This window comes from Biomphalaria glabrata, chromosome 1 (assembly GCF_947242115.1).
Source record: "Biomphalaria glabrata chromosome 1, xgBioGlab47.1, whole genome shotgun sequence".
NCBI lineage: Eukaryota > Metazoa > Mollusca > Gastropoda > Planorbidae > Biomphalaria > Biomphalaria glabrata.
The window spans coordinates 45,851,381-45,995,559 of NC_074711.1; the positions used below are offsets into that span (position 1 = coordinate 45,851,381).

Here is a 144,179-nt window from a genome sequence, read left to right on the forward strand (position 1 = left end):
GGGGGTTAAACTTAAAAATCTCTGGAGGTTTATTTTAAACAAACTAAAAACCTCTTTAGTTATGCTCATAGAATTAGGTGACTGTAGTTTGCTTTAGAATAATATCGAAGAGTGGGTTTTAACCTCAAAGCCATATGTAGGAGGGTTAAAAACTCAAAACCCTCTGGAGGGGGTTTTAAACTTAAAGTCCTCTGGAGGGGGTTAAACTCTTAGCTACGCTTATAGAATTTTGTGTGTGTAGTTTGCTTTAATTGTTTATAGATGAGTTGGTTTTTAGCTTCAAACCCTGCTGAAAGGGATTTTAAATTCAAAACCCTCTGGAGGGGGTTATAACTTAAAGCTCTCTTGGCTACTTTCATAGTATCTGGTGACTGTTGTATGCTTTAGTCTTATATTGAAGAGGGGGTTTATCATTTTAAAAAATCGGAGGGGGTTTTAAACTCAAAATCCCCCTTGGCTACGCTCATGGTATTTGGTGACTGTCCTTTGTATTATTTTTTGTTTTATAGAGGAGGGGGTTTTAACCTCAGAACCACCTGGGGGGAAGGATTTAAACTCTAAATGGATTTTTAAAATAAAGCTTATATCAACTCTGTCTGTCTGGTAAAATGTTTGTACGTGTTATTTCTCCCACACCCATCTCGGATAACGATGAAATTTTGCACAATTATTTCTTTTACCAGACAAAACAAGAATTTAAAAAAAAATAGTTAATTAAGTTTGGGTAATTGATTATTTTGTTTGGTATCAAAAGGGAAAGAAATTGTAGGCTAGTTGACTGATGTAGTCAAAGACTTTTGTAAGTTTCGAACTTTAAAGCGGCGACCTATTTCTCATACAAAGTATAAAGGGGACTAATTCAGCTTATATCCTACCACTACTTTCAGTCAAGTACAATTTCTTTCCCTTGTTTGAGATACCAAACATTATAATCCCTGCCCGGATGCCCATAGCCATCCGCCCCTGCACGTACACCATTTATGAGTGGGTTTATGAGTTTAAAGCAGAAGATTTGATCAATTGCATTCGTTTACTGGATAATATAGTCTACTAATATACTATTGCAATAAACAAACGCGTCGAGTCAAAGCCGGACCTTTTCTTAATTTAGGTCAATGTCTGCCGGACGGAGAACGCGACCTCAAAGAGATTTCCTGGTGACTCAAAAGATCTACATCCATTCTATATCTTCTAGATCAAGATCTAGTTTTTATGCTGTAAGAGTTAATACTTTGAGTTTAGATTAGATATTGATATAGTCGATCTACATTTTATAGAAAGGATAGGCCTATAATCCAAGTCTATGTCTGTATGAGTTGTCCCTCTTTCTTTGCATATCAACCCATCATTAAAAGCATGCCGGGAAAATATTTCTGTTCCGCCATTTTGTTATAGAAGTGACAGTAAATGAACAAGAATTTTTTAATACCGAGTTACAGAGGGATAAATAGTATACACTAGTTATGAACATTACACTTAGACTATAATAGTGACTATTGAAAATGAGTGGTAAAGACGGTAAACGTGCAAAAGGACGCAGAACTTTATATTCTCACTCAAAGAATAGCTTCTCAAGTTCTGCTTCTAATTCGGTTCATTCACGAATAGGTGCATTTGGATTTGGTGTAGAAAATGTAACAGTAAGTCCTAAGCCATTTCAAACTCTTGGAAATAGTCTTGCTGTAAACATTAATGATGTTGCAACTGAGTTGGGAATTACATTGAATCCTTCACACGAGGACGCAATGGTACAACCTTTTTTATTTCTTTTAGATCTATAAAATATTAATATAAAGTTAATAAAGTAAACTGTAAAGTTATTTACATTCTTGATCTAAAAATCTAGTCTAAGTCTAGACTAGAGACTCTAGACTCAGTAGGTGTAGATCTATAATCTCTAGTATAGAGAAATAAAAATCATTTAAAATGAATCTGTAATTGTGGTGTAGATCTAGACTAGATCTAGTATAAAAAAAATCTAGTGTAAATAAACTAACTAATGTAGATTAGATAGATCTAATTAGATCTATAAAGAAATTTACTTTAAATAGAAAAATAATACATAATGAAGTGACAATGTGACATAGATCTAGTCAATCTAGTACAATAAGTACATGTAATCTACTAAAACTAGCTAGTCTAGATTTCTATAGAGACTTAGACTTTAGTTTAGACTGACTTAGACTTTGAAGAAAGTGATTTATATTAAATGTCAATGGAAACGAGACCAATTGTCACAGAAGTAGAAGGCCAGAACACTGACTTGCAATGTTGCAACCTGTGTGTGGGCAATGGAGACCAAATTATTTATAGAATATTAGAATATATAGATTTAGATTTTCTAGATCTAGCTCATTGGCATTGCCGTACAGACCTGTGACATGGCAATGATCTATTTGTCTCCACATCCCACAGGTCATGACAGGTTGCAATATCGCAGGTCAGTGTTGAGCCAGTTGAGACCTTCTAGATCTATAAAGATTTCACTTGATTTAATAATTTTTACTCCCAATACTAGCCAATAGAGCATAGGGCAGCAACAGCACTTCGCCATCCGACTCTGTTTGGGCTATTCCCCTCAGCTAAATCTGTATGTTCATTCCGCCGTCTTTGTCTCGATCCACTCTTGGCTTTTAGTCTACCAATCTTCTTCATGTTTGGTTTTGTCTTTCTGCCTTTCTCTTTCATTTTCATTGTGGGTTCCAGTCTAGTGCCTGTTTTGCAATACTTTCTGTTGTTTTTCCTAATGAATACCCAACCCAACCCCATTTGCGTTTTCTGATATCTTGCTCTATCAGTCAGTGTTTGTTGTATTTTTCCTCTTAGACTATTTGAAATTTTGTTTTGACATCTAACATCAATTATGTGATTGTGTCATATAGATCTAATTGATGTTACTATATCAATTGGTCTTATCCAGACCCTCCAAAAATTCTGTACATCTTGAACACCTGTCATATTTTTTAAAATGTGCCTTTATTTTGATGGTTATGGTGAAACCAGTCTTCTATTCATATTGTCAATTATTGTGTATCCTCCATTGGTATACTGTTACTTTGTTTACCTCATCAACTCATGGGAAGATTGAAGTAGGTCGTGGGTTAAGGGTATTTTTTTTTTTACCAATCATACATGAATCAGCTAAAAAAGACCTAGATATATTTGATATATATTATGCCACTAATTAGGCCTGCAACACCCTATAATAAAGTATGCACAAACACTTCTTAGGCCCATCAGGTGTTGCCTTCCATCTCGCTGCACTACCATGCCCCCCACATACACATTTCAAATGAAAAGTCCCTTCTCAAGGAATATTTTGAAAGAAGAAACATCACTATTTGCAACATATTTATTTTTATTTTGTCAGGTATGATCTAGATCTACAGAGGCACCTTATTTAGAATTTACACATACATTGTATCTTTTAATGAAACGTCTTTGAATTCTAAGAGCCCATAACTGTACCTGATACCTGTGCTACGCTACTGTTGAAATAGTTGGTGGACGTGTATTACGCCTTGAACACTTTTAAATCCATCAATAAACCAGCCCACAGCAACACAATTTTCTAGCCCTCAAACTCAGTCCCTTTTATTTTTGTCACTTTCATCCTTAAATCAAACGGTCCACAAACCCCCATTAAGGAGCATGCACAGTTCTTTATTAGACCCATCCGTTGCAGTCTTATATACCTTTCTTAGAGTCTTAAACCCACCATATATCTCCCTGCGCTATAATGCCACCCACATATACACACAATATCTTCAAATAAAATGCCCTTTACCGCAGAACAGTTGAAAGAAGAAACATTGCTATTCACAACTCAGTCCACTCTTTACATGATACTTATTTTTATTTGTTAGTCATTGATCTAAATCTAGAGAGGCACCTTATTTAGAATAAAACATCTTCACAAACTTCACAAACTGTCAAGAAGGGTAGGGTTGGTAGATGTACAAGTGTATCTTTTACAGAGAACACATGTTTTCCCCAGGCTTTATCATAGTACACTTGATAACCTTAATGAACACAAAAAACATGTTCTGATGTAGATCTACTAGTTTCTTTCTTTGCCATTTTCTCCTGAGATGAACTTTGATTGGAATCAAGTAGGAAGGACTACTTATCTCATTTAGGACATATATAATTTGTTGTCAATATTCCTATGCTATGTTGGCTATGTATCTCTCCCTTTTCTGCTTTAGACTGAAGAAACACTAATGCTATCCATTAAATCTATTTTTGATTGATCAATATTTTGTGGTCTAATTCTCATGTCCTCCCATATGAATTGTTCAATTTCTGTACAACAAATAGTTACAATTTAATTATAATTCAAGATTGATATATATAGATTTTTAAAAATATATATAAATGATATGGAGTTCTGGTTCAGTAACTACCAAAATTAAAAATAAAACATCTTTTACAGGCCCCCCCCCCCTCTATTTTAAACCATAGTCTTCATTAACTGATGCATTGTGGAGCATCACAAAGTCTACACTCTCTTTAAGCACTTTTGGTTTGGATTTAGATATTTAAAAAGCTTAAATTTGAATGAGCTCTGTATTCTAGATATGTTTTTAGTAATAGTAAACCATTGAGTTGTATTTTGAGTTTAAAATGTTCATTATTTCTACAAACCAACTTAAGCTGAATTGGTTTGAGGCCAGAAAATTGATAGCTATTTCTTTTCCACGTGTGTGCTATTTATAACATTCACAATGTTGATGCTAACACATATGCCTATTTGACACCATTTGTGATGGGAAAAGGATTGAGTAGTCTTTCATTGAATGCCTTTCATCTGTGAATTGATGAGGGCATCCAAATTTATACTAGATCAACCAATGACAGTATTGAGTGCCCCACATACACTTATAGTATTGGGTGCATCACTAGATCACATACCCTTACTGTTGACGGTATTGAGTGCCCCACATACCCTCACCGCTGACTGTATCAGGTATTTAACTGCTGACAGTATTGAGTGCCCCACATACCCTCACCACTGACTGTATCAAGTATTTAACTGTTGACAGTATTGAGTGCCCCACATAGCCTCACCAACCACTAACTGTATCAAGTATTGTATTTAACTGCTGACAGTATTGAGTGCCCCACATACCCTCACCACTGACTGTATCAAGTATTTAACTGCTGACAGTATTGAGTGCCCCACATACCCTCACCACTGACTGTATCAAGTATTTAACTGCTGACAGTATTGAGTGCCCCACATACCCTCACCACTGACTGTATCAAGTATTAACTGCTGACAGTATTGAGTGCCCCACATACCCTTACCACTGACTGTATCAAGTATTAACTGCTGACAGTATTGAGTGCCCCACATACCCTCACCACTGACTGTATCAAGTATTAACTGCTGACAGTATTGAGTGCCCCACATACTCTCACCACTGACTGTATCAAGTATTAACTGCTGACAGTATTGAGTGCCCCACATACCCTCACCACTGACTGTATCAAGTATTAACTGCTGACAGTATTGAGTGCCCCACATACTCTCACCACTGACTGTATCAAGTATTAACTGCTGACAGTATTGAGTGCCCCACATACTCTCACCACTGACTGTATCAAGTATTAACTGCTGACAGTATTGAGTGCCCCACATACCCTCACCACTGACTGTATCAAGTTTCTTTGTTAATGATTATTTTGTGTTTTTGACATTTTTCATCTAATTGATGGATTGCAAATATCATCTAAAGCCACATTGATATTTATTATGCCAGCACTTATATGGAGCTTCAATCTAATTGTGTAGCAACCTAGCACCAATTTTTCTTGTCATTGAAAAGAGGTAAAGAAGATTTACAAAAGATCATATTCCATTTTACCAGGCTTTCAAAGATATAGGTCTTAACATAAAAAAGACACATTTAGACATAAAATTGGAAATGCTTGTATTTTTATTTTTGTGATACCAACAAATCAATTTATCGAAATATCAAAGCCTAGCTACTTTTACTAAATTTTAAACCAATTTTTTAAAACTAAATCTCAATTAAAACATTTATTTCAGAGAATTACTGAACTTATGGATGCACCCATTGATTTAGACATGCCTGCTCATAGCATCAGTCGTGGACCAAACCCTTACCTAGAGAGATGCATGTACTGTAACACACCCCGCACTCCTTCTCAGGATGGTGAGGAATGTTTGGAACTTATAGGTAAGGTTTCATTTTAGGGTCATAATTAAGGAAATTTCAATTACCATTAGCATTACAGAAATAAATATTATAATGTATACAAAATAAAATTTCAGATTTACAATTTGATGGCAACCCTGTGATAAATAATACAGCTCAGTCTCAGTCTTATAGCTCCGTAAGTCTTGCATTGAGATGTTCATTGTGCTATAGAAGTCAACAAATAACTCTACCCACAGTATGCATCATGTAGTTTGTTCTCCGTCTACTTTTTGAAATGACAATTTAAACATATTTTCACTTGTAGCATTCATGCACATTCACCAAATGTTTTCAAACATAAAGAAATAGTAACATTTGGCCTAATATGTTTTCAGGGTTAATAAATAAATAAGTGAATTCTTTGTTTAAGAATTATAAAATGGATGACTATTTCTAATGTATATTTTTACTTCAGCTGAAACTTGAAATATGGACTTGTCTTAGCTGTAGAAAAGTGGCTGGTAATTTCCAGTCATTTTTGGTAAGTTCTTTTTAGTTTTGTAAATGTATCTGCTTTCTATTGTTTTGTTTTTTTATAACTAATATGAAGAAATGAAATAATTCCTAGTGTGTGTTCAATAAATGTTTGTTTAATGTGTTCCAGGAAGCAAATTGTCCACAGTCTTCATATGATTTGCCTTATTTACATGACAGCTGCATTGATCCTTTGACATGTTCTCACTGCCAAGAAGAGAGGTTGTATTATTTACATTTTCTTTTCAGTGGAAATACTTTTTTCAGTTTCTTTAGACAAAAACTTTTCAAAGATAATCCAAAATTAAAGCTAAATTTTAAATATCATAACAAAAATTAATGTGAATAAATAGTGAACAAACTGAAGAAGGTCAGAATAAGTATAAAATTTTTAAAATTTTGTTGACATTTTGAACTGAGTAAAAGTATTAACAAATTATATAAAAGTCAACTTGCCAAAAGATTTAGCAGTGTCTTGTTCAATTTCATCCATGAATATTGAAAATAAACAAGAGGCTACTAAATCTTTTTGGCAAGGTGATTGTGTTATAGTTTAATACTTTTTCTTTAATACTTTTAATTTATAAATATATTTGTAAAAGAGGGAAATGTTTTTAAAAGAATTTCATTTCTAGAAAAGAAAAACAAAGGCAAGGCTTTTGAAAAAATAACTTTTAAATAATCAAAAGTTTAGAACTATAGAGCTATAAGGTTTGACTATATTATGTTTATAGTTATGACCTCTTTTTCTTCTATGATTAACATTATGCAATCGAACGAAGAGAATTTATCCACATTTCTATCTAGTTTTTATGATTAGTTAAATAATATAAATAAATATTCTCTCTTTGATTGCATCCAGCTACTATAGATGTCATTGTCATTTTGGAAATTAGTTAATTAAGTTAATCATTTTCTGATCGCTTTGTGTAACCCTGTGATAAGATTGAAACATTCAATTTAAGTTCTATTTAAATATGCTCATGTCTTTGTCTTCAGGGTGATTCATGAAAAAGATCAAATTGAATTGCAAGAACTTTGGATTGAGTTGCATTCCATTGTGAAAGATTTGTATAGCACTAAGGAAGATAGTGTCTTTACACAGGAATATGGAGATAGGTTGCAGTTTCTTATTGAGAAGTACGTTTTTTTTTAAAGGTCTCTGACAAGCAGTGGTTCACACATCTCAAACATTTTTCATACACTGGATCCCATTCACCTTAAATTTTGACCATACTCTACATTTTTTTTTCTTAGCTTGTTCCAATTACCTTAAAATAACAAATAGTTTTTCATTTTTAAGCATTTGTTTATTTCATTAGGCTACATGTTTTTATATCATTTAGAGCTCTGGTCTTTAAAATAAGCATACTTACCCTATAGCTCATTTCCAGTTTTAAAAAGCCTTTGAACCAATGGAACTGTTTCTCTGCTGCTTCATGGTGGGCTGCTAATCATCACCAGGCCAGAGACTTGATAGGGCATCCCTGATATAGATGTATGCATTTATAATTTTGGAAGGATGTGAATATAATTTGAAATGATAATATAGTAGACAAATTGTTAATCTGGTGGGACCTAGAGGCATGGCATAAAACAAAAAATAATCCTGTCATTTTGTAATGGAAAAACGTTGCTATTATAGAAATACATTTTAGGCATTTAATTTTTTGATATGCTGATTTGTTTGATCTTATTTCTATAATACCATTTTTCTTAATTTTGTTTGTTTGTTGCTATTTAAGTTTATATGTTTACAAAAAGATAACTGTTATTTTACATATTCAATATCTTTTTAATGTTTCTTTAGGTTATGCAAAAGAGATCCTCATCAACTGTTTTTGCGTCTAGAATCTCAAGTTAGGGAAATAGTAGTTGACATCAAATCCAGATTGTTAGAAATGTTGAAAGACAAAGGAATCCATGCACCAGACTTAGCTCTTGAATTCACAAGTGCTTTATTGTGCTATTATGACTTGGTCACTAAAAAATCTCATCTTTTAGCACATTATCTTGGTGGACTTGTAAGTTTGAACAAACTTATAGTGACATTGTTTAGTTTATATGGTTTAGGTCCTTGTTTAAAGATCTTTCGTTTTATTTATTTCTTTGAAAAGTCCAATCGTGTTTTATTGTAGTGACTTTAGCAGCCAACATGCCTTATTTTGTGAGAGTTTTAAATCTGATAAGAGACCAGGAATTTTGTATTCATGATCTACTCAGTTTAGTTGTGTGCTTACTTACAACTAAAGGCTGCACCAAAACCTTGACCCAGATACTCCTAATCCATATGGCCATTAAGAACTAGAATTAAAGTAAATAAAAAGACATTCTATACAAACAGTAGTAATAATAAAAGTTATAATGTAACTGTAGTCTTAAAGATAAACTTCAGGAAGGAAACAAAAACTAACACTTAGAATAAGGTTTTAAAAGTTCAATAACTGAATAAAGCATAATGTGAAGAGAAAAATTAACAAGCATAAGTCAAAAGAAAAACTAAAGAAGCAAAAACTGAAGCTAAAAACTAAGTGTGGAAGTTGAAAACATTTGATCTTATTGAAAGAACCCTTTTTTGTTTGTATACTGCAGAGTGAACATCTGCGTCGTTTTAAGGTGACCTGGGAACTGTTAAACAAGTATCTGTTTCACTCAATAGCACACAATGACACTAACATCAGTAGCAGCGGTCCAACAATTTTAGAACAGCTAAGGTACTCTCACAACTTTACAATTCATTCTTGAAGTTTAGAAGTAGAGTTTCCACTAGTTACATTTCTATTCAAATTGATGCTTGCTAACATTTTGATATTTCTGCTTGATTAATAGGCAAGGCTCTGTCCAATATGAGAGATCAAAAGATGATCCTTATAGTTCAATTCGTAAGAGACTGCTTAAGTTTCAGGAAGAAATGTCTGTTGTTGTAGTTATTTGGAGAGACTGTCAGCAGTTAATTGAAAGCTATTGTCAGGAAGAGGTCAAAGTAAGTTTAAACTTTAAATGCAGGCGTAAATATCATTGTTATGGGTGGGGGAGTCGAATAAGTATTATTTTATTGTAAATCACAGTTAAAATTTGAAAGTAAATATGTTATTGCTTCACAAAACACTCTTTTAAAAAGTATTTGTGTGAACTATTTTTCTTTACCAGTCTCAAGGTCTATGTTTGTAATGTTTCCACAGAATACTCAGCAACAAGTTTCAAGTAAAGCTCGTAGTTTTATATCCCAACAAAGGCAATTTCTAAGAGAGCAACTTTTAAAAGATCCTATTGTGGATTCTGAAACTATGAAAAACTTCATGTCAGTCCATAAAACTTCAACTGAACGTGTATTGTGTCATTTGTGTAAAAGAGAAAGGTAGATAATAGATTGTTTGATATTCTTCTTTCTTATGGAATCTTAGAATACTGTCAATTGAAAAAAAAAAATTTTTTTTCAAAGAATTTTTTTATTTCTTACCAGACATTACTGCTTCACATTTTCAAGAGTTTGTCTCCTAGTCAAACATTTTAGTTTTATGGTTCTGTACAATAACACTACTGTCCTTTTTTTCTTATGCTAAGCCAGAAAATTCTATGTTTTCAAAATGTGAAATAAAAATGGTTGAATTAAGCCCTTAGTTAAAGTACAATTTCACTTGAAAATACTGATACTATTATTATTGATTATCATTTTCATACATAATAATAGCAAGTTTAAACTAAATATATTTTTACAAGTTTAAACTCCATTAGTGTTTTCTTTGAAATTGGTTTTCAGTTCATAAAATATGGTGGAGAAAAAATAAATACCTCACTACTCTTAGTTTTTTAGGTTCTATTCCCTTCTCTTCTTATTAGTTCTAAAATTTGTACAGATCTAAGTATAATTGTCATCTGTATCTAGATGTACACAAGTAACTAGACAAGATAGAGTCCTGAATGACACTATTTGTCATTGACATTGACTTATTCACTTGGATTAAACAAAGCATTTCAAAATTATTTTCCCCACACACATGAAATACAGCAATGTAATGAAAGCAGAAATATTGGCAATATGTGTGTTGACTTGAAAATAATTTTGTGCTTTAATTGATACATCTAAAATCCAAACATGAAAGCATTGAGTCATGTGTTTATTGGCAGATAGCTAATAGTAATGATCTGATTAGAATATAAGGCATAATTATTTGTCGGACAGTGAAAAATGATCAATCAAATTGTGTGTATGTTTTATAAAGTCACTTATTATTCTATGCATGTGCTATTTCTCGGGTGGATATTGTTCCTGAGTTTTAACTCAAGTGTTTCTCATTCTGTTTTTGGGAGTAGACATGTCTGTAAAACCTAACCTAATATTGCTATTGTTTCAGATGTACTTGTGATGAATGCACCATCACACACATGATCACTTGTGGCATAATCAACAGCAATAAAGGAGATGTTATATCTCCTCCCAACTCATTCAACTTTCCTGTAGACTCTACCCGCACCATCATTGATATCACACCTCCTTCCATGTCCAGCACCACTTCTACCAGTGGCTCAGTCTCACCTATCAACATTGAAGAGAAACTCACCACATTTTATGACTGTGATAGAGTGTTGCAGTAAGTTGAATGGTTTTGATCAATTATTTTTTGTTTTTATGTTTCTTAAATGCATTATTTTCTTTTTCTTTTCACATTAAAGTAAAATTTCATTATCCCTTAGCTAATTATGCTAACAGTACAGTCACTTATTCAGGTTAATTACCAAAATATTTTATATACAAATTAAATGTAATTCATTTATTTGGACCAAATTCTTTTGAATGAAATCAAATAACATGATGATAGGCATGACATGGCCTACATTGTGCCAATGGGCCAAAAACCCAAAATATCAAATACCAAATAACATGGTAAAACAAATTGTTCATTTGGTAACCATCAGCATGATTATTGTCTGCATGTCCACTTCTCAACAAAATAAAGACTAGTTCTGGTATCACTTGCAAGGGAATCTTTTTCTCCTGATCAAGTTCAAGTTGACATCAGAATGCTAACATTTCACTGCCCTTTTGTTTCAAGAAAGTCAACATTGGGTGCTCAGCTTTGAAAGAGCTAGCATTTATCCTCTTGCAAGGTTTCATTACAACTTTGTGTCTGCACACATATGGAAAGACTCGGCCAGGATCCTGATAGAACCATGTGTAGATCATTTAGAGGAATTCTTTTTCAATGCAACAAAAGCAACAGTATGTTTGCCTTTGGCATATATGTTGCACTATAACTTATTTTAGTATGTTACATATAGCAAGCCCCATCTTGTAACACAGGACATGTTCGTGTAATTGGACCAACATGTTTTTTTTATGATCAAAATAGTCTGTCCTAATGTGGACTGATTAACTGGAAATGATCTGGTAAGAATTAAGTGGATCTTAATGGGTTTTTAATAATATTTGTCTAAACCTTCTAGCATCATCTAAAAAAAACATAGTACTTCATTACAAGGTTCTGTGTTGATGTCCCTTCAATTTGTATTCATATTGTTTCTCATTGGATGTTCTTCACTTTGTGTTTTTAACAGAGAAGAATTTAAACAAGAGTTGAGTGATGCCTTACGGACCTGTGCTAAACATGATGGGAAAGTGTCCAGTAATTCTAATGAAGACATTGATGGCAATGCTGGGGATGATGAAGAGGAAGATGATGATGATGATGATGATGTAGATGAAGATGATTACACTGATAATCAAGATGCATGCATAGATGAACCACATGCAGTTCAGGTGAGAAGAGTAAATAATTTGAACTTAATTAGAATGAAATGGGTTCCCGCGGTCCCCTGATTTTCCTGGAAATCTCCTGAAATTGCAAAATATATGAAAAAGTCCTACAAATCTCCTGAAATCATTAAAAATCTTCTAAAAACCCATATAATTTCCTAAAAAAAGACAAAATTGTCATTTTTGGTGTCATTTAATATGAAAAATGCTGATCTACAGGCGATAAAACAAAACAGCATTCAGCATTGTCGGCTTTCATTAAATAAAAATGTAATATGGCGAATTCAGCCTAAAACTGAAGTTCTAATACCCCTTTGTTACATTAATAGTCACTGGCATTTATAGATCTAAGTACTCTATCTTGCAAGTGATTTTTTATTTATTTTTTTTAACATATCTACATTGATCTACATCTAGATCTAGAATTAGAATGAAAATGCTAGTTCTATTTTATATAGATCTAGATCTAAATTTTAATTTTAGACAGACTTGATATTAAAATTATCTAGATTATATCTAGAGACTAGACTAAGACACTAGTAGATCTAGTTCTAGTAAGTAGAGTCTTCCTCCTAATCTTTAAAGTTAAGACTGTTACACGACTGATATAGAAAATCATATACCAACTAAATACACAAACAAAATAAATAAATGCTGGTTTAATAATAGATTAAAGAAGCTTTGTAAACAGAAGGAAAATCTATATAGAAAATTTAAAGAAACTAAGTCAGAAAGAGTTTATAAAAAGTACATAAAAATTAAACACCTAACCCAAAAAGTAAAGTAGACAGCTGCAGAATGAATACATAAACAATGTAATATCTAAAGATAACAACAAAAACCTATGGTCATACATTAAGTCTAAGAAAATGGAAACAACAAGCATAGCACCATTAAAAGGAGAAGACAACTTAACACATAATGAAACTATAGCTAACATCCTAAACTAATACTTTGCATCAGCATTCTCAGCCCCAGGAGACAAAGACATATCACTTAATTTGAACCAAGTAGACAACATAGGAGATATAGAAGTACAAGAGGAATCCAAAAACTATTAGCCAACATCAGACCTAATAAAGCATCTGGACCTGATGGTATTCCAGCTAGATTACTCAAAGAACTAAGCAATGAGCTAGCACCAGTGTTCAAAATACTTTTTCAGGCATCTCTTAACCAGGGCAGAGTACCAAGGGACTGGAAAGAAGCTAATGTCTATTTAAAAAAAGGAGAAAAATCAGACCCAGGAAACTACAGACCAGTATCACTTACCAGCATCACATGTAAAATCCTAGAACACATAATATGTAGCAACATTATTAACCACTTAGACAAACATAATGTCCTTGCTCCATACCAACATGGCTTTAGGAAATATAGATCATGTGAAACAACTAATAGGACTAATTGACGATTTTTCAAAAGGTTTAGATAACATTGAGCAAATAGATGCTATCTTACTAGATTTTTCCAAAGCTTTTGACAAAGTTCACCACCATAGTTTGCTTAAAAAAATAAAATATTTTGGCATTGACGGTCCATTGCATCAGTGAATTAAAGATTTTCTGATAGGGAGAGAACAAACTGTAACAATAAATGGCTCTAAATCAACACCAATAACAGTAAACTCAGGCGTACCTCAAGGAACAGTCTTAGGACCACTACTATTTTTAATTTACATAAACGATTTACCAAATTTCATTAGTTCAGGAACAAAAGTCGTATTATTTGCAGACGATTGCATAATATATAGAACAATAAAAACAACACAAGACACAGATATTTTACAAAGAGAATTGGATGAATTACAGAAATGGGAATCAAATGTCTTTCCACCCAGAAAAATGTCTGTTATTAAGAGTAACAAAAAAACTAGAACAAATTAATTCCACTTATCTTATTCATGGTAAACCAGTAACACAGACTAAAAACGCAAAATACCTAGGTCTTATAATAAATGAAAAACTGTCATGAAATCCCCATATTGATGATGCTATCAAAAAATCAAACAAAGCATTAGGGTTTATTAAAGAAATTTCTATAAATCAAAGAAGAACATAAAACTTAAATGTTATTTAACCTTGGTTAGGCCAATAATAGAATATGCATCCTCTGTTTGGGACCCCTCAACTCAAGAAAATATTAAGAAACTGGAACAGACACAAAATAGAGCAGTGAGATTCATAAACGAATATTCACATTTGAATAGAGTAACACCTTTAGTAAAATCACTAAATTTTGAAAGCCTTTAGGACAGAAGACAAAAGTAAAGTAGCAATTATACATAAAACACTGAACCATAATCTTCAAATACAAAAACAAAATTAAATAAAATACTCAGAAAGACACAAAGATAAAGGCACATTCCTCATCCCATATGCTAGGACAAGATTGTACAAATACTCCTTCTTCCCTAGTGCTATTAGAGCATGGAATGGGTTGCCTGAGCTAGCCAGGAAAACCAGTGACTAGCAGAATTTAAGTCATTGGTTAATATGCATGACTAAATGCATGACGCGTAGGACGTAATCATCTTCTTTTTTGAAGTAGCGTCTGTAATAAATAAGATAAGACTCACTGTGTCATTAGCAGCAGTAGCAGTGACTATCTAGACTTAGTAATTTAAGTGACTAAGACTTAAATCTAGTTATTTAGTGAGTATATTTAGAATCCAGATTTGTATATATATACCAGCTCTAGTAATAAGTTATAATGTTTATAGTCTACCAGTATAGTATAGATCTAGATCTAGTAGCCTATACTAGCCTATAGATATAGATCTAGATATAATCTAGACTAGATCTAAATTGAGGACTACACTAGATCTAGCTACTAAGCTAGTTTTATGAAATTTATATTTTATAGGTAATGATATTAGAATAAATCAATTTAGATTTTAGTTAGATAATATTTAATATAGATCTAGATGTCTAGCTAAACTCTACCTCTGAGGACTCTCGTTCTATAGATTGAGTCTTTTACTATTACTTAATCTAGAGACTTAGATCTACTATTCTACTTTACTGTCTTTAGTTCAGGAGGCCTTAGGCAAAGTAAATTGGGTGGCCCATAGTCTACATTTTATCTAAATTCTAGGAGATCTACATAAAGTATAGATTATATTACTAGAATTCTATATTTATTAGAGATCTACTTAGATTGTGGAATCTAGATCTAGACTCTCTCTTAGTTAAGAGTTTTAGTTTTATATATCTAGATAGTGAAGTAGATGGGGCTTTACTATAGAGTATAGTGTCCATAAACTGCTAAATAAAATTAAACTATTCATGGTTTTACTTTCAAATTCACTTCTTGCTCAATGATTCAGACCTAGATTTTATAGATTAAATAGACAGCTATTGTTAATAATAAAAACAATTAATGAAATAGATTTCCATTGAAATAGTTTATTGATAGTGTGTTATACGTTACAATGCTGATTAATAAAAGCAATATATATATAGAGAGAGTTGAGCAAATATCAGTTTATCAGTTGTTTTTTTTTTCTCAGCCAATCAGTTACTTTCGAATTTGCTAATTTGAAAATGAAAAAAAAAAGTAAAATTTTAAACATGTACGACATATGTTGGTACTTATATTTATTACTAAATATAAAGTTTGTGTTTTTTCCACTCCTGAAATCAAATATTTTCTCCTGGAAATCTTCTGGAATCCTAATCTCAGAATTGTGGGGGAACCCTGAAGTTAAATCCAGTCTTTCAACATTTTACTTTCATATTCCATTCAATAAAAAAAAAAAATAATAGTGGGTTGTTAGCATTTTATATTTGTTTTGTAGATTCTCAGTGATCTGAAAGATGCTGATGAACTCTGGGAAGTTGTCCAGTGTCCTAACCAACAGCAACATTATCACCATCATCTGTTGTGTGATAGACTGAACACACAGCACAGTTGTGCCCAATGCCATCAAGTCAAAGCTGATCAGACTTGTGTGGTGAGAGCTTTCAACACTTCAAACCTTAGTTCAGCCAGTAGCACAAAAGTGGATGCTCTGATATTTTTGTTTCATTTTCCCAGTAATAACTCACAAAAAGATGCTGTGCACAAGGTCACAAGAGATGGCCATGATTTTACTGTTTTATTTTTCGGAGGGTGTGGGGGGGGGGTATGCCTTTTCTCATTTGTTGAACATTTGCAGTCATGAAGTCAATGTGTTGACTGTCTTATGGAACTGGAACCAGACTTTGACATGTATGATAGCAAGATAGAAAAGAGTACTTATCTAAAAATCATTTCCTTTAGAATCAATCATCTGAGGAATGTGGGGATTGACTGGGACTGTATAAAATGATCCTGAACTTGCCATAATTATCATTGACTTTGAATCTTTTTGTCCCATTCTTTTCTGCTGATTTGTTAATATTGTTAGGATGTTCTTACATAAACACAACTCCTTAATGACTTAAGCACACAAGAATAATCCTTAAGTTGACATTTTGAAACATTCAATTCAAAGCACTTTTATACTATGCTTGTGTTTCTTTATATTCTTGTTTTCACTAGATAGACTTTGTGGTGTTTTCTGAACTAGTGTGTTCTAGTAATGATACAATACTCTAGTGTAACTAGTGTCATCCTAGTTAAATTTTCTATTGTAACCAAAGCTCAAGGCTAGGCTAAACAGTCTTTGTCTTCTACAAGCTTGCTCATTGGAATGTTCTTTCTGTAGATAACTGGTTTTAATGAGTGTTTATTATTATTTTCTGCACTTAACAATTTGTGTGTTTTAATAATATTGAAGCTAAACCTATTGTTTTCAACTTGATCTATTTCTTATTTAGATGAATCAATAATTCCTTGGATTGTTTTCCTTTACCAAACAAAAAATAAATAAAACTCAAAGAAATGGTTAAATGTTAATAATTAATTGATTTTTTTTAAATTCCATATTAGTCCATAGCTGTAATTTTTTACCATTCTTAATGTGTATAGTTTGATTTTAAAGGTGTATTTAATAATGATTCTATCCTTCAGTTCCAACCTAAACTTGAATTTGACATATCCAGACAAATTGATACAGAATTAGTCAGGAACAGCATAACATCTGGTGGTTTAGATAGAGATACTGTCATAAGTCAGGTTAATGGTGATGTAAGCAATGCTACAAACTTGTGTGCTACATGTCAGTGTCATGCCTGTCTCAATCAAAGTGGCCATATCATCTCTACAACATTACCCATACAGGTTTGTTTGTTTCTTTAATTTTATGTGGATGTGTAGTAGCTATAAATTGTTGTTTTTTGAAGTTTGAAAATGAAATGTAGCTCTGGCAATGGCTTCCATTTGATTTTGTTTAGATGCCAGTCTCTCCATCTCCCTCTGAACTTCATTTGTACCCACATATCCATGGTCTTCCTCAACACAACCAGCAGCGTTATGGGTCGGATCTATCTTCTCAACTGATCTCCTCCATTCAACTCCCTGTCAAGCTAGACTTCACTGAAGGAATTCAGGAACAATTGTATCATTCTTATGGGTAACTAGTTTCAACAAAATTTTGTTTATGTTGTTGTTTAAAATTAAAACAAACATAAGCTAGGTTTTAAATAAACTTTTTTCACTAATATTTTGTTTAAACTTTTTTAATCTTCAGTGATTGGGACAACACATTACCTCGGCCAGGATCTCTTGCTTCGCAACATCACCAACAGCACCATCAGCGTCTTTCAGCTCTCTCTGCAAGTCTGCCTCCACCCCCACCACCCCTGGTCACATCTGCTTCTACCTTCATGTTTGACTATGCATCCCACTTGGTGACTCACACCACTAACACCTCCACCACAAATACAACTAGTGCTTTTAAATCAGTTGTTGGGAAACAATTCTCTTCAGTTCTGACCAGTCCCAGCAATATGGATGCCTCAGAGGGAAGCTCAGTTGACCCCAGCAAGCCATTGGACCTTCCCCAGTCTTGTTTGAACTCAACCACTTCAGCCAATAGTCTGATGATATCCTGCCCTGTCTCAGTCTCTCTAGCACCTTCAGCATCTCTACCCGGTGGCTCAGTCTCTACCAAATCATCCACTGCATGCCATAGTAATCCACAGTGCTCCCGGCCTTCACCCCTAGGAGGCAATGCTATTTCTAGCAGGTGGGAGAGAGGCCATCACTGTAAGAAATCACCTGCCAGTTCAAATTACAATAATAAACAGACATCAGGAGTTCAAGTTCAACATCAAGCTTATAATCTAGGAGTAAATAATAGTGTGCAAGCCTCACCAGCCTTGCCTCCACCACAGGCTAATAAGAACTCTTCACCTGCTCATCATCACAAAGAAGAGGTCATTCGGTCTCTTCGCTCACTTCCTTGCTCTCACTCTTCAAATCCAATGTTCAGGCCAAGCACGGGGACCCCTACATCTACTGCAGTAGCTCCTCCTGTTTCCACTGGTCAGAATATTGCATGCAATAATAGTCTGTCTGCCCTTGTGAGCAATATTGCTGTGAACACCTCCAGCCCTTGTAATGACCCGGAGTGTGAAGCACATCACCATGATGACAACTGCGACAGTGTAGATGACAGTTGTTCAGAGAAAAGTTCCAGCACTTCAACTTCAAATCAGAAGGAAGGAAAATATTGTGATTGCTGTTACTGTGAATTCTTTGGACATAATAATGTAAGTGGCCTAACAAGCAGTTTTCTATAATGTCATTCTCTATTTCATGACTTAGTTTTAGAGAAATACCTCTATAATGAATATAGTCTATTAACTAAATCTATTGTTCAATTAATGAATCACAAGTTTATGCTACATTTTTAAACTAGTAGCAAATTTATGGCTACTTCAATTAAGTGAAAGTGAACTTCATATTTACACTTCACAAGATTAGGCTTGCTTGTTTGTGTGCTTATGTTAAACATAGTACTGATTATCTACATGTGCAAAGGGCAAAGATGGGATTGTCTGTAATCATTTAAAAAGGCTTTAAACAATTTGTACTAAGCATTTTTGTGTTCAAGTTTGAAACATTGTACTCTAAAGAGTGTCTGATGATTATTGTCTAGCTCAGCAAAATCAAACTACATGCATTTATGTAGAGTGTTTCTATACATTGAGTATATTTTGAATTTCGTGAAAACTTTAAAATGTACTCACAAAAATGTACATATTTATATTAACACAATATATGTAAATGCTTTTTAAATACATTGATGCACACAACCAAGTGTACTCTGGCATATATATTTCTGTTTCTCAATAGGTAATGTATACATTCAATGTCAATGTAATTTTATTCTCTTTTTACTTTACCAAAAATAATTTATCTCTTTTGATCATTTTCTTTTTAATTGTCAAAATGTATTTTTTTTTTTCTTTCTTGTATTTACAACAGACTCAAGTTGCTAAAACAAGTACAAATTATATAGAAATGAAAGACAGGCTCAGGAAGAAATTAAAAAAGAGGGTTAGTATAACTACTTAGCTTTGTTGAGGTAGAAACTAAGTACCATATGAAGACTCACTGGCTCAAATTCTTTTGCTTAGCAACTTATAAAACTTAGCAAAGCAGCTACTTTTAGATACAGTAATAAACCTTTTCGTTAAAGAGATGTGAACAGACTGTGCATATGTTAATAGATATTTGATTCTGATATTATTTATATGTAATTAATTTGTTTTTCCTTGAAGTTTTTTTGTTTGACATGTTAACATTCATCTCAAAAGTTATAAAAGCTTTCACTCCTGTTTTTGTACAATACTAAAAATTATTAGTTGGATCAATTGGAAGAGAAAAAAAGAGGAGAGCAACATGTCATTTTACTATCAAAGCTTTTGAGTAGTTGAAAGTTTCAAAATGTGTCTCCTCAGTCTTTGGTTGTACAAAGCCATAGTTCACACTATAGTCCACTAGTCCTTCAATTGGTTATTGGCTAAATGGCATTTACTGATAGACTGCCAAAATAAGTGTGTTTAGTCCCAATACAGATAGGAATTGTTTAAATAGACATTTAAGTTGGGCTGAGTTAGGCTTGCTTTTCCTACAAAACAAAATTAGACAAGAGCACATTGTGCATACATTGCCTTAAGTTGCTCATATGTCATACTTCTCCACGGGCAGAATTTTGTTTTTTTGAAAGCAAATATTTGTATTAATAGTCTACTTAAAGAAATATAGAAATATAGTTTACGATACTTGATGTTTAATACATTTCATGAATCCATTTCATGACCATCTTTTCTCCATATTTTTTATTCTACTTTCTTTTGCCAATATATACTATATATATATTACTTGTATAGTATTTTTTCCTCTCCCCCCCCTCCCCCCCTTTTTTTTTTATATTAACTGAATAGGTCCGATTTCTGACTTGAAAAATACTTAATACCCTGAAGCAATGAGGAATAGGAATAACTCTTAATAAAAAAAATACTAATAAAAATTTATGATCGAATACTTATAATTAAATAAACAACTTTATACAAGTTAAATAAAAAAATAAAACTTCCAAAACCAAAGCTTATATAAGGAAAAGAACCGCTAATTACTGCCACTTATCTCATAATGGGTGGGTTTAGTTCCCTTTCTACCATATTAACAAAATTAATTATTTAGTACTAATCGATTAACTAATTGGTTAATTATTATATTGATTTGTGTATTGTCATTGACAATGAATAATTATGCAAAATTTCAACTTGATCCGAGAACCGGAAGTAGGAGAAAAAAAATTTTCAAACTTTTTACCAGACAAACAGAGTAAGTTGATATAAGCTTTGTAAAAAATAGAACGATATGTCTAGTTTAAAAAAAAGATACTTTTAATACATTTAAAAAATAAAATGCTTCAAAAATACTCATTTTCCTGGGTGGGAGCTTATACTCTGGGGCTATGGGCCTGTTCGTTTGAAAAATTCTTCTAAAAAATTATAAAAAAGTGACACGCATCCGGTTGTTCTCATTCTAAACAAGACATGATGATCTCTTCTTAAAGGAAAGTACAAAAAATTGTTGCTAGCGAGCTAACGCATTCTACTGCATTAGGACTAGGCTGTAAAAGACACCTGATACTGTGTGTTATGCTCCAATCAGAACTATGCCATCACATGCGAGTTCCCACAGCTGCTCAGCTTTACAAACTCTCTTGAAATAACTAAGATACGCTTTTCAAACCTTAAAAACGTTTATTTACAAGGGAAAATGGTCGTCGAGTCTTCTCGATAAGCAAGAAAGTCGAGTCTTCTCGATAAGCGTCTCTATCTTGTTTCCGTACTAGCGTCCCTTAACATGTAGTATTTCCTGTCTAGTTCTATCTACTCTTTTTGTCTTGAGATTAATACACAAAATTACTCTAAATACATATCATAACATTTGGTAAGAGCTATTGGGTTAATACTTTTTTTTTACCAGCTACTTTCTTTTGACCCTCCCACCCATATTTAAACTTTCTTTTGACCCTCCCACCCATATTTAGACTTTCTTTTGACCTCCCACCCATATTTAGACTTTCTTTTGACTTCCCATCCATATTTAGACTTTCTTTTGACCTCCCACCCATATTTAAACTTTGTTTTGACCTCCCACCCATATTAAGACTTTCTTTTGACCTCCCACCCATATTTAGACTTTCTTTTGACCTCCCACCCATATTTAGACTTTCTTTTGACCTCCCATCCATATTTAAACTTTGTTTTGACCTCCCACCCATATTTAGACTTTCTTTTGACCTCCCACCCATATTTAGACTTTCTTTTGACCTCCCATCCATATTTAGACTTTCTTTTGACCTCCCACCCATATTTAGACTTTCTTTTGACCTCCCACCCATATTTAAACTTTCTTTTGACCTCCCACCCATATTTAAACTTTGTTTTGACTTCCCATCCATATTTAGACTTTCTTTTGACTTCCCACCCATATTTAGACTTTCTTTTGACCTCCCACCCATATTTAAACTTTCTTTTGACCTCCCACCCATATTTAAACTTTCTTTTGACCTCCCACCCATATTTAGACTTTCTTTTGACCTCCCACCCATATTTAGACTTTCTTTTGACCTCCCACCCATATTTAAACTTTCTTTTGACCTCCCACCCATATTTAGACTTTCTTTTGACCTCCCACCCATATTTAAACTTTCTTTTGACCTCCCACCCATATTTAGACTTTCTTTTGACCTCCCACCCATATTTAGACTTTCTTTTGACCTCCCACCCATATTTAAACTTTCTTTTGACCTCCCACCCATATTTAGACTTTGTTTTGACCTCCCATCCATATTTAAACTTTGTTTTGACCTCCCACCCATATTTAAACTTTCTTTTGACCTCCCACCCATATTTAGACTTTCTTTTGACCTCCCACCCATATTTAGACTTTCTTTTGACCTCCCACCCATATTTAAACTTTCTTTTGACCTCCCACCCATATTTAAACTTTCTTTTGACCTCCCACCCATATTTAGACTTTCTTTTGACCTCCCACCCATATTTAGACTTTCTTTTGACCTCCCACCCATATTTAAACTTTGTTTTGACCTCCCACCCATATTTAGACTTTCTTTTGACCTCCCACCCATATTTAGACTTTCTTTTGACCTCCCACCCATATTTAAACTTTCTTTTGACCTCCCACCCATATTTAGACTTTCTTTTGACTTCCCATCCATATTTAAACTTTGTTTTGACCTCCCACCCATATTTAGACTTTCTTTTGACCTCCCACCCATATTTAGACTTTCTTTTGACCTCCCACCCATATTTAGACTTTCTTTTGACCTCCCACCCATATTTAAACTTTCTTTTGACCTCCCACCCATATTTAGACTTTGTTTTGACCCGTCACTTCTACTAATACTTTGTTTTTGTCCACCTCTTCTATTTCTGTGTAGCAGAGTGAGAGTAAACACAAACAGGTTGGATCAAAGAATGGCTTGGTGCAGGATCTAGGGAAAGAAGAAAGCAAAGATCCACTGGAAAAAAAAGGCTTGGAGGCTTTATTAAGTTTTATCAATGGCACTGAAGAAGAGACCAAAGTCAAACAGCTCACAGCTAAAGCAGCTAAACGAGCAAGACAGAAACAGAAAAGGGTATTTTTTTTTTTTTAAAGCTTATTTTGCATGCAAAGACAAAAAAAAAAAAAAGAAACTTTTTAATTAGCGATTACACCTTGATATTTTAGCTTTAAAAAAAAAAATAAAGGTGTGTGTTTGTGTGTGCTCTGCAATTGGGAAATTTTATGGGATAATCACATTCTATTATTTTTTAATATTTAGGAAATTATTTATTACATAGTGAAAATTCTTCTGTTTCTTTTCATTGAATGGTATAGAAATTTTATAGCATTTGTTGAATTACTTTTAAATCTCTTCATTGTAAGTTCTATTCATACTGCTCATTTAGATCTAATGTAATGACCTGTTGACACTTGTGTTTTTGTGTGCTAGAAGACATTCACAACTATGTTCAATATCATTTGGAGGCCTAGCACTGGCTAGTGAACTGTAGATTTTAGTTAGCACACAGAACAGTATATGTGTGTGTGTCTTTGATGAACTGAGTTCACATCAGTCTTGGGACCTGACAACTAGTTTGAGAAACTCTGTTCTCCTAGTTCTAGTTGTTAACACACTTGTAGAATATTTGTCCAAACTTGGCTTAGGTTTGTCTTGAATGTTAAGGAATACTAATAAATTAGTATTTAATGGATACAGGCCTTGTTTTTTTTACTCTTCAGTTGGAGGAGAAAGCTAAATTAGACAAAAACAGTTTATTCACTGCAAAAGATCATCAGATAGAAAAAGAACAAAATTACAGGCACCTTGTGCTAAACCCTGCCACTTTGCCACAGCAGACTAGTATGGCTAAATCCATCTCTAAAAAATCTCAATCAATTTCAGACAGAAAAGTTTTGGATACATCAGAACCTACTGGCATTATAGATGCCCACTTAAAACAAGAAATGAATAGATCATCCTTTATCATTGAATCCACAAGGTCGACTATTGTACCCACTCATAGGAATGTATCAAAGCAATCTAAACCAAATAATGTTAATAATGTTGATAATGGTACACAGCACAAACCTGCCACATCACTAAAGCAGCAGCAGCAGGTTAAAGGTCACACAGACTCCACATCACAGTCCAAAAGTAATGGCATAGTCAGCAGCCCAGTCAACAAGATGGAAAATGGCAAATCTAATAAACAGCTGTCAAATGAGCAACAAACAAATCATAGGGGCAGTCAACAGAAACCTGCCATTAAGACAGCCCCTGGGAATAACACAGCAACATCTCAGGTAGCCAGTGATCAGCTGATAGGATTAAATAGTACTATAAGTAAAAGTCAAGTTAACCCAGATGTTAGAAATGGGTCATTATCTCATCACAAAACTTCCTCCACTCCAAGTGGTGCATTGCCAAGTAATGTGATCTTATCACTTCATGATAGTCCTGGAAGTGGAAGCTCAGCATCTCAGTCACCATCTTGTGGGACAAGGATGTCATCTGAACAAGTAAGCTGTTGTAAACCATTTAGATCATTAGTTGTATCTTGTTTTAAGCTTTGGCTAGAAATAGCTTGCTGTGTTAAACGGTTTCGCAGTGTCGAATACAAACTCAAATGGAGGTAACACTAAACGTAATGTATCCCGTTCAGAGTTACCATCATTTGGGTTTGTTTGTATTTGACACCGCTGAATCGCTTAACAGCTGTCAGCTTACTTCATTCATATTTGAATTTTTTTCCTAATTACAAATGTTTATATGATCCCACAATTGAAAATTGAATTCAATTATATTTCTTTAAAATCTTAGGAGACAATGCACATTTCAGTACCTATATAACAAAGTTGATCACATTTTATGGTGTCATATCAGCCTGATAACCAAGTTAAAAACACAGGGCTGTGTCCTGGTGATCACATGGGTTTGGGGTGCGTGTGTCGAGAAATGGCGTTGAAGTCAGCCATGTTAATGTTCTAGCCGTGATAACCCTGTTAAACTATTGGCTACAGATACAGGTGTTACTAGGGGACTGAACTTGTTCAATTTACATCTCTCTTCACATTATTCCTTGACATTTCTCTTCTCAAAGGTGAAGACTGCGTGCAAGACAAAGAAGAATAAGAAGAAAAATAAAACTGGTGATATTAATGGTGTGGGTAAGTCCTGTGAAATGTATCAGAGACAGCTAATTACTTTGTCTACAAGTAAATCTAGTCAGTAATTCCTGTATCTTGTATTTCATTAGATGAAATCTTTCTTCCCAAATCTGAATCTGAGTTAGATGGTGATGTGGATGAGTTTGAGAGAGAGCTGGAAGAATTTAAAAGGTAACTTCAGGATAGGTATCCCTAGAGAAAATCGAGTTTTAGGTCTAGGATATCGATTTTTAACTAATAACATAATTAAGTAAATCAATCATTTTTCATTACATTACAATCATTTTTATTGCTTAAATCTGTGTCTAAAACATGTTTTATTAATGTTTTTGTAAGGGCTATGAGACAAAATCTTAATAAAATGTATACTTTAAACTCATTTTTCTCAAAATGTTAGTTTTTGCTTATGTCATTATGCCTTACTAGGAATTTCTCCTTAACTACTTGATAGATTTTAATGAAATATGAAACACTTCTTAAGGACATCATTTACTTTACTGGTACAATGTTGTTTTTTCAATATTTTATTTACTTTAAAAAAAAAAAATTTTAATTAATATTTATCCTGTTTTTTTTAGGTCTAAAAAATACTAAAAAGTCAAAAATTTGTAAAAAAATTTAACATACTTAAATATTTAATTCTGACATTGTACCAATTTAGAGGATTCTTTTTTCTTATCTTTTAATTCAATTTCATGTATTTCTGATCAATAGTTTTTACAAAATTCAGAGTTTTAATTTGTATACAACAATCAATATGGCCACCGTTACCATGGCAACCATCATTCATAAAACTTTTTTTTAAGCATTATTTATTTTAAAATATCATTATATGTTACCATAACAAATTTTTCAAAGGCCTAGCTTTAGAAATAACAAAAATAAGATTTTCAGGGATACCTCCCCTTCAAGTGTTTCTTAGTGTATTTGTCCATTCCAATGTGAGATTAGTCAATGTTAATAACTCCATGAAATCAATACTGTATTCCTCCATTTAAGTTTGAGTTGCATTGAACCCAATCTGTTTCTCCCCAGGTTTTGCTTTGAGCCAGCTGAACCAAAGGAAAGGAGGAAGATTGCTGTGAATGTTAATTTAAAAGATATTTTCAAAAAGAAAAATGGCTTAGTGTAAAAATATTTTGATGGTGTCCAGTATTTAAAACATTAACAAATGATCAGTTTGAGTTGAAACAAAAATTTCCTAATTCATGTGCAAAATTGTAATTTGTATTTATTTTTATCTTATGTGCACAAATGGAAATACTTAGTGACTTGATTAGGGAGTTGATGGAGCAGCCTTGAACCTTTTCAAAATGACATTAACTAAACCAATTTTTTAAAAATACATTGTCATACTTCACTACCAATAAATATTTGTGCATTGGTGTGGGTGAGGTCTGGGATTGGACTTGGACCAATGTTGCAGTTGAACATTAGTGATGTCTTGTCACTAGTACAACATTAGAATGTTGGCAATGGAAAAGTGAAGTATTATCCACTAATTGGCCTTTTTAAAAAGGGGCATGCATAGCTTTGGACGCAGAATAAATTTTGACGTTTCTATCCATGCTACTCCCCTCTCCCTATTTTATTCATTTCAAGCAGTATTTTTAAAACTAAAACTTTGTGATGCTTGGTTACTTGTAATTGTTGAGCTTCTCTAATCTCAGTTGCTAACCTGTTTGACAAGCTGAACACTTTGTTTTGTCAGCAAGTCTTGTAAATAAATGTCTCTATCCTATCTAGTGAGTATATATGAGCATTGTGTACATTAGTGTGATTTCTTCTGTTGTGGCTCTACAAACAATGCACTGCTCTCTTACCCCTGCCCGCCCCCCTCTTCCCTTAGTTTGGTTGATGTTAATGGATGAACATTGACTTGACAATACTAGCAGGTGTCATTGGGTGCTTCATGAACAATGGAGGAGAATTAATACATGTACTTTTATCACTCAGCTCTTGTTTCTTTTCATTTGTTGTGTTTGGTGTCAGAACTTAATAGCCAAGAAATACATTTAGAATTAGGCACCATTTAGAAATAAGTGTCATTGAGATACTTTACATCTACAGTACACATGGTCCAAATAAAATACAAACATTGTCCATAATTTAGTAAATGTTTTTAACTAAGCCTGATCAAATACATGTCTTTGTTTGCAACTCTATGTTTTAGATTATAGTCCTGGTGATATTACTAATTCACAAAATTCAACTCTTAATAGTAACACACAAGAACTGAATCATGGCAAGCTTGAGATACCTTACATTTGATTTTTTTTTATTCTCTTAAAATTCTTACCATAAATATAGATCAGTGATGGGCAAACTCGGCCACGGGAAATGTTTAATCTGACCAGCGGCATGTTTTGTAATAGCGATTAAATTACCAAATTCATTCTCAATGTAAGAATTCTTTCAATACCAGATGGATTGAAGTAATATTCTGAATTTTCATTTGTATGGCAAAGTTGTTTCATTAGTTTCCTGAGTAGCCCTAAATATGGGTGTACTATTTAGGACGCTACTGAGTCCAGCCAGCTCTAATGGGTGCCTGACTTGGATGAAAATTTAGGCTGTTGGTTGTTATGCTGGACATCCTGGCTAACCTTGGGCCAAAGAAACAGGTTTAAATTATCTGCCACCTAAATTGCTTTAGTCAGAGAGGGGTACTTCACTTTTATACTGACTAAAATAGCTTGAAGCAAGTTGGTGGTGAATTGGGAAAAAGATTTAAGACTTCAGTGCTATTGAAAAACATATTTTCTGTATGTCATTTAGTGTGGATTGAGATGTAGTGAAGCCAGACTTATGACTTGAAATAATTCAACTGCTAAGAATCCAAACATGTCTAAATGTTCCAAATGAGACTTCTACAGAGGCTTGTTGAAAGTGTTCCAAATGTAATAGCTCATACTCAAAGATTATGTACAATGTTTATATCAGAATATATTTGTGAGAAAATCTTAATTAACCATCGGCAGACAATGGTTATGCTTGCTCTGGATGTGTCAAAATATGTAGGTCACAGCTGGGGCTGCATAACCACAGGAAATTCTGCATTCCTTATTAATCTTCAGACTTGAAGACCAACCTTATTATTATTTGTGAGCAGTTTAGAAAAAAGTATGTCAGAAATAGATTGACAGATGAACTACTCAGTCCAAAGCTGAACCATACTAAACAGAACTATCATCAAAACACCCATAGCTTCATACATGGCATTAGTTTCATTTTTATATTATTAAATCTATTAAATTTGTATTTTCTTGTTAAGAAAAAATTATAGCATGCCCCAAAATGTTTCTTTTTAATTTTCTGGTCCCCTCAAAACGTTTGCACATCACTGAATTAGATTAAGGTACGGTACCGGTATTAAAAGTACCAACAATGGATCAAAGTTTAACATTTTGATGAAAATTAAAGCAACTGGCCAAGCATTTAGATAAGGTTAGATTATTTTGACTTCACAATAACAGATTGCATTTCCATGCAGTTTTCTACCTCGTTCTCATTTTAATGTTGGAACATCCAGATTACTCAAGACTATTATACAAGATGAACTGCGCCATGGTTTCCAAATCAGTGAGCTCTCCATATAATTTTCTTTTTATTGGTTGGGGCCATCATGTAGATGAACCAGTTCTTTAAATGCTTAACATCAAGCAATGAAAACCAAAGGGTATGGGGTGGGAATCTTAATATCCATAATATCTAGAGCTGCTAGTCTTTTTGCCATAAGAAAAAACTTGCTTTCAACACTACATTAACCAGTTGTTCAATAACCAATTAAAATGAAATATTGAACTGTTCAACATTTGCAAAGGAAATATTCCTCTTATTGTTACTTAAGTAGCCAAAATAGTTAACCTATAATAAATTGTTAAAGATTTGAGACCTTGAGATTTAAATGGCCTTAAATGAATGCTATTTATTTGTTAGGGTTGAAAGTGTAAATATCTGTCTAGAGTTGATGTTAGCTTTGTGACTTTTGAAGCTATATACCGGTACCTCCCTACCACCAAAATGCCCTTTGAACTGTTGATCTTAGTTTTTACATGTGATTTTTTTTATTATAACTAGTCAGTCACATAAAAAAGTTAACTGCTTAAGTTTTGATTAGTATTTCTGTGACTTTGTACCAGACTGGCAACTACAAAATGTGTTCAGCAGACTAGCTAAGGTTGGTTGCCTGGTCTTATAGTATGCTTCAGACATCAGTCAATGTGGTTCAGAGTTTGAATCATGCCCACCACCATCTTCTGCTGTCTTCATTTCTGATGTAATGTTCAAAACTTGTAAAACAAACTACCATTAGTTTTGAGAAATGTATTTGTCTGACTGGCAATAGCAGGCTGTATAACAAAACATTATGTAACTGTTTGCAAACTGTGAAGCTGATTCTGACAATGTGTGTTCATTACTAAAGGGCCACAATAAGATGATAACATCATTTACAGACTTCAACAATGAAGATTAGTTTCAAAAGGCAACAGTTAATTCCATGCCTTTAATTTCTGATAACTGTCTTTTAAATCATGCTGTAATCTTTTGATCTGAAACAAAAATAATTCGTTTAATGATTTAGTGTCAGAAGACAATCTTAAGTAAAGCTAGTCTAATGTAATACAGAAATTATACAGCTCTCTCTAAAGCATTTAGTTGACTGTTGGTGTTTGACAAAAAAGAACTAGTCAATACTCACTACTTCTAATTCTCTCTTAGCTATTTCCATTTCTTGTTGCGCTGAGCCCTTTGGCTGTTTTCTTCTTTCCATCATATCTGTCATGTGAGTTTTAATTTTCTTTTCCAGTTCATGAATTCTGGCTTGTCTAGAGAGAGTCCATAAATCATGTAAACTTGCAGCCATGAAAGGGGGGGGGGGGTTACATACGGTACCATATAATGAATTATTTAAATGTGGTTTTTTTCAGGTATCAAAAAGTGACTGATGATTTGTAAACTCAGTACAGATCAAAATATTTGTAGAAGTTATCAAGCATATATACATAAATGATTTCTAGCTGAAGTGAACAATTCAAATTTCACTTCTTGCAATCACAAATATTAATCATGGCAGCCTAGTAGTAAGTGAATGGTTCACTATGGCCGTCCCTAGTTGCAGGCACAGCTTAAATGTTGAGGTTTACTTATTGAAAGCTTTTAAATGGTATTTAGTAAAACAGCTTTTAGTTCTGTAAATGATTATAAAATAAATGATTAAATATTCAGCCTACAAATAAATTTTAGTAATGTGAAAAGTAAACTGTACAGTACTATATACTCAGGGCCGGTCTTAGGCCCCGCGCTTTCATAGGCCCTGCGCTAATTCTAGGTGTAATTATTTAATTGCAAAATATATATGAAAAATTCATGGAAATCTGAATTTATTAAAATCTCCTGAAAACTCATAAAAATCTCCTGAAAAATAGACAAAAGTTGGTGAAAAACGCCAATCCTACGTGCGATAAAAGGCATTGTCAGCTTTCATGTAATAAAATGTAATAATCTGGCTAATTTTCACCTTAAGTTTTTGATCCCAATTTTGTACTTAGTAAAGAATGAATAAAATTCAAAGTCGATTTTTTTTCTAATACAAAATCTTAATTTTCACGTACTATCCTTACTCCAACCCAGACTAGGCCCCGCGCAATCAGTTTCGCATAGGGCCCCGCAATTGTTAGGACTGGCCCTGTAAATACTAAACAATAGGCTGCAAAAAGGCAGTCATGGACTTGTTATGGTTCTATAAAATGACAGTTTGATAGTCCATTTACATGAACTATTGAGGTCACACAAATGAAGCTCAGTGTGTAATGTTAAACCTCCTAGTCCTCAGTTCAGATCTTCATTTCAATCTGTTTCAGATGTGAACTAAGCATTGAACCTTTGTTCAAACCTATTTGACCTGCAATGGTCACCAAACCATGAAACTTTGGAGATCTTAAAAGAGATGTATAATTATGCAGCTTACTTCTCTTGTTGTATTTTCTGTCTTGTAGCTGGAGAAATTGACCTCTCCTGTTTCAGCTTTTGCTCTCTCTGTAATTCTTCCTGAATAAAATATAAAAATGTCAGGAATCTGTCTACACAAGACATTCAGATAAGGTGCTAATTTTTAGTTTTTGTTTTAATTGTAAACATATTTTACCTGTTGATATTTTTCTTTGGAAAGAACTTGCATCATTTCTTTATCGACATCAAATGGAGCATATTCTGCAGGCTCTTTATAATCTAGTGATACAGTAGTTTAGTCATGGTTTACAAAATAATAATAAGGGTTGTCTTCGAGTCCCACAATTAATGAACAATGCAGTATTTCAATAGTGTATATACAGTACCGGTATATAGATTAAGCTACACATAAAGTACCTTTCAATACATTGATTGTAATGTTAATGCTAAAAATATGAAGTGATTACATCCATTAAATAACAGATACCTTTTCCTGGAATCAGATGCTGTAAATATTTTTTACGTTGTAAAACCTTTGCCTCATCTCTCCAATTTTTTAAGATTTCATCATCTCTGAAACAAAACATTTTAAAAAATAAACACACTAACAATTTTTTTTTTAAGTTTTAAAACAAGTTGAAATCTTAAGAATGTTAATCTCAGTCAAATATAATTTTTCCAAAGAGTTTACTTGCGTCTCTGTAAAATGGCCTCTGTTTTTTCTTTGAACTCTTTCACTCGAGCCACTTGTTTTTCTTCCTTCATTTTAAATCGGACATAGTCTTGTGTGGGAGGAGCAGGGAAATGGTTGACTTTCCAGGACATTTTACTCTCCTTCTTCTTCTTCAGTCTACAGAGCAACAAAAATGTCTTCAGAAGATTGGTTTTCAAATCAGCATTCTTACACAGATATCAAGTAAAAACAAAATACAAATAATTGAACACATTTGTTTGCAATCAAGATTTATTTTGAGTTAATCTGGATTTGGTGATGCTGATCACTTTCTGGTAAGGGTACTTAAATAACTTTTTTTTTCAACCTTTTCATGTTCTTTAACATTCAATAAGCCATCACATTAACAGATTGAGGAAACAAAAAAAGAAGGAAAATCAAACTCTACAAGAACAATTTCTATTTTTTTTTTGTTTTAACTGTACCGGTATATCCTCCATATTGAGTCTGTCAGTTCATCTGATATGGATTCTAAAATGTCCTAATGCGACTTGCACATTTTCTATTGAAATTATCCAGTGATACAGTTCTAAAAGACTCAGATCAATATCAAGAACTTAATTCTTGCTCATATTTCAGTTCAATATTTCTTGTAGACACACACACTTGGAGTTTTTAAAGTATAGGCTCCTACTTACTAAAACACAGTTTTGCAGGGTAACAATGAATAAACTAAGAAGCCCTTTTTTTTTTTTTGCTCTGCCAATCAGTTTGTAAGGCAGGAAATGAAAATATTAAACTGTTGTGTAGTCTGTGTCAATGTGGTAGCCCTACAGTACAGAAGTGTGAGAATGTGCTAGACTTACTGCAGTTTCGTGTGAGAATGTGCTAGACCTGCAGCACTTCAGTGTGAGAATGTGGCAGCCCTTTTGCATAAAAGTTAGTGCATGTGGTAGTCTAACAGCACTTGTGTGAATGTGGTATCTTAAAAGTACTAAGTATGTGAATGTGGCAGCCTTAAAGATATTGTATTAATGTGATAGCCTGACCATAAAGTGTGTTATTATAGAATACAAGTAAAAAACAAGTACCTTTAGTAAAAAAAAAGTTAAAATTTTTGAACTCTTAACTAAAACAACTAATTATGAATTCTTAAAATAAACGAACAAACAAGAATGATAAAGAAAGGACAGCCTATGAAAACTTTTTGCGAAACATTTATTGCATGAAACAAACCAACTATCATGCTAATTAAAATATCAAGAAAGAAAATAACCCTGAGAATGAAGTTTTTTTTTTCTTTGACACAAATGTTCATTTGCTAATTCTAAATGTCTAATTTTGACATTTTCTAAAAATAATCACTTAAATAAATCTCTTGTAATGCATTTTATCAAAATTTACACATTTCTATCAAAACAAATACAGCTGTGTGCTCCAGAAAGGAAAGAATATACAATGTAGACATGTATAGAGGAACTTTGAAATGTTTGTTTCACATGATTTATTGGAATACATTCGCATTCAGCTTTGACTTCTGAACAACACAAACTGAGGTGACCTTTGTCAATATATTGGTCTTCAATGTTTTAAAAACATTTTCATCCATTTGATTTATTCTATATTATTCAAAACCTTTTTATAAACAAACTGCAATTACTCGTTGAATCCATCTTCTAACTATAAAATAATATATATATATATATATATTTTAATATGTAAATATTCCTTAATTAGGCACTAAGACATTTATCTGAAAAATTTATGTTTGTAACAGCAGGTTACAGTTAAAACTTTCTGATTCTTTCAAAATACACTAGACTTCAAGGATCAATCCTTAATTGCTTTTTTGAAAAATGTAATGATGTCATTGGAAATATCAGCTGACAGTTTTTTAGTTAAAGGAACTTGATGAATTTTGAGGCAGTTGGAGGCAGCCATAAATTGCAGACCTTGATATAAGGGAGAACTTGGACTAAAAGAGAAACATGAAGAGATTTGTTCTCATGAATACAAGCAACTGTTTATTGAAAATACAAGAGATTGTAAGATTTATTTTATTTCCAACTGCTTGAATGAATCAAAGGATATTGATAACCTGATTTGATATTGAAGAGAGTAAGTGCCTTAAATAAAGGAAATGATTATATAGTCAAATTGTACTCAAGGGAAGCCAGTGAATTCTTAACAATCTAACAATGACTCAGTGCTGTCCCTCCACACCAAGGTCTTAATATTCTTTGGAACCAAGAAAGAAAAAAAATGCTATACAAACTGTACCAGACGAGGAGGTCAAATGAACAAAATGTTTGAGAGAAATCTACTAGGTTTATTCAGGATGTGGCCTGGGTTTTATTCTCACTACCTTCCCCATTTCACAAGCGGGTTTCTTAAAAACTACAATCCACACTACTCTTAAGCAGGGTCCAATTAGAGAAAGCAAATTAAAATAATTAAAAATATCTTTAATGTCTGTAGATGAAATGTGGACTAGCATACTTTGTTAGTTTTATAAAGATAAGAGAACAACTTGAGTTAAAATAATTGAATAAAGATCAGTTTAACATTTGAGAATATTTTTGAGAGGCAAAAGTTGTTCTTTTTGTCCCTTACTGAAGTGACTGTGAAAATAAGAACAACCACTTCATCTGACAAAAAACAATGACAATGCTCTGGATGGAATTTACCAATATTTCATTTGATAACAGTAGGCTGCAGTTCATTTTCTTTTTGAGTGATTTAAACATATATACTGGTATATAGATACAATAATGTCATTTCTTTAATTTAAACCAAAATAAATACTATATATTTTACCAGCAAGTAAAGTAAAGTTCCCCTTTCAGACCTTGTGGTCTATACGGCAGATGATATAAAGGTCATCTGTTTCTGTGGCCTACAGTTAACGAGTGTGTCATGTGGCCAGCACAACGACCAACCCCCTTTACTTTTCCCCAACTAATGTCAGGTACCGGTACCCATTAGAGCTGGGTGGACTCAGCAGCGCCTAAAGATCCTGAAATTAAAATTCCCAGTCTTAACCAGGATTTGAACCCGGGACCCCTAGGTTCAGAAGCCAAGCGCTTTAGCGCTCAGCCACCGCGCTGCCCAAGACTTACTAAGAATAGTCCTAATCTCTACTAATCTCTACCAAGACTCTTTGGTTCAGGAACTAAGTGCTTTACCACTCAGCCAGCACATTTTTCAGATTTCCATTACAAGCTTATATACCCAAATACTTAAAATATGGTTTCTTTTCCTCATAAGAGTTTCAGTGTACATAGCAGGTGTCACACACAAAACACTAAAATTAGCAACACTTACTCAAACTCTCTCTTCATTAATGTCAATACTAAAATGCTGGTATGGCCTCCTGCAGTTGCAAAAAAACTATGGATTATCTCATAGAAATGAAATGAATGCCTGAGTATTAGGTATGGTCATAACAATGTCATCACACTGCAGTTCCATCCTCTACACATCTATCAAAAGGAATGGCAAGCGTTGATACAGTTTTGGTTCAACAACATTGCAGGTTCTGACAGTTTTTGCACTGTGAGCTGCAAGATGCTTTAGGGTTACTTGCTCCTGATTTTTCATCAGGGTTTACTCCCAAAGCCTTTCCCATGTTTGGATATAGCTGAAAGGCAGCAGAGGTTTGAATTCAGATTTTACTTTTTCTAGGTGGACTAATGAGCCCCTTCTGCCCAACTAACTGGTTCAGGAACCTTTTCCCTTTCTCCTGTTAGTGATAACAGTTCTGCTGGAATTAATATCTGAGCTAAAAGTGAAGGCCAGAAGTTGGACTGGTTGTCAGAGGCTATTTGGAAGCATTTTATAGGTAGTGAGGTGATTATTTCTTTAGCCAGTTTTGGCAATCACAACCTTACAGAAACTAAAATGCTTAGTAAAAAAATACTATAAAGATTTTTATTTAAACTTGCAAGGATAAGGGCATAAAATTATTTTGAGTACAAACTCAACACTTACTCTCCTATGACTAGATAGTCTCCAAATTTTCTCACTTTTTTAATATTTGTCTTTTTGATATTTACTTCACTTGGCTTCAAATGATGTTTATCTAGCTCAGTCTCCTGAAGGTTTCCTGATTCAGTTAAATTCATCCTATCTCTAAGTTTGGCTAGTTCCATCATACTTGCTGAAGTATTCCAATCATCAGAAGTATCACTAGAATGGTCCAGACACTCAGGGTCATCTTTACTTAAAGTGAGATCTGTTCAAATATAAAATAGGTTTAACGCTAGTTCATAAGTTGTTTTTTTTTGTTTAAAGTAAAAGTAGATCTAGATTTAAAAAAAACAATGGAAAATCTTACCAGTATCAGCTAACTTTGATGAATTCTTAGCAGCCAGAACATCTCTGAGAAACTTAAGAATACCTTGTGTTCCTGTTTCAATTACAGTCTGTGGTGGAAATTCTAATGGATTTCCAGCAATGTTTAAACCATGCAAACTACTAACCAATCCTGACAACAATAAATGCAAGGATTATTTGACTAAAGTTTCACACAAAACATCATGACGAGAGTTTAAGTGAAATGTGCTCTTTAATTTAAGAAGTAAAAATTTTTTTATGTCCCAAATGATCTTAAGTATAAAGACAGTACCATAAATGAATGCTAAGAAGAAGCAAAAATATTTATAAATCCATTAGAGTATTTTCATGCATATACCCGGTACCCTGCAAACCCGTATACCCTGCACCAACTACAAAATAAGTAAAAACAAAATCTTACAACCCACTCCCTTTTATGCCCTGCATGTGCAAAGCTTGACTTGCCATAAACTACTGGTACATAAGGTACTGTCAAAGGTATATATTTGTTTCTTAAGGTTTAAAATGAGATGTTCAAAAAGCTTCCCAATGTACATGTCACAACCACACAGCTAACTATAGAAGGTATAATGACCCACTGGTATGGCCATAGTTTCTGTTATGCTATGTAAATTTTATAAACTCAGCACCTTTGTATACCTCGCACATTTGTCATTTGTGTGTAAAAAAAAAGTATTAAGCCGCAGATTATATGCATGAAAGTAAGGTATTGAGAAAGTCAATAAGTTGATGTTTTGATATTTTTAGAAAATGTAGAGGATTCACGACAAAGCTCATTGAAGATATGAAAAAATACACAAGCATCCGCTATTCTTCTGTATGTCCTGCAGATGCAAGTTAGAAGGAATTGAACATGTTGACACAAGCCAATTTTTTGTTCATCAACATGGTACTCCATGTATGAAGGATGAGAAAGTGAGAGTGTCCTACAGCCCAAACTTCAAGCAGCAAGCTCTATGACAAGGTATAACAAGGAAAAGGAAGGCAACAGAAAAGAAGTGATGACATTATTGTTGAGGAGTCCTATATCAGATGATGGCAGAAACACAAAGGGAGCATATTCCAGATTGTTATGCCACAGAAGAAGCTCACATGATTGAAGTGTGTCAGATTTCCCAAAGTAAGTGCTGAAATCCTGGCCTTCTTTAAAGTGAGGCTCAGACACTTGGTCAATGAAATGGTAGATGTGAAAACATATAGGCTACAACCCTGAATTTAGGTTAGCCTCTGTGGCACATCAATCAATGTACAAGCTTTGGTTTAAGACTGAACATAACTTCAAAAATAATTAATGAGTGCAGCTTAGATTTAATAGAATATAGTAGTAAACATTTTCATTGATATCTTTTGATTGACAGATTAATATGGGTATAACTATAGAATCAATATTGAACAGTTAGAAGTAAACTATGGCTGTTTAAAATATCTTCACATGACTTACCCAGTTCTAAAGGTAAATTCCTAAGAGTGTTACCTTCTAAAAGTAGATTACGAAGACATGTATGACTAGAAAGATATAATGATGGAATACGACTCAGTAGGTTGTTTCTGAGATCCAACCAAACCAGGTGAGGAAAGAAGCTGAAGAAATCATCAGGTAAATAGCAAATTTGATTTCCCTCTAGGTACAGATACTGAAACAATTTTTTAAAAATTGTTAAAGCATGCCTTGAACTTTATAAATCCTAGTTGAAGCTTAATAAAATAGCTATTTAATGTTAACAAAGGACACAGAAAAGAATGCTAGATTCTTTTGTTCACTTTCAGAATTGTGAGATTCAACTTGTAGACTTTAGAATATTAAGTTAACAATGGCAATAGAATGTATTCAACTAATTTGATTACTTTTATCATTGAACTATTAGCTTAAAGGTCAAGAAATAAAGGAACTGTTTAATTTAAACCTCCAAATGCTGCAATCCCAAAAGTGCTTCAGGAATTGCTTGTAAATGCTTTCGACTAAGATCTGCTGACAGTGCTTTAGACTTTTTAACATTATCGATGACTGACATGATATTTTGTTGTTCTGATATGGTCTTAGCAAACATAGTATCTGAAGCTGCATCGACATCGTTGTGTTCTGTTTCGGATAACGACTGGTTTGTGGATGTAAATAACACTTCTTCTGTATCAGTTTCTTTTAAAACATCTTTTGGATTTATATTTGGAGTAGCCTCCGTGATCCTAGAAAAATCATTTCCTTCTGAATGCAAATGGCTTCTTTTAAATATATCGATGTCATGTACATCCATAATAGCAGTCAAAAGAATGAAACAAATCGTTTATGTCCGAGAGAGACATCCGCCATGACACACCTACGATCACCAGGCAACCAGTCACGTGATTTTGTCTTCCTCTCAAAATAGGAAGAAAAAAAAATCGCCGATACCACACAAGCAAACAGAAATCGATTACAGTACGCTCGTGAGCGAGTGTGTGACTGTGTCATTTCTATGATCATCTCGTGGACGTTGGAATATGTTTGTTCTTAGCTGTTGACTACAAACGTTATGAAAGGATTACGACGAACTCAACGCGTTATTCGTGCGTGACATTACTCATCTCATTTGTTCTTGTGAAGAAGCTAGTCTATCTTGCAATTTAACGAATGAGGCTTAGATTTTAAAGGGACAAGATTTGTTTTTAGAAGCCCAATCCCAGTTTAAATTAACTTGCATGCATGAAACAAGAATACATGACATGGGTCTAGGAATCTAGACGTTCCGAGGATTAGGAACAAAATGCATCTTATAGCAATAATCTTGTAGGTCTATTAGACATAGAAATAGAATTGGTCTATGCGATCCTAACCTACAAAGGCAAATGCTATTTAAATTCAGCATAACAAAACTGGATCTAGGTGTATTATTTATGTACCGTATTAGGTGTGTTTGGGGAAAAAGTCTCATTTTCATATTAGCTTTGTAAACACTTATGATCTAGAATCCAGGTCTACCCCCCCCCCCTCCCCAAAACGACAAATTAAGCCTACTTAATGTATAGTAACTTAATAAATGATGAATATACTTGCCTATAATATAATGCTCTGCCATTTGAGATCTCTTCATTCTAATCTGTTTTGCGACACGCACATTTCGTAGTTTGGAGTTCGTGCTTTCCCTATGACAGGCAACGGATGGTAATAGTGTGTGGTCACTCTGTGACCCCAAACAAACTTTCAAAATTGGTTGTACTATGGGATCTGGTCACTCCTCTAAAAATGAGACATTTGACGGCAAAGGTCAGTATCAACATTGGTACGATTCAGTTGAATGGTTGACACAGTCAGCGATTTCAAATTCTTGGCATCATCATGCTAATATATAGATCTTTTAAATACACAACTTTTTATTTTTTGGGGTCTTGCATGTCTTATTGCAATGGGTTAATGCTGCGCATGTGCAGATGACGTGAGACAGAGGTCAACAGACAGAATGTGAAGTGTATGTTTATTCGAATCATTATATTGAGTTATGCATGCAATCGACCGGGTCTTACGCCTCCTGTAAAACCAGTCATTATCTGCAAGAGAAGGAATCACGCCAGTTGGTAATGGCAGGGAAATATCTGGGGACATTTAAAAAAAAAACGTTTGAGGAAGGGAAAAAAAAGTAGAGATATTTGAGAACAGTGGAGATTAATTTATGGGCTACAGAAAGGTTTGATTTGATTAATTTATGGGCTACAGAAAGGTTTGATTTGATTAATTTATGGGCTACAGAATGGTTATATTTTTATTAATTTATGGGCTACAGAAAGGTTTGATTTGATTAATTTGTGGGTTAAAGAAAAGTTTTATTTTATTAATTTATGGGCTACAGAAAGGTTTTATTTTATTTATGTATGGACTACTGAAAGGTTTGATTTATTAGGCTAATTTATGGGCTACAGAAAGGTTTGATTTGATTAACGTATAGTTTGAACATTGAGTCATGCATTTCGTCAACAAAACGTTTATTTTTGGGGTAAAAGTCTCACATTCAGGACATGTTTTGCTTTAGATGTTTTAGTTATTCGAATTTGTTCTGGTTATGTCGTGCCCATTTCATTTTTCTTAGTCACTAGGATAGCCTCAATCTAGTCACTATGATAGCCTCAATCTAGTCACACTCCCACCGCTGCCACCATGTTAATTAAGATCTAGGTTCACAGCAATAAACCAACAAGAATCATCAGTGTCATAGCGGAGAATGATACTTTATTATATTGAACGCGTGCACCTTTGCGCACCATACCAACAGCCCCAATCTAGTAACTATAATAGCCTCAATCTAGTCACTATGATAGCCTCAATCTAGTCACTATGATAGCCCCAATCTAGTCACTATGATATCCCCGATCTAGTCACTATGATAGTCCCAATATAATCACTATGATTGCCCCAATCTAGTCACTATGATAGCCTCAATCTAGTCACTATGATAGCCCCAATCTAGTCACTATGATAGCCTCAATCTAGTCACTATGATAGCCCCAATCTAGTCACTATGATAGCACAAATCTATTCTTAAATTCCCATGATATGATTAAATTTATTATGTTTTAGTTAGGCTATTTAAGTAGAATAGAGAGTTCCATATTGATTTTTATGACCATACTGGCCAATTTATAATTTTCAACGGTTTCAAATAGTGGAAATACCACTATTATGGTTTGGTATGTCCGCCTGTCTGTCACAATGAGTTCTCACACTAAAAGCGCTATTAAAGATCCGACACGACACGAGTGCCTGGACTCTAGAACAACGTGAACCTTTGAGTTTAGTTGCTTTCGTTTGAACATTAAAAATGCAAACCTTTAAAAAAAAAACAAAAAACAAATAGCCTAGATCATTTGAAAAACATGACACAAAAGTGTATATAGTGTCAGTCAAACTAAGTCATCCAACGACAGTACAACTAAAGAAAAGTTGTTTTGTAACAATTATCTCAAATGTTTTGTTGCTTATTGAAGAATGTAATCATTAGTATAGTTCCATGATGTAATCAAATACTCAGGCTATATTGCCGCTACATCTGCACTTTTGTTACAAAAAATACGTGTGCACATTTGCATACACATATTAAAAAAAAATTACTTCTATTAGCTTGCAATTCTTCATGGGTTCAACAAGAAGTCTGGAACCTGATGGACACTGGTCGTGTGCGAAAACGGCTCTTATATTTTTCCTTGGGAAAAAACCCCCAACAACTTCGGCCTACTAGCTAACTGGCTACACGGTGAACATTCTGGTTTGGCCGTGATAAGGATTCAAAATAAAATCATCTCCAAATTAAATTTGGTCACTTTGAACACGCTTTCAGCGGGTATTCCCGCACTCGACTCAAATGTTTCCTTGCATTCAGTCAAGTTCCGAGTAAATAAATCTAAATAACTGATTAGATTAGACAGAATTTCTTTGAAACCTCCTTTTCTTAGACTTTGCGGTAAATCCTCTAGATCAGTGTTACCCAAACTGTGTTACCCAAACTGTGTTCCGCGGAACCCTAGGGTTCCTCGAGGCTTGAATAGGTGTCCCATAACCTATTGGAACAATGAACTAGTAGGCCTAGACATGATATTTTTTTGGTCAAAGTTTACAAAAATAACGAAAATGAAACCAACAACTATACGACGTCACTATGTGCTTTACACCGCGATCTAGTTTGAAACCAAGATATAAAGATCAATCATTAAATGAGTTCTGGTCAAGTTTATTTAAAGAGTATCTTAATATTTGAAAACAACCAAATTATATTTTTGTTTTGTTTTCAATAACCGCATTGTGAGATGCAGGATTTTTTTAAAATTATGTTACAACAAAGTCAAATCATGCATCTAGAAACAGGCCCAAACCAGATGGTACAATTGAGCGTATCACTTCATAGCCTGATATCAAACCAGAGAGTAGAACTGAGCATATGACTTCATACCCTGATATCAAACCAGATGGTACAATGAGCGTATGACTTCATACCCTGATATCAAACCAGATGGTACACTGAGCGTATGACTTCATAGCCTGATATCAAACCAGATGGTACACTGAGCGTATGACTTTATACCCTGATATCAAACCAGATGGTACAATGAGCGTATGACTTCATAGCCTGATATCAAACCAGATGGTACACTGAGCGTATGACTTCATAGCCTGATATCAAACCAGATGGTACACTGAGCGTATGACTTCATAGCCTGATATCAAACCAGATGGTACACTGAGCGTATGACTTCATACCCTGATATCAAACCAGATGGTACAATGAGCGTATGACTTCATAGCCTGATATCAAACCAGATGGTACAATGAGCGTATGACTTCATAGCCTGATATCAAACCAGATGGTACAATGAGCGTATGACTTCATAGCCTGATATAAAACCAGATGGTACACTGAGCGTATGACTTCATAGCCTGATATCAAACCAGATGGTACAATGAGCGTATGACTTCATAGTCTGATATCAAACCAGATGGTACAATGAGCGTATGACTTCATAGCCTGATATCAAACCAGATGGTACACTGAGCGTATGACTTCATAGCCTGATATCAAACCAGATGGTACAATGAGCGTATGACTTCATAGCCTGATATAAAACCAGATGGTACACTGAGCGTATGACTTCATAGCCTGATATCAAACCAGATGGTACAATGAGCGTATGACTTCATAGCCTGATATCAAACCAGATGGTACAATGAGCGTATGACTTCATAGCCTGATATCAAACCAGATGGTACAATGAGCGTATGACTTCATAGCCTGATATCAAACCAGATGGTACAATGAGCGTATGACTTCATAGCCTGATATAAAACCAGATGGTACACTGAGCGTATGACTTCATAGCCTGATATCAAACCAGATGGTACAATGAGCGTATGACTTCATAGCCTGATATCAAACCAGATGGTACACTGAGCGTATGACTTCATAGCCTGATATCAAACCAGATGGTACAATGAGCGTATGACTTCATAGCCTGATATCAAACCAGATAGTACAATGAGCGTATGACTTCATAGCCTGATATCAAACCAGATGGTACAATGAGCGTATGACTTCATAGCCTGATATCAAACCAGATGGTACAATGAGCGTATGACTTCATAGCCTGATATCAAACCAGATGGTACAATGAGCGTATGACTTCATAGCCTGATATCAAACCAGATGGTACAATGAGCGTATGACTTCATAGCCTGATATAAAACCAGATGGTACACTGAGCGTATGACTTCATAGCCTGATATCAAACCAGATGGTACAATGAGCGTATGACTTCATAGCCTGATATAAAACCAGATGGTACACTGAGCGTATGACTTCATAGCCTGATATCAAACCAGATGGTACAATGAGCGTATGACTTCATAGTCTGATATCAAACCAGATGGTACAATGAGCGTATGACTTCATAGCCTGATATCAAACCAGATGGTACAATGAGCGTATGACTTCATAGCCTGATATCAAACCAGATGGTACAATGAGCGTATGACTTCATAGCCTGATATCAAACTAGATGGTACAATGAGCGTATGACTTCATAGCCTGATATAAAACCAGATGGTACAATGAGCGTATGACTTCATAGCCTGATATCAAACCAGATGGTACAATGAGCGTATGACTTCATAGCCTGATATCAAACTAGATGGTACAATGAGCGTATGACTTCATAGCCTGATATCAAACCAGATGGTACAATGAGCGTATGACTTCATAGCCTGATATCAAACCAGATGGTACACTGAGCGTATGACTTCATAGCCTGATATCAAACCAGATGGTACAATGAGCGTATGACTTCATAGCCTGATATCACGAAACATAAAACCAATAAAATCATTCAATCTAAATCTTTCTCATGTCTCTGTATAATTTATTATCGTTTTTTACTTGAAAAAAAAAATCTAAATTTAGACTATTTTTGTTTTATCTAGCTTACATCAACTCCCTCTGTCTGTCTGTCTGTCTGTCTGTCTGGTACACATTTTAAACTCGTTATTTCTCCCACTTTCCAGTCTCCTAATAAAGCGACGAATCAATAAAAAAAAAATAACAAATTAGTTAATTAAATAGTGGTAATAAATTAATTTGTTTGATATTTACAGCTTTGATAGATATGACTTTGAATGTGGAGTTGTTCCCCTTAGATAAGCTTTGCTAGTTCTATTTAAAGCAATGGGAAACAAACGACTTACAAAACAATAATGAACGGTTCCGTTGCATTCTCCTCAAATGGGAAATGTTCCAGTCCAGAAAAAAGTTTGGACAACACTGCTCTAGATTAAAATACTCTTTTGATCTTCACTGTGGTGATCGTAAGGCGTTAGTTGCAGCTCTTCAAACGTAAGAACAAGAGCTGCTGGAGGGTTGGGGCAAGGGAGGTTATAATATTTTGACAAAAGGTCAACGAAAAGATTTGTAACGTGAGAGAAAAACATACGTTTAAATGAAGATTACTTAGTGAACATACGCAGATTCATTTCCCCTTTGGTTCTTATTTGATTGGCTGCTATGGCTCTAATTCATTAACCTAAATGCCGTCTGCTCAATGTTAACTACCGGAAGTCTATCCATACATCTCTACAAATGTTTGAATGTCTAGGGTTTGAATACAGTCACTGAATGGTTGTTGTTTTTCTTTAGGGGGAAGTGACCGGATTCCGGAACCTAAAAATTGTATCTACACACATACTCATCAAGACAGTCACACATATAGTATCATACTAACACATTTCCCCCACATAAACACTTCAAGTCCAACAGGCTTTTAGTAGTACCAAGAGTCACTTAAGACTCACCAGATTACTGTAAGATTCTTAGTTCTCAACACAGTAAGACTTCATTTCGCCTATTGCTTATGTCCTACATTTAAGTCTGGTTCGAAATTTCTAGATGTCGGCAGACTGTCGTTTTAAGAGTCCCCACTCCTCCCCATCTGGCCATGCAAGAAAGATATCGTATATTTCTATATCAACTCTGTCTGTCTGGTAGTTTATACAGGTTATTTCTCCCACACCCAATCTCGGATCAAGCTGAATGTTTGCACAATTATTTACTTTACCTGATACCGTAACACAAGAATTATGTTAGTTAATTAACTATTGGTAATTAAAAGTTTTATTTGGTATCTCGAACAAGGGGAAAAATTGTGCTTGACTGAAGTGTTGGTATAAACTGAATTAGTCTCTTTTATAGGTCGTCGTCTGAGGCTTAGTGAACACAAACATAAAATAAGACGAGACTATAGAAATAAGGAACTATAGGCCTACATATATACTATATACTATATATTACTCGATTTACAATATATATGGGTGTGTGGCTGAAATAGATATGAATACTTAACTTTTATACTGCTCATAAATGCTGTATAATAAAGTACACAAAATTGCAAGTCACAAATGTTCATTTCATAAAACTCTTTTATCGGCCAGTCTCTATTTATTGATGTCTAGGATCGCAGCGTAGTGAGAAATCTCAAAGCATGAAATAGCGCTAAACAAAAACAATCGATACAAATATTTCGAATTGCAGAGATGTATTATTGTTGGTCTAGATCTATTACAAATTTAATGACGTGACTGACCCAAACCAATTGATACAACTACACTTAATATAAGCTTTTTTTTTTTTAAAGTATATGTTTGTATTTTGCTTGATGGAATAATTCCATTACATTTCTGTAGATACATTTATTTTAATACTTTCCTCAAGTTACAATTCTTTAGTTGAAATTTTATAAATTAATTTATTTCGTCTGTCTGTCTGGGTGGAATCTTGTACAAGTTATTTCTCCCTCTTCTCATTATCGGATCAACTCGAAACTTGACACATTTGTTATTTGTTGTACCTAATAAAACATGAATCAATAATAGACAAGCAATAGAAAAAAAGAATACTTTTTAAAAACAAGGGAAAAAAAAACGCTAATTACTGCCATTTATCTGAAAATTACAGGGTTTATCTCCCTTTTCGCTATATAAAATAAAATTAATTAACTAGTACTAAATGATTAACAAATTGGTTAATTTTTGGTTGATTCGTGTATTGACTAGAATAATTATGTAAAATATCAACTTGATCTGAGAATGGGAGGTGGGAGAAAAAAAAGTGTCATAACTTAATAAGGGGATTAAATCCATATATACATCCACATCTATCATTAAGTAGCATTTATTTCCTTTATTTCGATATAAACATTTTTTATAACCAGTAATTAATTAACTAATTGGTTAATTATTTTTTTTTTTGGATTGATTCATGTTTTGTCGGATTCAACGAACAATTGTGCAAATTTTTAACTTGATCCCAGAATGGGAAAAAGGAAGAAAAAACATGAAAATAAATGTAGTAGACTTGAGTCATAGTATAAAATGTAGTAGACTTGAGTCATAGTATAAAATGTAGTAGACTTGAGTCATAGTATAAAATGTAGTAGACTTGAGTCATAGTATAAAATGTAGTAGACTTGAGTCATAATATAAGATGTAGTAGACTTAAGTCATAATATAAAATGTAGTAGACTTGAGTCATAGTATAAAATGTAGTAGACTTGAGTCATAATATAAAATGTAGTAGACTTGAGTCATAATATAAAATGTAGTAGACTTGAGTCATAGTATAAAATGTAGTAGACTTGAGTCATAATATAAGATGTAGTAGACTTGAGTCATAATATAAAATGTAGTAGACTTGAGTCATAATATAAAATGATATTTTAAACAAAATCTAATTCACTACAATACCATAACACTTCTTTCAGTCTCGCGTTTTGGAGTCATTGTTCTCTAAGACCGCTGACGACAAGGCCACTTATCATGCATTATTCTCAACCAATCGCCACCGTCACCATAGAAACACACAAACACACACTCCATAAAACCAGATTTAGCCTTCAGAAATCTCATTTTACATTGTAAGATCTTTGTAACCTATACAGAAACACTCTTGTTATCGAAGCTATTGCATAGTTTCAACAACAAAAAAAAAAAAAGGGTGGGGGGTATGCGCGATTGATATCACATGTCTGGTCTCTCTCTATATCTCTGTGTGTGTCTACTCTCTGTCTGTATATGTGTGTGTCTCTTTCCCTCTTTGTATTTGATGTCTGTATACCAGCTAATATTTTCTAATGACATACACTTCTTTTCATTCAACCAATAAGATCAAACCTTGGTGTTGGCAGTCCTGTATAGATACACTGATACAGTCTACTGATCAAACATTGAATTGACTTTTGGCTTTTAAGTTTTCATTTGGACAATTTGTAGAGCAACTGTTTTCTATGTCTCGGAGCTACAGCCTGGAAAATTGGCCGTCGTGAGTGGTAGTTTGTGGACTTTTGGTCCAGACTCGATTACATTCACGATAGATTGATTGACATTTTGCAATGTGGTATGCCAAATCAGCAATGTTTACTTTCAACAATATATAAATGTATATTGTCTTTGTTTTCATTAAGTCTTAAGTTACCTCTTCATGAGTCAAGTCATCGGCGACCAGATTATCTTTAAAATAACATTTATATATAAAAAAAAATTCAGTTGTTTTGATAAACGTCATTATTATTTGTATTAAGCAACTCCAAAACAATGAAATATATTGACGACATATGTCCAGGTTACCACCTCAAACTCTTTATGATAAGTGCTCAGTTAGGGTAAAACGATTAATTATGATTTTGTAACATTATGTGAGAATATAACCGACCCGCTTGGACTGTCATCGATTTTCTTTATGTAACACAAATTCTCGTCTCCGCCTTGTTCTTAATTCTGCATACATGTTTAAATTTCACACCAGATTAGATTGCTCATCTGTATGGAGCCAAGATTGGTTGCCCCTGTTACTATATATATCTACGTTAGAAAAACAATGTTGCCTACTTTGTTGACGTATAGAAGTCAGCGAAGAAACAAGTGACATAGTACAAAAGTGGTTAGGTCATGGACATTCAGGGAAGGAGAAGGTTCTACGTTTAACTTGGCGTTGTTTAGTTTCCCCGCGGGCTAATCACAAGAAAATATAAAATCAGACATTTCTTTTGATTTGTACTAAGAAGACAAGCCTGCGCATTTCTTCAGCTTCCATGTTAGCAAATAAGTTATTAGCATTACCCACCAGCTCCGCCCGCTGATTTGTTTATTTTCTCATTACATCCTGCAAATGTTCACATAATACTTTGGGCGTACCCTCCACTATTATTTATTTGTTTTTTGTTTTTTTTAACTTTCACTAAAACTGTCCGCATTTCAATCAGCCCTGTTTGGCCAGGGTATTCTAGTATATGTTACGTTGAACTGAAACTGCGCGGGTTTAAATCAAGAAAAAGTTTTTTTTCCGAAGACAATTCTTTCATGATGAAGTTGTTGACATTTTAAAGAGCGATTTCTTCTCTTTTACTAACCAATGAATGACATTATAAAAAGAAAGAGCGATTCCTTCGCTTTTACTAACTAATGACATTACAAACAAAGAGCGATTCCTTCGCTTTTACTAAGTAATGAATGACAGTATAAAAACAAAGAGCGATTCCTTCGTTTTTAATAACTAATGACATTATAAAATAAAGTGCGATTCCTTCACTTTTAATAACCAATGAATGACATTATAAAAACAAAGAGCGATTCCTTCGCTTTAACTAACTAATGACATTACAAACAAAGACCGATTCCTTCGCTTTTACTAAGTAATGAATGACAGTATAAAAACAAAGAGCGATTCCTTCGCTTTTAATAACTAATGACATTATAAAAACAAAGAGCGATTCCTTCGCTTTTACTAAGTAATGAATGACATACAAATGAAAATCTCCCCCCCCCCCCCGCGCGCCAAAACGTGCACAACAATGATGAGATGACTTTTAGAAAACAAAGCTATCAGCTATTCCTTTAGTTTGTACACTGGTTGCACTAAAGCTGTTTCCGAAATCCAGGCAGTGTTCGACCACCCATGAATGTGCAACCTGACAAAAGGAATTGTGATAATAATTTTTAAAAAAATTTGATCAAAAGAACATGTCTCGTTCGGGATTTATCTTGTACACCCTGGTATACTCATTGAAACATCATAACATCATGTAGGCAAAGGTATAATTATTAAGACATCATTGCATCTTGTACACACTGGTGTACTGTCATTATTGAGACATCATTACATGTTGTACACACTCGTGTACTGTCATAATTGAGACATCATTACAAGTTGTACACACTTGTATACTGTCATCATTGAGACATTACATCTTGTACACACCGATGTACTGTCATTATTGAGACATCATTACAACTTGTACACACCGGTGTATTGTCACTATTGAGACATCACTACATCTTATACACACTGGTGTACTGTCATTATTGAGGCATCATTAGATCTTGTACACACTGGTGTACTGTCATAATTGAGACATCATTACATCTTGTACACACTTGTATACTGTCATCATTGAGACATCATTAGCCTACATCTTGTACACACTGGTGTACTGTTATCATTGAGGCATCATTACATCTTGTACACATTGGTGTACTGTCATCATTGAGGCATCATTAGATATTGTACACACTGGTGTACTGTCATTATTAAGACATCATTAGATTACACAAACACAATGTCAGGCCCGGGCTCCGAGCAGCGGAAACGCTAAGTTTTTTTTTTTTGGTTTCTTGGAGAAAAAGAGCATTAATTTAGTTAACAGATAACTCTGTTTGTTTGATCACAGTGTGTGTATGTGTGGAATAAATGTGTGTGAGTGTTGGGCAGTGTTAGGATTGAATGCTGGAATGAGAGAGGATTGAAGTGGTCGAAAATGAAGAACTTCCCTTTCTACCGAGGATTGAGAGGGTGGAAAAAAAATGTTGACCAAAAACCTTGGGAGAAAATCGATAAAAGACATTGTTAGATTTAGTTTGTTGTCAAAATAGTTTGCCTTTGTTCCTACTGAATAAAGACCAGATGTTCTCACGCTCTTTAACTGAGGTACTGAAGGAATATTTACTTCTATAGAGCTACATCCGTCTAGCCTAGTTACCGAAGAAACATTTACTTCTAGATCTACATCCGTCGAGCTTAGTTACTGATAGAAGATTTACTTCTATAGGGCTACATCCATCTAGCCTAGTTACCGACGAAACATTTACTTCTATAGGGCTACATCCGTCTAGCCTAGTTACCGAAGAAACATTTACTTCTATAGGGCTACATCCGTCTAGCCTAGTTACCGAAGGAACATTTACTTCTATAGGGCTACATCCGTCTAGCCTAGTTACCGAAGAAACATTTACTTCTAGATCTACATCCGTCGAGCTTAGTTACCGAAGGAATATTTACTTCTATAGAGCTACATCCGTCTAGCCTAGTTACCGAAGAAACATTTACTTCTATAGAGCTACATCCGTCTAGCCTAGTTACCGAAGAAACATTTACTACTATAGAGCTACATTCGTCTAGCCTAGTTACCGAAGAAACATTTACTTCTATAGGGCTACATCCGTCTAGCCTAGTTACCGAAGAAACATTTACTTCTATAGGGCTACATCCGTCTAGCCTAGTTACCGAAGGAACATTTACTTCTATAGGGCTACATCCGTCTAGCCTAATTACCGAAGAAACATTTACTTCTAGACCTACATCCGTCTAGCCTAGTTACCGAAGAAACATTTACTTCTATAGAGCTACATCCCTCTAGCCTAGTTACCGAAGAAACATTTACTTCTATAGGGCTACATCCGTCTAGCCTAGTTACCGAAGGAATATTTACTTCTATTGAGCTACATCCGTCTAGCCTAGTTACCGAAGAAACATTTACTTCTATAGAGCTACATCCCTCTAGCCTAGTTACCGAAGAAACATTTACTTCTAGATCTACATCCGTCGAGCTTAGTTACCGAAGGAATATTTACTTCTATAGGGCTACATCCGTCTAGCCTAGTTACCGAAGGAATATTTACTTCTATTGAGCTACATCCGTCTAGCCTAGTTACCGAAGAAACATTTACTTCTATAGAGCTACATCCCTCTAGCCTAGTTACCGAAGAAACATTTACTTCTAGATCTACATCCGTCGAGCTTAGTTACCGAAGGAATATTTACTTCTATAGAGCTACATCCGTCTAGCCTAGTTACCGAAGAAACATTTACTTCTATAGAGCTACATCCCTCTAGCCTAGTTACCGAAGAAACATTTACTTCTAAAGAGCTACATCCGTCTAACCTAGTTACTGAAGGAACATTTACTTCTATAGGGCTACATCCGTCTAGCCTAGTTACCGAAGAAATATTTACTACTATAGGGCTACATCCGTCTAGCCTAGTTACCGAAGGAACATTTACTTCTATAGGGCTACATCCGTCTAGCCTAGTTACCGAAGAAACATTTACTTCTAGATCTACATCCGTCGAGCTTAGTTACCGAAGGAACATTTACTTCTATAGAGCTACATCCGTCTAGCCTAGTTACCGAAGAAACATTTACTTCTATAGAGCTACATCCGTCTAGCCTAGTTACCGAAGAAACATTTACTTCTATAGAGCTACATCCATCTAGCCTAGTTACCGAAGAAACATTTACTTCTATAGAGCTACATCCGTTTAGCCTAGTGACCGAAGAAACATTTACTTCTATAGAGCTACATCCGTCTAGCCTATTTACCGAAGAAACATTTACTTCTATAGAGCTACATCCATCTAGCCTAGTTACCGAAGAAACATTTACTTCTATAGAGCTACATCCGTCTAGCCTAGTTACCGAAGAAACATTTACTTCTATAGAGCTACATCCGTCTAGCCTAGTTACATAAGAAACATTTACTTCTATAGGGCTACATCCGTCTAGCCTTGTTACCGAAGAAACATTTACTTCTATAGAGCTACATCCCTCTAGTCTAGTTACCGAAGAAACATTTACTTCTAGATCTACATCCGTCGAGCTTAGTTACCGAAGGAACATTTACTTCTATAGAGCTACATCCGTCTAGCCTAGTTACCGAAGAAACATTTACTTCTATAGAGTTACATCCCTCTAGCCTAGTTACCGAAGAAACATTTACTTCTAGATCTACATCCGTCGAGCTTAGTTACCTAAGGAATATTTACTACTATAGAGCTACATCCGTCTAGCCTAGTTACCGAAGAAACATTTACTTCTATAGAGCTACATCCGTCTAGCCTAGTTACCGAAGAAACATTTACTACTATAGAGCTACATTCGTCTAGCCTAGTTACCGAAGAAACATTTACTTCTATAGAGCTACATCCGTCTAGCCTAGTTACCGAAGAATTATTTACTACTATAGGGCTACATCCGTCTAGCCTAGTTACCAAAGAAACATTTACTACTATAGAGCTACATCCGTCGAGTCTAGTTACCGAAGAAACATTTACTTCTATAGAGATACATCCGTCTAGCCTAGTTACCGAAGAAACATTTACTTCTATAGAGCTACATCCGTCTAGCCTAGTTACCGAAGAAACATTTACTTCTATAGAGCTACATCCGTCTAGCCTAGTTACCGAAGAAACATTTACTACTATAGGGCTACATCCGTCTAGCCTAGTTACCAAAGAAACATTTACTACTATAGAGCTACATCCGTCTAGCCTAGTTACCGAAGAAACATTTACTTCTATAGAGATACATCCGTCTAGCCTAGTTACCGAAGAAACATTTACTTCTATAGAGCTACATCCGTCTAGCCTAGTTACCGAAGAAACATTTACTTCTATAGAGCTACATCCGTCTAGCCTAGTTACCAAAGAAACATTTACTTCTATAGGGCTACATCCGTCTAGCCTAGTTACCGAAGGAATATTTACTTCTATAGAGCTACATCCGTCTAGCCTAGTTACCGAAGAAACATTTACTTCTATAGAGCTACATCCGTCGAGCTTAGTTACTGAATGAACATTTACTTCTATAGAGCTACATCCGTCTAGCCTAGTTACCGAAGAAACATTTACTTCTATAGAGCTACATCCGTCGAGCCTAGTTACCAAAGAAACATTTACTTCTATAGAGCTACATCCGTCTAGCCTAGTTACCGAAGAAACATTTACTTCTATAGGGCTACATCCGTCGAGCTTAGTTACTGAATGAACTAGTAAGTCATAAACTCCGAGCTAAGTTACTGAATAAAACATATTAGTGGTTCTCAAACGTTTAGATTGTTACTTAATGAACATAAGCTCATTATGGGTTTTCTTATTAACCGACTTATTGAGTGAACAAATAGGCTGCGATCTTCAAGTAACATCTTAGTTAACTTGATTTTTAAATGCAAATAAAGTTGATAGAACATCGAGCTGGTCAATTTTGTTTAGGCTCTACATAGGCGATCCGATTAGATCTAATTTGATTGAAACATAAAGAAGGAATTGGATTAAAAAAATTTTTTTTTTTATTTTACCTCGTGGAACATTGTTTGAATGTCAGACTTCAGTAGATGCACAAATACTCATGTTTTTACTTTCACTTTTCAGATCTGTAGAATCTCATTTCTAAACTTTCGTTCGCAGTCGAAAGTCTTTTCTTTTTAGTTGGCAACATTTTTCCTGTCCTGGATAGTGTTCATTTTGTTGACTTTAAAATCTCTCCCAGTCAAATATTCGTAGTTGGCTAATACAAGTAACAAGACAAAAATACTTTAAAAACAACAACAAAGCTTATATGAAGTGTAATTGTATCAATTAGTTTGGACCAGTCATGTTATTCAATTTGTCATAGATCTAGAGTTCTAGACCAACAACAATAAATCTGCGATTAGAAATATTTTTACCAATTGTTTTTGTTTTACGCTATTTCATGCTTTTAGCTTTCTCAATACGCTGTGATCCTATCACTTGTCTTGTCCAGTAAGGAAAATAGGGGGGGGGGAGGAATATCTGGTTGAGTTTTACAGTAATCACATTTTAAAAGCATGTATTAAAAGAAAAAGGAGAACGACCTAAATTCGAACTCATGGCTCAAGCCGACACACTAACCACTCTGCTAGTGAGGTGAGGTGCGGTGATTGTTTGTTACAAAGTTACTTTAAAGAGGCGACCTATAAAGGAACTAATTCAGCTTATGCCACCACTTCAGTCAAGTACAATTCTTTTCCCTTGTTCGAGATACCAAATAAAACGATTAATTACCTATTGTTAATTAACTAATTGGTTATTTTTTTCTATTGATTCTTGTGTTGTCAGGTAAAAGAAATGTGCAAACTTTCAGCTTGATCCGAGATGTGGATGTGGGAGAAATAACGTATAAACTTTTGACCAGACAGACAGTTGATAAAAGCTTTGTAAAAAAAGGCAGATTGTGACCTTTTAAGTTCAACGAATCTAACGGTAAAATTTAATTACAATTGCTTTTTTTTCCCTAAAGTGAAATATGTCAAAAGTGACCTGTTGTCAATATAAGGAACTTATTGTACTTTTGGGTTAAAAATAATTATTAGAAAAGATAATTTTATTGGTCCAAACAAATGGAAATTCAGTTTGACTATAATTGTCCTCCTCAGCGTATCTATTATAACAATAACAATATAGATGCAAATACGAACAACATTGATACACGACGCACACGCACGCACGCAAGCACACACTCACACAACCAGCGCTTTATGAATTAGGCATCTATGTACTTCTTATAGTTACAGTAACATTGTCTGCATGGATATGAGAAACAATGAAGCACAAACTATTAGTAACCTCTTCTTGTCTTCATACAAAAGTAGATTTAAAATCTGGTCGCCTGCGGTCACTCAGTGCACGAGATGCCCGTTGGTCAAGTCTCTGAATGCGTGAACATGGCATACCGGTATGTAGACATGAACTGGACGCGGCTTGTTCTGCAGAGTGATACTAGTATTTGTACAACTGTTCGACTGCCTAATAAATCTGCTTATGAAAAGATTTAATTTAAACTTGTTTAGTTTTGTAAAACAATTTTTTTATGTAAACCAATAGTAACCAATAGTAACCAAATAGTAACCAATAGTAACCAATAGTAACCAATAGTAACCAATAGTAACCAAATAGTAACCAAATAGTAACCAATAGTAACCAATAGTAACCAAATAGTAACTAATAGTAACCAATAGTAACCAATAGTAACCAAATAGTAACCAAATAGTAACCAAATAGTAACCAATAGTAACCAATAGTAACCAATAGTAACCAATAGTAACCAAATAGTAACCAAATAGTAACCAAATAGTAAGAAATAGTAACCAATAGTAACCAATAGTAACCAAATAGTAACCAATAGTAACCAATAGTAACCAAATAGTAACTAATAGTAACCAATAGTAACCAATAGTAACCAATAGTAACCAAATAGTAACCAAATAGTAACTAATAGTAACCAAATAGTAACAAATAGTAACCAAATAGTAACCAAATAGTAACCAATACACTAGAAAATACAAAAACAAGTCGTAATAAAGCTAATATTTAAAAAAAAAAAAAAAACGTATATTAACTCACTTTGTCTGTTAGGGGAACTTTTTTTACTCTGTCTGTCAGGGAGGTATCAGGGAGGGGGGTATTCTTTTACTCTGTCAGGGAGAGGTATCAGGGAGGTATTTTTTTACTGTTTTTTTTTTTTTTCCACTTCCCATCCTCGGATCAAGTTCAAATTATATACATTGGAAGACAATATAGGAATAAAAAAAAAATAGATAAAGAAATAAAATAATTATTTAATCAATTAATGGTAGTTAATTAATTTGGTTTTCTATAGAAAATATGGAGATAAACCTTACAGTGTTGAGAGATATGACAGTTACTGTGTGGTGCTTTCCATTCTTGAAGCCATCTTTTGTTTCTTGTTATGACCATTATTTAGTCAACTAACATCTTTATATCTTTTTCTATGGCCAACGGTTAACGAGCAGGGTGTCATGTAACCAACCGCCTTTACTTCCCCCAGCTAAAGACTGGTACCCTGCCTCAACGTGGCGCCCAGGTGGAAACGGTCGTGAAAAGAGACGGCTAGGCCATAGGGTAGCACAACAAGTGTGAGAACAACAAGTGTGAGAACAACAAGTGTGAGAACAACAAGTTTGAGAACAACAAGTGTGAGAACAACAAGTGTGAGAAGTGTGAGAACAACAAGTGTGAGAACAACAAGTGTGAGAACAACCTCATTGCACTGTGCGGGGATGTTAAAGAGCTCCCACAGGGATCTGTCAACGTCCAGGCGCTGTCCCTCAAGGAGCCATTACATGAGTGGCGTGTCCCGCACGTTAGCCTGGCAGATCAATGGAAAATGACGGGGACCCCGGTGCTGCGGGCTTCGGCTGCGTCTCTAGTCCGCGAGTCCGGAGTGTCCGTGTCCACTGGAAGTGTACGCAAAACTAAACTTTAAGTTAAACCCCGAGTCTCACCCCCCCCCCCTCACGTCAGACAGAACGGTGTATGCGAGGTATACACCGTTCATTCAGGCCGGTGGAAGGGAGCTCTTGATCGCTTTTGGTGGCCTTACGGTTCCAAATGCTTTTGCACAGCTCTACATGACAATTTCTAATGGTACCCATTACAGTTGCGGTGGACACAAGAACGCCCTATAAATCCTGAAATTCAAAATCCCAATATTCATCGAAATTAGAACCCAGGACACCAGGTTTGGAAGCCAAGCGCTTAAACTCGACCCCCAACAGATGACCTTAACATCGTCTGTCCCATAGAACGCAAAGTATTGTAATGACCATGTTCTGTAGTGACTCTATGGTTGCGCACCAGCGCACGAGGATGGACTAAATGAACGGGGAGAGAGGAAGAGGAAGTGCGAGAAGATTGAGATTGGAACGGTTCTTGTTTTTGGTGATCTATGTTGATTAAACTTTGTATTATCTTTGTTCCCATACCTCAGAAGTGGGATTATAGGCGACTCAACGAAGGGGAGGTAAGTTAGTAATGGCTTCCCCTATTATGAAACAACTAGACCAACTCTTGATTAAAGAACTAAAACAAGAGCTTCGGTATCGAGGTCTAAAGCTTGGTGGTAGCAAGGAGACACTTACAGCTCGTCTCCGGCAGGCCCTGATTGAGGAAGAAGAAGACCCGGACAGTTATCAATTCGAAGTAGGGCCAGATATAACTGAACTCCTAGGTAAGATGCAGGAAAAGATGGAACTCCTAGGTAAGATGCAGGAAAAAATGGATACACTTGATATAGTGATTAGAACCATGCAGGACAAAATAGACACACTCGATTCAGGGATCAGGACTGAATTGGTATCGGTTAACCAGAAAATAACCACGATGGAGGTCACGATGAACCAGAGAGTCGATGTGGTAGAAAAAGACATAGAAGAACTGAAAGTTCAAGTTAGAGAAGAGCTCAGCAAGGCGCCGGTGAGTAATACAGGATCAATGTTACCCGAAGGGCTTGTAAAGATGAATACAGGATCAATGTTACCCGAAGGGCTTTTAAAGATGAATACAGGATCAATGTTACCCGAAGGGCTTGGTTCCCTGTATTTGATGGGTCCGTCTCCTGGTCAGTCTACAGAAGACAGTTTGAGGCAGCTGCTAAGGTCAACAAATGGGGCAGCGAGGAGGAAAAAGCGACCGCTCTAGTACTTGCCCTTGGAGGAAAGGCTTCCGAAGTACTCCAATCCATTCCAAACCAGCAGGATTATGCTGCTATCGAGCTTCGATACGGGGACGAGCACTTACAGGAAGTTTATAGGGTCCAGCTGAAGACCAGACAACAGCGGGTCAGTGAAACCCTACAAGAGCTAAAGACGGACATTGAACGACTTGCCCATCTGGCATACCCCACAGCAGCACAGGAGTTCCTCGAAGTAATCGTCACTGATGCCTTCATCGATGCCGTTCGAGATCCAGAGCTAAAAAAGGTTATTAGAGTTAGTGGCAAGCGTAAGGCCAGCGAAGCCCTTGTGTACGCTCTGTCCTATGAAGCCGCTAAGAACGCATCCATCAACAGTCATCATGGTCGGAGACTGGAAGTTCAGGAAGAAGATTTAACACAAGTACTCAGACGGATGACGGAGGTTCTTGAAGAGTATAAGCCAAGCCGGTCACAGGGAGCTCATCGTGCGACCAGGGTCCGTTGCTGGAACTGTGGTGAATCTGGGCATATACAAAGGATGTGTAGAAGAACACCTAATCAGCAAGAAGCGACTCAGCACAGATCAGAAACGGGTGCATGGCCTGGAGCCAATGGCTATCAGGAAAACTAACATTCGTCGGCTTCAAGGGGCAGAAACCGGCGATCCAGGAAATGGGAGCCCCTGTCAATGTCACTCCAATAGCTGTGCTGGGACAGAGTAGGAGTCTTATAGTAGAAGGAAGGATTGGAATTCGGAAGTATCGGTTTCTCATAGACACTGGTGCTTCACGTTCAGTCATTCGGCCAAATGTCGCAAACAGCAATAATACTACAAATGTGAGCCTTTTCTCCCTGAAAACAGCCAGTGGAGAACTGATGCCCATAAAAGGACTGGCGGACTTAGAATTTGAGCTCGGGTGTCAGTCATTCGGGCATGAATTTTTGATAGCAAACATAACTGATGATTGCATTTTAGGTTTAGATTTTCTACAGAAATTTGGATTTTCCATTAACATTAGCGGAGGAACTTTGTTGTATGGAAATGTGGAGATTCCATTGTTAGGTGATAGTGAAGAAGGAAACAATCGAATGATGAAAATACTATTGACGGAGGATACAAATCTGCCTGCACAGTCCGAATCAATTATTTGGGGAAAGTTAGAGAACGGACATGAAAAGTCGGGAACGGCGCTAATCGAAGGAACGGAAGACAATTACGACGGAGTGGCTGTAGGGAAAACGCTGGTCATGATCGGTAAAGATCATCAGAGAGTACCTGTCAGAATCATGAACCTTGGTTTGAGGGAGAAGCATCTACGAAGGGATAGTTACATTGCTGAATGCCATACAATTGACCTAATTAAGAATTGCAACATTAACAACGTTTCTTTTACGCCCAGTGAATCGGTCAACCCTCAAATTACCAGGCTTTTGACAGAAACCAAGGCGAACCTATCTGAAGAGCAGTATAGCAAAGCCAAAGAGTTGATAATGAAATTTGCAGACATCTTTCCATCTGATGAGTCAGAATGCGGAAGAACAGACATGGTACAACATAGGATCGATACTGGAATAAATAGACCGATTCGGCAGCCACCACGCCGCCTTCCTCTCGCAAAACAACAGGAGGCTACAGACCTGATAGAACAAATGAGACAGCAAGGGGTCATAGAGCCCTTTAATGGCCCTTGGTGTTCACCAATCGTCCTAGTAAAAAAAAAAGATGGATCCATGCGATTTTGTGTAGACTACAGAGCACTTAATGAAGTCACGCATAAAGATAACTATCCACTCCAAAGAATAGACGATACCTTGGATACGCTTGCTGGATCACAGATTTTTTCTACTCTTGATCTAAAGAGCGGATACTGGCAGGTGGGAATGCATCCTGAGGATAAAGAGAAAACGGCTTTCTCTGCTGGCAACGGTCTTTGGCAGTTCACTGTGATGCCTTTTGGTCTCTGTAATGCTCCCGCAACTTTTGAAAGATTGATGGAGCGCGTTTTACAGGGACTTCATTGGAACACGTGTCTTGTATACCTGGATGACATTATAGTCACTGGTAGGATGTTTGAAGAGCATCTGGCAAATCTACATGAAGTTTTTGGACGGATCAGGAATGCGGGTATGAAAATGAATCCAAAGAAGTGCTCGTTTTTCAGGAAGAAATATCTTGGCCACATAGTATCAGGGGACGGCATCAGCACTGATCCTGACAAGACTGAGGCAGTAAAACGTTGGCCTACACCATCCAATATTCGAGAACTAAGAAGTTTTTTAGGACTCTGTACGTACTATAGACGGTTTGTGCCAAATTTCTCCAATATATGTGCACCCCTTCATCGATTGACAGAACAAAAGAGGTCATTCAACTGGACTCAGGAGTGTCAAGAGTCCTTTGAAATGTTAAAAGACACACTTGTCTCATCCTCCATACTTGCCTATCCGATACCAGGCATGACGTTCATTTTGGATACGGATGCAAGCAATACCGGAATAGGCGCCGTCCTTTCCCAAAAGATTGATGTAACGGAACGAGTCATCGCTTACTTCAGTCGAAGTTTGTCAAAGGCTGAAAGGAACTACTGTGTCACAAGACGTGAACTCCTGGCCGTCGTCGATGCAATAAAACATTTTCATAAGTACCTTTATGGGCAGAAATTTATTTTAAGGACAGATCACGCAGCAATACAATGGCTTCTTTCAAGTGCCCTGAAGGTCAGGTCGCTAGGTGGATCGAACGTCTGCAAACCTATGAATTTGAAATTCACCATCGAAAAGGACTAATTCTCCAGAATGCTGATGCGCTATCTCGACGACCTTGCAAAACAGAATGCAAACATTGTAAGAAAGCTGAGGAAAAGGAAGAGAAAATCGATTGTCAACGTTTGGACCTGAATGTTTTAGGACCTTGGTCTGATGAGAATATCCGAGAGGATCAGCTGAAAGATGAGGATCTGGCAATCGTTCTTGTTTGGAAGGAGAAGGAACAACGGCCAGATTGGCAACACATTGCTGAAAAAGGGGCTGCCATGAAGGCGTGCTGAAAAAGGGGCTGCCATGAAGGCGTACTGGGCACAATGGGACTCAATGGTAGTGGAAAACGGTGTTCGTAAGCGAATGTGGGAATCTACTGATGGGACATCAACACGATTACAAATAGTTCTCCCAAAAGTTAGAATCCAAGAAGTACTCCAAGAGTTGCACAATGGTTCCACGGGTGGTCACTTGGGTATTAACAAGACGTTGGAGAAAGTGAGACAAAGATTTTGTTGATGTCGGTACAAGGAAGACGTAGAGGATTGGTGCAGAAGATGTGATCGATGTGCAGCAACCAAAGGCCCGCAACGTCGAACAAGGGGACCCCTACAATAGTACAACGTAGGTGTTCCATTCGAAAGAATCGCACTGGATATAGCTGGCCCGTTTCCTGAGACACTAAAAGGCAACAGATATATTCTAGTAATAATGGACTATTTTAGTAAATGGGCTGAGGCTTTCGCGATACCAAACCAAGAAACCACAACAATAGTCGATGTCTTAGTGGAACACTGGATTAGCCGCTTTGGTGTACCTATGGAACTACATTCAGATCAAGGACGCAACTTTGAATCCAAGCTATTCCAGGAGATTTGCAAAATCTTAAAAATTGAAAAGACTCGAACAACGCCACTTCGCCCTCAGTCAGACGGGATGGTGGAACGCTTTAATCGCACATTGATACAACAATGGCTAAGATGACAATAGAACAGCAAAACGATTGGGATGATTACATTCCTCTATTCCTCATGTCTTATAGAGGAGCCATTCATGCAACCACTGGTTATACGCCAGCCAAATTATTATTTGGTCGGGAACTTCGGCTGCCAGCAGACCTTTTATTCGGGTTGCCAGGAGAAGAACAAACGACAGCTAGCGAATACGTAACAGAACTTAGGGGGAGACTTGAGAGGGTTCATGCACTTGCACGGAGTAGGATAAAAGACAGTAGCGACCTCATGAAGACCAGATATGATAGAAGAGCCAATTCTACGGGGTTTGTAGAGCATGATCTCGTTTGGCTGTACAACCCAAAGAGAAAGAAGGGAAGATCGCCTAAATTACAAAAGGATTGGGAAGGTCCGTATCGGATTGTGAAGAGAATCAACGACGTGGTATACCGTATCCAGAGGGGTCCTCGAACTAAATGCAAGGTGGTACACGTCGATCGGTTGTATCGGTATTGTGGAGAGGAGAGAGGAACAGAGTCAGTTCGGGACGAACAGACATAAGAAGGGGGCAGTGTAATGACCATGTTCTGTAGTGACAGCGCACGAGGATGGACTAAATGAACGGGGAGAGAGGAAGAGGAAGTGCGAGAAGATTGAGATTGGAACGGTTCTTGTTTTTGGTGATCTATGTTGATTAAACTTTGTATTATCTTTGTTCCCATACCTCGTTGAGTTGCCTCCTTTAAATGTTGTAACAGTATGATAGGAAATTTGACTACAACTTTATATAGGCAAGTTATATCAACAACAACACAATGTTATTTACTTCATTTCCTCTCGCCTCATTATTACAGTCTTTTCGGTATTGTCTTCAAACTAGGCCACTTGTATCACACAATAACAAAATCGGTTTGCATATTAATGTACAAAATAAGAAAGTTAGCTTACGGAAAGTAGCCGTTGTGCCTGTTTATAGCATGCTACAAGATAGGGTGAAATCGGATTTTCAATAGCTCTTTTAGTTTTGAGATCTAAACGTGACAGACGGAAGGACAGACAGACTATACAAAACTATAGCGATTTATCCTTTTTTTTTTTGGGGTGGGGTAAACCTCTAAAATTATTATAATAGGAGAGACTACAAGAAAAACAACAACAAAAATGTGTCCACAATGTGACATTCAACTCGTTACGTGCCGGCGTAGTAGTGCCTCAACATATGTGATAGGCTTTAAATCAGTGGTTCCCAAACTTTGTCCTTAACCATACACATCTCGCACATTCTGAGTAAGCGGAAACACTTTTGCTTATTGTTTTAAAGAGAGGTTAATTCACGTGGTGGCCTACTAGTTAATTCTTACAGTAGTTCTTGGAACATCTAGTCCGGCCTCGCGGAACACAAGGGTTTAGGTAACACTGCTTTAAATACGTAGACATGACCGTAAACACGCCCACCCCCACCAATGTTGAACATTGGATGAAACAGTCAAGACGTTAAGTCTGAACAGAACAAAGTTTCTCATTTCAAATCTGGCAAATGGTTTTCTTCTTGATCAACATTTTAAGGGCTCGCCACCAACAAAAGTGAATCTAGAAACATTCCAATGACAGTAGTAGTCTAGATATGAGTTCACCCTTTGGGCCTGCCTAGTCACCAATGCCTTACATTGCACGAGGCCTGCAGTGCAGACACTTCAATGAATCTGTGAGTTTCCTTCTTCATCGTCTAGCAGAGACTCAGCAGGAGACAGGGAGTTAACCCTGAGAGAAAAAGTCCGGTGAAATGCCAATCTCGCCTGAACTTGTCTTGCAAGCAGAGTTGTCTCGCGTCTTAAGTATCCTTCATGTTACTTGAGACAAACTAACGCCCCGGGGTGATGTCAGTGTACACGACCATCTAACACCGACCGCAGCTTTTATCAATATGTGTACACGACCATCTAACACCGACCGCAGCTTTTTTCTCCCCCGTCACTGAAGCGTTCTGATGTACATATATGTTGTATGTCTATAGACAGAGAGAACGATGTGAATGTGCATCTATGTTGTATGTCTATAGACACAGAGAACGATGGGAATGTGCATCTATGTTGTATGTCTATAGACAGAGAGAACGATGTGAATGTGCATCTATGTTGTATGTCTATAGACAGAGAGAACGATGGGAATGTGCATCTATGTTGTATGTCTATAGACAGAGAGAACGATGTGAATGTGCATCTATGTTGTATGTCTGTAGACAGAGAGAACGATGGGAATGTGCATCTATGTTGTATGTCTATAGACACAGAGAACGATGGGAATGTGCATCTATGTTGTATGTCTATAGACAGAGAGAACGATGTGAATGTGCATCTATGTTGTATGTCTATAGACAGAGAGAACGATGGGAATGTGCATCTATGTTGTATGTCTATAGACAGAGAGAACGATGTGAATGTGCATCTATGTTGTATGTCTATAGACACAGAGAACGATGTGAATGTGCATCTATATTGTATGTCTATAGACAGAGAGAACGATGTGAATGTGCATCTATGTTGTATGTCTATAGACAGAGAGAACGATGGGAATGTGCATCTATGTTGTATGTCTATAGACAGAGAGAACGATGTGAATGTGCATCTATGTTGTATGTCTATAGACACAGAGAACGATGGGAATGTGCATCTATGTTGTATGTCTATAGACAGAGAACGATGTGAATGTGCATCTATGTTGTATGTCTATAGACAGAGAACGATGGGAATATGCATCTATGTTGTATGTCTATAGACAGAGAGAACGATGTGAATGTGCATCTATGTTGTATGTCTATAGACACAGAGAACGATGGGAATGTGCATCTATGTTGTATGTCTATAGACACAGAGAACGATGGGAATGTGCATCTATGTTGTATGTCTATAGACAGAGAACGATGTGAATGTGCATCTATGTTGTATGTCTATAGACACAGAGAACGATGGGAATGTGCATCTATGTTGTATGTCTATAGACAGAGAACGATGTGAATGTGCATCTATGTTGTATGTCTATAGACAGAGAGAACGATGGGAATGTGCATCTATGTTGTATGTCTATAGACAGAGAACGATGGGAATGTGCATCTATGTTGTATGTCTATAGACAGAAAGAACGATGTGAATGTGCATCTATGTTGTATGTCTATAGACAGAGAGAACGATGTGAATGTGCATCTATGTTGTATGTCTATAGACACAGAGAACGATGTGAATGTGCATCTATGTTGTATGTCTATAGACAGAGAGAACGATGGGAATGTGCATCTATGTTGTATGTCTATAGACAGAGAGAACGATGTGAATGTGCATCTATGTTGTATGTCTATAGACACAGAGAACGATGTGAATGTGCATCTATATTGTATGTCTATAGACAGAGAGAACGATGTGAATGTGCATCTATGTTGTATGTCTATAGACAGAGAGAACGATGGGAATGTGCATCTATGTTGTATGTCTATAGACAGAGAGAACGATGTGAATGTGCATCTATGTTGTATGTCTATAGACACAGAGAACGATGTGAATGTGCATCTATGTTGTATGTCTATAGACAGAGAGAACGATGTGAATGTGCATCTATGTTGTATGTCTATAGACAGAGAGAACGATGTGAATGTGCATCTATGTTGTATGTCTATAGACAGAGAGAACGATGTGAATGTGCATCTATGTTGTATGTCTATAGACACAGAGAACGATGTGAATGTGCATCTATGTTGTATGTCTAAAGACACAGAGAACGATGTGAATGTGCATCTATGTTGTATGTCTATAGACAGAGAGAACGATGGGAATGTGCATCTATGTTGTATGTCTATAGACAGAGAGAACGATGTGAATGATCGCTGCTATGTTTGTGTCTCATGAATGATTTCTCTTCAGACACTGATTTGTTTCTTAATGAAACTCTTCCCCAACCAAATCTATTTCAATCATGTGTCTCATCTTTGGTCTCTTACTTTACAGTTAACTTTGATCACTTTCAAATACTAAGAGCCATTGGAAAAGGAAGTTTTGGAAAAGTAAGTCTTTTTTTTTTAAAGATTACAATAAGAACTAAGGGCTAGATTAGAACTAATTGTTTTTTAAGGGTTTTGTTAGAACTAAGGGTTAGAGTAGAACTAAGGGTTTGTTTGAAACTAGGGTTATTAGGTTAGAACTAAGGGTTTGGTTGGAACTAGGGTTATTAGGTTAGAACTAAGGGTTATGATTTACAAGCAGAGCAATGCCATGTACACAGACACTTTAAAGACACTTATATATTCATGCACAGACACACAGACACTTTAAAGACACTTATACATTCATGCACAGACACACATACACTTCAAAGACACTTATACATTCATGCACAGACACTTTAAAGACACTTATACATTCATGCACAGACACTTTAAAGACACTTATATATTCATGCATAGACACACAGACACTTTAAAGACACTTATACATTCATGCACAGACACACATACACTTTAAAGACACTTATACATTCATGCACAGACACACATACACTTTAAAGACACTTATACATTCATGCACAGACACTTCAAAGACACTTAAACATTCATGCACAGACACACAGACACTTTAAATATTCATATATATTCATGCACAGACACACGGACACTTTAAAGGCACTTATACATTCATGCACAGACACTTTAAAGACACTTATACATTCATGCACAGACACACACACACTTCAAAGACACTTATACATTCATGCACAGACACTTCAAAGACACTTAAACATTCATGCACAGACACTTCAAAGACACTTAAACATTCATGCACAGACACACGGACACTTTAAAGGCACTTATACATTCATGCACAGACACACAGACACTTTAAAGAAACTTAGAAAAACATGGAGACAGTTACAATCAAAGTAAGAATAGAAATCCTCTGAACACTAGGGCACATAGCCGACATAGATCAATCGATCACTGTCAATTATGGGTGGATAACTCTAGAAATATAAAACAATCAGAGGTAACTTCTTAGACTCGTCAAGGTCATTAAGATACTGGTACAGAGATAATCAATCGACTTTTCTAAGCACACTAATTGACAGGCGACGAAGAGATCAATAATTAATTGACACGAACCAGATGTAACAGCGCAGAAATGAAACCTTGCACAGGATTTGAGCCACATTTGAAAGAGGACTGGTTGTGAGAGGCCATCTGAGCCACATTTGAAGGACGACTGGTTGTCAGAGGCCACCTGAGCCACATTTGAAGGAGGACTGGTTGTCAGATGCCATCTGAGACGCATGCCATTAGAAGGCATTTTATCACTTATCACTTCCGGCAATAACTGCCTCACGGAACCAGCTCTCCAATGTAGACATTTCTAAATGTCTGTATATTTATTAATTCCTGCTATACGTAGGCTATAGGACTATATGAACACTTCTTTAATACTATGAAGCCCAATTATAAGCCCACATTTAACTGACAGGGAATTCTCTACTTTGTAAGCCCACGTTTAACTGACACGGAATTCTCTACTTTGTAAGCCCACATTTAACTGACAGGGAATTCTCTACTTTGTAAGTCCACGTTTAACTGACACGGAACTCTCTACTTTGTAAGCCCACGTTTAACTGACACGGAATTCTCTACTTTGTAAGCCCACATTTAACTGACACGGAAATCTCTACTTTGAAAGCCCACGTTTAACTGACACGGAACTCTCTACTTTGTAAGCCCACGTTTAACTGACACGGAACTCTCTACTTTGTAAGCCCACATTTAACTGACACGGAACTCTCTACTTTGTAAGCCCACATTTAACTGACACGGAACTCTCTACTTTGTAAGCCCACGTTTAACTGACACGGAACTCTCTACTTTGTAAGCCCACATTTAACTGACACGGAACTCTCTACTTTGTAAGCCCATATTTAACTGACACGGAACTCTCTACTTTGTAAGCCCATATTTAACTGACACGGAACTCTCTACTTTGTAAGCCCACATTTAACTGACACGGAACTCTCTACTTTGTAAGCCCACATTTAACTGACACGGAACTCTCTACTTTGTAAGCCCACATTTAACTGACACGGAACTCTCTACTTTGTAAGCCCACATTTAACTGACACGGAACTCTCTACTTTGTAAGCCCACGTTTAACTGACACGGAACTCTCTACTTTGTTAGCCCACATTTAACTGACACGGAACTCTCTACTTTGTAAGCCCATATTTAACTGACACGGAACTCTCTACTTTGTAAGCCCATATTTAACTGACACGGAACTCTCTACTTTGTTAGCCCACATTTAACTGACACGGAACTCTCAACTTTGTAAGCCCACGTTTAACTGACACGGAACTCTCTACTTTGTAAGCCCACATTTAACTGACACGGAACTCTCTACTTTGTAAGCCCACGTTTAACTGACACGGAACTCTCTACTTTGTTAGCCCACATTTAACTGACACGGAACTCTCTACTTTGTAAGCCCATATTTAACTGACACGGAACTCTCTACTTTGTTAGCCCACATTTAACTGACACGGAACTCTCTACTTTGTTAGCCCACATTTAACTGACACGGAACTCTCTACTTTGTAAGCCCACATTTAACTGACACGGAACTCTCTACTTTGTAAGCCCATATTTAACTGACACGGAACTCTCTACTTTGTAAGCCCACATTTAACTGACACGGAACTCTCTACTTTGTTAGAGCACATTTAACTGACACGGAACTCTCTACTTTGTAAGCCCATATTTAACTGACACGGAACTCTCTACTTTGTAAGCCCACATTTAACTGACACGGAACTCTCTACTTTGTTAGAGCACATTTAACTGACACGGAACTCTCTACTTTGTTAGCCCACATTTAACTGACACGGAACTCTCTACTTTGTTAGCCCACATTTAACTGACACGGAACTCTCTACTTTGTAAGCCCACATTTAACTGACACGGAACTCTCTACTTTGTAAGCCCACATTTAACTGACACGGAACTCTCTACTTCGTAAGCCCACGTTTAACTGACACGGAACTCTACACTTTGTGCTTCTTGTACTTGTTTCGGATGTTCCTTAAAATAAAACAATCTTGCCCACACGGAGGCGGGGGATGACGGATGGCAGAGTTCGAGCCCGGGACCATCGAGACGACAAAGCTCATACAACACGCCACAGACACGACGGACATAGTTAAACTAGCGCATACAACACGCCACAGACACGACGGACATAGTTAAACTAGCGCATACAACACGCCACAGACACGACGGACATAGTTAAACTAGCGCATACAACACGACACAGACACGACGGACATAGTTAAACTAGCGCATACAACACGCCACAGACACGACGGACATGGTTAAACTAGCGCATACAACACGCCCAGACACGACGGACATAGTTAAACTAGCGCATACAACACGCCCAGACACGACGGACATAGTTAAACTAGCGCATACAACACGCCCAGACACGACGGACATAGTTAAACTAGCGCATACAACACGCCACAGACACGACGGACATAGTTAAACTGTAGAACATCCACAATCTACTTTGCGTACAGATTCCCTTGTTTACTTGATATCCTCTCTTCACCCTCTCTCTCTCTCTTCCCCCAGGTGTGTATTGTCCAAAAGAAAGACAGTAAGTTAATGTTCGCTATGAAGTACATGAACAAAGCTGCCTGCATTCAACAAGACGCTATCAACAACGTTATCAAAGAAGTGGAGATACTCAGAAAAGTGGATCACGTCTTCATAGTCAACTTGTGGTATTGTTTTCAAGATGAAGAAGATATGTTTATGGTGAGTACTTTAACTTGTGGTATTGTTTTCAAGATGAAGAAGATATGTTTATGGTGAGTACTTTAACTTGTGGTATTGTTTTCAAGATGAAGAAGATATGTTTAATTTGTTATATTGTTTTCAAGATGAAGAAGATATTTTTACGGTGAGTACTTTAACTTGTTTTATTGTTGTGGACTTGTCACTAGCCTATGTAATATATTCCCCAGGTTGTGGACTTGTCACTAGCCTATGTAATATATTCCCCAGGTTGTGGATTTGTCACTAGCCTATGTAAAATATTCCCCAGGTTGTGGATTTGTCACTAGCCTATGTAAAATTTTCCCCAGGTTGTGGACTTGTCACTAGCCTATGTAAAATATTCCCCAGGTTGTGGACTTGTTACTTGGAGGTGACTTACGTTATCACATGCAGGAAGAGCTACAGTTCACAGAGCAGCACCTGCAGCTGTACCTGGCTGAACTGGCCTTCGCTCTAGACTATCTCAGGAGTAAATCTATAGTACACAGGTAAGAAGTGTACAACATTCAACATCTTGGCGGGATTTGGGGGATGGTTGGCGGGGCTATTTCCCCGGGGTATCCGCAAGAGAGGGGCCTCCACAATAGAATTAATTTTATTGGTTGGCAATAAATTTTGAAAATAATTAGGGGCCTCCTCTATTACGTTTCCTCATGCCCTCCGGCTCTGATGTTTTTGCATGCTCCGTGCGCTCTGGTCTAATATCTTTTGTGGACCTGTTGGGGGCAGCGGATTGTGCTGTGCTGTGATTAGGCATTGAGCGAAAATAACTCCGCTATCAATGCAGCTCGAGTTCAATCCCCGATCCCCCCCTTCCGGCTATTAGTTTTGTGTCATCTGTCTGATGGTCTGTCACGTTGAAGTCGAAAAGACAACCCGCAGAAATCTATTGGAAATATAATTTCTCTTTTAGCCAAAAAAATCAGTGTAATTACTTAGAAACCGCATTATCGAAAATACGTTTGCGAAGTTTGTTTTCCGTTTAAAAAAAAAACGCCAATAATTTTTCGAACGCTCTTATGACATATTACATGTCGTTTTCTTGCCAAAATTTAAAACATTTTTATTATTAATAATTGGTTGTCACATTTGTTTTAGAGTGAAATACTTTAAACAATCAAAACAATATTCCTTGTCTATGGGCAGATGCGGTGTGGGCGGCCTCGAAGTTTGAGGATAACACAAACTCTTTTTATAATCTTGTTTCATTGAATGTTGTTGATTTGAAATTTCATTTGTAGATTCGATTTAACCTTTGAGTATGTCTATTCAGATGTGTACACGTCAAACTAGATCAGACACACAGGTTTGAGCACACTCACTAACACACACACACACATCTATAAACAAACAGTCTCACAAAAAACAAAACATAGTCATACAACATACTAGAGAGGGGGGGGGCGAAATAATCTAAAAATAGGTTGAAATATAAATAATTAGTATATATTATTAACATGAGTAATAAATTCGTATACAAATTGTGTGAATTCTATGGGGGGGGGGGGGGCGAGTGAGGGGGGGGCTATCGCCCCTACCGCCCCCCCCCCCGGATCCGCCAGTGATACAAACACATAATCGCGCACACACAAAATACTGGAAATTGAAAGTAATTGTAATTGTTTTATAAAATATTTCGTTCCTTTTTTATTGAATTTAGCAGACGAATAATGTAACCGGAAATGAGACAACAGTTTGAATGGATACTGGGGCTCATTTTTTTCCTTAATAGATTCCCCCCCCCCCCATTTTTTTTTTCTACTTTTTTTCTTTGCCTTTTGTTTTGTTTTCCTCGTCAATTATAAATAGATTCATTAGGTAACATAAAAGCGCCAACCCGGAAACCTGGTCAATTAATAATTGCTGTTAATCACACGAGATCGTGGAACTCTTTTCTTTTTGAAATCTCCAAAGTAATTATACGCTACTTTGAATGAATGGAATAAATGTATGTGGTGAGTTGCTGGAAAGCGAATAACCAAAAGTCTTAGTTTAATTGAAACTGTATTTTGATGTCTTTTATTTTTTGTATTTATCTCGTTTCATGGCCTTGCACATACTTTATTGCGACTCCAGTGGACGCCTTGGACATTACTCCAGGGGCGTAGCTAGAGATTTGGGGGCCGGGGGGATTGACCTTTTTGGGGGCTCCTTGCATTTTGACATTTGACATCATGACATGAAATAATGTACTTAATTAATACATAAGCCTACATTCAAATTGATACAGTATATCAGTAAAATTAACGAATAATACCGTTGTTTATTGTCGAAATAATGCACAAGTGACAAATCTCAATTCATATGGCTTTTACATCGTGCTTTCTGTGCAGCAAAGAAATCTATAACATCATCTACATCGATAGTGTCTTGTGACTCCACTGACATTAAAGTCATGCTGCTAAGCCTTTCTTGCGTCATTGTGCTCCTGAGATAGTTTTTGATGAACTTGAGCTTTAAGAATAATCTCTTACATAACGCAATGAATGTGACCTGAGCTAGGTTTGAGCAGACATCATTACCATATAAAACCAGCTTCCTCAATATGTCAATTGTTGATTGTGGCACTGCTTTGTTGATGAAAAGTGCTCGTGCATCAATGACATCATTGAACAAGCGATTTGCCTGTATATCATCAAACAGGAAAAAGTAGAACAGTTTTTCAACAGCGTTTCATCATCCGTAGACTCCAAAAAATGTCTTAGTTCAAGAAGAAACCCAAAGGTGTCCACATGGTTTTCCAGCCTTTGGAATCTGTTTCTGCAGGCCAGACCGAGGCTCGAACCCGTGAATCTCGATTCGACATCACCTCCTAGCGATAACGCACCAAGCGAACTTAACGTCTAGACCATCGGCATGTCAAAAAAAACAACATTCTTCTGATCCAGAGTCATTTCGCCAGTATGCAAATTACCACACCAGTGGTCAAAGGTCACAAGCCCTAGCTAGCCCCTCCCCCACCTCGCAGCATCCATTCACTAACAACTTCAATAGAGCCGACACAGACAGCCGTTAGGCATGACTAAGCAAACAATGGCTCTATCTAATTGTGTAACTCTTATAAAGTTTCATGCGCAAATTTGGAAAAATCAGTAGCATTGGAGAGATATTCTGAAACGTGTAGCAGCAGCAATTAAGTACATAGCAAAAACAAACTCAAGCGTACGTGGTCACAAGAAACTTGAATTCACCCAAACCTGTGAACTTCCTAGCATCTTTTAAATTTCGTGCACGTTTCAGAATATCTCTCTAATGCTACTGATTTCTCAAAATTTGCGCATGAAACATACGTGACAGTTCATCTGGTTCTGCCTTAAGCATTTCTTCTTCTAACTTCCTCTTCAAAAGAGCGTGTCTGTGGTGGACTCCTTCTTGTTCTTTCAGTCTCTCAGGTTTCTTCCATTTGGTGAAACCAACTCCAGGTTTGCTCAATGCACTAGATGTCTTTACTAATGCCTCAGAAAACAGAACACATGCAAAAGAAAGCAGACGTCCCAAGTGTGGAGAGAAGAGGAGCCAAGATCGGTTGTAGATTTCACCCATGATGCCAAACTTCATGATTTATTTTGGGTAAACTCTACTCGAAACAAATACCGTTCATCTTTGTTTTGGGAAATAAGCTCCCCTTTAACACAATCTTTGCTCGCAGTTCCTCAGTTGAAATTCCAGGCTGGATCTATCCAAAGTCTTTGTACTTAATTACAGCTTCTTCCACTTCTGGAGAAAGTGAATTTGGAAGACCATCACTTGACTCATCACTTGCTTCAGATGTTTTTTCTGACTGTGGTAAAATGTATTCTCCTAGAGTCTCTTCAGCACTACTTCTCTCATCAAGAGACATTTTCACTTCTTCGATTGCTGCATCTCTGTATGAATTATCTGAATAGTGATACTTTTCTTCGACACGTTCATGGTGTCCTTTGTTTTCAGTGCTCTTGTCAGCTTTCTTCTTAAATGATAAAGATGATGAAATAAACTACCCTGTATACCAAGTTACTTCCTGAGAGTAACACGGCACCAGTCAGCGCTATGGAAGTTACTCCTTCAAATTGAGAGAAACCTCGCCGGAAAGAGTTAATAATCTGTGTGGAATACATACAACAGGGGCACTAACTTATATAACAACGTGAAAATAAGACTACATGACAGTGACGTAATATTTAATTAATTTAAAAACAAAATTCGGACACTCATTTGGGCCCCCCCCCCTCAAGTGGGTGCCCGGGGGATCTTCAAATTCTCCCCCCTCCTCCCCCACCCTAGCTACGTCACTGCATTACTCTAGACTTAATTAAAGCACGGTACCGGTATTGATTGATCAATTAAAGAAAGAGGCTTCAATCTGCCTGTAGAAGTCTTATGAAATCTATTGACCTAACTGTTATTGATCAGATTCGATTTACTGACTAGGGCTAGAACACTGACCTTTACTTAAGAAACTACTAACAAGATTTGATGTACTGACCAGTAGTCTATGGCTGAACTCAATCTAACATGGACGTTCTGACATGTCTTCTGATGGTGAGATGGAGTCACGTGACAAACTGACAGTACTATTACATCGGACACTGTGTTACACTGGCCACTTGAAGATTCCCAAGGTCTAGTGCCACAATGTCCTTAAGGATGAAATTGCAGGGGAAAAAAGGTTACTTGACTAGCGAACTTTGCGAAAATACTTTTTGTCTGTAAAATTACATAGGCCTTGATACATAGTTAACTTGATACATAGTTAACTTGATACATAGTTAACTGGATAATAAACGTAACATGTTAATAAACATAAAACATAAAGTTGTTATTTTATTCGATTCCTCCTTATAAGCTGACAATGGTATATAAATTCTCATTGTATATGTTTCATATGCTGCTTCACTATTGCAAGTAGTTTATTCAGTGATATACTGCTTTACTATTGCAAGTAGTTTATTCACTAATATACTGCTTTACTATTGCAAGTAGTTTATTCACTAATATACTGCTTTACTATTGCAAGTAGTTTATTCACTAATATACTGCTTTACTATTGCAAGTAGTCTATTCAGTGATATACTGCTTCACTAGTGCAAGTAGTCTATTCACTAATATACTGCTTTACTATTGCAAGTAGTCTATTCAGTGAAATACTGCTTCACTAGTGCAAGTAGTCTATTCACTAATATACTGCTTTACTATAGCAAGTAGTCTATTCAGTGAAATACTGCTTCACTAGTGCAAGTAGTCTATTCACTAATATACTGCTTTACTAGTGCAAGTAGTCTATTCACTAATATACTGCTTTACTATTGCAAGTAGTCTATTCAGTGAAATACTGCTTCACTAGTGCAAGTAGTCTATTCACTAATATACTGCTTTACTATTGCAAGTAGTCTATTCAGTGCTATACTTCTTCACTAGTGCAAGTAGTCTATTCACTAATATACTGCTTTACTATTGCAAGTCTATTCAGTGATATACTGCTTCACTAGTGCAGGTCTATTCAGTGATATACTGCTTCACTAGTGCAAATCTATTCAGTGATATACTGCTTCACTAGTGCAAGTCTATTCAGTGGTATACTGCTTCACTAGTGCAAGTCTATTCAGTGATATACTGCTTCACTAGTGCAAGTCTATTCAGTGATATACTGCTTCACTAGTGCAAGTCTATTCAGTGATATACTGCTTCACTAGTGCAAGTCTATTCAGTGATATACTGCTTCACTAGTGCAAGTCTATTCAGTGATATACTGCCTCACTAGTGCAAGTCTATTCAGTGATATACTGCTTCACTAGTGCAAGTCTATTCAGTGATATACTGCTTCACTAGTGCAAGTCTATTCAGTGGTATACTGCTTCACTAGTGCAAGTCTATTCAGTGATATACTGCTTCACTAGTGCAAGTCTATTCAGTGATATACTTCTTCACTAGTGCAAGTCTATTCAGTGATATACTGCTTCACTAGTACAAGTCTATTCAGTGATATACTGCTTCACTAGTACATGTCTATTCAGTGATATACTGCTTCACTAGTGCAAGTCTATTCAGTGATATACTGCTTCACTAGTGCAATTCTATTCAGTGATATACTGCTTCACTAGTGCAAGTCTATTCAGTGATATACTGCTTTACTATTGCAAGTCTATTCATTGATATACTGCTTCACTAGTGCAAGTCTATTCAGTGATATACTGCTTCACTAGTGCAAGTCTATTCAGTGATATACTGCCTCACTAGTGCAAGTCTATTCCGTGATATACTGCTTCACTAGTGCAAGTCTATTCAGTGATATACTTCTTCACTAGTGCAATTCTATTCAGTGATATACTGCTTCACTAGTGCAAGTCTATTCAGTGATATACTGCTTTACTAGTGCAAGTCTATTCAGTGAGCTTGCACCCACCAAGCTCTTCTAGTCCAGTCCAACTCGACAGGACGGTGCGCAGAATGTTTAGGAACATTTCACTGGCCTTCTATCTTATCTTATCTTATATAATACAGACGTTACTTCAAAAAAGAAGGTGATTACGTCCTACGCGTCATGCATTTAGTCATGCATATTAGCCAATGACTTAAATTCTGCCAAGTCACTGGTTTTCCTGGCTAGCTCAGGCAACCCATTCCATGCTCTAATAGCACTAGGGAAGAAGCCAATTGATGCCAATTGGCTTGTATCAGTTTCCCCACTGATTAGGTACTCTATAGCTCCATTGAACAAGTACTCTATAGCCAGTGGCGTAGCATGATACCCGTGGGCGCGGGTTCAAGAATATATTGGTGGACCCCTCCCCCAAAAAGATGAATACGATGTATGACAAAACAGTTGAGTAATCTGAATGTATCGGTACATTGACCAAAAGACATTCCAATACAAGTAGAGTAGCTTTTTAATAATCGTATTACGATTGACTCTGTTAGAACTCCAACACGAATTAAAAGTCAATGTTTGTACAATTTTTGAACAGAAAGAAACGAGTTAACGGAGTTTCAAATATAAAAAGAAATGTTTTATGAGTTCTAGTTCCCATGCTACACATTTACATTCCTAAAACACTTCTAGGTGTCACGCTTTGAAACATTGATACAAACTAGTATCTAGTTCTACGTCCATTATTTAACAGTAAATAGATCGAATATTTATTTACTGAACATTTCTCTGGCCTTCTAAGTAGCAAAGTAAGAAACCAGTGCATCTATTTCTTAATTAGTCGACCGCTATTTTGCAGGGCCCTGTCTTAGGCCACTGAAACCTATGCTACCGCAGTGGGCCCCGCACCTTTAGATGACCTGCACCTTCATAGGACCCACACTAATTCAGGTGAATAAATTATTAAATTAAACCATTTTATAACTTAAAACAGATTTCCCGCGCTCTCCTGTCTATCTACCAGGAGCTCCTGGAAATCTCACGAAATTTCAAAAGATATGAAAAAGTCCTTAAAATATACGGAATATAAACACAAAAATTGCTATTTTGGGGTGTCATTCAATATGGAAAACTCCTATCCTACGCGCGATAAATAAAAACGGTATAAAACTGTTACGAATCTCACTATCCAGGCTCTCTGCAAACTGCACCATACACCACCAACTTAAAGAACTTGATAACTCAGGGCTCCAAAGTGACGTATCACTTTAATAGTTGAATAAATAACAGCCAATACTGTACAATTGGCAGCACGTAACACAAGACTGTACAAATATCTCTCCGATAACACCGTACCGCCGTATCAACTCTTGCACTGGCCTCTCCGTCTCGTTCCGGGCTTGCACTGGGTTCAACAGTTCAGGACTGACTTCACACACTAGGCTCGTTGTGTCGGACTCGATCGCAGACCAAGATCAAGACGCCAGTCGTCTCAACTGTACTTGAAAGTACTTGCATCGATGTCGTGATCGCATCGTCATCCATGTTGCACTCAACAAAAGTCGCCTTCTTTTTCTACTCCGCCAGTTGGTCTTCATGTGGCTGCAGTGATCGTGGTCGCATCGCTCTCTTGTCCATCGGTATTGAGGGCAGCCGCTTGGCACATCGGGAGGTATAGGATGTAAGTGCTGGGGATACCAAGATCGTTGACCAAAAAGGTGACTTCATAGGGCTTCGCGGAGAAGGACTGGGATAGGTTTCAAATCTACAGGACTGGGAATGGTTTGGACAAGTCATCATCTTCAGCCGTGTCTGGAGGGCATGCTCGTGGGGCAGGTTGGTAACACTCAACTTCATCTTCGGCCTCAGGTTTCATTCGGCTTCCTTCACCATCATCAGGACCTCTCTCTCTCGTCTCAGCATCGGGCCGATCGCCTGTTGGTTTCAGACCTAGTCGATGACTTTCATCTTGCAAATGTCCATCAACTTCAACGTCCGGCTTCCTTGAATTCTCTGCACCACCATCAGGATTTTCATCTCCAGTCTTGGCAGCTGGACCAACGTCTGTTGGGTCCGGACTTGGCTGGTATATCTCAGCTTGCAAATGTCCCTCAACAGCTTCGTCAGCTTTCATTGGGTTCTTATGGTCACCATCAGGGCTTCTCTCGCTGGTCTTAGAATCTGGGCAAGCGTCAGTAGGGTCCCACCTTCGCTGGTAGCTTTCATCATTTAAACGTCCCTCAGCAACAGGCTTGTAGGCAGATTCAGCGTTCTCTTGATCTGTCTTGCTGTTTGAGGCGCTCATATCAGGTAAAGCTTCAGCACAAGATTCGTTCGAACTATGGGCAGCTTCCATTGTCTCTTCATCTGTCTCTTTCGGCTCCACAGGTCTGTACTCCTTGTTTTCGGATTCACAGGATGCACCACCTTCATCAGCATTGCCGTTGTCACTGCATATTTCTTCAAAGCTTTGGGTGGGTAGTAGTTCATTGTTTAACGATGGCGCAGCTCCTTTATCTTTCAAGTCTCTTTGGTCGTACTTCCACCACGTCCATCGTTTTCACCACGGGGCTCGTCACTTCCTTCACCGAGATATAAATCTTTTCAAGCTTGGTACAGGTCTTTTCGTTGGACTTCTTCAATGTCGTATTCATAGCCCGCAACTCTTCCCTCCAGTCATCTAGCTGTTGGTGCAAGAGCTCTCCTAAAGTTGTTTTAATTTCAAACAGATATGTGTCCGGATCTTCCCCTTCTTCCACAATGTCTTTTCGGAGGCGTGCTTGTAAAGTTTCCTTCTTTCCCCCATTCTTCAGCCCTCGTTCACGCAGTTCTCGCCTCAGCTCTCTAAATTCAAGTTCGTGCAGCAGTTTCAGACGAGCCATAGTAGATCCGTTCCTATCCGATTCCGATCGATCCCACTTCTGACAACAGTTGTTACGAATCTCACTATCCAGGCTCTCTGCAAACTGCACCATACACCACCAACTTAAAGAACTTGACAACTCAGGGCTCCAAAGTGACGTACCACTTTAATAGCTGAATAAATAACAGCCAATACTGTACAATTGGCAGCACGTAACACAAGACTGTACAAATATCTCTCCGATAACACCGTACCGCCGTATCAACTCTTGCACTGGCCTCTCCGTCTCGTTCCGGGCTTGCACTGGGTTCAACAGTTCAGGACTGACTTTACACACTAGGCTCGTTGTGTCGGACTCGATCGCAGACCAAGATCAAGACGCCATCGTCTCAACTGTACTTGACAGTACTCCGCACTGAACCGTCGTAATGCTCCGTACAGAACCACACCGTTGAACTGTGCTGTAGTCAACCGTGTTCTGAGCCCTGTCATGAACCTTCTGACGTGAACCGTCTTGACTGCGGCACCTCCGCTCTTTATATAGGGTCCCTGCTGGCCTTCTAGAACCGGACAGAACGTCGCTGGTCGTTTCTAGCTTCGTCACATGACTACGTCACTCGTGACGCTCCCGAGCTCTGTTCACGACGGCGATCCTTCCCGAACCGTCATGTTGACACTCGACTCGGCTGACCGTCGTAGCTCGTCACGGTTGACCGCTCGTCTAGCGCTGGCCTGGGGCGATTTGCGTCGGCTGACTACACTCACACCACTACCCCCATTTGTGCCACCACCAGGTTTATAATGTATATACATTAGCCGTAATTGTGCAATCTGGTGAAAGAAGCTTCTCGCACCTCAAACTAATGAAGAATTACTTGAGGTCAACAATTCTCAACGATTGATTGAAACATTTGATAATTCTTGCTATTGAGCGTGATCTATGTAGGAAACAGAATTATTATGATATACTGTATGACTTTGCTACACGCAAAGCTCGTAAAGTAATTCTGTACGTAGTAAAGAATGAATAAAATGCATAGACGAATTTATTTTCTAATACAAACTCTTAAATTTCACTTATTATCCGCTTCCCTACCCAAACTTGGCCCCGTTAAATCCGTTTCGAATAGGGCTCCACAATGATTAAGTCCGGCTCTGCTATGTAGTGACGGGTGAATATACATAGTAGATTACTTGTTCTCTTTCCATGACTTCTTGGTCACAATGGTTAAGTCCGGCGCTGTTATTTAGCGTTTGTAAAATGTTTGCTTGTAAAATGTTTTACATGTTTCAGATGTTCCTTCAGAGTTGAAGGACGAAGGGGGATGGGAGCGGGCAGGGTTTGATAAATCCAAACAACAGTCCAGCGCGCAAACCGCCCGACCAGGCAGCCATCCGTAGTGACCGTTGAATACTTGTTCTCCCCCCCCCCTCTTGTTTTTTCGTGGGGGTAGCTCTATCCGCAGAAATAAAAGAGTGATCTTTCCTTTACTTCTTCTTCTCGTCCAAACTCTTGAGCCACGAAGAGAATTATATATATATAGATGCGCGAGCGATGAAACAATGCCGAAAGGCCATTCTAGTATCCAATCATATTGGAAGCATCTTCATAGCTTTAGCCTAGTAGTTTATTTAAGAATAAATGTTTTTTTTCTTTAATTACTTGGAGCATTTGTTCAGCAAATTATGCTCACGTTTGACTTGATACTCACATATATGAAAACCTAGAAATGACTATCTAATTTCTATTTGCATGTTCCGTCAACGGAGATCACTAAACAGTATCAAACAAATAATACGAATTTGATATCAAAGATACAGATAAATGGTACAGAATTGATATCCTATAGTACCGGTATATTTTCCAGAACTGCATTGCCAAACAGATCAATTATCTCGTTTTGAATCTGTTGGGCTTATTATAATTATTATTATAAATTCATTGTCGCAGATATACGAGCATATAATACTGTTGAGCAGTCAAGGTTATTGAGAAGTTGTATATAGTTCATGATCATTGTAATATATCCGATTGAGTTCATCAATTATAAAGTCATAGTCGCCGATATAGGAGCATTAGCGAGTGGTCAAAACAAGATAAGATTTTCATGTTTATTACAAAGAGCAAAGATCCAAAATTGTTCCTAGTTAATGATTTTGTTGGTGCGTTTACCAGCTGACAGATCAGCCTGAACGCTAAGATTGGAAATAAAAAGATCCAAGATTATAGGCAACCGGAAATGATGATATTACATATTTTAAATACAAAACAAAATAAAACATATTGAGCTTTGAGAATATTGAATAATTTGCAGCTGCATCGAAATTTTAATTATTGACATTCAGGACATCCCTGTTTCTTAACCAAACTCTCCCCATCCCCCCTCCCTATTCCTGTACTACTACCAAATGGTTTTATGAACAGACAAGATAAAGAAAAAGAATGGGCCGATATGGAAACATTTGTCAGCTCGAACGAACGATTAGGGTTAGCCACCATTACAATTTACAAAACTTGATGGAAAGCAAATCCTTACATTCAAGCTTCAAACACTGGTTTTAAAGTTAATATTAATTTGTGATACAACGTTCAGGAATTTTGAGGGAGCTTTTTAAATTCTATTTTTTATCGTTTTTTACAAGAAGTGAATTTATTTTTTCACTTTGGTGTCACCCCCAAGTTCTCAACAAGTCAAGAGTCATGGGCCCAAGCGCAGTGGGCCCCTAATGGTCGTGGGCCCGGGTTCATTGAGCCCCTTCGCGCCATGGATGCTACGCCACTGTCAATAGCTCCATTGATCAAGTACTCTATAGCTCCATTGATCAAGTACTCTATAGCTCTATTGATCTAGTACTCTATATCTACATTGATCAAGTACTCTGTAGCTCAATTGACCAAGTACTCTATAGCTTCATGGATCAAGTACTCTATAGCTTCATTGATCAAGTACTCTATAACTCAATTGACCAAATACTCTATAGATCCATTGATCAGGTACTCTATAGCTCCACTGATCAAGTAATCTATAGCTCCACTGATCAAGTACTCTATAGCTCAATTGATCAAGTACTCTATTGCTCAATTGATCAAGTACTTAATTGCTCAATTGATCAAGTACTCTATCGCTCAATTGATCAAGTACTCTATTGCTCAATTGATCAAGTACTCTATAGCTCCACTGATCAAGTACTCTATAGTTCCACTGATCAAGTACTCTATAGCTCAATTGATCAAGTACTCTATAGCTCAATTGATCAAATAATCTATAGCTCCACTGATCAAGTACTCTATAGCTCCACTGATCATGTACTCTATTGCTCAATTGATCAAGTAATCTATAGCTCCACTGATCAAGTTTTCTATAGCTCAATTGACCAAGTACTCTATAGCTCAATTGATCAAGTAATCTATAGCTCCACTGATCAAGTACTTTATAGCTTCATTGATCAAGTACTTTATAGCTCCACAGATCAAGTACTCAATAGCTCCATTGATCAAGTACTCTGTAGCGCAATTGATCAAGTACTTTATAGATCCACTGATCAAGTACTCTGTAGATCCACTGATCAAGTACTCTGTAGATCCACTGATCAAGAAGTACTCTACAGCTCCATTGATCAAGTACACTGTAGCTCCATTGATCAAGTACTCTACAGCTCCACTGATCAAGTACTCTACAGCTCCATTGATTAAGTACTCTACAGCTCCATTGATCAAGTACTCTACAGCTCCACTGATCAAGTACTCTACAACTCCATTGATCAAGTACTCTACAGCTCCATTGATCAAGTACTTTACAGCTCCATTGATCAAGTACTCTACAGCTCCATTGATCAAGTACTCTACAGCTCCATTGATCAAGTACTCTACAGCTCCATTGATCAAGTACTCTACAGCTCAATTGATCAAGTACTCTACAGCTCCACTGATCAAGTACTCTACAGCTCCATTGATCAAGTACTCTACAGCTCCATTGATCAAGTACTCTACAGCTCCATTGATCAAGTACTCTACAGCTCCATTGATCAAGTACTCTGTAGCTCCATTGATCAAGTACTCTACAGCTCCATTGATCAAGTACTCTACAGCTCCATTGATCAAGTACTCTGTAGCTCCATTGATCAAGTACTCTGTAGCTCCATTGATCAAGTACTCTACAGCTCCATTGATCAAGTACTCTGTAGCTCAATTGATCAAGTATTCTACAGCTCCATTGATCAAGTACTCTACAGCTCCATTGATCAAGTACTCTACAGCTCCATTGATCAAGTACTCTGTGGCTCCATTGATCAAGTACTCTGTAGCTCCATTGATCAAGTACTCTACAGCTCCATTGATCAAGTACTCTACAGCTCCATTGATCAAGTACTCTGTGGCTCAATTGATCAAGTACTCTGTGGCTCAATTGATCAATTACTCTGTGGCTCAATTGATCAAGTACTCTACAGCTCCATTGATCAAGTACTCTGTAGCTCCATTGATCAAGTACTCTACAGCTCAATTGATCAAGTACTCTACAGCTCCATTGATCAAGTACTCTACAGCTCCATTGATCAAGTACTCTGTGGCTCAATTGATCAAGTACTCTACAGCTCCATTGATCAAGTACTCTGTAGCTCAATTGATCAAGTACTCTACAGCTCAATTGATCAAGTACTCTGTAGCTCCATTGATCAAGTACTCTACAGCTCCATTGATCAAGTACTCTACAGCTCCATTGATCAAGTACTCTGTAGCTCAATTGATCAAGTACTCTACAGCTCCATTGATCAAGTACTCTACAGCTCCATTGATCAAGTACTCTACAGCTCCATTGATCAAGTACTCTGTAGCTCAATTGATCAAGTACTCTACAGCTCAATTGATCAAGTACTCTGTAGCTCCATTGATCAAGTACTCTACAGCTCCATTGATCAAGTACTCTACAGCTCCATTGATCAAGTACTCTGTAGCTCAATTGATCAAGTACTCTACAGCTCCATTGATCAAGTACTCTACAGCTCCATTGATCAAGTACTCTGTGGCTCAATTGATCAAGTACTCTGTGGCTTAATTGATCAAGTACTCTACAGCTCCATTGATCAAGTACTCTACAGCTCCATTGATCAAGTACTCTACAGCTCCATTGATCAAGTACTCTACAGCTCCATTGATCAAGTACTCTACAGCTCCATTGATCAAGTACTCTACAGCGCAATTGATCAAGTACTCTACAGCGCAATTGATCAAGTACTCTACAGCTCCATTGATCAAGTACTCTACAACTCCATTGATCAAGTACTCTACAGCTCCATTGATCAAGTACTCTACAGCTCCATTGATCAAGTACTCTACAGCTCCATTGATCAAGTACTCTACAGCTCCATTGATCAAGTACTCTACAGCTCCATTGATCAAGTACTCTACAGCTCCATTGATCAAGTACTCTACAGCTCTATTGATCAAGTACTCTACAGCTCCATTGATCAAGTACTCTACAGCTCCATTGATCAAGTACTCTACAGCTCCATTGATCAAGTACTCTGTAGATCCATTGATCAAGTACTCTACAGCTTTATTGATCAAGTACTCTGTAGCTCAATTGATCAAGTACTCTGTAGCTTTATTGATCAAGTACTCTATAGATCCACTGATCAAGTACTCTGTAGCGTAATTGATCAAGTACTCTATAGCTCCACTGACCAAGCACTTTATAGTTCATTAATCAAGTACTATATACTTAAATGACCATATACTGACCAAGTACTCTATATTTCCACTGACTAATGACTCTGTAGATTCATTGATCAGTACCGTATTTTTTTTTGGTGCATACAACTCGCGGGTTATATTTTTACAAACTAATGGCAGTTGTGCGGAGTATGCAAAGGTGCAGGTTTACACAATTCATTTTACTTATAAACATGGCAGAACGGAGACCATGGACATTCCGGTGGGTCTTTCTATTTAAATCTCAAGAAAACTAAACTAATTTACCGATACCGATATCGAAACACGAATAGACTACAATGCTTGCAATACATCCGTAATCAATCGCCAGTCTAATTAATGTGACTCTCCTCGTTCTAGTTAGTGAAGCCATCGCCTTGTTGTCAATTTCACGTGTCTTCTTCCAACAAGCGGCTTGGTGTCATACGTCGACATCACCATCAACATCGTTGGCTTTCATATTGTCGGCCGAAATGAAGTCAGCCTCTACTGCTGGTTCTGATTTCACTATCGGTGAGAAGGTCAGCCTCTACTGCTGGTTCTGACTTCACTAACGGTGAGAAGGTCAGCCTCTACTGCTGGTTCTGACTTCACTAACGGTGAGAAGGTCAGCCTCTACTGCTGGTTCTGACTTCACTAACGGTGAGAAGGTCAGCCTCTACTGCTGGTTCTGACTTCACTAACGGTGAGAAGGTCAGCCTCTACTGCTGGTTCTGAGCCTTCTTGAAATCATTGCGAATAGTTTCAGTGCTGATTTGCTACCACGCTGCCAGAAACCATTTGTATACTTCAGTGTATGTAGCACTTCAGTGTATGTAGCACTTCAGTGTATAGCACTTCAGTGTATGTAGCACTTGTATGTAGCACTTCAGTGTAAGTAGCAAGTCTTCCTGGTGATGTGAATGTCTGCTCCCAATCACTCACCCATTGCTCCCGCTCGTTGCAGACACTGAAATGGATGACAGCGAAGTTAAATGATGGAAGTTTACATGTTAAGCCACCCGTAATGACAGCAATGTGCACACCGGTCTCTTATTGATCTGTTTATGAATAGACGATTCTTTGTCCAGCCATTGCATCGAAAATCAACAACGACTTTGGCAGAAAGAATCCAGCCATCAGTCTAGCAAGATAGCATCGTTCATTCCAGTCCTTCAACATGTCGCGTGTTCATACGTCCCTTTTTTTTGTAGGACAGTACGATTGCTGCCAGGGGTACTATATAGCTCATCCGAACAAGTACTCTATAGTTTCATTAATCAAGTAATCTACAGCTCCACTGTCCAAGTAATCTACAGCTCCACTGTCCAAGTACTATTTAGCTCCACTGACCATGTACTATATAGCTCCACTGATAATGTACTCTGTAGTTCCATTGATCAAATACTCTACAGCTTTAGTTCTCAGTACATTTTGGTTTCGAGTTTGCAAGGGTCAAACAGTATTTTTAATAAACCAATTAAAAAAGAACGGTAATATAATTTTTGCCGGCTCCACTATCAACTGACCATACATATCCTAACAATGGCTGGCCTACCTATTAAATGGTGTCGATCCAGGAAAATCTTCAAATCCCTTGACCGATTCCGCTCTACGTCAGTAAAGCATCCAGAATTTTCTGCACGTCAGCAGAATGGTTTTTCATCTGTCACAGTTCCAAAGAAAAAAAATAGTTGGCGGCACATTTCAAAGTTGTCAGGCGTCCATGTGTCCCGATCGATAACCCGATAAAATTGAACATTTACAAAAAAAGAACAGGGATCAAACAAGAGTGACAAAACAAACTTGATCGAACTGTCATTGTTCTATTGTGACATCGAACTTGATCGGATGTTCCACAAATAATCAGAATTCAACTAAATCCCAGTGTGGACTTAAAGATAACATGTACATTTCAGTGTGGACTTAAAGATAACAGATGTACATTTCAGTGTGGACTTAATTAAAGTCATGTACCCATTAGAGTTGGGGTGACTCATAGCGCCCTAAAAATTCAGAAATTCTGAATCCCAGTCTTCACCGAAATTTGAACCCAATTAAACCTACTCAGCCACCACGCCCCCAATGATTCTGAAACGTCTCGACCTTCTGTGGCACCCCTGTGCTAATCTCACTTTTACATATTGTTGGCGTTTTCTCAGAAAGTTTCAGATCCACGCTGGCAAATGTTTGCTAACATTCAAATCAGATACGTTTATCCTGGCCTCTAGTGTTTCAGACTATCAAGATGACAATACAGACTATAGAATTATATCTTCGGTACTTCTTGACGTTTAGTAGGCCAACTGATGAGGTTCGAGACTTCTTGACGGTTGGTAGGCCAACTGGTTGAGGGTCGAGACGTTTCAGAATCATTGGGTAAAGTAAAGACGGTTTTTCGTTGTACTGGCTACATGACACACTGCTCGTTTGCCAAAAACAAGTCAGTCCAACAAGCTTTTTTCCGAATAAAAGCTTCAAATTTATTTTTGCTTCAATCTTTTCCTTTAAACAATTTCTTTCTAAGTTGTTTTTTTTTTTTTTGTGTGTGCTGAAGTGACTTCAGAAGTACTACTCTTGAACATAGACCAGCACCAGTTTCACAAGGAAGTAATTTATTTCTATGAAAACCTTTTTGATGTTCATTGTTTGACTAACGGGATCACATGGCAAGCCAAATAGAACAAAATACTTTGACCACGATCATTGGTCACTGTGAGCTAATGTCATCTACCGAGCATCGGTTTTTGTTTTCATCTCATATTTAATGTAGGGCCTACTACTGACCAATTCTGGTCATTCATGTCATGTGACACGAGGCTCCAGATCCAGCCACTAAGAAGATGTCCTGATGTTTGGTTGTGCTTTAGGAGTCCATTCAATAAACTGTCTCTGAATTATTTACATACTGATGACGTGAAGAACATCGATTGGGGCTCGACATTGTCCAAGTCCCTCTTTATGCCTTATCAGGCATCCCGTGTTATCTGGGGAGGAAATACAAGTAGGTCGGGTCACGTGACATCAGGCTGACTAGCCAAGTCTAAGCAAATATTAGTTATATCAGGGGCCATAATCAGCCCTTTTCTTTTTCTATTATTTTCTATTAACTAAGAAACTAATCTTGATGTTGATGGCATGAATGCTCTCCCTGGTTGCTGGGCGACATCAATGTACTGCGCATGTTTTATCGGTACAACATTGATCTATGGGAAGAACATTTTATCCAGCTATCCTTCAATAAAGCCTACAATAGGCGCGCGTGTGTGTGTGTGTGTCTGTTGTTTTTTTCAATAATAATGTGATAGTTATAATCATTTAAACTAAACCTAAAATAAATACCATCTATATATATAATTCTCTTCTTCGCTCAACAGTTTGGACAGGGGAGAAGCAAAGGAAAGATCACTCTCTTAACTCTCTTATTTCTGCAGATAGTCACCCCACGAAAAAACAAGAGGGGGGAGGGGTTGAGAACAAGTATTCACAAAATAGCAAGGCCGGACTGTTGTACCTCACGTAAAAAAAGAGGGGGGGGGAGAATCTACTCTGTAGGAACTATCGAGGCGACAGAGAGCACAGCTCAGGAAGGGAGGGGAGAATCTACTCTGTAGGAACTATCGAGGCGACAGAGAGCACAGCTCAGGAAGGGAGGGGAGAATCTACTCTGTAGGAACTATCGAGGCGACAGAGAGCACAGCTCAGGAAAAAAGAGGGAGGGGGGGGGGACAAGTATTTTTTTGCCCTTTGCTACGGATGGCTGCCTGGTCGTGTGGTTTGCGCGCTGGACTGTCCCATCCACCTTTGTCCTGCGGGAGGTTTGGACTAGGAAGTAAACTATCGTCAATTCTGAAGGAACATCCGAAACATGTAAAACATTTTACAAGCAAACATTTTACAAACACTAAATTGCAGCGCCGGACTTAACCATTGTGACCAAGAAGTCATGGAAAGAGAACAAGTAATCTACTATGTATATTTACAGGTCACTAAATAGCGTGAAGCTAAGTCATACAGTATATCATAATAATTCTGTTTCCTGCATGGATCACGCTCAATAGCAGGAATTACCAAATGATCGATCTATCTTTGAGAATTGTTGACCTAAAGTAATTCTTCATTAGTTTGAGGTGCGAGAAGCTTCTTTCACCAGATTACACAATTACGGCTAATGCATAATGCCGTTTTTATTTTTTGCGCGTAGGATTGGCGTTTTCGATATTGAATGACACCATAAAATGACAATTTTTGTCGATATATTTAAGGAGATTTTAAGGACTTTTTCCGTATATTTTGTAATTTCGGGAGATTTCCAGGAGCTCCTTTGTAAATCGACAGGAGGGCGTGGGAAAGTTATAATATGGTTTAATTTAATAATTTATACACCTAGAATTAGCGCGGGTCCTATGAAAGTTTGGGTCCTATGAAAGTGCTGGGCCCAATGCGGTCGCATAGGTTGCAGTGGCCTAAGGCCGGTACTGCAAAAAAGAGGCGTATGCTACGCCGCTGGTCGACTAGTTGTAAATAATACCAGTATTTGAGGACAACGTGCTGACGACAAGGGAGTTTTAGCATACTTAAAAAGGGGGAAAGAAAGGGCGATGGGCCTTTTTTAAGTGACAAAAATAGGATGCAATGTAGTAGGCACTAGTAAATTCGTATTTGACAATTGATCAAATAAAAAGACAGTATTAGCAATGTTTAAAAAATCTGGGACGTCATTTGAACGAGTGAGGAAATAAGAAATCTATAGCGCCTTCTTTTTGATGTAGGTTGCAGTCTCGGGACTATGGAAAATGTTTTATTTTTGTAGGCCGCTTTAAATCGTTTTTCGAAAGAGGCAACAAGACGTTCTAGTGCAGAAGAGATTTCAAAAAGTGTCTGCCAACTTCCACGAGTCGACAGCACGGCCGGACTTCTCCCCAACGTCATGCCATCGTGTTGCCACCAAACAGGCTCCTCTCTACGAAAACAAAAGATTATTTTATGACGATCAAGCACTTAAGAGTGCTTGCTACGTGTGCCTCGAATGTCTCTGAAAATTCAGTAGGCCTATCGTCTCTTCCTTAGAGTTTGTTACACTTGCTCTCTTTAACAACGATGAAGTGTGTAGACGCTTCAAATGCAGTAAGTAGTTTGGTCTATGTGTATGTTGGGTGTTAAAAGTTTGAGAAATATTGTCCTAGTTAAAAGGTTGAGAAACACTGCCTTGCTTAAAAGGTTAAGAAATAGGCCTACTGTCATTAATAATGGAAACTTTGTTTTGTTTTTTTGTACCTACAGAGATATAAAACCAGACAATATTTTACTGGATGAAGAAGGTAAGTTGCTATTTGGATGTCTATTGCTGCTGTTCATTATTCGTGTTGTTGTGACTTTCAAGTCTAGAGTACAAATCCGTTTAGATCAATAAGTAGCGCATAGACTAGTTAATATATTAGGCATTTTAATTCAGCTGTCTTTTGATCTCCCTATATTGCTCTGTTCTCTCATCTCAGCTGTAATTTACTTAGCATTTACTTTGAGTACACTTTTATATTTGACTTCTAACGTGACAACCTTGAAGAATTCTTAATTACCTGTTCCAATTAGTTCTAGCTAAATAATTAAATAAAAAAACAAAACAAATTATTATAATGTGATTTTATTGGCATTTACTTTCAGGTCATGTTCACATCACTGACTTTAATATAGCATCAGAATTGAAACAGGATGAGTTGGCAACATCACTTTCTGGTACTAAACCTTATATGGGTATGGCTTGTTTTGACTTCATTTTCTACATACAATTTTTTTTAAACTATGATTTTGTTTATAAATATTAAGCTGTCTGTTTTATGTAAATATTAAGTTGATGGCCAGTTCAAGCTTAATTTAGATTAGGAAAAAATGCTAAAAAATATTCTGCTGTAAGTCTGATTCACACTCTTACCTACAAACTCTCGAATGAATTCATCGAATGTTTAATAGATTTTTTTCATCTTACTTAGCTCCAGAAATTTTCAAAACAGCCATTGGGGAGGTCAGAGGTTACAGTTTCCCGGTAGACTGGTGGGCTCTTGGAGTCACTCTGTATGAACTAGTCAAGAAAAGGGTAATTACTCTTGATACTTTTTATTTTCCAAATACTTTTCCATGTCATCATTAGGAATTTCATTCCTGTACTCCCCATCACTTCATCTCTTGGTCTGTACTCCCCATCACTTCATCTCTTGGTCTGTACTCCCATCACTTCATCTCTTGGTCTGTACTTCCCATCACTTCATCCCTTGGTCTGTACTTCCCATCACTTCATCTCTTGGTCTGTACTTCCCATCACTTCATCTCTTGGTCTGTACTTCCCATCACTTCATCTCTTGGTCTGTACTTCCCATCAATTCATTCATTGGTCTGTACTTCCCATCACTTCATCCCTTGGTCTCTACTTCCCATCACTTCATCTCTTGGTCTGTACTTCCCATCACTTCATCTCTTGGTCTGTACTTCCCATCACTTCATCTCTTGGTCTGTACTTCCCATCACTTCATCTCTTGGTCTGTACTCCCATCACTTCATCTCTTGGTCTGTACTCCCATCACTTCATCCCTTGGTCTGTACTTCCCATCACTTCATCTCTTGGTCTGTACTTCCCATCACTTCATCTCTTGGTCTGTACTCCCCATCACTTCATCTCTTGGTCTGTACTCCCATCACTTCATCTCTTGGTCTGTACTTCCCATCACTTCATCTCTTGGTCTGTACTTCCCATCACTTCATCTCTTGGTCTGTACTCCCATCACTTCATCTCTTGGTCTGTACTTCCCATCACTTCATCCCTTGGTCTGTACTTCCCATCACTTCATCTCTTGGTCTGTACTCCCATCACTTCATCTCTTGGTCTGTACTCCCCATCACTTTTCCATGTCCATTGGAAAGTGATAGTAACAAAGATGATTAAAGTATTTTAAAGCATTTATAGATTAATTTTAAATGTCAAATTTATCCTCAAGCTTATCTGAAAAGTATTAATAGGAATTATATTAAATTCTTCGTGATTTTTATAGACCAGGGGATTAAGTGTCAAACATCATTCCTTAAAACAAGTTGATACCTTGCGTTTTTAAATTAATATGTAGGCCTATGCGCCAAAGATCTAAGTCAAAATATCTACAAGTCAATATCATATCCCTTAGATTTACAATGGTTTTTTACTCAAAAATATTTAGTTAATTAATATTAATAATACTTATAATAATAATTGTTATAAATATTGATTTGAGCATTAGAGCCAACAACTATACCTAGATTTTCGATAGTCAACAGAAAATAAAACATATTGTGATTTTAACTTAATCATTTAGACAAAATATCTAAGATTAATATAAATATAATAGAAGAATTAATTGAATTTATAATTTTGCAGACATGTTAAATTATTTTATTTCATAAGAAACTGAGTTTTATAAGATTAAATGAAAATAGTTTTTGATAAGTTTACATTTTAATGAATTCACTTATATAGACTAACCCTATCTAGAATCTCTTTTTTTGTTTTCTATCTAGAGGCCCTTTAATGTTCAAACAGATACAAACCCTCAAGACACTCTACAGATTTTGTGCACTACCAAAGTGAATTTTCCTTGCAATGTTTCCAATGAAATGAATGATGTTTTAAGGCAGGTAAGTTTGTCAGTGGGGCACTTGCAGGGTAAATAGATTCAATGGATAAACATGACCTGCAAACGTTTGTCAGTGGGGCACTTGCAGGGTAAATAGATTCAATGGATAAACATGACCTGCAAACGTTTGTCAGTGGGGCACTTGCAGGGTAAATAGATTCAATGGATAAACATGACCTGCAAATGTTTGTCAGTGGGGCACTTGCAGGGTAAATAGATTCAATGGATAAACATGACCTGCAAACGTTTGTCAGTGGGGCACTTGCAGGGTAAATAGATTCAATGGATAAACATGACCTGCAAACGTTAACGTTTGGTTTTTACAATAAATATAAAATTTCTCTTCACAGTTATTACATGTCAATCCAGAACAAAGACTTCAAAGCTCTGAGTCACTTGTATCACATCCTGTCTTGAGTAGCCTCAATATGGAGCAGGTCAAGGCCAAGGCTATTAAGCCATTATTTGTGCCTTCTGTAAGTCTATTAAAGTACAGGCCCTACTAAGCTCACACAGATTGCAAGTGGTTTAGATTGATTCTGATAATGAGCTATCATATAGTTAGCTCTGTAATAAATAACAATCTTACTTGCAAACAAGCAAAACTTAATAGATACTAGTTATTAGTATGGGCTTATAAACTATATGTCTTGGCTAACAGCCATGCTCATTTTCATATAACATTCAAGAGCATAAAAATATTCAAATAAATCAACATTAAAGAACTATAGCTTTTTTAGCGGCCCCCGAAAGGGGAAAAGACGATATTAGTTTTGTGCGAAATGTCTGTCCGTCTGTCCCGTTTAGATCTCGTAAACTAGAAAAGATATTGAAAATCCGACATCACAATATTTTAGACCATTCAAAGTACTTTTTTTTTTCTGAAAGCGAAAAATCTAATTTTTAAAATCAGTTATGCAAGCAGTTTTTTTTTAAGAGAAAAAGCTAATTAGTATGCATTATAAGTTAGACCTAATTGAAAACGAATAGTAATCTTGTAAACTTCATTTTTCTGAACTTTCTTTTTATTGCGGAAATTTTTTTTTTTTTTTTTTTTTTTGAGGATTCGAATAAGAGATTGAGCTTTTTCAAAACAATTATAAGACATCAGTTAGGCCAGGGGAGGCGCGGTGGATGAGCGGTAAAGCGCTTGGTTCCGAACCGGGGGTCCCGGGTTCGAATCCTGGTGAAGAATGGGATTTTCAACTTTGGAATCTTTGGGCGCCTCTGAGTCCACTCAGCTCTAATGGGTACCTGACATTAGTTGGGGAAAAGTAACGGCGGTTGGTCGTTGTGCTGGCTACATGACTACCTCGTTAACAGTAGGCCACAAAAACAGATGAACTTTACATCATCTGCCCTATTGACCACAAGGTCTGAAAGGGGAACTAGTTAGGCCAGGTTCACATCTAACTTTACATTCACTTTCACCTATCCTTTGATCTGCGGGACCGTTGAGGCACTACACAAGATCTGTTAACCTTCTTTCTCAATTCTTATCTCTTATTTGTCTTTGATATAATTTAATTCGGATGTTCTTTCTGAAAATATTGAAGCCTGCCTGGGTGGACCACTTCGGTGGCCGATTTTGAGTTTGTGATTCCACACAAACTGTCTTTTGTAACCTTGTTAAAAAATGTCATTGTCAAGTGAATCAACATACCGGTATATATACATATAGCTATAATTATGTATCTGTAAACAGAAAGAACATCTCAATTGTGACCCTACATATGAGTTAGAAGAAATGATTATAGAAACAAAGCCTCTTCATAAAAAGAAAAAAAGATTGGCCAAGCAATCTTCAAAGAAAGACAGTTTGTCCTCAGAGGTAAAATAACTCCTTGTGTGTAGTTTTCACTTCAGTGCTAGTTTAAAGTTTAAATAGGAAATAGTATATTTATAAATGTGGTGGTGAAATATATGTATAAATTATTGTATTCTTCAGATGGTGAATAAGTCGATGGATGATCTCTTTAAAGGATTTCCTTATTATAACAGAGAGGTGTAAGTAACAGTGATGTAGAATTGTCTGCAGTGTCTCTGAAACAACATGTAGGCCTCAACATTGTTTTCATTTCAACTTTTTATTGACTTCTTTAACAAGGGCATAAGGATGACTAGGGAAACTAGTATAGCCAAAAACCAAATGGAGCCACTGCCAAACAAGAATAACAACATTATAGATTAGATTCTAGCCAAATACATCAATAGTTCACATTTTATTTCTAGTCTCATTCAATTTGTTAGACTTCTTTGCAGGGCAAGTACACAAGTTAATAAGTTGAGCATCAAATTTCTTGAGTTTTTATATGTGCCAACTCTATTCCCATTTTAGAGAATTAAATGGTGGCTGCTCCAGTGTTCAGCAAGATATCCCAGAACTCAAACCTTCTACAACAGTTTCTACCAGCAAGTCTAGAATGCTGCCCTCTAGTGAGACTGGATCAGAACAAAAATTACTTAGAGAAGCTAACAGCTGCTCAGCAAGTTTGACTGAGTCTTGACAGAGTAATAGAACTTTAGCTTTGACAGAGTTATGGAAGATAATTTTGACAGCTTTATTCTCTAAAAAAAGAAGAATCTTTTCTTTTAATCTTGAAAAATCAACGTTAGCTTTATATTTTCATTTATTTTGCATATTCATATATTAGGGTTTAAAAAGTCAGACTCCATACTAGGATGACTGCCTGGTCATGTTTTCACACTGTCAATATGATGGTCCATAGTACAGAACCTTTCCCCTTCCACTATGTTGGAACAAATAATCTTCAGTTCTGAAGGATTGTCAGAAACTTACAAAACAAAACAGAAAAAAACAAAATAAATGTCATGCAATTGAACTGAGGAGTTGAAGGTCTAGGACATCCAGTCCATTGGTTATCTGTTTGCAACTTAATTTATAACAATGTATGTTCTTAATGAAGACTGTGTACAATACAAATCAATGTGTATTTTTTTTTGAGGCAATTTGTACATGAACTGGCACTTTGAAACAGTTACAGCTTACTCTACATGATGTATAAGCTTAATATTTGTACCATGAGGAGAATTTGTTATATTTTGTAACCAATGTTTTTATATTGATGTGAATCTTGTTGAAATAATATTGCTATTTTTAGAACAGTTTATTTCTTGCTGCATTGCTATCTTAGTTCCCTTCTCTAGGACATCAATGAAAACTAAAGCTTTACAAACCCTTGATGCACATCAACACTATATTGAGGGGAAAATTTTTAAATCGATAAAATATTGCAACTATTTATTTACAACTTTGACTCTCTGAAACTTATTAACTACAAGCACACGTTTAATCTTAGCAATACTCAGGACCAGTTGGCGCCTTCTTCATCGCAATCTTTTTATTGCAATTCATGGGCTATTTTGATCAATTCAGTGGTCTGCTGACTTACATGTGTTAAAGATACTGGTATAGATTGTCAAGACCAAATTTAATTATTGGATTATTATATTTTGAAAAATATAAAACAAACCAGTTTTCTCTGTGGCCAATCGTCTAGAAATTGTTTTCACAAATGTAACAGAATTGAAGAATTTTCAAGCTAATAGGAAAAAAAAAAATCCTGTGGTCAGTGAAAGAGGCAAAACAACTTTGTGCCAACATCTACTGCAGTCATTCCCAACGTAAGGAACTTAAGTTATCAAGTCTTTGAATAAGGTCTTTAACATCGTACATTGATATACTTTGTAACCCCCCCCCATGTGTTTATTACATACATCTCTTAATGCTTTATTTTATGACATTCATGGACCTAGGACTTGGATAATTCTTTATATGATGTTGCATTTCGTCTTTGATCATGCATGTAATGTTGGCATTTAACGTATTCTTCTTCCTCATAACCTTACATTGTGATATGAAAATGTCATTTAGGTGATCACATGTTGTTCTGAAAGCAATACTACAGGTAAACATTGTTATATAGCCATCAGGAATTAATTCATGTGTAATCAGAATAGAACCCAATGTGTGTGCCTTCTATTGGTCTCATACATAAACTTTAAAGTGACATGAAGTCAAAATAATCCTGAAGGAATTGACAAGTCACAGGTACCATCAATCAAGATGGCGCCAGAATATGGTAATCCCCAAGAAATTTAAGACATTTTTTGACAAGTCACAGGAACCAAATTTTTTTTTTTAATTGCTAAAGTATTATTAATACTTGTGTTCAATTCATAAATGAAATAATGATGCTTTGTTACATATCAATAAAATAAATCAATAAATAGATCAATTAAAAATAGCTTTCAATTTTATGTTTCAATATTCTATATGCATTAAAACTAGTTACGGTTAAGGTCTAATTTATTTAATGATGAATGCTGCAAAACACAATTTTGAGGATAATTGTTAGATAACTAGAAAGCTATTTGCTGTTTCATAAATATTGAGCACAATGGCCAGATTTTCAATAATAGCAATCATTCAGTTTCATGAATAGTGAGAGTAAGGAAGCAGTACAATGTTTGTCATATGCACAAAAAGGTGCTCAAAACATTTAAATTTAAAACCCTTTTGTTACAGTATTGAAAAGCAGCAAAAGTCAAGAACTTATCCAATTAATACTGTTGAGAACTTGGCATTAGGATAATTAGTGTACAGCAGGAATAGTTTGTTCCTCTCTCAATGGGTTACTAATCAGAATAATGGAAGTATTTGGTAACTATTAGCCTGTGAATAGTTGCTGGATGAACTCTTTATGTTGTGTAGGTTTCTGTTGTGTTGTCTCTATGAAAACAAGAGTCCTTGTAATCACAACAAATTTCCATAAGGATCAATAAAGCTGTCATAGTGTTACACATTTTATATTACCAAATTAAACTGCATTACTTCTATTGTAAAAATGGATTAACATGAATTAGGATACAGTACTAATTTATATTCCCACACATAAATGTGTAACAATTGGTTGTACCTGTACGTTCCATGTTATATAATTACTACTGGTACCAGTGTATCGTTATTACAATTATTGCAGTGAATTTTAAAAGTTTGCTATCTTGCATCAAGTCTTTGGTTTGTATTTAAGCTGGTTATAGTTGCTTCCACATTTTGTTGATGAATAATATTTAAAAAGCAAACAAAAAAACACCTTTATTAAAAAAACAACAAACAAACTTGTATTCTAAACAAAATGGTATTCAAGACTTTCCATCAGTAACACCACTGGAAACAATCTTATTAATGACATGGTCATCTGCCAATGTGTGTTTCAGTACAAAGCAACATAAAATAGTTACAAGAACATTTTAAAAGCTAATAACAATTATAATACAACACTGTTTAGTCCACAATGTCCAAATGAAACAAGTTCACTATGTGGCTTCTGACACTCCTACAGTTGAATAAGCGAAGATGAATGTTTGTACAAGTGAAATGATGCAGGTAGTATATACATCAGATTCTTTCTTGAGACTCTAACAAGACCACACTGTTACCTCGGATCACCTGAAACAAACAGAACAAAACTAAAACACCAAATAATCATGACATCAAACTGAAACAATGCATTACAGTGCTACCAGATCACAGCATTATTCCACAAACACATGTAATGTATGAAATTCGTTACGCAAAATCTCCCAAAAATGACCGCCAGTGCGCAAATACGAATTAAACCCGCCGCGTTACGCATTTCGTATGCTTTTTTTCCTCCTCTCTAGACTAGCTTACAAGCAGTCACGGAGGTCACGCTAAGTCGTCCTGTGGGGAGAGGGGGGAAACAGAAAAGGTGGGGTGAACACAATGTGCCCAGATCTATACGTTGATTTGTTCTTAATAGCAATTAGATGTCTAGAAATGAAGAACGCGAGAGTGAGGGAGTGGCGGGTTGGTACCGCCAGTTAGCTGATACACCAACGTGACTTTTTCATTTGTATAGAAAAAAAATATTGAAGTGCTATCGATTCAAAACACATTGAGTGACATTGTAGATATCTAGTCTAGATCTAGATCTATAATGATAAGAATCTAGATAACTTGTTATACAGGAATAGATCTAGCTAGTCATTACGTTATGATTCTCTACATTACTCTACAATCTAGTTATAGTATGATTTAGAATTTAGATTGACTAGATCTAGATCGATAACATCTACTACCATCTAGTGATTCTAGTCTAGATCTAGACTAGATTCTTAGTCTTAGTATAGAGTAGATCAAGGATGAAGGTAGGCCTACAAAAGTTTGGAGTAGACCTACATTTGTAGCGGATCCACGGCATCGGTAACACTCTTGAGCTCAGATCTAGAGTAGATTATATTCATTATATAGACATAGATCCAGATCTAGTCTAGATATCATCTCTATTGATCTAGATTTAGATTGTAGATCTAATCATGACATCTAATATTATATTTATATAAATGACAAAATAATGGATCGCGTAAGTGTTACGCATTCTGATGCCAAAATACGCATTTTGACCGTAAGTGTTACGCAATTGGACTTTTTTTTTGGTAGGCTTTCAAGCTTTTGGGGAGGATGTCATTCACTGTCAAAAAAAAATTAAAAAAATTCATTACTCCAGGTCCCTTTATGAAAAAAAAAATATGAAAAAATATGTATGAAGTTTGAAAATGAGAAGTATTGCTGTGTCTTTCAGAAAGCCCAGCCATTGGTTTGATATGTTGTGATGCAATATCCACTTATTCATTAATCCTCACTCAGCTGAGTTGACATCTATGCTGTAACTGAAAATCAGAATACAATAGCCTAGTGTTTCCGTCACTGCCTGACAAGGAATAAAGATTTACTGCTACTGCTGTTGTTTTTTGTTTTCAACCAGCAATATCAAGTGTCTTCATTGGAAATAGTTTCACTTTACTAAAGTGAAGTGATGATAAGAACATACTATTTACCAGTATTTTTAAAAACTTTTACAATTATAAAGCTTCTTAAATTGTAATAATTGTTCAGGAGTGTAAGTATTTTATATATATTTACTGGTATATATATAAATATATATAGTCATTAAGCTTTGAAACAGTTGTTACTTTAAAAAGCAGATTATTATGTCCCAATAGTACTATAAAAAGTAAAAGACAGTCTAAGGTAAATATGTATTACCACAAAAGTATAGATTTTTTTTACAAATTAAAAAAAAATTATTTCAGTTCAAAAAGTACATTTTTTTTTCCTTAGCTGCAATGAAACCCAGCTAATTTCAACTGATGTAAATGAAAGTTAAAATGACTTACCACCATCCCAATGTTACGTTTTTCTCCTGACTTGGTCTCCTCAACAGCATCATCTACAACAAGGTTCATAAAGGGGTCAAACCCTCTAAGTGTCCCGGTCACTTTACGATTGCCATTTAGTTTTACTTAAAAAAAAATGTTTAAAAAATTCATTATGCAATTATTAAAAGCATGTATACTAACTGAGCATAAAGAAACCAAATCTGAAAGTAGGAAGTGAATGATCAAGATAGATAGAATTGTAATCAAGTACAAAAGTTCCCCTTTCATACCTTGCAATTAATGTGCCAAATGTTAAGCTCATTTGTTTTTATGGACAAGGTTTTAAGGAGGGGCTGTAATTGGCCAGCACCAAAGACCAATCATCTCTACTTTCCCCCAAACAATGTCAGGTACCCTTTGGAGTTGGGTGGTCTGAAGCCTAACATTCCACTATCCCAGTCACCAACAGATACAACCACTAAGTTCATAAACGAAGAGCTTTAGCCTTACCACTATCGAAATGATATTGTTTGTAATTCAACACAAAGTGTTTAAATACATGAATACAACTAACACTCTGCATAAAGGTACTTACAAGTCAGCACTTTTTCCATGTACCTATAACAAATGAAAAAAAAAAATTTAGGGCCATAAAACTAGATTTAGCTCTACTATAATAACCAATAAATGAATGTGCCATCAGATTACTAAAAATGTCTTCAACTCCACTTTGACAGTTTAAAAAAAAAAAAAAAGGTGCCAATTGGCTGTATGGCATATATGTGATGTCATGAAATCAAACTTAATGAACCATGATTCTGAACATGCCACTTTGATGTATGTCTGGCCTTACAACCACAGAGATAACTTGATTCTGCAGCCAAGATTACAGACAATAAACAACTCTGGCTTAAAAGTCAAAGCCACTATCAGAAGCCACAATATCATCACTTGGCACAATGAACACAGTAAAAGATTTTTAAAACTACTGAAGATTCACAAACAACTTTCTTAAACTTCAGGCTAACAAGACTAAGAACCAAAACCAAGTGATTGGTGGTTGATTAGCATATGTATACACTGCTTGGCTACCTATCAAGGGGGGATAGAGTTCAAGTCCCAACCTGAGCTGTATATACAGGTATATAGAATAAGTTATTAAATACTAAAAGGGACAAAAACTGAAAAACAAATGAAAACTGCCATAGCCACAAGACTGTGCAAGACTTGTACTGGTGTTTCATTATCATCTTATTGTAACTATTGCAGAACTGCTATGTTCAAATATTTTATTGCACAATTGTTTTGGTCAGAATTTTGAGGGGATTTTTTAAATAGAATTTTGTAAAATTCCAGGAAAGTTAGAAAATCGTTAAGTTGTATCGTAGTTCAAAATGTTAATATATCACAATTTTATGAGGAAATGTAAACTTACTGAATAACTGGTTAGGAAACTTTTTTTAATTAACTCTCACGGAAAAAGAATGTATTAATTAATCACTGAACTCAATCACTAAATCATTATGATGTTAGATGTACTAAGTAAATATGAGACTTGTGTCTTATTGGGCAGCTGAAATTGAGTGAATTTTTTAACTTTACATTATCAATAGTGTGGTACAGACATCATGTACATGGGTTAGACTTCAAACATAATTTCTAGTGTTTCTACCCGGTCTTGAAAACCTTTTCAATAGCGAATTTAATTGGACACATCATCCATTTTTTTCATATTACTCAGTCTCGGTTAAAAAACAAGGACCATCTGTACTGAGGCACAAATACTTATTAAGTCAGAACAGATTTTTCACTGAAAATGCATATTTGAAGTTCTCTTTCTCTAGGCCCTCTGTGGCCTATTTGTTTATTCTGAAAACTCTATGTTTGTGTAAGCTTGGTTAGCAACATTTGTTTAAATTCATTTTTATAGATTTTGTGCATTTGTGCATGTCACCAAGTATGCTAACAGCAACAAACAGGTTTTACTTAAGTGATCCCATCTGAAAATGGTTGTAAACGATAAAGAAAAAGAAGTAAATAAATCGTTTGCTTGTCTTTAATAAAAAAAAAAGCCTTGATGCCAATTTGATGGCTGCAAGTGCAAGATACAGTGTGATGAGATATAATTATTCTCACTTAAATACTGCCTATTTTAATTAAAAACAAATTTTTATTTTGAAAAATATGTGTAGTCTTTACTTAAAAAAAAAGGAAATTTTTTAAACCAATAGGAAGTTCATTGCCAAAATTGAATGGCTTGCATTTTTTTTAAAGCTGTTTATTTCATTACTTCACTCTGAATCCCTGAGAAAGTTGCTTGTAGGAACACTATCTCAGTCTGAAGCAGCCACAAAATAATATTTTCAATTACTTAGGTAATTATTTTACTTTCAAATTTGTTTGTTGCTAATTGTTGAATGACCTGACATTGGCAATAACTCATGATGCTTTTTTACAAGTTATAATCTAGATGTAGATCAAGATCTATAATCATTTCTAATCTAGATTGTAAGTTATGTTATCCAAACACCTATAGGCCAAAAATTCAAAGTGCATTGTTTGATAATGGTTTGACATAGAAAAGAAAAGTATCAAAATGTTCTTTAGTTTAAGGAGAATAAGGACAACTTCTTAAATTTGTATTCCCAGACTATATTTGTTATAAAATTATATTTAAGGTAAAAAAGGCCATGTGTCTTCATTTAAACTAAACAAACTTTTTCACACTTTATTTGATTCCAAACACCAACATTTATTCCAAACAGTCTGTATTTTGGCATCAATAAACTCAGATTTTAATTCTATATTAATATTAAATACATTTTAAGATCCCCAGGAATAGTCCCCACATAAAATCAAAGATGTTTTCAAATTATGCATGAATAAAAAAAAAATAATTTGAAAACATTCTACCAAAATTAGGTCACTGGGATAGTGACTTCTACACTGACTTTTAGACATTTTATCATTTATGTTTGCATAATTAGATGTGTGTTAAATGTATTAGTTTTTTTTGTTTGTTTATTCCTTTAATAAATTTCTAATACAGATGATTTCTTGTAGTATAGTTCAGGCTAGGATGGCCATTCTTGCCTACATAGCTGAATCCTCTATATTCTCTCTCTATAAATCAGATCTATCTAGTAGGTCTAGATCTAGGAATTTAACTTCATTCAATGTATCAAGCTCATGCCAAACATTTACCAATTTATTCTCTATAAAACAAACAAATAAATCAAAAGCAACATAATTTTCAATATAAGATCATTAACATTGATGGTAAGAAAATCATAATTTAATACAAACACCCTATTAAATTTTTTTTGCATGATCAAATAAATCAGCTCCAAAAACAGAATTAATGTTGGCTGGCTCATTAGCATAGACTTAGCCAACCAAAAATATAGTCTTAACCCTAGGACTAGGAAGAGGTAAAGTCATCCTGGTAACATAGAAAAAAAAACACCTGACTTTGAAATTCTATTTTCTTACATAAAAAGACAGCTAAATGGAAGGAAATTGGGTCAAAATCATTTATACAGCAAGCTAATTTCATATAAAATATGACAATAAAGATGTAATGTCTGTTAATGACCACAAAAACAGTGAGTTGTTCGGATCCATAAATGTCCAGAATAAATAAATTACTCAAGACTGTAGATCAGTGATTCCCAAAGTGGTCGATATAGACCCCCAGGGGTCTACGAAGACTTCCAAGGGGTCTACAAAAGAGAAAAAATAAATTGGGGGTCTATGAGATGTCCATGGGGGTCTACGATAATGAATTTCATTTCATTTGTGACTTTAATTTTCACTAACATTAATGCAATTATTTCCTACACTAATATGTAAATGTACCTTTAATCCTTTAAATATTTATACTGCTATTCAAATGAAAAATAAAGATAAAGTTCAGAATACACCCACAAAATCTCTCTTCGACATCATATAGAGAAGATAATGCATTTGTGAGCGTCTTACAATGTCTCGGAAAACACTAAAGATAAAACATTGATTTTACCTGCCCTTGAAGTAGTTTTAAAAACTTGTATTACACACAAACCTACATCTGATATTATGAATTTTTTAAAGCAACGATACAGTTCAAGGGCATATCAGTGGTATAAATTATAACATTAAAAGCTTCTTATGTAATTCTTTGCAAACGACATATATATATACAGTTTGGGATCAACGGTCTAGCAGGCTCTGACAGGATGCCTAAGGGTTGCTTGCTCATTATTTTTCCTCAAGGTTGACTCACAACACCTTTCCCATGTTTGGGTATAGCTGCAAAGAAGAGGTTTGAATTCAGTTCTTCTGCTAGGTGGGTAGAAAGCGCCCGCCTTTCCAAAGCTTACTGGTTTTAGCGCCAGTTACTCATCTTCCCCCTTTCTCCTGTTAGTGAAAACAGTTCTGCGGACTCAATATTTGAGCCACACATGAAAGATCAAGAAATACAAGAGAAACTGCTCTTTGTGAAAATGTTTACAAGAATACTGAAAGCAAATTACTGAATTAATATTTAATGTTTCATAGAACAACAAATTCCTATATGAAACATAATATCCGTAGCAACGGATGATGAGCCTACAAAAAAAAAAAAAAACATTTCCAGTGTGTTTGATTCCAGAAATATATATTTTGTTATTTTAATTGGCTTAAATTTAAATTTTATCAATCTGTATAACTTCAAATGTAGCTTTAAATTGCCTTTTCACTCTTAGACTCACTATAGTTAGACATTAGTTTTTAAAAATGTTGATGAATTTGCAAAATGCAATACAAGTAAACAGGAGGTCTACGGAAAATCAGAAACCATGGCAAGGGGTCTACGAGACAAAAAAGTTTGGGAACCACTGCTCTAGATTAATCTATTATGCCTATATAATATATATATATAGATTATTTATAGAATCTAGATTTGGACCTAGATCTACATTATAAAACAATAACATTAACCTAGTCTAGTGACCCAGTCAAGAATGCTATTATAACTATATCTAGATAGAATGGACCTCATTCACCAATCGTAAACAGACAACATTTAGCCATGTGATAATATTGATAAAACAACAACAAAAAAAAAAAAAAAAAAAAAAACTGTCATGTGTGTATTCAGTGATGGGAACAAACTTTAAATAAATTTTAGGAAATTTTGTACACCCCCCCCCCCAGGGGGCCATTTTTTAACAGGCCTGTTGCGGTGAATTGAAAATAAAGATGCTGCTGAATTTTTAAAAATTATGTAGAATCATTTTATTTAATATTTTCTTTAAATAATGTTGTATTACGTAATAATTACACTGCACAAGCTTTACTGCACACAAGGCACTAATGTTTGTACATATAGATTAGAGGAGAAAGCTTTTTGCCGATATGCTTTATATCTAGGTCCAGGTAGTCTGAGCATTCTATAATAGATAATTGCTTTACTGGTATTGTAACAACTTCTCTCTCAAACAACTATAAAGAATAAATGTGCTTGAAAATCAAAACATGCTTTAGTTTGTTTCATTGATTATTAAATTTTGTACAGGAGAAACTGTTTATTAAATTTTGCACATGAAGTCCACCAAAAATGCTTTGAAAAGCAATTGAGAGAAAGCTGCTCAGTTTTTAAGCAAGACAAGCAAGAACAACCAGATGAGGAGCAATGCTTAGGGGAAGAGAATGTTAAGCAATAAAACTGCATATTGAGGCTTCCTAAATCCTTCTGAGACTTTTTTCATGCAGATACAAAGTTGTTCAAAAGCTGGCAAGCAGCCATTGAAGTCTAGACGCTCTAGATCTAGATCAAAAGTATTCAAATTAAATAAACTAGATATCTTATCTAGAATATATCTATCTAAACTGATTCAAACCACTCTAGTCTATACCGAGATCCAGACTTAAAAGACAATACAAAACGGTAACATGAGATTTAAAAAAAAAAAAGAACTTATAACTGTGTCAAAAGACCAGATGTGAACCAGAGAAATTTTCAAAAAATTCCCATACAAATTATGTAATACAACATTCCCTAACCCATGACTGGTGTGTTACGTAATTTAAATAGAAGAGATAGAGATTCACGTGGCTAAATGTTGCTTGTTTACTATTGGTGAATGAGGTCAATTACTAAGATCCAAATCTAATTTTAGTCTAGATTCTATACAAAGTTGGAACAGCCAATCTAGCACCTTTCTTTATTTTAGATTCCATAAATGATAAGGAGATCAATAAATCTCTTTATAAAATGGCAGTTATTGCTGATTTTAAGTAGATCTAGTCAGTAGTCTAAATCTATTATTAGATGTAATTTTATTTAGATTAATTCTAAATCTAAGTATAGTAAACACCTGGTCACATCTAGCCTAGATTGCCCTAGATCTAGAATCTAAACTAAAATAAGATTTGGATCTTAGATCGTAATTCTAAAAAAGTAGATTTACGTAAAATCTGTTATAGGTGCCTGACATCGTAAAATATCTCTAGATCTAAATCTAGTTCTAGATCCAGTCTAGATGAATAAGAACTAATCAATCAATTCCCAATCAGTTTGAAGACTTCATATAAACTAACAAATCGAAAAGAACTCCACTTTATTTAGATCAGTAAGATTTAGTAAAAATTTTAATCCTCGCATGTCAAGAGATACTATCTCCTGGTAGATTAATTAAGAATAGTTCATTTCCAGGCATTGATGCACTGATCTATATAGGATTAGCAATAACTACTTTTTTTTTTCGAGGGGGGGGTGGGTGGGTGGGGGTGCTGTAGGTGGGGAAATGCATATTTTCAGACGATAAACCGTACTCAAGTATTTTCGAGTCCACTTGTGTACAAAATATAGAAAAAATAGATGCATACTTGTAGGCAACTCTGTTGGGAACAACCCATAATTACAAAAAGACTGACGTGTGTTTTTATGCCTTTTAACTATTTAGAAGCATTTTTGATAGTTCTATGTTTAGCTGATACTTAAATTTTCTAAAAAAATCTCCTTCACCCCGGACCTACCCTCCTTCTGTCCTAGAAAAAAAAAATGACATCGTACTACCAGTGCTCTTTGAACCCTTGTTTTTCAGAGTAAACGAAACTAAATGACTAAATGTGTCTGAACTATAAAGAAATGGACTTTATGGAGTATAAATAAAAACAATAGACTAGTTTCGTCATAGCTATCAAAATAGAGGCTTATTTTAACAAAGATTGTGGGGTATTCGTTAATGTCAGAAAATGGGAGTGTTCACTAGACGAAAATTACTACTTTTAGTATAATAGTATATAGACAGATCTTACTTATAAAAAAAAAAAAGTAAAGTTCCCCTTTCAGACCTTATGGTCTATAGGGCAGATGATGTAAAGGTCATCTGTTTTGTGGCCTACGGTTAACAAGGGTGTCATGTGGCCAGCACAACGACCAACCGCCTTTACTTTTCCCTAACTAATGTCAGGTACCCATTAGAGCTGGGTGGACTCAGAGGCGCCCGAAGATCCCGAAATTAAAAATCCCAGTCTTCACCAGGATTCGAACCCCGGTCCCCGGTTCTTACTTATGATCTAAATTAAATTATGCTATTCGGACACCTATAGTGCTATAGGCCCAAATTTGAAAGTTTGACTTTGACAGCGCATTATTTTACAATGGTTCAACATAGAAAAGAAAATGAAGTATCATAATCTTCTTTAGTTTAAGGAGAATAAGGATGACTACTTATATTTGTACCCCTAACCTATATTTGTTATTATATTCAAGGTCAAAGAGGCAGCGTTTTCATTTCTGACAAATTTGACCTACATTATTTGATTCCAGACATAATTTATTTCAGACAGTCTATATTTAGGCATCAATAAACTCAGATTTTAATTCTATATTAACATTAACTAAATTTTAAGATCCCCAGGCATAGCCCCTCACATTAAATCATTAACATGTTTTCACATTATGCATAAATACGAACACAAAAAATAAAAATATGAACACACTTTTTCTACCTAAATTAGGTCACTGGGATACTGACTTCTATACTGACTTTTAGTTATGTTTGCATGATTAGATGTGTGTTGAATGTTTGTGTTTTTTGTTTATTAATTTAATACATTTCTAATACAGATGATCTTTTGTAGTAATATATAGTACAGGTTAGGATAGCCATTCTTGCCTGACTGAATCCTCTATATTCTCTCTATATGAATCTAGATCTGGTAAATCTAGTAGGTCTAGATTTAAGCATTTACCTTCATTCAATCATGTACCAAGCTCACTCCAAACGCCCATTTATTCTCTATAAAAAAACAAAAACAAACAAACAAATATAATATAAGATCATTAACATTGATGTCCAAAACTGGCTGTCTGAAATAAATTTTGTTAAGAAAATCTTAATTCGGACACCCTATTTAGCCCTATTAATTTTTTTTTTTTTATGGAATCAAACAACTTGGCTTATGAACTTATGAATCAAATAAATATAAATCAGCTCCAAAAACAAAATAATTATTGCCGGGCTCATTGGTATAGAGTAGTATAGACTACTATAGACTTAGCTTAGCCAATCAAAAAATGTAATAACCCTAGGCTAGGAAGAGGTAAAGTCATCCTGGTAACATAGGAAAAAGCAACAACCTGACTTACAAATTTGAAATTCGTTTTTCTTACATAAAAAGACAACTAAATGGAAGGAAATTGGGTCAGAATCATTGGAAAATAGACAAGCACATTATACAGTGCGCTAGTTTTATAATAACTATTAAAATAAAAAGACAACTAGATCTAAACTAAACGGAAGGAAATTGGGTCAGAATCATTGGAAAATAGACAAGCACATTATACAGTGCGCTAGTTTTATAATAAATATTAAAATAAGTATTTAATGACCACAAAAACAGCGAATGTCCGAATTAAATAAATTATAAACTACTTTAGTACTCTACTAGACTCTACGACTCACTCTAGACTCTAGGCTAGGTAGGTCAAGATTCTAAGACTAAGTCTAAATACTTTTTGTTTCAAACTGTAACTGTTGCAATAAGTTGCATGATAACTGAAAGATCTAGACCTATAGAATCTAGAACTAGATGAAATAATATAGGTGAATCAACAAACAATCGCTCTCATCTTCAACCGATGGTGGCTAATGTGTAGACGTGTAGATCTAGACTAGGCCCTAGAATAGATTATACTATTATACTAGATCTATATATAAATATTAAATAATAATAGATCTATATTATATATTGAGTCTAGATCTTGAGTTTAGAAAAAAAAAGTTTAACGAAAGAATGTATTTTTTATAACATCTAGGTCTCAAAGACTCAATATTAATAGAGTTCCTTACTTTTTCAATTCTGGGGGATGGGCCTTACTCATTTTAGATACTCGATGCTTAACACTGAATAATATGAAATTTACGATTTAAACAACAAAAACAAAACGCTCCAACCGGAAACGGAACACGTAAAAAGTTGCTGAACTGATCTATATTGCACAGATCTATATAGATCTGTATAATACATATGACTAACGGTCAATTATTATCGAACCTTTCTTGTTGAAGATCTAGCTCTTTTACATAAAACACATAGATCTAGTAACCGAACAAGTAAAATAATATTAAATCAATTCCTGCGTTATGACTTTATGAAACTGATTGCTAGTAATTTGTTTCTAAAAATATAGATCTACATAAACTGTCAAATGTATAGGAAAATCGTTAGAACCCTTTTCAATATTTCGAATTACGTCGTCCAGTGTTCTGGTTGCAACCAATTGCCATGAAGAGTTTGCAGTTAAAAAAACAACAACAACAACAACAAAACATCAATTTAGTTAAAATAGTATAGGTCTAATATCATTCTGATATAAATCTACGTGTAGATCCTCTCTCTGAATCTTATATATTACAGATGTAAAAAAAAAAAAATATATTTAATCTAGTAATGCATGTTAAACTCTGCTACATCGTTGGTTTTCCTGGCTGATTCAGGAGCACTTGTTTGAATTTGTTCTAGCGTACGGAGTAAGAAATGTGCCTCTATCTTTGTGTAGGCCTATAGGCCTACTGAGTTTTCATTAGTTTTTTTTTTTTTTTTCTATTTGAAAGTTATGGTTTAGAGTTAGTTTATATGTATTATAGTTACTTTACTTTTTATTCCTTTGTAATGAAGTGTCTCTAAGTTTAGTGATTCTACAAATGGTGTTACTCTAATCAAATTTAAATATTCGTTTGTTATAAATCTAACTGCTCTATTTTGTATTTGTTCTATTTTTAGCGGCCCCCGTAAGGAGAAAAGGCTGCTATTAGGTTTGTGCAAAATGTCCGTCTGTCACACTCAGATCTCGAAAACTAGAAGAGATATTAAAAATATTATTTCATCATTAAATGCGGCTTGAAAAGTTTAGTTGACGCCAAAGCTGGTCTTTGAAGCGTTTCCGTGGGGCGCCTCTGTTACGTCGACCACCTTTAAGCTCACAAAAAAAAACAAAAACAACTGCCTTTGGCATACGTTCGTTTCCCATACCTGATACGTGCCCTACCCAGTGCAACTGTCGGACCATAAGAAGTCCTTTATACTGTCCATACCGGCGTTGGCAAGGACATCGCTGTTTGTATAGCGGTCCTGCCACTGTATGTCCATGATGGAGCGCAAGCATCTTTGGTGAAAGCACTCAAGAAGTCTTAGTTGTTTTCTGTATAGTGTTAGAGCCATAATGAATTTATTAATTGCAATATTAAATGTCAGACTTTCTTCCAAGCATATAATAGCACAATAGTTTTACGCGAAAGAAGCAATGTAAAACGTTAATACATGAGCTGTGGTTTTCTATAGGCCTTCTGGTGGGGGGATATCTATTCTAATCGCCATGTACAATTACATTGAGAACTGACAGAACGAAAAAGCAACTCTTCGGACTGATAGTCTTTACCCCATCGTTTATTTTCGTAATTACAACAATATTCCCAAAATGACTTCGGGTAAATATCCTTCCTTAACAAATTATTCATCCGAGCGAGGCTCGGTCACCTGATATTGTTTATTAAACCTCGTAATGTGACTCCCATTTTAAAAAGACATATTAGCTAGATTTAGATCTAATCTAGATTTTTTTTACACTAGATCTAGATTTTTTTTACACTAGAGCTAGATTTTTTACACTAGATCTAGATTTTTTTTCTTACACTAGAGCTAGATTTTTAAAACTAGATTTAAGTTGTAATTAAAATCATTATAGAATCTAGATCTAGAATTTCTTGGTCTAGTTTAGAATGTTTGTTGTTTTACATGTTTCGGATGTTCCTTCAGAGTTGTAGTCCGAACCTCCCGTAGGACGACGGGGGATGGGAGCGGGCAGGGTTTGAACCTGGGACCATCGATGAATCCAAACAACAGTCCAGCGCGCAAACCGCACTACCAGACAGCCGTGATTTAGACTAGATCAAGATATATAATTTTAATTTCTAGGCTTAAAGAGTAGATTTTTATTTCTAAAGTCTAGATTGTACTAAATTAGTAGTTTAATTTAGGTAGATCTATATATCCTCATTCTAGTTCCATTTAGGCCTAAATGAAAATGCTCAATACCAAAAGATTATCTAAAATCGCTCTTCTGACATATTGTATATGTCCGGTAGTTGTCATTCCGTAATGTGTAGGTATATTACCAATAGTAGGCAATTTGTCATTAGATCAAGAGCAATGCCTGGTCGTGCGGTTAGCGCGCAGGACTGATTATCTCTACGGTCTCGGTTTCATACCCTGCTCGATGCCATCCTCAGTCGACCAGCGAATATGCGGATCCGACAGGGATCCGTTTTCCACGGGGGCCGCCTCTGAGTTTGTGTGGCAACACAAACTCTCTTTGTAATCTTGTTTTTCTTGAGTTGAGGGATATCCCAAACAGAGGATGTATATTCTAATATTTAGCATTTTAATTTTATATCTTTGTTTTGTAAAAAAATATTTTAATAAACACTAATGTTTTACTTCAGTTGTTAATAATTTCATCAATAAGGGGGCTCTGCAACTTTTCAATTATAAGGGCCTATTACACCTTGATATTTTTAGTTTTTTGTTTGTTTGACTGGTTAACCAGGAATAAAGTTCGTGTTTTTATTAGCTTTAGCTTTTTTTTATATTAATAATTGGCATTTTTCTGGGTGGAAAGACATACTCCTATTTGATTCCCATTTCTGTAATTTTCTAATTCTTTTTTGTAAAATGTCAGTATCTTTTGTTTTTATTGGTCTATATATTAATTATGCAATGGTCTGCAAATAATCTGACTTTTGTTTCTGAACTAATGCAATTTGGTAGATCATTTATTTAAATTAGAAACAGTAGTAGGCCTAAGACTATTACTATTATTGGTGTTGATTTGGAGCCATTTATTTATAGCCTACAGTTTGTTCTCTTCCTATTAGAAACTCCTGAATCCATTGATGTAATGAACCATTAATGCCAAGGTATTTTAGTTTTTTTAAGCAGGCTATGGTGGTGAACTTTGTCGAACGCCTTAGAGAAGTCTAATAAAATTGCATCTATTTGCTCACTGTTATCTAATCCCTTTGACAAATCAACAATTAATCCTATTAGTTGAGTTTCACATGACCTATATTTAAATAAAGCCTTGTTGGTATGAAGTGAGGACATTATATTGTCTAAGTGGTTTATGATGTTGCTACATTTATGTGTTCTAGTATTTTACATGGGATGCTGGTGGGTGATACAAGTCTGTAGTTCCCCGGATCAGGTTTTCTCCTTTTTAAATAGGGGAGTGACATGAGCTTCTTTCCAGTCCCTAGGTACCCTGTCCTGATTTAGTTATGCCAGAAAAAGTATTTTGAACACTGGTGTGTTAGCTCGTGGCTTAGTTCTTTAAGCAATCTAGCTGGAATACATTCAGGTTCAGAAGCTTTATTTGGTTTTATGCTAGCTAATAGTTTGATCCCTTTTTCTTATACATTTCGTTTTCGCTATTATTATTTTAGCTTTGATATAGCGCTACTTTCATGCTTTGATATAGCGCTACTTTCATGCTTTGATATAGCGCTACTTTCATGCTTATAGCATGCTCAGAGCGCTTTTGGTCCAATCTCTTTTGTGGACCAGTAGGAGTTGGTTTTCCGTGCTGCCTTTAGGCGCTCAGTAAACACAACTCTGCCCGAGTCGGGTATCGAACCTCGAGCCCCCTTCTAGGTAACCTAGCTAAGCCAAGTTCAAGCGTACTTGGCCTCTCGACTAAGCTATGTGATAAGCTATCTTCCCCTTTTTAATGATGCTACTCTTATTGTTTTCATTAATTTTTTAGATTTAGATTTTAGATTTAGATTTATGTATTCACTCAGCAGCTGTCTGCTAACTTTTTGGGTTAGGTGTTTAGTGTTTGATTTGAATGTACTTTTTATGGACTCGTTCTGACCTTCTGCTTTTTCTGCCTTAGTTTCTTTTTTTTTTTTAAAAGGTTTTCTTTTTGTTTGCAAAAGTTTCTTTAATATATTATCAAACTAGCATTTATTTATTCTGTTTGATGTGTATTTAGTTGGTATTTGATCAGGGGCGTAACTAGGGATTTGGGGGCCCAGGGGGATTGACCTCTTTAGGGTCCCTTGCATTTGGACATTCGACATAACATGAGATAATGTACGCAAAAATATATAAGCCCAAAATCAAATTGGTTCAGTATATCATATCAGTAAACTTAACAACAAAAAATCATTAAGACTCTTTTAATGAATAATACCGTTGTTTATTAGTTAAATAATGCACAAGTGACAAATCTCAATTCATATTGCTTAACGTCGTGCATTTTGTGCAGCAAAGAAATCTATAACATCAACTACATCGATACTTTCTAGTATTTGTGACTTCACTGACATTAAAGCCATGATAAGCCTTTCTTGCGTCATTGTGCTCCTGAGATAGTTTTTGATGAACTTGAGCTTTGAGAATGATCTCTTACATGACGTAATGGAAGTGGCCTGAGTTAGCGGTATTTGGAGGAGGTTGCAAGGTTTGAGCACACGTAATTACCATATGAAGCCTGTTTCTTCAATATGTCTATTGGTGATTGTATTACTAGTTTGTTGATGAAAAGTGCTCGTGCATCAATGACATCATTGAAAAAGCGATTAGCCATTTATTTCATCATACAAACAGAAAAATTAGCACAGTTTGTCATAAGCTAGTCTTCATCTAACAGGTGTCTTGGTTCAAGAAAAAACCCAAAGGTATCCATTTTCTTTCCAGCCTTTGGAATCTGCCCTTCATCTCCATATGAAATCTGTCCAGCACTTCTGTCGAAACACGTTTCAATTGCAGTTCTATTGACAGTCCTACAACTTCCCATCAAGTCTTTTCTTTCTTCTGGTTGTTTTGATTACAGGGAATCCATAGTATTCACTACCTTCTTTTGCTTTTTCGGTGGATTGGGTTTTTGGCAGTTTCTCATCATTTTGCAGAAAGCATGAAAGGGTACTAATTTCTTCAGCAGCTTCCCGTATATGGAGTCCAGACTTTTGTAGTTTCTTCTGAACAATATTAATTGGGCGCAGGAGCTTTGTCTAGGATTCCAGATAGGCAAAAAACTCTTTCCACTGCATGAAGAAGATTCTGTGCTAATATTATATGATATTACGTCATTGTTGGTTGTTTATATTTTGTGCGAAAGCAAACGTATTCAAAGCATACAAAAGTGTGAAAGATCCATATCTCGTTTTGCTCGAGTATAGAAATACTCCGATAAGCGGACTGCCGTATTCACAATCGCAACTGCTGACGAGTAGAAGACTCAGGGAATCCTTCCAACTGATCCCAAACTATTGAAACCATCGGTAGCTGAAAATGCAGAGACATTACTCTACGAACGACAGATGAAAAGCAAAGTGAAATACGATGCAAAAGCAAGACTACCTAAAGATTATTCTGTCGGAGGAGAGTTCGTCTAGGTCAAACATGGCAGAAAGCATTTGTCATAAAAAAAAACATTCAGCACCCAGATCTTACATCATAAAGACAAACGATGGAAAAACATACAGAAGAAATCAACGCTTTTTGAATAAGAGTTTCGATGAAGACATCTCAGGGTACTATGATACCGATGAAGACAATGAACTGCAAACTGTTGGAACTAACGAAATAGACAGTTATAGACCAACGTCTAGAGAACTTGTTGTGCCAGTCAAGACAACCAGAAGAGGACGAATTGTTAAATTTCCTAGTAGATATCACTCTTAAGAACTTTAAAAGGAAGGATGTGATAATAACTTCAAAAGGACGAAATGTGTCATTGTTTGTTGTTTATGTTTTGTGCGAAAGCAAAAGGATTAGATGGAAATAAAAAGAGAGTTTCCATTGGATTGAGGAAAGATGAATAGAGGGGTAATAACTCGAGTGTGAAGTTTAATTCTGAAATTATAGACGCCAAACCCGAATAATGGACTATTCTAGCATTATTAAGAATAACTTTTGGATCTGTTATACTCGATTCTGTAAATTTTGCTTCAAGGTTAATTAGTGTAGCCATAAAATACTCGCCATTTAGATCTATTATTAGTAAAGGTAACAAGATACCTGGAATTCGCTGTATATCATGCAGTTTTATTCGTGGTAACAAAGTTTAAAATGTATAACTAACTGTTAAAAAAACTTTAATCTCTGTGGGAAAAAATATTTTTAAAATGTCAACAAAGTCAACGTACTGATAGACCTAGATCTAGGTTTAGTCTTTTTTATAAATTAAATCATAAATGTTGAAAAAAAAAAGACACCCGTTGACACTATTTGTCAATCAAATATATTAATTTATGTATTAACAAATAAATTTCGGACACCCATTTGCCCCCCCCCCGAGGTGGGGGCCCGGGGGGATCTTAAAATTCTCCCCCTCCCCCCTTAGGTACGCCACTGTATTTGATTTTCTATAATGTTTTTAAGATGGCTTTTAAGGAAATTCCAGAGGTCATCAAATGCAAAATGGAGGACTCGGCCTGAAATAAGAGGGATGTCTTTCTTTTGCCAGACATATGATAACACAAATATGTCCATTAATTATTCTTCAACCATTATAATTTTAAAAAAAGGTGGGTAATAATGCAATTTAAGAATATGTCAAATTATCAATAATATAACAAATACATTCGATAAGTAATTATTTATAATAATTTTATAAATATTTTCTCAAAATTTCCCCAAATTTCACGCTAAGATAAGATACTGTATACACGCTAAGATGAGATAAAAATAAATAATACACGCTAAGATAAGATAAAAAGAAATAACACACGCTAAGATAAGATAAAGAAATAACACACGCTAAGATAAGACTTGGAGTACCTAGACCAGACATTCCCCTCGCAAAATAAAAATTAATATCTCCATTGCCATTTGTCATACAAACTAGATCTCGATCTAGCTAGATCTAGACCTAGTTCTAGATCTTGAACCAAGAAGTAGAACTAGATTTAGATTATTTTAGATCTAGAACTATATTAAAGTCTAAGTCTAGATCTTGAATCTAGAAGTAGAACTAGATTTAGATCTAGAACTATATCTAAGTCTAAGTCTAGATCTAGAACTAGAATCTTGATATAGAATATAGATATAGACTAGAATTCGCATGACCTTACACATTTTATCTTAAAATTACTAGACCTGTGCCAATGTTATGATCTGGTATCTAATAGTGTAGGCCTACTATTCTGTCCTTATCCGAATCACTTCATGATGTGATACTACTGTTTACATAATAGGCCCTATATGAATCTGCACCCCTAAGCTGCCAGAAGATAAGTTATTGTCTTAATAATTAAAATTTTGTTGAAATTATTAATACATTATATATATATTATAAATATATCTAGATCTGGGCTCTATTTAGTTTTATTTAGACTGACAAGTGTATAAAACTGCGCACTATAAAATATAGTTCGTTTTTTAAACGTATAATTAAAACGAAGTTCGTATCAAAATTATTTTAAAAAAAACAACATTTCAATCAGTATTCCATTCAATGAGTTAGTTAATAAATGGAAAATATATTTTATAATGATCCGTTCACACTTTTTCCATTGTGACCTTAGATGCAATTTTTTTGTACTAATGCGCGAATCTATGAATGAAGCTTGATTTATTAATGAAGAAATCTGTGACATTTTAAAAAACTTACCTCCTCTGAAGTTTTTCATTTAAAAGTGGTGTATTTTTTTTGAAAAAGTCTGCTTGCATATGTAATTTTAAAAATTAGATGGTTCACTTTCGGAAAAGAAAAAAGCAGCCGTTGCATCAGAACTTTGAATGATCTAAAATATCATGATGTCCGATTTTTCATTTTCTCTTCTACTTTCTGAGATCTAAACGGAACGGACGGACAGACGGACGGATAGACAGGCCACACAAAATTAATAGCGTCTTTTCTCCTTTCGGGGACCGCTAAAAAGCAAAATACTAGGTTGTGGTGGAGATAGTACGAGATGTTGCATATATACATGTTGCTTGGATGGCCAAGCAGAAGAAGTTGACTCATTTTAATACCCAGGGTCAAACATAACAAAAGAAGGTAGATAAATACCTACTTAAGCTTGGCATCCGCTGCCCTAAGCAAACTGTGGACAATCTGGAAGAGTAACATCAGCTTCCAAATTAAATTAAAGTTATATTCTTCCCGAGTGTCTCTGCCTCCATATGGTTGTAAAAGTTGGACACTGAACGCTGAGGCTGAAAGAAGAATCCACGCCTTTGAGAGTAAATGCCTAAAGAAAAATGATGAGTATCAGATACCAGGATAACAAGACAAATGCGTTTGTATTTTTACAAGTCAACACTCAGACTGGCAAAAAAGGAAAAACTGTAAATAGACGAAAGCTGAGATTTTGTTCGGTCATAATGTAAGAGATGACTCCTCGTTAAAAGATACAGTGAAAGGAGCACGAAGAAAGGGTCGTCCGAAGAAAAGCTGGCTGGACAATGGACCGCGACCTCTCTCTTGATATCTTACTGAGAACAGCTTCTGACAAATAAAAATGGAGGTATTTGGTTACGCGAACTGTCACATCACTCGTACAGCGAACTGTCACATCACTCGTACAGCGAACTGTCACATCACTCGTACAGCAAACTGTCACATCACTCGTACAGCGAACTGTCACATCACTCGTACAGCGAACTGTCACATCACTCGTACAGCGAACTGTCACATCACTCGTACAGCGAACTGTCACAGCACCCATAGAGCGAACTGTCACAGCACCCATAGAGCGAATCGTCACAGCACCATAGAGCGAATCGTCACAGCACCATAGAGCGAACTGTCACAGCACTCGTACAGCGAACTGTCACAGCACCCATAGAGCGAACTGTCACATCACTCGTACGACGAAAGACAAGTTAAAAAAAGGCATAACAAACGATAACTAATGTAAAAGAGATGACATACGCTAAGATAAGATAAAAAGAGGTAACCCACGCTAAGATAAGATACGTTTAATTTTTAAAAAATAAGGAGATCGAAATGGTATAGCTAAATTGGGACAAGGTCGATTAAATCATGACGTCTGGTAAGATAGTTACATCAAACTTTCTAATGTTGTTAGTAACCTTCATGGCAACTTTGGTGAGCTATGACCTCACTAGAAGCTGGTTAATGCATAATGAATGTCTTTCACTTCTTTGATTGGCTCCTCTAGATCTCAATCTATTGTTGCAACTGAAATAAGATGGCGGCATCAAAAGTGCAGTATTGCACGTCACCTCAGTTACAGTAACAATATTCTAGTGCCGCCTTCTCAAGAACCTGCTCACTAGTGATTTTATGGGCTTTTAACTAGGATCAATCAAGATTATTTTTTATTTATGTATTTTCAGTATCACTAAGTCAAATATATTTTAAAAATGTACAGGAAATGTTTACAACAAATATAAATAATAGTTAAAGATGTTTTTTCTGGTCAACTAGCTGCTAAAATTAAAAGAAAACATTTCTGTTTGTTTATAAAGGCTAATAATGCATTTTTTATGTAAATATCACGCACATTTTTTTAATGGACTTTTTATGCAGCGATTTTCGTGCAGTAGCGTAACGTCGCTACATAACCAGGTGCTAAACCAATTCCTTAAACTTTTTAAAAAAATCAGATTTTATTTATTTTTTGTTTAGTGCCCCCATCCGAATAAAAGAAGATTTTTTTTTGTGCGTTTTGTCTGTTGGTCGGTCTGTCCGTCACGATTAGATTAAAAAAACTAGAACTCTAAAAGCTATTGAAAATCTGATTTACACTTTAATGTTCCTCCCGTAACATCTCAATAGTTTTAAGTATCTAAAAATTGATTTTTCCGGATTTTTTTGTGCAAAACTAATCAACCCCAAAAAATGTTTGTTTGCTCTTCTAATTTATATTACATTCAATTTCCATGCTTAAACGTTGCAAAAACACATTATCAATAATATGTTGTTCCGTTTTTTATGTAAATAGCATATTAATGCTAAATCAAAATCTCTATACTGACTTATATTTCATTAAGTGTAAAAATGTTCCGGATATTGTTCTATAAAGCATGAATTATGCCTAATGATTGTTTGAAATCGCATAATTTACTAATATTACACTTATATTATTTGACAATGCGTCACTATAATTTGGTTATCAATATCAAATTGTTCCGTATTTTCATCTTTAAACAAATTTTAAAAATATCGACAATAGGTTGTTCAGGGCTTTAAAAAAAAGTAATTTACTAAAATTGATTACTGAAAATTACTTTTTAGACATTTAATTTTCTTGCTAAAACATAACATAGAAGTTTTGTAATCGATAAAGAAAGTTCCGGATTTTGTTTCTTACAAATCGTCGCCAGAAATTTCCGAATTTATTTAAACATCTACTAACGCCAAATAACTGTTTGAACTCCCTCTTCTAATTAATAAACAAATAATCTTCTCATTTACGAAATAATGTTTTTACGGATTTTTATGAAAAATATTTTAACTCACTACTCTCTTACAGTACATTTAACTTTCTACCTAAAACATTAAAAAATCTAATTATCGTTAATATTATGTTCCGATTTTTAAGGAAAACAGAATCCAAACACCAAAGTAAGGTAGGCCTATGAAAATCTCTCCACATGGCTGTAGTACATCTAATTTTTATACGAGACCATCCAAAAAATTTAATTAACGGTATTACATTTATCTGAAATTCTCTTTTTCTTTTACTATTTATACAAACATCCGGAACAATCTATTATATAAACTTTTCAATTGTGTTCATACCTAAAAATTATTGCGATGTTTTGAAACGTCTAGCTAGGCCGTGTGACGTAGTGTTTTTTTCCCCTCTGACGTTATATGGAATTAATTCTTCAAATGAAATGAAAAAAGAACTCGGTATAGTAATGTTTATTAAGCCTCGTTATGTGACTCGCGTTTAAAAAAGGAATGATATCTTGATTTAGATATAATCTAGATTTTTTAAACTAGATCTAGATTTTTATTACAGTATATCTAGATCTGGATTTATATTCTAATTAAAATTATTTTAGAGTCTATATCTAGAATTTCTAGATCTAGTTTAGACTAAAATAGACTAGATTAAGATGTAGGATTTCAATTTCTAAACTTAAAGTGTAAAAAAAAAGTGTAGATTTTCATTTCCAAACGTTTTGATCAATATTTTAATGTTTTAATATACTAAAACTAATCTACTATTTTTAATTTAATTTAAATTTACGGCAAATGAATCTTTGAAACATTATTACTTTTGACCATCGGATGGCTGCCTGGTCGTGCGGTTTGCGCGCTGGACTGTCGTTCAGATTTATGGATGGTCCAGGGTTCAAACCCTGCCCGCTCCCATCCCCGTCGTCCTGCGGGAGGTTTGGACTAGGAAGTAATTATCTTCAACTCTGAAGGAACATCCGAAACATGTAAAACATTTTACATCAAAATTAAATCACCTCTTGAATATTATTTGCGAATATGCAGATCCGACAGGGATCCGACTTCGACGGGGGCCGCCTCTGAGTTTGTGTAACACAAACTCTCTTTGTAATCTTGTTAATATGTTACTTTTATTTTAAATATAATTTTGGGGTGTGTGTGGGGAATATTCCAGTTAATCTTTCACGATCACATTCCGATGGGCTGTATCTAGAAATAACAAACTTGTGCAGGTCATGTCTTTCTGCTTTGTTTATATATATAGTTCTACATAACACATGTAAAGAACAGTAAGTTACTACCCACGAAAAGAAAAAAAAACATGTCCATTAAGAGGCTAGTTAGTCTGTTTCTATTGAAAACTTAATTGAACACAAATATAATTTACATTTAGCTTACACTCACAGACTTGACTTAAGATTAGTGAACTGCTAGTTTAATACATTTGTGAGTTTTAGTGTAATATAGTTGTGGCTATTTACAATTGAGATCTAGCCCGCGTGTTAGTCAGTGTCTCAGGTGTCGAAGTGAGAAAGTGTGTTTCTCCTGAAACTTCTCAGCGCGATCAATTTTGGTCATGGCATTGATCTCAAGGTGACTGGCAGACACAACACTGCACAATGGAAAGCAGGATGTCTGACAGAACGGCAGCAACACATACACTATCCCAATGTCTAACTGTGTCATCAAAGTACTTGTGTGTATCCACACTTCATACTTCTAAAGTACCAAAAAGCTCATTCAAGGCTTTCAGTGAAATAACGGATGACAACGAGCGCCAATCCAACACCACACCAAGTGAAAATGTTCTTGGATTGAGATCAAATACTATACAAACCAGAGTTGGTTTTACATCAAAACCAATCACTATAAGGATTAGAGGTGATGAAAGACCAAACAGTACTCCTAAGAAAGCCATTCTTAGATCAAGAGCAAACACCAGACGAACTGGAGATACTGTCCGAGAAAAAAGGACTATCCAGGGTGAAGAGATTGTTAAAAGAGCAGAAGACATTCGAGCTATTGCGGATGCAGTTATACTGAAGATAGCACCAACTGGACATAGCGCTACACCACTCACCACACCAGCCGAACAGAGTGCTAGACCACTTCCTATACCAATAAGTGAGGATGGTATTAGACGGAATGCCCCATCAACCAAAAAGTCACATACTTCACCAACAGGAGATGGTTCTAGTATTAGACCAAATGCTGGAGATGGTGATCAAAGAACATTAAATGCTCCACCTAGTGAAGCAAGACACAGGCCAAACACTACACCAGTTGGGAAAAGACCAAGACGAACTACAACATGTCAAGATGTTGTCGATGGTGTTAGGATGAGACCAACTACCACACCTAGTAGATTAAGACAGAGGCACACCACTACACCATTTGAATATGGCGCTAAGATGAGACCAGCAACTACAACAAGTGGAGTAACAAACATACAAAGACAGAGATATTTAATCAATGGGACAAGATCAGCAACAATTCCAGCTGCACAACCCTATTGCTGGGCAACAAATCGAAACGATGGATCACAAAGGTGTCAAGAGAGTACATGGTCAACACAGAGAAACCACATACCTGCTGCATTCAACTGGTAAGTTTATTGTCTTTTTAAAACTTCTACGCACTAAGTTCTTTGATCATGTTTATAGTACAACTATTCAGAGACAATCGCACCCTCTCAACGCGCCCCCTCCAGATCACAATTTCCTGTTCATCCCTACATATCAACATATTTAACGTATGCAAAGCCAATTTTTGATAATTTGTTGTTGTTTTAAGGTATAGTTCTATATGACATTTGTTCAAATTATAGATCAAACATTTATGCCAAGACCTCTGTTACCAGGATCGAATCCAAAGCCATGATATGCGAATTGAAAGTACCAGGATATATATATATATATATATATATATATATATATATATATATATATATATATATATATATATATATATATATATATATATATACCCATTCGAGTCGGGGGGGGGGAAGGGACACAGGGGTTTCCTAAAAATCCCTAAGTTCAAAATCCAAGCATTTACCTTTATTTGATCTCAAACTTGAAGCCAAGCGGTTTACCGCTTTAACTACATCTTGTTCAGTAGGTGAAGTTCAATACATTTCAACCTTCAGTACATACAACTTGTTCAGTAGGTTAAGTTCAATACATTTCAACCTTCAGTACATACAACTTGTTCAGTAGGTGAAGTTCAATACATTTCAGCCTTCAGTACATACAACTTGTTCAGTAGGTGAAGTTCAATACATTTCAACCTTCAGTACATACAACTTGTTCAGTAGGTGACGTTCAATACATTTCAACCTTCAGTATGTACAACTTGTTCAGTAGGTGATGTTAAATACATTTCAACCTTCAGTACGTACAACTTGTTCAGTAGGTGAAGTTCAATACATTTCAATCTTCAGTACATACAACATGTTCAGTAGGTGATGTACGTACAACTTGTTCAGTAGGTGAAGTTCAATACATTTCAACCTTCAGTACATACAACTTGTTCAGTAGGTGAAGTTCAATACATTTCAACCTTCAGTACATACAACATGTTCAGTAGGTGATGTACGTACAACTTGTTCAGTAGGTGATGTTAAATACATTTCAACCTTCAGTACGTACAACTTGTTCAGTAGGTGAAGTTCAATACATTTCAATCTTCAGTACATACAACATGTTCAGTAGGTGATGTACGTACAACTTGTTCAGTAGGTGAAGTTCAATACATTTCAACCTTCAGTACATACAACTTGTTCAGTAGGTGAAGTTCAATACATTTCAACCTTCAGTACGTACAACTTGTTCAGTAGGTGAAGTTCAATACATTTCAACCTTCAGTACGTACAACTTGTTCAGTAGGTGATGTTCAATACATTTCAACCTTCAGTACGTACAACTTGTTCAGTAGGTGAAGTTCAATACATTTCAACCTTCAGTACATACAACTTGTTCAGTAGGTGAAGTTCAATACATTTCAACCTTCAGTACGTACAACTTGTTCAGTAGGTGATGTTAAATACATTTCAACCTTCAGTACGTACTACTTGTTCAGTAGGTGAAGTTCAATACATTTCAATCTTCAGTACATACAACATGTTCAGTAGGTGATGTACGTACAACTTGTTCAGTAGGTGAAGTTCAATACATTTCAACCTTCAGTACATACAACTTGTTCAGTAGGTGAAGTTCAATACATTTCAACCTTCAGTACGTACAACTTGTTCAGTAGGTGAAGTTCAATACATTTCAACCTTCAGTACGTACAACTTGTTCAGTAGGTGATGTTCAATACATTTCAACCTTCAGTACGTACAACTTGTTCAGTAGGTGAAGTTCAATACATTTCAACCTTCAGTACATACAACTTGTTCAGTAGGTGAAGTTCAATACATTTCAACCTTCAGTACGTACAACTTGTTCAGTAGGTGATGTTAAATACATTTCAACCTTCAGTACATACAACATGTTCAGTAGGTGATGTTAAATACATTTCAACCTTCAGTACATACAACTTGTTCAGTAGGTGAAGTTCAATACATTTCAACCTTCAGTACATACAACTTGTTCAGTAGGTGATGTTCAATACATTTCAACCTTCAGTACATACAACTTGTTCAGTAGGTGATGTACGTACAACTTGTTCAGTAGGTGAAGTTCAATACATTTCAACCTTCAGTACATACAACTTGTTCAGTAGGTGAAGTTCAATACATTTCAACCTTCAGTACGTACAACTTGTTCAGTAGGTGAAGTTCAATACATTTCAACCTTCAGTACATACAACATGTTCAGTAGGTGATGTACGTACAACTTGTTCAGTAGGTGATGTTAAATACATTTCAACCTTCAGTACGTACAACTTGTTCAGTAGGTGAAGTTCAATACATTTCAATCTTCAGTACATACAACATGTTCAGTAGGTGATGTACGTACAACTTGTTCAGTAGGTGAAGTTCAATACATTTCAACCTTCAGTACATACAACTTGTTCAGTAGGTGAAGTTCAATACATTTCAACCTTCAGTACGTACAACTTGTTCAGTAGGTGAAGTTCAATACATTTCAACCTTCAGTACGTACAACTTGTTCAGTAGGTGATGTTCAATACATTTCAACCTTCAGTACGTACAACTTGTTCAGTAGGTGAAGTTCAATACTTTTCAACCTTCAGTACATACAACTTGTTCAGTAGGTGAAGTTCAATACATTTCAACCTTCAGTACGTACAACTTGTTCAGTAGGTGATGTTAAATACATTTCAACCTTCAGTACGTACTACTTGTTCAGTAGGTGAAGTTCAATACATTTCAATCTTCAGTACATACAACATGTTCAGTAGGTGATGTACGTACAACTTGTTCAGTAGGTGAAGTTCAATACATTTCAACCTTCAGTACATACAACTTGTTCAGTAGGTGAAGTTCAATACATTTCAACCTTCAGTACGTACAACTTGTTCAGTAGGTGATGTTCAATACATTTCAACCTTCAGTACATACAACTTGTTCAGTAGGTGAAGTTCAATACATTTCAACCTTCAGTACATACAACTTGTTCAGTAGGTGAAGTTCAATACATTTCAACCTTCAGTACATACAACTTGTTCAGTAGGTGAAGTTCAATACATTTCAACCTTCAGTACGTACAACTTGTTCAGTAGGTGAAGTTCAATACATTTCAACCTTCAGTACGTACAACTTGTTCAGTAGGTGATGTTCAATACATTTCAACCTTCAGTACGTACAACTTGTTCAGTAGGTGAAGTTCAATACATTTCAACCTTCAGTACATACAACTTGTTCAGTAGGTGAAGTTCAATACATTTCAACCTTCAGTACGTACAACTTGTTCAGTAGGTGATGTTAAATACATTTCAACCTTCAGTTCGTACAACTTGTTCAGTAGGTGAAGTTCAATACATTTCAATCTTCAGTACATACAACATGTTCAGTAGGTGATGTACGTACAACTTGTTCAGTAGGTGAAGTTCAATACATTTCAACCTTCAGTACATACAACTTGTTCAGTAGGTGAAGTTCAATACATTTCAACCTTCAGTACGTACAACTTGTTCAGTAGGTGAAGTTCAATACATTTCAACCTTCAGTACGTACAACTTGTTCAGTAGGTGATGTTCAATACATTTCAACCTTCAGTACGTACAACTTGTTCAGTAGGTGAAGTTCAATACATTTCAACCTTCAGTACATACAACTTGTTCAGTAGGTGAAGTTCAATACATTTCAACCTTCAGTACGTACAACTTGTTCAGTAGGTGATGTTAAATACATTTCAACCTTCAGTACGTACTACTTGTTCAGTAGGTGAAGTTCAATACATTTCAATCTTCAGTACATACAACATGTTCAGTAGGTGATGTACGTACAACTTGTTCAGTAGGTGAAGTTCAATACATTTCAACCTTCAGTACATACAACTTGTTCAGTAGGTGAAGTTCAATACATTTCAACCTTCAGTACGTACAACTTGTTCAGTAGGTGATGTTCAATACATTTCAACCTTCAGTACATACAACTTGTTCAGTAGGTGAAGTTCAATACATTTCAACCTTCAGTACATACAACTTGTTCAGTAGGTGAAGTTCAATACATTTCAACCTTCAGTACATACAACTTGTTCAGTAGGTGAAGTTCAATACATTTCAACCTTCAGTACGTACAACTTGTTCAGTAGGTGAAGTTCAATACATTTCAACCTTCAGTACGTACAACTTGTTCAGTAGGTGATGTTCAATACATTTCAACCTTCAGTACGTACAACTTGTTCAGTAGGTGAAGTTCAATACATTTCAACCTTCAGTACATACAACTTGTTCAGTAGGTGAAGTTCAATACATTTCAACCTTCAGTACGTACAACTTGTTCAGTAGGTGATGTTAAATACATTTCAACCTTCAGTACGTACTACTTGTTCAGTAGGTGAAGTTCAATACATTTCAATCTTCAGTACATACAACATGTTCAGTAGGTGATGTACGTACAACTTGTTCAGTAGGTGAAGTTCAATACATTTCAACCTTCAGTACATACAACTTGTTCAGTAGGTGAAGTTCAATACATTTCAACCTTCAGTACGTACAACTTGTTCAGTAGGTGAAGTTCAATACATTTCAACCTTCAGTACGTACAACTTGTTCAGTAGGTGATGTTCAATACATTTCAACCTTCAGTACATACAACTTGTTCAGTAGGTGAAGTTCAATACATTTCAACCTTCAGTACGTACAACTTGTTCAGTAGGTGATGTTAAATACATTTCAACCTTCAGTACGTACAACTTGTTCAGTAGGTGAAGTTCAATACATTTCAATCTTTAGTACATACAACATGTTCAGTAGGTGATGTACGTACAACTTGTTCAGTAGGTGAAGTTCAATACATTTCAACCTTCAGTACATACAACTTGTTCAGTAGGTGAAGTTCAATACATTTCAACCTTCAGTACGTACAACTTGTTCAGTAGGTGAAGTTCAATACATTTCAACCTTCAGTACGTACAACTTGTTCAGTAGGTGATGTTCAATACATTTCAACCTTCAGTACGTACAACTTGTTCAGTAGGTGAAGTTCAATACATTTCAACCTTCAGTACATACAACTTGTTCGGTAGGTGAAGTTCAATACATTACAACCTTCAGTACGTACAACTTGTTCAGTAGGTGATGTTAAATACATTTCAACCTTCAGTACGTACTACTTGTTCAGTAGGTGAAGTTCAATACATTTCAATCTTCAGTACATACAACATGTTCAGTAGGTGATGTACGTACAACTTGTTCAGTAGGTGAAGTTCAATACATTTCAACCTTCAGTACATACAACTTGTTCAGTAGGTGAAGTTCAATACATTTCAACCTTCAGTACATACAACTTGTTCAGTAGGTGAAGTTCAATACATTTCAACCTTCAGTACGTACAACTTGTTCAGTAGGTGATGTTAAATACATTTCAACCTTCAGTACATACAACTTGTTCAGTAGGTGATGTACGTACAACTTGTTCAGTAGGTGAAGTTCAATACATTTCAACCTTCAGTACATACAACTTGTTCAGTAGGTGAAGTTCAATACATTTCAACCTTCAGTACGTACAACTTGTTCAGTAGGTGAAGTTCAATACATTTCAACCTTCAGTACATACAACTTGTTCAGTAGGTGATGTTCAATACATTTCAACCTTCAGTACATACAACTTGTTCAGTAGGTGATGTACGTACAACTTGTTCAGTAGGTGAAGTTCAATACATTTCAACCTTCAGTACGTACAACTTGTTCAGTAGGTGAAGTTCAATACATTTCAACCTTCAGTACGTACAACTTGTTCAGTAGGTGAAGTTCAATACATTTCAACCTTCAGTACATACAACATGTTCAGTAGGTGATGTACGTACAACTTGTTCAGTAGGTGATGTTAAATACATTTCAACCTTCAGTACGTACAACTTGTTCAGTAGGTGAAGTTCAATACATTTCAATCTTCAGTACATACAACATGTTCAGTAGGTGATGTACGTACAACTTGTTCAGTAGGTGAAGTTCAATACATTTCAACCTTCAGTACATACAACTTGTTCAGTAGGTGAAGTTCAATACATTTCAACCTTCAGTACGTACAACTTGTTCAGTAGGTGAAGTTCAATACATTTCAACCTTCAGTACGTACAACTTGTTCAGTAGGTGATGTTCAATACATTTCAACCTTCAGTACGTACAACTTGTTCAGTAGGTGAAGTTCAATACATTTCAACCTTCAGTACATACAACTTGTTCAGTAGGTGAAGTTCAATACATTTCAACCTTCAGTACGTACAACTTGTTCAGTAGGTGATGTTAAATACATTTCAACCTTCAGTACGTACTACTTGTTCAGTAGGTGAAGTTCAATACATTTCAATCTTCAGTACATACAACATGTTCAGTAGGTGATGTACGTACAACTTGTTCAGTAGGTGAAGTTCAATACATTTCAACCTTCAGTACATACAACTTGTTCAGTAGGTGAAGTTCAATACATTTCAACCTTCAGTACGTACAACTTGTTCAGTAGGTGATGTTCAATACATTTCAACCTTCAGTACATACAACTTGTTCAGTAGGTGAAGTTCAATACATTTCAACCTTCAGTACATACAACTTGTTCAGTAGGTGAAGTTCAATACATTTCAACCTTCAGTACATACAACTTGTTCAGTAGGTGAAGTTCAATACATTTCAACCTTCAGTACGTACAACTTGTTCAGTAGGTGAAGTTCAATACATTTCAACCTTCAGTACGTACAACTTGTTCAGTAGGTGATGTTCAATACATTTCAACCTTCAGTACGTACAACTTGTTCAGTAGGTGAAGTTCAATACATTTCAACCTTCAGTACATACAACTTGTTCAGTAGGTGAAGTTCAATACATTTCAACCTTCAGTACGTACAACTTGTTCAGTAGGTGATGTTAAATACATTTCAACCTTCAGTACGTACAACTTGTTCAGTAGGTGAAGTTCAATACATTTCAATCTTCAGTACATACAACATGTTCAGTAGGTGATGTACGTACAACTTGTTCAGTAGGTGAAGTTCAATACATTTCAACCTTCAGTACATACAACTTGTTCAGTAGGTGAAGTTCAATACATTTCAACCTTCAGTACGTACAACTTGTTCAGTAGGTGAAGTTCAATACATTTCAACCTTCAGTACGTACAACTTGTTCAGTAGGTGATGTTCAATACATTTCAACCTTCAGTACGTACAACTTGTTCAGTAGGTGAAGTTCAATACATTTCAACCTTCAGTACATACAACTTGTTCAGTAGGTGAAGTTCAATACATTTCAACCTTCAGTACGTACAACTTGTTCAGTAGGTGATGTTAAATACATTTCAACCTTCAGTACGTACTACTTGTTCAGTAGGTGAAGTTCAATACATTTCAATCTTCAGTACATACAACATGTTCAGTAGGTGATGTACGTACAACTTGTTCAGTAGGTGAAGTTCAATACATTTCAACCTTCAGTACATACAACTTGTTCAGTAGGTGAAGTTCAATACATTTCAACCTTCAGTACGTACAACTTGTTCAGTAGGTGATGTTCAATACATTTCAACCTTCAGTACATACAACTTGTTCAGTAGGTGAAGTTCAATACATTTCAACCTTCAGTACATACAACTTGTTCAGTAGGTGAAGTTCAATACATTTCAACCTTCAGTACATACAACTTGTTCAGTAGGTGAAGTTCAATACATTTCAACCTTCAGTACGTACAACTTGTTCAGTAGGTGAAGTTCAATACATTTCAACCTTCAGTACGTACAACTTGTTCAGTAGGTGATGTTCAATACATTTCAACCTTCAGTACGTACAACTTGTTCAGTAGGTGAAGTTCAATACATTTCAACCTTCAGTACATACAACTTGTTCAGTAGGTGAAGTTCAATACATTTCAACCTTCAGTACGTACAACTTGTTCAGTAGGTGATGTTAAATACATTTCAACCTTCAGTACGTACTACTTGTTCAGTAGGTGAAGTTCAATACATTTCAATCTTCAGTACATACAACATGTTCAGTAGGTGATGTACGTACAACTTGTTCAGTAGGTGAAGTTCAATACATTTCAACCTTCAGTACATACAACTTGTTCAGTAGGTGAAGTTCAATACATTTCAACCTTCAGTACGTACAACTTGTTCAGTAGGTGAAGTTCAATACATTTCAACCTTCAGTACGTACAACTTGTTCAGTAGGTGATGTTCAATACATTTCAACCTTCAGTACATACAACTTGTTCAGTAGGTGAAGTTCAATACATTTCAACCTTCAGTACGTACAACTTGTTCAGTAGGTGATGTTAAATACATTTCAACCTTCAGTACGTACAACTTGTTCAGTAGGTGAAGTTCAATACATTTCAATCTTTAGTACATACAACATGTTCAGTAGGTGATGTACGTACAACTTGTTCAGTAGGTGAAGTTCAATACATTTCAACCTTCAGTACATACAACTTGTTCAGTAGGTGAAGTTCAATACATTTCAACCTTCAGTACGTACAACTTGTTCAGTAGGTGAAGTTCAATACATTTCAACCTTCAGTACGTACAACTTGTTCAGTAGGTGATGTTCAATACATTTCAACCTTCAGTACGTACAACTTGTTCAGTAGGTGAAGTTCAATACATTTCAACCTTCAGTACATACAACTTGTTCGGTAGGTGAAGTTCAATACATTACAACCTTCAGTACGTACAACTTGTTCAGTAGGTGATGTTAAATACATTTCAACCTTCAGTACGTACTACTTGTTCAGTAGGTGAAGTTCAATACATTTCAATCTTCAGTACATACAACATGTTCAGTAGGTGATGTACGTACAACTTGTTCAGTAGGTGAAGTTCAATACATTTCAACCTTCAGTACATACAACTTGTTCAGTAGGTGAAGTTCAATACATTTCAACCTTCAGTACATACAACTTGTTCAGTAGGTGAAGTTCAATACATTTCAACCTTCAGTACGTACAACTTGTTCAGTAGGTGATGTTAAATACATTTCAACCTTCAGTACATACAACTTGTTCAGTAGGTGATGTACGTACAACTTGTTCAGTAGGTGAAGTTCAATACATTTCAACCTTCAGTACATACAACTTGTTCAGTAGGTGAAGTTCAATACATTTCAACCTTCAGTACGTACAACTTGTTCAGTAGGTGAAGTTCAATACATTTCAACCTTCAGTACGTACAACTTGTTCAGTAGGTGAAGTTCAATACATTTCAACCTTCAGTACGTACAACTTGTTCAGTAGGTGATGTTCAATACATTTCAACCTTCAGTACGTACAACTTGTTCAGTAGGTGAAGTTCAATACATTTCAACCTTCAGTACATACAACTTTTTCAGTAGGTGAAGTTCAATACATTTCAACCTTCAGTACGTACAACTTGTTCAGTAGGTGATGTTAAATACATTTCAACCTTCAGTACGTACAACTTGTTCAGTAGGTGAAGTTCAATACATTTCAATCTTCAGTACATACAACTTGTTCAGTAGGTGATGTACGTACAACTTGTTCAGTAGGTGAAGTTCAATACATTTCAACCTTCAGTACATACAACTTGTTCAGTAGGTGAAGTTCAATACATTTCAACCTTCAGTACGTACAACTTGTTCAGTAGGTGAAGTTCAATACATTTCAACCTTCAGTACGTACAACTTGTTCAGTAGGTGAAGTTCAATACATTTCAACCTTCAGTACGTACAACTAGTTCAGTAGGTGATGTTTAATACATTTCAACCTTCAGTACGTACAACTTGTTCAGTAGGTGAAGTTCAATACATTTCAACCTTCAGTACATACAACTTGTTCAGTAGGTGAAGTTCAATACATTTCAACCTTCAGTACATACAACTTGTTCAGTAGGTGAAGTTCAATACATTTCAACCTTCAGTACATACAACTTGTTCAGTAGGTGATGTTAAATACATTTCAACCTTCAGTACGTACAACTTGTTCAGTAGGTGAAGTTCAATACATTTCAATCTTCGGTACATACAACTTGTTCAGTAGGTGATGTACGTACAACTTGTTGAGTAGGTGAAGTTCAATACATTTCAACCTTCAGTACATACAATTTGTTCAGTAGGTGAAGTTCAATACATTTCAACCTTCAGTACGTACAACTTGTTCAGTAGGTGATGTTAAATACATTTCAATCTTCAGTACGTACAACTTGTTCAGTAGGTGAAGTTCAATACATTTCAACCTTCAGTACATACAACTTGTTCAGTAGGTGAAGTTCAATACATTTCAACCTTCAGTACATACAACTTGTTCAGTAGGTGAAGTTCAATACATTTCAACCTTCAGTACGTACAACTTGTTCAGTAGGTGATGTTAAATACATTTCAACCTTCAGTACGTACAACTTGTTCAGTAGTTGAAGTTCAATACATTTCAACCTTCAGTACATACAACTTGTTCAGTAGGTGAAGTTCAATACATTTCAACCTTCAGTACGTACAACTTGTTCAGTAGGTGATGTTAAATACATTTCAACCTTCAGTACATACAACTTGTTCAGTAGGTGAAGTTCAATACATTTCAACCTTCAGTACATACAACTTGTTCAGTAGGTGAAGTTCAATACATTTCAACCTTCAGTACATACAACTTGTTCAGTAGGTGAAGTTCAATACATTTCAACCTTCAGTACATACAACTTGTTCAGTAGGTGAAGTTCAATACATTTCAACCTTTAGTACATACAACTTGTTCAGTAGGTGATGTTAAATACATTTCAACCTTCAGTACGTACAACTTGTTCAGTAGGTGATGTTAAATACATTTCAACCTTCAGTACGTACAACTTGTTCAGTAGGTGATGTTAAATACATTTCAACCTTCAGTACATACAACTTGTTCAGTAGGTAATGTTCAATAATTTCACCCTTCAGTACGTACAACTTGTTCAGTAGGTGATGTTTAATACATTTCAACCTTCAGTACCTACAACTTGTTCAGTAGGTGAAGTTCAATACATTTCAACCTTCAGTACATACAACTTGTTCAGTAGGTGAAGTTCAATACATTTCAACCTTCAGTACGTACAACTTGTTCAGTAGGTGATGTTAAATACATTTCAACCTTCAGTACGTACAACTTGTTCAGTAGGTGAAGTTAAATACATTTCAACCTTCAGTACATACAACTTGTTCAGTAGGTGAAGTTCAATACATTTCAACCTTTAGTACATACAACTTGTTCAGTAGGTGATGTTCAATACATTTCAATCTTCAGTACGTACAACTTGTTCAGTAGGTGATGTTAAATACATTTCAACCTTCAGTACATACAACTTGTTCAGTAGGTGAAGTTCAATACATTTCAACCTTCAGTACATACAACTTGTTCAGTAGGTGAAGTTCAATACATTTCAACCTTCAGTACGTACAACTTGAATACAATATCTGAAGACAGAGTCATGGCTTCTGTAAACACACTTCTAACATGTTTTAATTTTAGTGCATTTTTAAAAGCGCCCCTGAGGGGAGGCATAAGATTAGATTTATGTTATGTCACATTGAAGTCACAAAAACTAAAAAAAAACTGATCATGTGATTTCACAAAATTTTGTAATAATAACAATACATCTAAGCTAAGAGATTAAGCAAATATGGAAGCTATCTATAGTAACATCCTATTGATTATCAACTGACATCACAGACATATTCCTAAGAGGAACAATATTACCTGTCGAAGGGCAGTAGGCCTACTGCTGCAGACCCTGCCACACCACAGACAATTTCTAAGTGGACACTGTTAAAGGGACTACAATGAATTTTGTTTCACATAGACTATATTAAGCTCTTGCAGCGCCAGAGAATGAAAATTTATTCATTTCCATAATAATAATTATAATAAAGAAAAAACCGCTATCATTATTGACACCGCCGTACCACTTTCCTAATATACTAATACTAATCATTATAATGTTAAGTCAGCACAATCAAAATTATTCTTTTGCAGTTTTTAGATACAAAATCTAGATCTGTAAAGATCTAAGATCTTTATAACAAATCTATTTTAATGTACAATCTAAAATGTTAAGATGATTAAAATCCACAGGCTTGAATTATTTAGATTCAGGATTGTCGAAACATTATCTTAATGTAAACTTACAAGAAAGGGCTTTATAGCCTACATTTACGTGAATGTATTCTGTTAGGGTTAGGGGAATTAAGAGCCCATTCTATAAAAAAAAAAATCCTCAACGTATTTTTGCATTTTTTCTAAACTTTGAAAACTAAAGATCTTAGACACCAAGCTTCAGGGCGACTTCCCGTACAGCTGGAAAAAGAGTTACGTACATAACGATCGAATACGACTTTGTTTTCCAGTCTAGGTAGAATTCAATCTAATAGAGATATGTGGCTTAGGCTTTCAAGTCTTATAGAGTTGGCCCCCTATGTATTAATAATAGTAGTAGACTAGTAGTCATTACATTATAGGAAAAAGGAAATAAATTTAACTATACAATTTTGTTAGTTGTTAAAGTAATGCTGAATCGATTTAGTCATTTATTTATTGCTTATCCATATACGCAGAGGGTGTATCAAGGTATTATCGCAAATCAACTATGAATGCATAAAGAAGAGATATATTGGTTATGTATATGGGTATATATATTCTATTTGGTCGGAGCTGAGCACATTGTATATATATATTCTATCTCTATTTGGTCGGAGCTGAGCACATTGTGTATATATATTCTATCTCTATTTGGTCGGAGCTGAGCACATTGTGTATATATATTCTATCTCTATTTGGTCGGAGCTGAGCACATTGTGTATATATATTCTATCTCTATTTGGTCGGAGCTGAGCACATTGTGTATATATATTCTATCTCTATTTGGTCGGAGCTGAGCACATTGTGTATATATATTCTATCTCTATTTGGTCGGAGCTGAGCACATTGTGTATATATATTCTATCTCTATTTGGTCGGAGCTGAGCACATTGTGTATATATATTCTATCTCTATTTGGTCGGAGCTGAGCACATTGTGTATATATATTCTATCTCTATTTGGTCGGAGCTGAGCACATTGTGTATATATATTCTATCTCTATTTGGTCGGAGCTGAGCGCATTGTGTATATATATTCTATATCTATTTGGTCGGAGCTGAGCACATTGTGTATATATATTCTATCTCTTTTTGGTCGGAGCTGAGCGCATTGTGTATATATATTCTATCTCTATTTGGTTGGAGCTGAGCACATTTCTCATTGTCCATGGACACGACGAAAACGTTAAAGTCCAATCCTCGCTTTTAAAGGCCGGTCACATACGTGGCATGGGTTTGGTCAGTTGCAGATAGGCCCGCTTTGGTGTTAAAATATCCAAAGGTCTTTTGAGCTGTATTGCTAACCAAACAGAAGGCACACATTGGGTTCCTATGAGTTCGTGAGAAAACACAAACTATCCTTATATTTTTTTTTTACTTCTGATTGTCAGGTCCAGCAGATCACGTGACATGATGCCGTCCAGTAGTTCTGTCCTGACATTACTCTATAAATATCTGCAGGACGATAAGCTCGTAGAGTTTGTGACTTTACTTCGTACATCTGACACTGATACAAGACAGTTGGCAGTAAACCTGAAGCCTGACAGCACTGGCAACACACTGTTCTTCACTGCATGTCAGATGTCAAAACTACCATTTGTTGTACACATGTTGTCTGAGTGTAGCCCTGACCTAGAGATGCCTGGACTTTGTACTAAAGATGATCACATTTCTCTTCATTATGTAAGTCAGAGTGTCAGGATATAACTTGTATAGACCGAAATGAAATCACCCCCTCCCTGATTTTTTTTGCTTTGATTGTGTTTATTTTAAGTTAGATTTTAATACTAAACCATCACTTTCCCCAACACAGCCAAGGAAGTTTTGAGTTTAAAACCCCCTACCAGGGTTTTTTGCAGTTAAACCCCCCCTCTTCTATAAAACAAAACAAAAAATGCAAACGACAATCCCCAAATTCCAAAAGCACAACTATGGAAAATTTTGATTTTAAAACCCCCTTCAAAATTTACGATAACCCCCCCCCCTCTTCAATATAAAAAAAAGCAAATTACACTCTCAAAATTCTATGAGCGTAGACAAAGGGGTTTTGAGTTTAACCCCCCTCCCAGTGGGGTTTGAAGCTAAAAATACATCTTCAATATAAAAAAAAAAGCAAATTACGCACTCAAAATGCTATGAGCGTAGCCTAAAGGGGTTTTGAGTTTAGACTCCCCTTCAGAGGGGTTCGATACTAAAAAATACCTCTTCAATATAAAAAAAAGCAAATTACACACTAAAATTATTTGAGCGTAGCCAAACCAATTGGGGGGTTTTGAGTTTAAACACCCCTCCTCCAGGTGGCTTTTGAGTTTTGAGTTTCAAATCCCCCCTACAGAGCGCTGTACATGACGTCATCCAAGGATTTAGTAGGCTTCCACCGCTTCGGTTTTTCTGCCTTGTGTTCGAGCCGCTTTGGTTTTAGTGTCTCAAGTTACTTGCGATGTTTTGTGTCTCAAGTTACTTGCGATGTTTTAGTGTCTCAAGTTACTTGCGATGTTTTAGTGTCTCAAGTTACTTGCGATGTTTTAGTGTCTCAAGTTACTTGCGATGTTTTAGTGTCTCAAGTTACTTGCGATGTTTTAGTGTCTCAAGTTACTTGCGATGTTTTAGTGTCTCAAGTTACTTGCGATGTTTTAGTGTCTCAAGTTACTTGCGATGTTTTAGTGTCTCAAGTTACTTGCGATGTTTTGGTGTCTCAAGTTACTTGCGATGTTTTAGTGTCTCAAGTTACTTGCGATGTTTTAGTGTCTCAAGTTACTTGCGATGTTTTAGTGTCTCAAGTTACTTGCGATGTTTTAGTGTCTCAAGTTACAAACGATGTTTTGTGTTTCAAACTAAAGATCAAGTGAAATCAGTTGTTGCATAGCCATCAATCTTGAACCTAAGAGTGTCAGTTCATTTTGTTGTTTGGGTTAGGATTGACTTCAAACACAAATATTTGTCACATTAAGCGAGACTTGCTCCAGAAATCTGTTCCTATCCAATTGGTCCTTATGCAATGGACCTCATTCACCAATCGTAAACAAACAACATTTAGTCATGTGATCATATTGATAAAACAACGAAAAAAAATGTCACGTGATAGCCATTGTGTATTAAAAATTAGATCGTAATTTGTATAGAAGCGATAGAGAATCACGTGGCTAAATGTTGTTTGTTTACGATTGGTGAATGAGGTCCATTGTCACGTGAACCAAACTTAGCAACCGTCTTTGCGTTACCACAGAGATAGACAAATAAAGTGAAAGTAGAAAAAAAAATAAAATTCTAAAACAAAACAAAACATTGATTCTTATAGATCTGGAAAGCAAGTCAGTAGGACTGTGGTGAAGAAACATTATGCTTTTATTGTTTATTTATTTATTATTTCAAACTCGATTAAGAATTACTTTAGGTCTGAAACATATGCGTCATCTAAATCTGTCTTGCCCATAGATTTAGTTGATAAATAGACCTAGCATAACTTTTTTATAATTTTTTTGTAATCAAAACCTTGTAGGCTATATAGGTCTAGAGTTATAATATATTAATATTAGATCTCGATGTATATAGCTAGATTCTACCATAATTATAAACATAGCATTTGTTTGTTTTATTTGTTTTCTATGTTCCTTCAGAATTGAAGATTATTACATTCTAGACCAAATCTCCCTCAGGAGATGGCCGGGTTAAGATTATCGAGATGACAGTAGGCTGATGTATAAAATTATTTGATATTTGACATGAATCACGACTTATCAAAATTATTATTCAACAACATGTATACTTATTACGCTGCGACCAGGTGGGAGATCGTACACCTCTCTTTAGCTGGCCCCCATTTGGACATCCCATCACACGCCACTGTTTTTGTTGATGGAGGCTTACTGTGCTTGTTGACTGGTGGAGGGAGACAACTACTTTACCTAATTGACTAATACAATTATCTTCTCTTGCAGGCTACTCCATTATGGCTGGCTGCCTTTTCCGGTAATTCGCCCTTGGCCCAATTATTGATTTGTCACCGGGCCGAGGTAAACGCCATATCATCTTCTGGCTCCACGCCAATAATGGCCGCATGCAGTGGTGGTCAGCTGGGCGTCGTCTTTCTATTAGTGGCTAATGGCGCCGATATTCATCGCAAGACCAGCCTAGGAATCACCTGCCTGATGATGTCAACACAACATCCAGAGATCGCCCAACTCCTGATCAGGTGTGGAGCTAGAGTCAACGATGCTGATTGTCTGGGCAACACTGCCTTGCACTACGCCGCTGAAGTAGGCTGCATAAATACTGTGAAAGTATTAATTGAAATGGGAGCCAATCCGCTGATTCAAAATCTGGATAAATGCAATGTCATTTTAACGGCAGCCAAAGCTAGAAACGAACATATAGTCGAATACCTCCTTGCAGTACGGAGCCCTAAAACCTCTGATATCATCACTGCTTATCTAGTACTTGGGGCTATGACCATTGTCTTGGAGGACAATTATGCAGAAGGTGTGCGTCATTGGCAGAAGGCCATTGCTCTACATAAGTTGACCCCTACATATGTCCACACCTTCAAACTCAAGAAATCTACCTTGGCTGAGTGCTTCAACAAGAATGATTTGGAAATCCCCCAAGAAGGACTAGTTCACATTACCGAAGACAGCAATAAGTTAAATCTTCAGGCTTTGATTATTTGCGAGAGACAATACGGGCCTAAGAATCAGAATTTTATCAATCTTCTAATGTACAGAGGCGCTGTGTGTGCAGATAAAGACCAGTTCACACAGGCACTACGCTTCTGGAAGCTAGCCTACACACTGCAATTGGAGAAACTTATGAACTGGAAACACATTGACTCGAAGCATCTCTACATGTTTGAACTTTTTCATGCCAGTGTGTTGAAAACTGTTGAGTACATTGTCCAGACCTTATTCCATCATTGGAAGTTTCAGGACATTTACAACGTGAAAGTGGACCATCCGTTAGTTCCAGAGACTCTCACTCGAGATCTAGTCCAACAAGTCGTATGCCACATAGAGAAGATTCTGTCCAATCACAGCGAATCTGTAAGTCACGTGACTTTCTTAGCTCGCTCTTGCCTATGTATGCTATTCATCTATCTACACATGTACCCTGCATCAATACGAAGCACTCAAATTGGACTTCATCTTCGTCGCCTCATTCGCTTAAATCCTCGAGGTGATCTCAGCGAAACTTTACTCCACATGTGTTTGGACATTCACCTACTGGACTCCATGGACATAAATCATCACATGAAGCGACACTGGCCATCTTGTGAGATGGTGGACATTCTACTTCTCCTGGGCGCCAATCCCCACGCGCGAGATCTAGATGGCAACACAGTCCTTCATAAAGCTGTGCTACTGCATTCCAAGGAACATGGACTGACCTCTGAACTTATTACAACTCTATTGAAACGGGGTGTCCACCTAGACCAGGTGAACCACAAGGGTCAAACAGCTTTAGATCTGTTGTCTCCAGGGGATGGTTTAAGACAGGTGGACACAATGTTCTCCTTGCAATGTTTGGCAGCACGGACAGTTGCTACTTATAAACTGAGTTACATTGGAGAAGTACCACGTGACCTGTATTCATTCATAGAGCTTCACGCATCTTAATACAAGCCAACTTGCTTCCTAAGACTTAGATTCTTCAGCGCCGTTTGCACATTGGCTGGCAAGCTGTCTTCATAGAAATCGTTTACCAGCATGTCTGCAGCCTCATCAAAATTTTTATTTTAGCAAGAAGTTTGTAGTTGTCTGTTTCTTTCTTTGAGATATTAGTAACTGATAAAAGAAAAGGAATAACAGGGCTGAGTAGACATCTACAAGCAGCAGCAGTTAATGTAAAAGACACTGAATTATAGATAATAATTGCTTTTTTTTTACAATTTGTGTCTCAATGGCACTTTATAGCATCTCTAACAAACCTTTCACTAAGCAACATTTTCTTATCATCTATGACGTCCTGTGGAAATTAGTTTTAAACTGACGTTAATAAAGATGGCTGCATGGTCGGGTGGCATGCGCTCTGGACTGTCATTTTATGGACACGATGTGTCCGAGCCCTTCCCGCCGACCAGCAGTCTGGGAAATCATTTCCTTCAAATCTGAAATAAATATCTGACAATGTTTACAACAAAAAAACAAAGAGCTTTATAAGAGAACAATGGGACAGATACAACTTTCTGGCCCTTTACAACGAATTCTAAGGATTTAGATATATTCTTTTGGGTTTGAAACAAAAAAATGAAACTTTTAATTTGTAAGTTTTATATTAGTTATCCTGTATTGGTCAATGAATATATACCATTTTATTTAGTTTTTAAGTATCATCAATGAATGTATAGTATTGTATTTTAGTTATTCAGTATATGGCAATCTGAACATTAAAAATAAAAATACATTTCATAATATCCTAAATGCTGCTTGTAAGGTCATTGGCAAAAAACAACAAACCTCAGATGGGCAGCTGTTTGAGACAAAAATATATTAGAAAACTAAAAAAAAAATTGAAATAAAGAATCACCCTTTGGATCAGAATTTTGTGATTCTATCAACACAAAAGAGATACAAGATACCGATAACAAAGAAAAACAGACACAATAATTTTTTTTTTGTTTCCCTATTCCCTGGCAATCAAACCATTAAATACGATGGAACTATCTGATACAAACATTTCACATGGACATTTTGAGTGAGTCTGGTGTGAATGTATACTTTTATTTTCTATAGTTATTTTTTTTTTTTGGTATTATGCACACACCTAACATACATTTTCTAATGGATAATAAACATTAGTAAAGTATTTAAAAAGCTCTGTTGATGTTTACATTATAAAGTTTATACCTCTCAGTATTTGGGAGTAGCATCCCTTGTAACTACTGTTGTTAATCAAGATGGCGTCTTAATTAACATATGACTTCCCAGTTATAGACAACACTAAGCGTTCTGTGCTTAATTGTTTAAGATAATAATTATTTTTCTCTAATTAGATAATCCTAGGCCTGAGTCTGGTAGCAAAAATTTGTTTAGTTGTTCAAAATATTAACTGGATGTTTCTTACCGTCTGGCAGCAACCAATTGTTAATTAGATGCTGTTAAAGTTTCCAGTTTGAAAATAAAATAATACATTTGTTGATTAATAATAAAGTTGATTGTTTTTTTTTTCTAAAGAAAATAAAAGGGAAGCAAGCAATAAAACTTCTAAGCTTTTATTCTTTTTAGAGAGTTGCAGCCCTTAGCTTACGACTTTAAAAAATGGAATTGGTGTAGTATAAAAAAAAGGGGGTGGGGCGGGGTTGAAATGCAATGATATCTCAGTTAACTATAAGTTTTTAAAAATCATACATATACAAACCACCAATAAAACATTCAACATTCCCACACACATAAACATACGACTGGATCTGTAATTTTGAAGCCAAACAACACCATAGTGAATATGAACACCACACTACATATAAATTGCTTCCAATGGCATGCGTCTCAAACAGCTTGCGGGTGGGGGTTGGTGGGGGTTGGTGGGGGGGGGAGGGGGGAACTGTTGTGTGGGTGACATCGTTCCGGCCATAACTAACGCCCATGGTTTCATCTTATCTGATAATCCAGTGTCGCATCCGACGCATTGAAAGAGGTGAAAGTAGTTTACGTACGGACCCACTGACATCCAGTCAAGGTTTCTCAATATCTATGTATTTCTAAGTTTTTTAAAAATGTTTTAGCTTATTTCAGATGTTACTTTAGATAATTACATCCTAGCCCAAACCTTCAAGGATCAAACCCGGAACCATCGAAACCATCAAACAGCAGTTCAGAGCCCATCCACACGACCTGGTAGCCATTTCTTAAACACTGTGACCAACAACACATATAGAGAAAAACGTCAAAGTAACACCATTCACACACATTCACACACATTCACAGTCACTATTCTTTACTATGTCTAGTCTCTAATAAATCCTATTAAGAACCTCCTTAAACAAAATTAATACAGGCCAGTGGGCAAGTAACTATTTTTATGTAGGCCAGTGGGCAAGTAACTAGTTTATGTAGGTCAGTGGTCAAGTAACTATTCTTATATAAGTCAGTAGTCAAGCAACCAGTTTTATGTAGGCCAGTGGTGAAGTTACTATTCTTATGTAGGTCAGTAGGCCAGTGGGAAAGTAACCAATTTATGTAGGTAGTGGTCAAGTAACTAGTTTTATGTAGGCCGGTGATCAAGTAACCAAATTATGTAGGTATTGGTAAAGTAACTAGTTTTATGTAGGCCAGTGGTCAAGTAACTAGTTTTATGTAGGTCAGTGGGCAAGTAACTAGTTTTATGTAGGTAGTGGTCAAGTAACTATTTTTATGTAGGCCAGTGGTCAAGTAACTAGTTTTATGTAGGCCAGTGGGCAAGTAACTAGTTTTATGTAGGCCAGTGGGCAAGTAACTAGTTTTATGTAGGCCAGTGGGCAAGTAACTAGTTTTATGTAGGCCAGTGGGCAAGTAACTAGTTTTATGTAGGCCAGTGGGCAAGTAACTAGTTTTATGTAGGCCAGTGGGCAAATAACTATTCTTATGTAGATCCGTAACCAGTCTTCACTTTACTGAAATTAAATCACTTTACGTACATCATATCATTTTACTTACAGACATCTCTTGAATTAGAAAGTGTCATTTTACTTACAGACATCTCTTGAATTAGAAAGTGTCATTTTACTTACAGACATCTCTTGAATTAGAAAGTGTCATTTTACTTACAGACATCTCTTGAATTAGAAAGTGTCATTTTACTTACAGACATCTCTTGAATTAGAAGGGTGTCATTTTACTTACAGACATCTCTTGAATTAGAAAGTATCATTTTACTTACAGACATCTCTTGAATTAGAAAGTGTCATTTTACTTACAGACATCTCTTGAATTAGAAAGTGTCATTTTACTTACAGACATCTCTTGAATTAGAAAGTATCATTTTACTTACAGACATCTCTTGAATTAGAAAGTGTCATTTTACTTACAGACATCTCTTGAATTAGAAAGTGTCATTTTACTTACAGACATCTCTTGAATTAGAAAGTGTCATTTTACTTACAGACATCTCTTGAATTAGAAAGTATCATTTTACTTACAGACATCTCTTGAATTAGAAAGTGTCATTTTACTTACAGACATCTCTTGAATTAGAAAGTGTCATTTTACTTACAGACATCTCTTGAATTAGAAAGTATCATTTTACTTACAGACATCTCTTGAATTAGAAAGTATCATTTTACTTACAGACATCTCTTGAATTAGAAAGTGTCATTTTACTTACAGACATCTCTTGAATTAGAAAGTGTCATTTTACTTACAGACATCTCTTGAATTAGAAAGTGTCATTTTACTTACAGACATCTCTTGAATTAGAAAGTGTCATTTTACTTACAGACATCTCTTGAATTAGAAAGTATCATTTTACTTACAGACATCTCTTGAATTAGAAAGTGTCATTTTACTTACAGACATCTCTTGAATTAGAAAGTGTCATTTTACTTACAGACATCTCTTGAATTAGAAAGTATCATTTTACTTACAGACATCTCTTGAATTAGAAAGTGTCATTTTACTTACAGACATCTCTTGAATTAGAAAGTGTCATTTTACTTACAGACATCTCTTGAATTAGAAAGTGTCATTTTACTTACAGACATCTCTTGAATTAGAAAGTGTCATTTTACTTACAGACATCTCTTGAATTAGAAAGTGTCATTTTACTTACAGACATCTCTTGAATTAGAAAGTGTCATTTTACTTACAGACATCTCTTGAATTAGAAAGTGTCATTTTACTTACAGACATCTCTTGAATTAGAAAGTGTCATTTTACTTACAGACATCTCTTGAATTAGAAAGTGTCATTTTATGTACGTGATATCACTTTAAATATTCACTTTATTAACATACATCTTTTCACTTACATCTCTCTGCTTACATTACCGCACTTTGCTTACACACGTTACTTTGCTTACATACATTTTTTAAATTACAAAGTCACTAACCTATACCACTTTACTTGTTCAGTCAACTTAGGTGACTTCAGCTCAGCTACATAGCTTTAGTTGAACTACATGACTTCAGTTTAACTACATGACTTCAGTTCAACTTAATGACTTCA

The 144,179-nt window shown here is 35.9% G+C and overlaps 5 protein-coding genes, 2 long non-coding RNA genes and 1 other non-coding gene across 16 annotated transcripts; 3 read left to right on the forward strand and 5 right to left on the reverse strand.

Annotated features, from left to right (window-relative positions):
• Positions 1-1,353: 1,353 nt before the first annotated feature.
• Positions 1,354-27,536, forward strand: LOC106052354 (protein FAM193A-like). Of its 4 annotated transcripts, none has more exons than XM_013207725.2 (22): positions 1,354-1,748; positions 6,056-6,206; positions 6,302-6,363; positions 6,643-6,708; positions 6,832-6,923; positions 7,701-7,841; positions 8,512-8,725; positions 9,294-9,415; positions 9,531-9,684; positions 9,884-10,059; positions 11,057-11,293; positions 12,258-12,459; positions 16,256-16,411; positions 17,452-17,661; positions 17,775-17,953; positions 18,071-19,094; positions 19,813-19,884; positions 23,309-23,506; positions 24,154-24,933; positions 25,515-25,581; positions 25,671-25,752; positions 26,617-27,536. In XM_013207725.2, the coding sequence occupies exons 1-22, from the start codon at positions 1,503-1,505 to the stop codon at positions 26,711-26,713; spliced, it is 4,728 nt and encodes a 1,575-aa protein (XP_013063179.2). In that variant the 5' UTR covers positions 1,354-1,502; the 3' UTR covers positions 26,714-27,536. The 4 variants fall into 4 exon arrangements, with proteins under 4 accessions (XP_013063179.2, XP_013063180.2, XP_013063181.2 ...); XM_013207726.2 differs by having other exon boundaries at positions 23,312-23,506; XM_013207727.2 differs by having other exon boundaries at positions 1,354-1,640.
• Positions 21,863-22,218, reverse strand: LOC129927914 (uncharacterized). Its single transcript, XR_008779572.1, has 3 exons — positions 22,146-22,218; positions 22,026-22,115; positions 21,863-21,965 (listed from the first exon to the last, which is right to left on the reverse strand). It is a non-coding gene; the product is annotated as an uncharacterized LOC129927914 (long non-coding RNA).
• On the reverse strand, positions 22,545-23,300 carry LOC106052358 (uncharacterized). The gene is made up of 3 exons (XR_008779571.1): positions 23,076-23,300; positions 22,776-23,045; positions 22,545-22,715 (listed from the first exon to the last, which is right to left on the reverse strand). It is a non-coding gene; the product is annotated as an uncharacterized LOC106052358 (long non-coding RNA).
• Positions 27,537-29,892: 2,356 nt separating the features above from the next.
• LOC106052356 (leucine-rich repeat-containing protein 27-like) lies at positions 29,893-38,908 on the reverse strand. 2 transcript variants are annotated; one of them, XM_013207730.2, is made up of 10 exons: positions 38,467-38,908; positions 38,037-38,196; positions 36,543-36,692; positions 36,197-36,440; positions 32,225-32,383; positions 32,021-32,106; positions 31,730-31,812; positions 31,553-31,632; positions 30,284-30,410; positions 29,893-30,134 (listed from the first exon to the last, which is right to left on the reverse strand). In XM_013207730.2, the coding sequence occupies exons 1-10, from the start codon at positions 38,812-38,814 to the stop codon at positions 30,075-30,077; spliced, it is 1,497 nt and encodes a 498-aa protein (XP_013063184.2). In that variant the 5' UTR covers positions 38,815-38,908; the 3' UTR covers positions 29,893-30,074. The 2 variants fall into 2 exon arrangements, with proteins under 2 accessions (XP_013063184.2, XP_013063183.2); XM_013207729.2 differs by having other exon boundaries at positions 38,004-38,196; positions 38,467-38,907.
• Positions 38,909-38,957: 49 nt separating this feature from the next.
• LOC106052352 (serine/threonine-protein kinase 32A-like) lies at positions 38,958-96,502 on the forward strand. Of its 5 annotated transcripts, none has more exons than XM_056039680.1 (13): positions 38,958-39,106; positions 39,664-39,803; positions 65,829-65,884; positions 69,485-69,670; positions 70,040-70,179; positions 89,873-89,910; positions 90,254-90,343; positions 90,580-90,683; positions 92,132-92,248; positions 92,598-92,723; positions 93,953-94,078; positions 94,196-94,254; positions 94,586-96,502. In XM_056039680.1, exons 2-13 carry the CDS (start codon positions 39,758-39,760, stop codon positions 94,752-94,754), a joined length of 1,257 nt encoding a protein of 418 aa, XP_055895655.1. In that variant the 5' UTR covers positions 38,958-39,106; positions 39,664-39,757; the 3' UTR covers positions 94,755-96,502. The 5 variants fall into 5 exon arrangements, with proteins under 5 accessions (XP_055895655.1, XP_055895640.1, XP_055895660.1 ...); XM_056039685.1 differs by having other exon boundaries at positions 38,961-39,326; XM_056039673.1 differs by having other exon boundaries at positions 38,961-39,803.
• Positions 96,503-97,365: 863 nt separating this feature from the next.
• Positions 97,366-108,925, reverse strand: LOC106052357 (small nuclear ribonucleoprotein G-like). Its single transcript, XM_013207731.2, has 4 exons — positions 108,777-108,925; positions 100,049-100,071; positions 99,472-99,596; positions 97,366-97,720 (listed from the first exon to the last, which is right to left on the reverse strand). Exons 1-4 carry the CDS (start codon positions 108,806-108,808, stop codon positions 97,670-97,672), a joined length of 231 nt encoding a protein of 76 aa, XP_013063185.1. The 5' UTR covers positions 108,809-108,925; the 3' UTR covers positions 97,366-97,669.
• LOC129924326 (small nucleolar RNA U85) lies at positions 100,148-100,409 on the reverse strand. Its single transcript, XR_008776309.1, has one exon. It is a non-coding gene; the product is annotated as a small nucleolar RNA U85 (small nucleolar RNA).
• Positions 108,926-135,450: 26,525 nt separating the features above from the next.
• Positions 135,451-141,237, forward strand: LOC106072476 (protein fem-1 homolog C-like). Its single transcript, XM_056039307.1, has 2 exons — positions 135,451-135,732; positions 137,988-141,237. The coding sequence occupies exons 1-2, from the start codon at positions 135,460-135,462 to the stop codon at positions 139,656-139,658; spliced, it is 1,944 nt and encodes a 647-aa protein (XP_055895282.1). The 5' UTR covers positions 135,451-135,459; the 3' UTR covers positions 139,659-141,237.
• Positions 141,238-144,179: the final 2,942 nt, after the last annotated feature.

What these genes read in the sequence shown, in the direction of transcription:
- LOC106052354 (XM_013207725.2), top strand. Translation starts at nt 1,503, where the DNA reads ATGAGTGGTAAAGACGGTAAACGTGCAAAAGGACGCAGAACTTTATAT. An exon ending in GTAATTTCCAGTCATTTTTG is followed by an intron (nt 6,709 to 6,831) that starts GTAAGTTCTTTT and finishes AATGTGTTCCAG; the next exon opens with GAAGCAAATTGTCCACAGTC. An exon ending in CAATTGTATCATTCTTATGG is followed by an intron (nt 17,954 to 18,070) that starts GTAACTAGTTTC and finishes TTTAATCTTCAG; the next exon opens with TGATTGGGACAACACATTAC.
- LOC106052356 (XM_013207729.2), bottom strand. Translation starts at nt 38,814, where the DNA reads ATGGATGTACATGACATCGATATATTTAAAAGAAGCCATTTGCATTCA. An exon ending in GAATTTACCTTTAGAACTGG is followed by an intron (nt 36,693 to 38,003) that starts GTAAGTCATGTG and finishes TATTGTTGTCAG; the next exon opens with GATTGGTTAGTAGTTTGCAT. An exon ending in GCATCTGATTCCAGGAAAAG is followed by an intron (nt 31,813 to 32,020) that starts GTATCTGTTATT and finishes CTGTATCACTAG; the next exon opens with ATTATAAAGAGCCTGCAGAA.
- LOC106052352 (XM_056039665.1), top strand. Translation starts at nt 39,699, where the DNA reads ATGGTAATAGTGTGTGGTCACTCTGTGACCCCAAACAAACTTTCAAAA. An exon ending in AGCCATTATTTGTGCCTTCT is followed by an intron (nt 92,724 to 93,952) that starts GTAAGTCTATTA and finishes ATCTGTAAACAG; the next exon opens with AAAGAACATCTCAATTGTGA. An exon ending in CCTTATTATAACAGAGAGGT is followed by an intron (nt 94,255 to 94,585) that starts GTAAGTAACAGT and finishes TTCCCATTTTAG; the next exon opens with AGAATTAAATGGTGGCTGCT.
- LOC106052357 (XM_013207731.2), bottom strand. Translation starts at nt 108,808, where the DNA reads ATGAGTAAGGCCCATCCCCCAGAATTGAAAAA. An exon ending in CATCCCCCAGAATTGAAAAA is followed by an intron (nt 100,072 to 108,776) that starts GTAAGGAACTCT and finishes CATTTGTTATAG; the next exon opens with GTACATGGAAAAAGTGCTGA. An exon ending in AACGTAACATTGGGATGGTG is followed by an intron (nt 97,721 to 99,471) that starts GTAAGTCATTTT and finishes TGTTTGTTTCAG; the next exon opens with GTGATCCGAGGTAACAGTGT.
- LOC106072476 (XM_056039307.1), top strand. Translation starts at nt 135,460, where the DNA reads ATGATGCCGTCCAGTAGTTCTGTCCTGACATTACTCTATAAATATCTG. An exon ending in ATCACATTTCTCTTCATTAT is followed by an intron (nt 135,733 to 137,987) that starts GTAAGTCAGAGT and finishes CTTCTCTTGCAG; the next exon opens with GCTACTCCATTATGGCTGGC.